The sequence below is a fragment of the Muntiacus reevesi genome, chromosome 7, assembly GCF_963930625.1.
Source record: "Muntiacus reevesi chromosome 7, mMunRee1.1, whole genome shotgun sequence".
In the NCBI taxonomy this organism is placed as follows: Eukaryota; Metazoa; Chordata; class Mammalia; order Artiodactyla; family Cervidae; genus Muntiacus; species Muntiacus reevesi.
The window spans coordinates 44376621-44493496 of record NC_089255.1 but is presented as its reverse complement, the minus strand read 5'-3'; the positions used below and the strand labels follow the sequence as shown (position 1 = coordinate 44493496).

Here is a 116876-nt window from a genome sequence, read left to right as displayed (position 1 = left end):
TTTGCGTCCTGGCGACCAACAGTAACGGCTTCCATGGTCCCAGCCAACTGACCAACTTTTTTGTGCATGGCTCCTATGACTTATTCACCCGTAACTGTGAGGGTAAGGGCCCACAGTATTTACAACAAGTGCCTGTCTATGTCTGCCCAGTGGGGGGAAGGGATCGGAACCAAATTGAAAAATGTGGGGGAGTTGACTTTTTTTATTGCGCCGCTTGGGGATGTGAAACCTCGGAAACGGTCCCTTGGCCCATCAATCCTGGCAATGACCTCATTTAGATAAAATTACCCCAGAATACCCCAAAATGCAGATCTCGGGGAATATCGGCTAAACCTGGACAATGTTTTCCATTATAGATTAAGTTCACAGATAAAGGGAAAAAGTTTACCAGGTGGGATGTAGGCCGAGCCTGGGGCCTAGGTCTTTATAAGACTGGGTTTGACAATGGAGTCCGATTTGAACTTAAATTAAAGACGGGACCACTCTACTTGACCCCCAAGGTAGCTTTGGGACCAAACCAGGTGATAGCCCCAAAACCTTCCTCCCAGGTGGTAACCCCAAAACCTCCCTCCCAGAACCAAGGTCGGGATACTGGGCCTACTCCACACACTCCTCCCATAGCCGACATGTCTCCACCTACAGAGCCCCTTATAATGGTAGATTTAATACTGTCCACCTAATGTTAATCAGATCTCAATATTCGACTGTCTCCACAGATGATATAGTTGACTCTGTAGAAGACCCATGATTGGGCCTTCCATAGAAACTAGAAGAGGGGGAAATGTGAAACCCAAATGACTCCATTTTAGGATAGCAGCGCCATTTTGAGTAAAACCCCCTCCCGAGGAGAGAAAATGATATTTAAAGAGAAAGAAACTCAATGAGTCAGTCAGGGGAGGACAGGAAAGCCCCTCCCCCCTTACTCTAACCCACCAGTCAGTAGCTAACACGACACCCTTAGTTGAAGAATTAACCAATCCCCTTAAGCTTCCCTTCCCGCTTCCCCTGCTATACAGTATAAAAATGATTTGCCTGTTTCACGGGGGACTCCTTTGCCATTGTGTGAAGAGAGTCCCTGCTCGAGCTTGTAATAAAGTTCCTCACTGCTTTTGCATCGACCCGCGGCTCCTGTGTTGTTTGGTGGGATTCTGTGATCCGGGTAAAACACCAGATGTTCAAGCTGGTTTTAGAAAAGGCAGAGGAACCAGTGATCAAATTGCCAACATCTGCTGGATCATTGAAAAAGCAAGAGAGTTTCAGAAATACATCTATTTCTGCTTTAATGACTATGCCAAAGCCTTTGTGTGGATCACAATAAACTGTGGAAAATTCTGAAGGAGATGGAAATACCAGACTACCTGACCTGTCCCTTGAGAAACCTGTATGGTTGTCAGGAAGCAACAGTTAGAATTGGACATGGAACATGTTCCAACATGTTCCAACAACATGATTCCAAATAGGAAAAGGAGTACGTAAAGGCTCTATGTTGTCACCCTGCTTTTTTAAGTTATATGCAGAGTACATCATGAAAAATGCTGGGCTGGAGGAAGCACAAGCTGGAATCAAGATTGCTGGGAGAAATATCAATAACCTCAGATGTGCAGGTGACACCACCCTTATGGCAGAAAGTGAAGAAGAACTAAAGAGCCTCTTGATGAAAGTGAAACAGGAGAGTAGAAAAACTCGGCTTAAAGCTCAACATTCAGAAAACTAAGATCATGGCATCTGGTCCCATCACGTCATGGCAAATAGATGGGGAAACAATGGAAACAGTGGCTGACTCTATTTTTCTGGGCTCCAAAATCCCTGCAGATGGTGACTGCAGCCATGAAATTAAAAGACACTTACTCCTTGGAAGGAAAGTTATGACCAACCTAGACAACGTATTAAAAAGCAGAGACATTACCTTGTGCACCAAGGTCCATCTAGTCAAGGCTATGGTTTTTCCAGTGGTCATGTATGGATGTGAGAGTTGAACTATAAAGACAGCTGAGTGCCGAATAATTGATGCTTTTGAACTGTGGTGTTGGAGAAGACTCTTGAGTCTCTTGGACTGCAAGGAGATCCAACAGATTAGTCCTGGGTGTTCATTGGAAGGACTGATGTTGAACTTGAAACTCCAATACTTTGGCTACCTGATGCAAAGAGCTGACTCATTTGCAAAGACCCTCATGCTGGGAAGGTTTGAGGGCAGGAGGAGAAGGGGACGACAGAGGATGAGATGGTTGGATGGCATCACCAACTCAATGGAAGGGGTTTGGGTAGACTCCGGCAGTTGGTGATGGATAGGGAGGCCTGGTGTGCTGCAGTTCATGGGGTCGCAAAGAGTTGGACACGACTGAGCGACTGAACTGAAGTGGACATTAGTTATTGGACTGAATTAATCTTCTTGATGTAGTTGGGCAATTCCTACCATGCAAGTCTTGCTGGAGATAGCCAGACTCCTCATACAAGTCATATGCTCCATTCTCTCACCTCCCTGGCAGCCAGGGCTTAGACATGGGACTTGGGACCACTAGAGACCCCATCTCGTACACTGTAGTTGGAGTGAGTCACACAAAATAGCACAGATAAAAAAGACCACATTCTGACAGTCGCAGAGAGTTACAGCTAACTTTGAAGTGCAGCAGGGCAGCAGGATGGGGGTGCCTGCAGCAGAGACTCACTTCTGGCTGTATCATCAGTGGTTTCCTTGTCAGGCAGTTCCTTAGGGGGACGATCTTGTCTTTGGTTCTGGTTGACCAACCTCCATACCTACCTAGCTAGGACAAGGTCAGACACTAGACAAGACAGTTGGCATCACTCACTGCCTGCAAGGGAGAGGGATCAAAGGCAGGAGTCAATAGTACGAACTCTAGGAGGACAGACAGTGGCTGATCCATCTCTGAATCCTTAGCATTTAGGACAGTGCCTGAAACTTAAAAAGTGCTCACTAAATATCTGTGGATGAGAGCACCCCTGAGTAAGCGCATGAATTGGTGAGAGCATACACTAGGGACCTCTGATTTCAATCAACCCCAGCCACCTGAAACTGACAATGAGAGTTTCATGTACCAGGGTCTCATTAGAAGAAGACAGAAAGAGCCCTACTCTGGAAGCCCTAGATAAGGCTTCCTGGGGTTCCCAGAGCATCAAGTACTTGGTCAGTACTTGGGTATCAACATGTATTTGACTCTGGTCCGTGAGCCCCAGAGCCCACTCAGAAGCTTGTCAGTTCTTTCAGAAGCTGACAGCTGGTCAAGAAGCATGTTTGTGTGCACATGTATGCAAGCGGTGGCAGAATATGGGACAGGGTATACACTAGGTACTATTAGCTCTTGCCTTGGATCCCAGAATACCATGAAACTGGAAACTTAGCATTGGTCCTAAGGACCTTTCCTGGTGGATTTGTAATTTATTTATTTATTTGACCATACCCTGAGGCATGTGGGAGCTAGTTCCCTGACCAGGAACTGAACTTGCACCCCTTGCAGTGGAAGTGCAGAGTCTTAATCACTGGACCAACAGGGAAGTCTCTGATTTTGTAATTTAGAAACAAGTGATTACATAGTGACTAAAAATCAGCAATATTACTAATATTTATGTATGCTGGGTGACAGATTTTTAAAGATCTGGAAGAAAGAGAGGAGCCAGTGAGAACTTTCACAGCAAAAGATCAAGAATCGACAGTGAAATTTCCACAAATCTGGTGCACTGATGCCACAATGTCAGTGGTTTCTCTGGCAGCAGCAACTTTTAATCATCTCAACATCGCGGGGATAAAGCTCTGCTGTGACCATCCCACAGTGCAGAGCCTCAGCAGAAGCCAAGATTGTTTCAACAAGATTTCTGTAAAGGATGTTGTGTCAGAACTGGTTTTATTTTTGTCCCCCACCCCCATTAATCCTTTGACGTCTCCCCTGAAGGCTCAGTGGTAAAGATTCTGCCCACTGATGCAGGAGACAAGGCTTCAGTCCCTGGGTTGGGAAGATCTTCTGGAGGAGGAAGTGGTAACCCACTCCAGTATGCTTGCCTGGAAAATCCCATGGACAGAGGAGCCTGGTGAGCTACAGTCCACGGGGTTGCAAAAGAGTTCGACACAACTTGGAGACTAAACAACAACAATCCATTGAAACTGTTGAGAAGGCCTGATCTTTCTCTGCCCATGGTGAAGACTGGGACAGACATATGACTTCTGTCTGAGTATGTCATCCTATCACTTTTAACCATGCAATCTCATGGCACTAAAGTATCTAGTCACATCTAAGAGTCAAAACTACAAACTTGGGACTTCCCTGGTGGTCCATGGGTTAAGACTTTGTCTTCCAATACATGGAGAAAGCAATGGCAACCCACTCCAGTACTCTTGCCTGGAAAATCCCATGGACGGAGGAGCCTGGTAGGCTGCAGTCCATGGGGTCGCACAGAGTCAGACACGACTGAAGCAACTTAACAGCAGCAGTAGCAGCAGCTTCCAATACAGGGGGTGCAGGTTCGATCACTGGTCAGCGAGCTAAGGTCCCACATGCTTTGTAACCGAAAAGCCAAAAGATAACACAGAAGCAATACTGCAACAAATTCAATAAAGACTTTAAACATGTCTACATTAAAAAAAAAAAAAAGTCTTAAAAAACAAAAACCAAATAATGTTATTTAAGAAAAAAATGGCATCAGCTCTTTGCTAACTTGAGCTTGCTTCAGGCTTGAAACCTCGAGCAGTTCTGGCCCTCTTCCCGTTTGTTTCTTATTTATAAATGTATCCAGAATTCTTCTTGAAGGAAAGCAGGTCCCAGGCCTGGTCTTAAGGACTCTTTTTAGTTCTTTTTTTTTGAAATAAATTTTTAAAATATTAATTGATTCATTCATTCATTTATGGCTGTACTGGGTCTTTATTGCTGCACATGGGCTTTCTCTAGTGGCCTCGAGCAGGGGCTACTCTTCATTGCAGTGTGCAGGCTTCTCATTGCCCTGCCTTCTCCTGTTATGGAGCACTAGCTCTAAGAGTGTGGGCTTCAGTAGTTGCAGAACACTGGCTTAGTTGGTCCATGGCATGTGGAATCTTCCCAGACCAGGGATCGAACCTGTGTCCCTGTGTTGGCAGAGGAATTCTTAACCACGAGACCACCAGGGAAGCCTTAGCTCTCCTATCTCTGATTCTACATAACAATCAGAAAATAAAGGTATGGAAGTATCTTTGAGTGTTTACACTGAAATTTACAATTAAATAAAAACATTCTAATGTGTGTACAAGAATCATCTGTTTTATTTATTTTACAGTGTACTGGTTTAAATTGAATACACTTGGGCACAGTAAATATTTTGACATGAAAAGCATCAGAACGGGCATCAGAAAAATTGCAACTCATCTTACACACAGTAACTAGAAAATATTTTTGTCTGATTATTTAAGGATTACAAATCCTGAGAATGTTAGACATTGAACAAACTAGGTACTACCTTATAATTAAATCTTGCTTGGAAATCATCATTTAAAAAAATGCTCTGAGGTACAAATCACCTATGTATTAAACATGAATTTTTTACATTTTACAAAGACTTTAAACAAATATATCAAATGATTATACTTCAGTGGCTCTAAAACAGCTATCAGTCAGGTTCCAGGACACACTGTTCCACGATTTCCCGTAAGCTGGGATTCTCCATGGCAGCCGCCACTCGCTCCTTGTCATTTATCTGCTTGTTGACTACAAAACACACACACACAAGTTAGCATAACTCTGTCAATATACAGCAACAGATACTATTTTTATTAGTTTGTTAAAATGGAATTCAACTCCTTGAAAACTTAATGCAGATATTGGCTAAATATTTGTAAGTTTTGAAAGGAAGACTTAAAGAGAAAAAAAATTTCCTGTAATTTCAGTTTTGCTTTTCCTGAATTCCATCTCTGCTGTTTTTAAGTGGTTGCCACCTTGTTTCTCTCTGTAGGCCAGAGAGTCTTTATATTAAAAAGCTTCTCAAAAAAAAAAGGGGGGGGGGGGTTCTTTACTCCCAGTTTAATACATTAACCCAGGAAGACTCCATGCTTGCACTGCAGGGGGCGCTGTAGTTCGACCCCTGGTCGGGGAACTAAGATCCCACATGCCACAGAATATGGCCAAAAAAAAAAAAAAAAAAATTCAATATAATACATTAATCCAAACTCACAAAGACAACCCCTACCCCAAGATTCCCTAACGCTTTATTCTCTGGACCTTTGATTTCAGCTTCAAACATACAGCTCTCTCCCCTGCCACCAAAGAAAAGAGGCAAAGCTCTCCTCAGAGTCTGTATGTCAAGGTTGCCAGAGCTGCACATTCTTTTTTTTCAATTATTTTTATTAGTTGGAGGCTCATTACTTCGCAACATTGCAGTGGGTTTTGTCATACATTGACATGAATCAGCCATGGAGTTACACGTATTCCCCATCCCGATCCCCCCTCCCACCTCCCCTCCCACCCGATTCCCCTGGGTCCTCCCAGTGCACCTGGCCCAAGCACCTGTCTCATGCATCCCACCTGGACCGGTGATCTGTTTCACCATAGATAATATACATGCTGTTCTCTCGAAACATTCCACCCTCGCCTTCTCCCACAGAGTCCGAAAGTCTGTTCTGTACATCTGTGTCTCTTTTTCTGTTTTGCATATAGGGTTATCATTACCATCTTTCTAAATTCCATATATATGTGTTAGGATGCTCTAATGATCTTTATCTTTCAGGCTTACTTCACTCTGTATAATGGGCTCCAGTTTCATACATCTCATTAGAACTGATTCAAATGAATTCTTTTTAACAGCTGAGTAATATTCCATGGTGTATATGTACCACAGCTTCCTTATCCATTCGTCTGCTGATGGGCATCTAGGTTGCTTCCATGTCCTGGCAATTATAAACAGTGCTGCGATGAACATTGGGGTGCACATGTCTCTTTCAGATCTGGTTTCCTCAGTGTGTATGCCCAAGAGTGGTATTGCTGGGTCATGTGGCAGTTCTATTTCCACTTTTTTAAGAAATCTCCACACTGTTTTCCATAGCGGCTGTACTAGTTTGCATTCCCACCAACAGTGTAAGAGGGTTCCCTTTTCTCCACACCCTCTCCAGCGAGCTGCACATTCTTTACAGATGTGTGGCCCCTGGACTAAACCAGTCAATATCCACAGGGCTTAATTCTAGTCCACCCAGCATTCCACTGAAAAAATTAATTTCTTCTCAAGGAAAAGCTAGTAGCTGATTTTGTACTCTTGCATATGACCCAGTAGATGCTTGGCTGGTGGAAGAACCTAATATCCAAGATAAAGTACTATATAAAGCTGTTTTCTAATAATGGTTCAAAATTTACTTACTATCTTCCTCTGTTGAGTGGGTTCCTTCAGAAATGTAGATTTTCAACTAGGAAAAAAATACATTGAAAGCAAAACATTTAGATAAGTGAGGTGGAATATACAATGAACTCCAGAGCCTAGAGATGAAAGTCCAGTCCTGTTTCCAACATCAAAGACTTGGGACACATCTTCACACTCTTTGCTAAAATGATGGCTTAAGTTACAAGGATTTTTTCTTTTTTTTTTTTTTTGGTCACATGAGGAAAGTCTACAGGGGGTATTCTCATTATTTTTTTATAAACACATACCTAGAATTTTACGCAGATGAGATCTCATACATGTTTTGCTCCAAAATCTCTCCCCTGTACTCTGCCTTTTCCTCCCAAATCATTATCTAAACTTACTCCCTGCCCCACCCCAAAAGAAAGTCACTTTAATCTAGTGTACTTTCTTCCATATTTTTCTCTATACCCATGAAATTTTTCACAACACACATACCCACCAAGGCTGGAAATTTATTTTTATTGCATATTTCATAAAAATGGGTTCACGATATACAGTTTTCAGTATCATCATTTTCTCATTTACTATTATCTTGATAAATTTATTTTCAAGTACACCACTGGTTAAGCTATCCCTCTGGGTCCCGCTGCACTCACTTGCTCAAATGAGCTAACCTACAAGAACCAGAGTTTTTGAGACAAACCCACAAAATTATTGCAAATATTGTGGTAACTAAATCATGCTATATGATAAAGATTTGTCTACTCTTCAGAGAACACTGGAGCACCTGATCTAATTCTCATATCCTTATTCACTACTGAGACAAATGTTTTTCATGATGGGGAAAAATCACAACCTATTATGGCTAAAGAGACCTTAGAGACCATCTTGATCAGTTTTCTTTAAAATCAAAACACCATATAAGTCCTGTCAATGTCATTAACAGTAAGTCTTATTGTGAACAACAAAGGAGGTGATATAAAATCAATCTATATTCATTTGTTGGTGCTGCTGTTTAGTCAGTAAGTTATATTTGACTTTTACGACGTCATAGACTGTAGAGTCATAGCCCACCAGGCCCCTCTGTCCAAGGGACTTCCCAGGCAAGAACGCTGGAGTGGGTTGCCATTTCCTTCTCCAGGAGTTCTTCCTGACCCAAGGATCAAACCCACATCTCCTGCATTGGCAGGCGGATTCTTTACCACTAAGCTACCTGGGAGACCCCATATACTCATTTACTTTGGTAATTTAGGGAAATTTGTGAAATGCCAGGCTGGATGAAGCACAAGCCGGAATCAAGATTACTGGGAGAAATATCAATAACCTCAGATAAGCAGATGACACCAGCCTAATGGCAGAAAGTGAAGAGGAACTAAAGAGTCTCTTGATGAAGGTGAAACAGGAGAGCAAAACCCTGCCTTAAAATTCAACATTCAAAAAACTAAGATCATGGCATCCAGTCCCATCACTCCATGGCACACTGCAGATGAGACCACAGATAGCCCCTCCCCACCAGGCTCCAGTGCGCCCCAGGCCCGAGTCTGTCTTCATCCGGCATTCAAGGCCCTCCCACCTCTGGCCTGCATACACTGTGCTACATCCTGGCTGATTATCATCACCCTTACCCCAACCTGCAATTCACTCTGCAAGAATGCCTTTCTGACAAGCTTCTTCCCCTCTGCTCATCACCTAGCTCCAACACTTCCCTGCTGGAACCTCTCTTGTGACGACCCCCACCCTCCCACCCCCATCAACATACAGAGCTAGTTGTTGTAGACCCAACAACTAGACCCAAGGGCCTGCATGGTATGTGGACATGCCTCTGGCAGAGAACCAACTGCACTACAATTGCCTCTTATATTTCCCCTCCCCAGTATCCGTGGCCCCACAGGGAGGATGGGGGCTTCGTCTCTCTCTTCCATTGCTCTACCCAAGAGGGGCTGCCATGTAGTAGGTGCTCAGGAATGGCTGATGGGATGCAGGTTTGAATGAACCAATGCAGTCACATGCACGTCTCTTGCACAACCTGTTTTTAGGGAATCAACATAGATAGAGACTTAGAAACTGGCTTTGAATGCCAGTTTTGCCATTTACCAGCAGTCTAACACTGGGCAAGTTACTGAAGCTCTATCAGCCTCAGACTTCTCACTTGTGAATCAGAAATAACCAAAAACCTACCTCAAGAGGGTTACTAACAGGATCAAATAAGACACATGAAGTGGCCTGTTGCTGTTGCTGTTCAGTCACTAAGTCGTGTCTGACTCTTTGTGACCCCACAGACTGCGGCACACCAGGCTTCCCTGTCTTTCACTATCTCCTGGAGTTTGCTCTCTCATGTCCTTTGAGTTGGTGATGCCATCCAAACATCTCATCCTCTGTGGCCCGCTTCTCCTCTTGCCCCCAGCTTTTCCCAGCATCAGGGTCTTTTCCAAAGTCAGCTCTTCGCATCAGGTGGTCAAAGAATTGGAGCTCAGCTGCATCATTTGTCCTTCCAGTGAACATTCAGGGTTGATTTCCTTTAGGATTGACTGGCTTGATCTCCTTGCTGTACAAAGGACTCTCAAGAGTCTTCTCCAGCACCACAGTTTGAAAGCATCAATTCTTCAGTCCTCAGCCTTATTTATGGTCCAACTCTCACATCTGTACATGACTATTGGAAAAACCATAATTTTGACTATACAGAGCTTTGTCAGCAAAGTGATGTCTCTGCTTTTCAATATGCTGTCTAGGTTTGTCATAGCTTTTCTTCCAAGGTGCAAGTGTCTTAATTTCATGGCTGCAGTCATCATCCGCAGTGACTTTGGAGCCCAAGAAAATGAAATCTGTCACTGTTTCCACTTTTTCTCCATCTATTTGCCATGAAGTGATGGGACCAGATGCCATGATCTTAGTTTTTTGAATGTTGAGTTTTCAGCCAGCTTTTTCACTCTCCTCTTTCACCTTCATCAAGAGGCTCTTTCGTTTCTCTTCACTTTCTGCCATTAGGGTGGTATCATCTGCATATCTGAGGTTATTGATATTTCTCCCAGCAATCTTGATTCTGGCTTGTGCTTCATCCAACCTAGTATTTCACATGATGTACTCTGCATATAAGTTAAATAAGCAGGGTGACAATATAGAGCCTTGATGTACTCCTTTCCCAATTTGGAACCAGTCCTTGGTTCCATGTCTGGTTCTAACTATTGCTTCTTGTCCTGAATACAGGTTTCTCGGGAGGCAGATAAGGTGGTCTGGCATTTCCTTCTCTTTAAGAATTTTCCACAGTTTTTTGTGATCCACACAAAGGCTTTAGCATAGTCAATGAAGCACAAGTAGATGTTTTTAGGAATTCCTTTGCTTTTTCAATGATCCAGTGGGTGTTGGCAACTTGACCTCTGGTTCTTTGGTCTGTGCTACACGACAACTAGCATTTGCCATGAGTTCTTCCCACACATCACCTTATTAGATCCTCAAGGCCACCCAGCTGTGAATGCCCAGTGCCTCCATCTAGCCAGGGAAGAATCTGGGTCTCAATTCAGACATTCTGAGCCCCAAGCTGTGCTTTGGGGGCCCCATCTGAGCTAGTTACCCACTGGAATCTACTGGAGACTGTGTTAAAAAAGACCAAACCAATTAAATCAACTCACTGGGAGTGAGGCTCCAGAATTGCTTTTCTAAAGCAAGTTCTGCAAGGAAGTCAAAATCAGGATGCTCAGTGTTTGGGGAACCAACATTAGAGAAGGCCTCTCTTAGACAGAATTGGGTTTGAACTCCACTTCTGCCCCAGGCTAGCTGTGTGACCTTGGCGGTTGAGTCACCACTTGGCCCCTCATCCACAAAACAGAAATATTAACATGCTACTGGGTTCTCAGGAGGCCCTAAGAGCCCTTGAGGAACCTCCCCTTTCTATACAATGGCCAGGACCATGGAACCTTTCTCATAGGGTCTGTCTTGTGGATTAAAGGAGTAGATAAACACAAGCAGAGCACTCAGAGATGAGCCTGCATGTTTACTACAGCCCTTAATAAATGGTGGCTGCACCATTACTGTTACACCACTGCCGTTACCACAACAATCAGCCTGCATATAGCACTGTCCTGTTTACAAAATGCTTTCACCTCCAGGGTCTCAGAGAGCTTAAGGTAGGCTAGAGCTGGTGCCTACTGGCTCATGAGAGACTGCTGCTAAATTTGCAGGAATTTTGTGAGCCAGGTGTTAAACTGAGCCACGTAAGAATATTGTTTTAATATTAAAAATTAAATTATGGAAATATATTTAATTAAATTATATTTAAAACACGTAAAACTTATTGCTTCTAATTACTACTACATTTTATTATCTTTTATGTTCTTGAAGTTATTTAATGCCTTTTCTCTCTGATTAGAGATCATGGTATGTTACTACATCATGGTAGGTTACTGCACCCCTCTTCCCAGTTCTAGTCAGTGTCAGCAATATTGGTACCTTGAAATTGACCACAGCAGGTATATTTACACCACAGAAACTGGCAGACAATACAAATCAGGACTTGAATTCTTGATTCTAGACTTAGGAAGTGCTAAAGATCACTTAATAACAGATTAAACTTATGTGTGCTGTGTCTCTAGCTATTATTTTGTGCTAGCAGAGAAAACTGAGGAAATATTTTTTAATATTCAGAAATTATTATCCAATTCAGCAAAGAAGCCACTCACATCACTGAAGTTGTGAAGTTCCAATGCACAAGCAGGATTCATTGCTTCACTTTCACTTTACTTATTAACATAAACAAAAATACCAACCAACAATCCTGTTGGAAACGACACTCATCTGTCTGCTGCATCCATAGGTTGGCTACAGATACAACTAACTAAGTGTTCTATGAGAATCAATTTATTTTGTGAAGTTAACAAAATAAAATGTTATATATTTTATACTTGTAAATTATATTATAAACCTTTATATCAGTAGAATTTATAGTAATCTAGTGTGTGTCTACATATATTTGTTTACTGGAGTCCAGCTATTACCAGAAAACCACTGCACAGAATCTGAATAGACTAAATTACTGTTTTACTAATTCCTAAATTTTACTAATTCCTAAACTACTAAATTCCTCACCAGTTTCCCAGGTGAGGAAACCGAGGATCAGAGAAGTTAAGTAACTGCTTCAAGGCCACACAACTACCAAGTGCTGCTGCTAGGTTTTCACTGAGGGATTTTAGTGCCAAGATACCTGCTGTCTGCACCACCGTTCACCACTTCCAGAATCAGATTCTTTCACTCCTAGTGAGATCAGCTCAGAGGGAGGGCTGATGGTGGAGATGGGAATGGAACCTAAAAGGTACTATTTGAACACATGATACTTCAGTGGAGATCAGGCCTGGGCAGGGACCCAGAGAGGAGGGCGATGGGGACCCGGCAGCAGCAGGGGTCTCTGAGCACCTAACAGTGATGACAAAAGTAACAAGGACCAAAGAGGAGGAGGGCACTGCATTTTTCTCTTAGTGTCCTCATCTCTAAAACAGGGATCATGGTATTTACTCCAAGTCAGACCAACTTCACACCCAGTGTCCTGCCCGCCCTGGGAATCTGCCCAGCCTACTGGCTGGAACACACCACCTTATTCATTCCCCTCTTGGGTTTCTCTATGCCCACCTCCTTTGATGAATCCCTTTGGAGGAAAGAGAGGAATAGGGAGAAACATGGCCTCATAGGGAGGCTAGTTAAAATTCACAGCCATCACTTGTAATGAGTGTTGGAGTTTGCAGGACCCTTTCAGAAATACTGACTTCTCCCTGGCCCCTCACTCCTCTCCCAGGTGAGGAAGTGAGGGGCAATATTATCTCCACTTTCAAGGCCAGGAAAGGTCAGCCCATGACCTGCCCAATATCCCCTAGCAGCGCTGAGACTCAAATGCAGGCTCTACCCACAATCCGCTTCTCTTTCTGCTTCCCATGTGGCCTCTTGCTGTATCTTATAGGAAGCAGTTGGCTGGTTTAATGCTCCCCATTTACCACCAAATTTCAACTCTTTCAATAATGGCTCTCCATAGTTAATTTTTTGCCACATTTGGTTTCCTTCCTCAATCATTTCGGAGCTCAGTGTCCTCACTTCACTTCTCAGATCACTCGAGGGTGGCCTCATAGTAGTTGATGAAGCAGCCAACATGCATTACTAAAGGTCCAGGCTCCCAGGCTGATACCTGGGGCTTCATGAGAGGAAGAGCTCATGGGGGCACATGCTGAGGCTGGGGCACAAACCACGCTTTGGGTATGAGGACCAGGAAACAAGGTCCATCCTTGGAACACACCCAATGGTTAAGGAAATCAGGGGAGACTTACATAGAAGTCTCAATAGCAAAATAAATCATTACAGAGCAAACGTGTGCTGCTTGAGTTGAATATAGAGTGAAAAAAGCAGGAGGGAAGATTGTAAAGGTTGTACAGTTCTCACGCACATACACACACACACTGTTCATAAAAAGCTGGAGAAGATACACCAAAAAGTTAATAGTGATTATTTTGGAGTAGGGAGTCTGTAGGCAACTTCTTTGTATGTTTCTGTATTTTCTATGACTTATTACTTTTTATAAGAGCATAAACAACCATCAATTTCATTTAAAAGATGCTTACAGAAGAACTTTGGTTCACCTCTTTCCCACATTCTTATCATTACTTCCAACTGGCTCACTCTCTCCTATTTATTCTCTCTCCTCTGCCAGGAGAATTTGCTTTTTAAATCAGAAATAGAATAATGTTTCTCTACCAATTAAAGGTCTTCCACAAATTACTGTTAATTTTTTTAAGTGTGATAATGGCATTATGGGTTGGTAAGAGACTGAATTTAATCTTGAGAGATGCTTATTGAAGTATTTAGAGTAAAGGGTCAATATAGCTAGAATTTTCTTTCAAATTATACCATAATTCTTTAAATTACATATATTTTACTATTTATTCTTAAATGTTTATTAAAGATACTTTAGACACACGTATATGTATATATAAAGCTTTTGCTCTGTGCTTAGTCTTTCAGTCGTGTCTGACTCTTTCTGACCCCATGGACTGTAGCTGCCAGGCTCCTCTGTCCATGGGGATTCTCCAGGCAAGAGTACTGGAGTGGGTTGCCATTTCCTTCTCCAGGGGATCTTCCCAACCCAGGGATCAAACCTGGGTCTCCCACATTGCAGGTGGATTCTTTACCCACTGAGCCACCAGGAAAGCCCAATGATGCTTTTATATAAATACAAATATAAAAATATATTTTTCTGTTTTAAAGAAAGAGGTAAAGCAAATGTGGCCAAATGTTGAATAGAGGAGGAAGACATAATGGTGCCCGTTGTATTCTTAGTTTCTTCAAATGCTTTGAAATGTTTTCATAATAATAATAAAAAAAATTGACAGGAAAGTCTTCCACGGCTGTGACTGCCTATACCAACTTCTTGGTCTGCCCTAAACCTTTTCAATCTCACCCTAACCTATCTTGACAGTCAAAACCGTCAAGTCTTGGACTTCCCTGGTGGTCCAGTGGTTGAGCATCTGCCTGCCAATGAGGGGGACACAGATTCGATTCCTGGTCTGGCAAGACCCCACAAGCCGCAGAGTAACTATGCACCACAACTAATGAGCCCACAAGTTGCGACTACTGAAGTTCACGTGCGAAGAGCCTGTGCTCCACCACGAGAGAAGCCACTGCAATGAGAAGCAGCTCATGCACCACAACTAGAGAGTAGACCCTGCTCGCTGCAGCTAGAGAAAGCCCATGCATAGCAACAAAGACCCAGCACAGTCAAAAATAAATAAATACAACAAATCGTTTAAAAAACTGCCAAGTCTCACCTCTGTTTTATGCTCCAAGGTTTTAGTATGGATATCATCTTACTCTTACAAGATCTACTTTCAAATGCATGCACATTTTATAGCAATTAATAGAGCACAGATTGATTTTTTAAGTATATGAGGAATAATCTATTAGAAAGAAAAAACAATGTAAACAGAAGAAAACTTAACTGTGCAAAGGACAAACTTATGGCACAGCATAGACCTTTGGATTAACTACATGTAAAAGGCATGACGCAGGCAAGTACAAAATTTGCCCTGCTAAAATCTAGTGAAACAAAAGCTGGTGACACTCAGCTTTGTTAGTGTCTCCTCACTGACTAAGTTCAAGTACTGTGTGTTAAAAACTCAGTCATGTCCCCGACTCTGCGACCCCATAGACTGTAGACCACCATGCTCTTCTGTCCATGGAATCCTCCAGGCAAGAATACTGGAGTGGGTTGCCATTCTCTTCTCCAGAAGTTCAAGTACTAGCCCTGTCATTTAATACCTGTGTGGTCTTGGACAAGTAATTTAACCTCTTTTAATCTCAAGTGCTTTATGTATAAAAAGTAAAAACACCTTTTACCTCAGTGGGTAGCCATGAGAATCAAATGAGAGGAGAGATGTGTAAGCATGCTGTACTCTAGAAAGTATCATGTACATTTAAAGCATTATTAGTGGAAATTCCCAAGTGGTCCAGTGGTTAGGACTTGCCGCTTTCACTATAGGGGCCCAGGTTCAATCTCTGGTCAGGGAACTAAGATCCCACAAGCCATACAACATGGCCAAAATCAATAAATAAAAATAAAAGCACATTGGTGAAATTCTAATAAATAAGCTCTATTAAGCTAGTACCACTAGCTTCCCAGGTGGCACTAGTGGTAAAGAACCCTCCTGCCAATGTAGGAGACTTAAGAGACATGGGTTCGGTCTCTGAGTTGGGAGGAGCCCCTGGAGAAGGAAATAGCACCCACTCCAGTATTCTTGCTGGAGAATCCCAAGGACAGAGGAGCCTGGTGGGCTATAGTCCATAGGGTTGCAAAGAGTCGACGTGACCAAAGTAACTTCGCACGCACACACGCATAGTATCATTCTTATGAAAGCTTGATGAACAGAACCAACGCATCATGAACATAAAGACAGCTCAAAAGATGATCAGGGCATAGATTTAGATTGTTGGAGTATGTTGCTCAGGAATTCACTCCTCCTAACACTGTTTATGTAAATCAAAAAGTCCCTTCACAGCTCTGGGTTCCTGGTTCATATACAATTTCATTCAGTTCTCATGGTGTGTTCTCATTGCCTAAAATACACATCAGATCTGAGAACCACCATTCATTTCTGAATTCTGAGGTTGGCTATGGGGAAGAATAGGGGAGACACACCCATACTCAGAGAGGAAACTCCCAAATCCAAAATATACAGAAAACCACACAGAAACACCCTCTGCAAGGCCTTTATTGGTATGGGGTCACATACCAAGGTGAGGTTCCTGGGTGGGGTTGAGCCACATTTTCTGGTATTCATCCTCCAGATGGTACCTTGGGTGCTACCCAGGATGAGGGCAGTCAGCCCAGCGTCACATCCAGGGCAACATCATCCACCTGCACCCCTCTACTACTCAGGCCAGCAGGCCTGTCCACGGTGGGTTTATAACACACATCAAGGTGGTGTTCATTCTGCGTAGGCAGAGAGCTTACCCATTGGAAGTGAGTGTCTCTTGGTGAGAATTGTGGTTAGCTTTTATTCCAGATGGCCTCGCCACCAGTCTCACTGCGGCCATCTACCCGTAGAGGGTGGGTTCTTGTAAGGCAGATGCCATATCATATTGATGTTTGTCACCCTGCCCTTAATGAATAATACAAACAGTCCCTCAATAAATGTCATGTCATGGAATTGAAAACTGCCCACAACCTCTTCTGCCTTTTCCAGGTGCTATCCACGTGTGCATCTGTCTTGTTAAAGCATTCATTCCTTCATTCACTCATTCATCCAACACTGAGTAACTCATGTGTCAGGCACTGCACTAGAGACAAGAGCAGAAAGTCATGCACAGGAATAAATGCTCCCAGTGGAAGTCTGTACAAGGGGAAACAGAAGCAAGGAAGCAGGCTAGCTCTTCGTTACGCTCTGGGAGATGGCAAAGCATGGGAAAGGCTTCGCAGAGGAAACGGCATTACTGTTGGACCTGGAGGATGAGCAGGAAGCCCGAGGGCAGAGAAAAGGAAGACTAGTAGCTTCCTGGATGTGCACAGCATGAACAGAGCAGGGGAGGGGAACAGAGCATGAACAGAGCAGAGGAGCCAGACAAGAAACCCCCACCAGCAACCCCACCTAACAATCACACTCAGCTCTCTACTGGGCAACTGTGAACTGCACTAGCAGGCTTTGTCAGGGAGGGGAGGGGAGACAGAGCATTTATCTGTCATCTTGGTGCCTGGGGCTCGTGTTCTGGAGTGGGGAGGGGGGATGAGGCCAGAACCGGGGCTCGGGCAGTACAAGACAGGCCTGAATGCCTTGCTAAGGATAGGTTCATTTGTCCTATGGGTGACAAGGATGCATCACAGATTTCCAGGCAATAACATGCCATGATCGGTTTTCACCAAGACTGTTTACTGTACATCAATCTTTCCATTTATCTGCTCTCTGCCACAAGGCTGGGAGTATATCATAAGCAAGAATAGAGTCTCACCATCCCTGGCACTAGCACAATGGCTGACATGGGAGGAGAGGTCATTCCTGTTCCAAAGGCCAGCCAGAGAGCTGACCCTCGCCCATCACCTGTTCCTTCCAGCTGGAAGGTGAGCGTGGAGAACAGCTCATGAGCAGGGGTGTGGAGATAACATGGTGACTGAATTCATGGGGTGGCCAAGATAGCCTGATTCACTTGGCAAGAAGTAACAGAATACAAGAGGAGGGGAAGGCCAAGAACCCTCATGGAGAAGGAAAATCAGCAAGAGAAATGTGTTCATATAAAATGAATCGTATATGGTGAGAAACAACATGGAATCAGGAAGTCCCCTCTAAGCCACCAGCTGGAACTCCTACACGAGCCCCCCTAGTGGCAGGAAGTTCCAGCCAAGGGGAACTCACATTCTCGCTCCGGGTAGTCTAGTCAATCATGAGGTAATCCCACTGAGTTCCAGCTACTCATCACTTCTGAGGCTACCCAGCTGGGCCTGGGCCAAGGGACCCATGGGAGGGGAGTCAGAAGGCTCAGAGTCCACACAATGCTAAGGATAGGAGGCAGGGTGGGGGTTACCAGCATCTTCACCCTACACGCATCCAGGAGAAACCCAGACTGTCTCCAGGTGGTGGAAAATGTCCAGATTGAGCCCAGGAGCCAGACAAGAATCCCCCACCAGCAACCCCACCTAACAACCACGCTCAGCTCTCTGCTGGGCAACTTTGAACTGCACTAGCAGGCTTTGTCGAAGAAGGCAATGGCACCCCACTCCAGTACTCTTGCCTGGAAAATCCCATGGACGGAGAAGCCTGGTAGGCTGCAGTCCATGGGGTCGCACAGAGTCGGACATGACTGAAGAGACTTAGCAGCAGCAGCAGCAGCAGCAGCAGGCTTTGTTTTCCTACTCTAGCAGGGCCCAAAACAAGAGCTGTGTTTTCTTTTCCTCTGTTATGGGAAGGGAAATAACAATACCAGCTACTATTACAGAGCATCTATCTAGTATCCAGCACTTAATCCTGCTTCTGTCTCATTTCTACAACTCTGACGGCTAAGCATTATCATTTGTGTTAAAGGACCCCATCTGGACCTCCTGGAGCCAGAAAAGACACAGAATATAAATCAACTATCCACAGCATTACCAGGAAGAAGTCACAGGTGAATCCAGGTAGCCCATTTCCTGCTTGGTGTATTATCATCCTGAGGTCCAAAGGCCAGCCCAGGCCACACACTCCTTGATGACCCTGATTTGTACTCTGTGACACCCGAGCGAGACTCTGCAAGATAGCTTCTGTTGGAGGAATTCAAGATACTGCGACAATTAGACTAAGGAGGGGAGGCTCACAGCAGGACACCCCACAGGGCAGAGTAAGAACTGGGCTGGAATCCATGGGTGGGATGTGAGCCCATACCCTGGTGCAGCCAGTGAGACCCTAGGCACGCCAAACCCTCTCTGGGCCGGACCCCAAGCCAGTGCTTGGGCGTTTTCCTGGACTCGGCCTTCCCCCTCATCTCCCACATCTAACTAGGTACCTAATCAATCTTCAGAGCAACCGTAAAAGATCTTGAATCCATCCCTCCTCAAATTAATTTGGCACTTGCCACATCTCACCCAGATTACTGTCCCCATTCAATCTGTGCTCCCATTCAGAGGGATCTTTCTGAAATACCCATCTGCTCTCTTCACCTCCCTGCTCACCTGGTCCTGTATCTCTAAGAGTAAAGTTCAAATTCCTCGGCTTAGTTCCCATACCCTGACTCTGCCTCCTGCTCTCCTCCAGGTTCTCCATTCAGCACATTCAACCTTTGCTTGAACTACGCTGAATGCTATTTCAGGACTATGTATCTGCTGACCTCTCTTCCTTAGAAGGCCCTTCCCCTCTGATGATGCCTGATAATCCTTCAAAATTCAACTCAAATACCACCTCTTCCAAGAAGTCCTCTTAGACACCAGAGTCTGACTTAGATGCTTTCTTATTTAGATGCCCAGTTCCCATGTACTTCCCTCTACAACAGCACTTAAGAGTTATTGATCTCTCTTTTCTGATTCCTGCACAAGTTCCTGGAAAAGAGGAACTAAGCTCAGAGAAGTCCTGAGTTGCTTTTGTACCTGTAGCAACACCCAGGCACTCAGCACAATGGTTGAGACACGACAGGAATTTCTGCATAGCAAAATGAGTGGGTCTCCTCCCACTAAGTGGGTCCCCCTGATCACAGGTTGGAGGATCTTTATGCTTCACCTGTCTGTAAAGGCTCAACAGTCTATGAACCTGAGCTCAGCTACTATGGTAACCAATTCTTTGACTCTGACCGCACTCTTGCTTTGTGAAGTTCTATGTGGTCACCATGGAATTACTCAACCCTGAACGCCAGTGACCACAAATGATCAGTGGCCCCTGGAAGCAATTTCATGGCTACAGGAAGGGGTGGGGTGGGGGAATGCAGCCAGTGGTCACTGGGCTCTATGATTTCCAACCTCTGGTCAAGGGATGCTGGTCGCTGTGCTGGGTCCAGAGCGCCAGGCAACCTCAGCAGTACTCATCTGAAGGCATCTAGCTCTGCTGGCTTGGGAATGAGCTCTTGGTTACTGAAAAGTTCAGTCTTATGAAATGGGTTTTGTTTCACATTTCCTGTCCTTGGCTCACTTATTTAAAAATTACACCCCAAGTGTCCCCTGAAAGACATAAGGTATCTGTAGTCTGATTCAGAAGCTTCTTGCCATCAGCCCCTACATGAATGAGACCTGATCTGTGGAGTGAAACTCAGGACAGGGACACTCCTGGGCCATCATTTCTTTTCCAGGAGCTCAGAGTCTTCAACTGTAAGATGAGGGAGGAAGGTCAAGTGAGTGCTGACCCCTCCTGGCAATGACATTTGCAGAGACTGGGTCCATTCTTCCTGAACTGACTCTTTTCCCTTCCCCCCGTCACTGACCTTGAGATCAAAGTGAGCGATTTTCTTGGCATGAAGGTAGTTCACCCCTTCCAGGATCTGCTTAATGAAGCTGGTGGCCTCCTCCTCACTCAGGGATTCCTTCTGGGCCAGGAAGTCGAAGAGCTCTCCTCCGGACACTCTGCAAGACACCGGTAGGGAGGGCCCAGCCCCAGTCAGTCCCATGTGCCAGAAGCCCAAGCCCCTGCCCCCGCCCCAGCCCCCAGGCACTCTGCAGGGCAGAACCCCCTCACCCACCTCTCGGGCTCAGTCCAGCCAGCACAGAGACTGACTTTGCTACTATTTCTATTTGCTGTGTTCCCTTTGGATCACAAGAGGTGGAACCCTCAGGTGACAGCAAAAGGGGCTCTGCTAACACTCGAGGCTCAGTCCCTGGTTACCCTGAGTGCTCTCCCGCCATGTGACTGAGGTGACCGAGGACAGAAACAAGTGCTATGTGGGATAACAAAGAGGAACATATGCTGGGCCAGAAAATGAAGACTTAGTTTCCAGTCCAGCCCTGCTCCTGGCTTTGGACAACTCCCTGACCCACCTACTCTAGGCAGGCCTCAGTTTCCTCACCTGCAAAATGGACAGACTGACCATGATTGTTCACAAAGCCCCTTTCTGTGACTTTATAGAAGGCATGACCTCTTCAAAGGCATATCCCTACCTTAACCATTGAGATCTATCCTTTATATTCATCTTTCAAAACTCTAAAATACTGCTTTGGTCCTCACACTCCACTTTCCAGTATGTTATGGTTGATGTGGCAGGAAGAGAGACCAACAGAGCAAAAAGAACCTCCCTTGTAAAGACTAGTTTACAGTTTTACCTGAATTTGGGATTTAGGGTTGCCAGACAAAATGGGAGGTTTTTATTTGCTCAATCTGGCAGTCCTACTGGGCATGTTTGGCCTTTGACACATGCTGAAGTATCTAGCCGGCACATCTCAGGAACTGGGACATAGTCAATGCTCACCCAAGGAAAAGATCTCAGGAAGGGATCAGGGCCAGGGGATCCAGGAACTCAGGATCACCTGGAAAACTTGTTGAACATGCACATTTTCAGGTCCTACCACAGACCCTACCAAATTAGATTCTCCAGCAGCAAGGCCTCAGAACCTGTGTTTTTGTAACAGTAGCAACATAATAATGGTAATTGATAGTCATTGAATACTTGGAGCATTATATATACTTTTTGCACATTATCTCATTTAATCATCACAACACCCTATGAGCTAAAGGATTATTATTTTGTTATCTCACAGTTGAAGAGACAGGCTCAGAGAGGTTAAGTTACTTGTCCAAGGTCAAACAGTCAGTAAGTGGTAGAATCAAGATTCAAACCCAAGCAGAATGACTCTCAACCACTAAACCTTAAGAGACCTCAGATGATCTTTTAATGGCTTCTGTCCATTTGGGGAATCATTCATGCCCTGTCACCTAGTCCATCCTAATTAAAGAGCCTCAAAATCTTTTTTCCTTTCTTTAAAAATATCCATACATGGATCCACTCATCAATCTTAGCATCATGAGAAACAGAACAACTGGACATGCCATGATACAATAGGGAATACACAGCAACACCTACAAAGTAATACAACTTGAAAAACTGAAACTAAAACTTAGCTTAAGCATCTTGTTATAAAATCACTGCTGTTGAGAAAAGGAAAACTCAAAGTCACCCCAAGCCCTGGGCTGTCCCCTGACATCCCCATCCAGCTATGTGAGTGCCCTCTCACCCTGGGCTGCCAGCGTCTGGCTGGTTCTCTCCCCGGCTGCATTACCTTTTGCTCTCACAGCACTGTGTGCAAGAAAGACATTCAAGGGAAGGTGGACGAATAAAAGAACAAAGGAAAGAAGACATTTAAAACAGCAACACAGCAAGACGTCACTGGCAGTCCAGTGGTTAAGACTCTGTGTTGCCAAAGCAGGGGCATGGGTTCCATTCCCACAAGCTTCAAGGTGTGGCCAAAAAATAAAATAAAATAAAACTTAAAAGAAAACACTAACATGGCACAGAATATTCTATATCATAGAGAAGTGAAACCTTGGCATTTGCAAGAGACCTGTTGGAGTCCTTTGCAAATTTTCCAATCCACAGTGTCCCTTGGGAACACACAGGACCCAGCCCAACCTTTGTTCTCATACTTGCAGCCTTGCTGGGTCGTGGGAGGCTGTGACTTCGGGCATATACTGCCCTTCCTACCTTGAACAGAATGCTGCATAAAGATATGATAATGGAGATGTGTCCTGTCACCCAAAGTTACTGATGTAAGGCCCTGGCTGGGTGAGGACTTGGGGTTGGGGGCCAGTAATCAGCTACTCTACCTGAAAGTGTGATCCGGGCAAGAGACCCGGACAGACATGGTCTCCTTTGGAAGAAGAGAGGAACAGCTATGGTGGCCCTGAGAATTGCCCCTAGAGACTTGGAAAGTGGGAGGCTGATGAGCCTGCTGGGGTGATGGTCCCAGCCCTGACACCCAGGCTGGGAACACTTGCATCAATTCTCAGGCATGTCTTCTCAAGGGTATCAAGAAGCCTGGGTTTTGTTTCAACCCAACTGCTACCCTCACAATGTAGTTTCTCCACAGAGTTTCTCAGCTCCAAGGCCTCTGCCCTGGAGTCACCCCCCTCCACTCAAGCCTCTCTCCTCTCACATCCCTAAACAATTTAACTTAGGAAAAGAAAAACCTAACAGCCTGGCCTCTGCTCTGCTCCCAGTCCCCAGGACTCAATGCACCCACTGAGGTATCACTTTCCACCAGCCTGGAGTCAAGTGGGCCCCAGAGGGGTCAGGAGCGTGGGATGGGAGGGCTGCCCAAACCTTCCAGAGCAGACCTACATTTTTCAAAGCCAGCTCCACATGTGACATGAGTTAATTTCTTAAGAGTTTGAAAATATTCTTTACACCCTACAGAAGTCAACTTATATGCTGTACTGTGCTAAGTCACTCAGTTGTGTCCAACTCTTTGTGACCCCATGGACTGTAGCCCGCTAGGCTCCTCTGTCCATGGGATTCTCCAGCCAAGAATACTGAAGTGGGTTGCCATGCCCTCCTTCAGGGGAAGCTAATTTATACGGATAGCTAAATCCTTCCCACCCCTGCTTTCATCAGTCCTATGAGAAATGGCTGCAGCACCGGTCATCATGGATGGGGTAATAACAGCTGAAGGGGACTTAAATCAGGGCTGGGATGCCCTCTGAGCACTGGCCATTTCAGCAGGAAGCAGGAGGAAGCCCTGCACCAGACAACAATGCTGAGAGGTAACTCCATCCACAAAATCTGCAAGCATCAACAGATGGGCTCTGACACCTGTGTTTAAGTATCAGGCAAACCCATGAACCTAGTAGGGCACAGTGAGGACCAGAAGGCTGAAGGCTCCTGAGCAGCTCAACAGTGGTCACCAAGGTCACACACACAAGCACACGGAAAGGCACTTCCCTGGTGGTCCAGTGTTAAAGAATCCGCCTTGCAATGCAGGGGACACAGGTTCGATCCCTGGTCAGGGAACTAAGATTCCACATGTGGTAGAGCAACTAAAGCCTGTGAGCCACATCCAGAGAGTCCATGCAACGCAGTGAGAGATCCCGTGTGCCACAATGAAGATCCCAAGTGCCGCAACAAAGACCTGATGCAGCCAAATAAATAATTAAATATATTTTTAAAGTCCATGAAAAGCCCTTCTCTCCTGGAAGGTCCTCCTCTCAGACCCTGCTCACACAAGGCTGAGACACTGTCTTAGCAATCCCTAGCACCACAGATTGGCACCCTGAGACAGTGAGACAGCTTGAGAGTTAAGGAGGAAACTATGAACAGACAGAACTTCACAAACAGAGCAGCTCAAGCAGACCACAGGAGTACTAGTATGACAAGGGATGTTATAGGCGGTGATGGCTCACAAGAAGACGGCATGTGATTGCTTGCTAACCATGGTTGGAGAAATGACCATGACCTGCTTGGAGAAACAGCGACAACTCAAGAACATCCTAGATCCCAACTCCTAGGGTTCTACAGATAGTAACAGACAACTTCCCCAGCAATGACAGAAATGCCAATTAAAATGACCAAAACAAAAAACACTCCCCAAACATCATTGTAACTATAAAGGACTTGGGGATTCCCTAGCTGTCCAGTGGTTAGGACGCCACACTTCCACCACAGGGGGCATGGGTTGGATCCCTGGTCTGGGAACCAAGATGCAATATGAAGTACAGCATGGCTCCTTCACCCCAAAAACTATATATACACACAATATATATATATATATACAAAACAAATATATATATATATATATATTCAATATACATAGAGAGAAAGACAATAAATACCAAATCCTGCTTTAAAACAAATGCCCCAGGGTTGGCAAGGCTGCCACAAGATGGGATATTCCCAAGTTGCAGGTCATACTGGTTAACCAAGACTGTCCTTGGTGAGGACACCAAGAGCCTAAAAATGTCAGCTTGCTCACTCCATTCCTGAGAATTTATCTAAAGAAAATTAATTCAGAAGAAAATGGGAAAATATGGAAGAAAGTTGCTTTATGGCAATAAAATCTATAATGGTTAGAAACTGAAAAATCAAATGTCCCACAACAAGGAGCTATATGTATATAATTCAATGAAACATGATATAATCAGTGAAAAGGAAAAAAGCTTTTCATGACATTACGTGAACTTAGTGAGGGAGGGGGAGTAGAGCAGGAAACTGTACAAGGACAAAGATTGCACACAAATAGATAGACTGAGAGGAACCTCAGGGAAACCTAAATGGCTGTGTTTGGGTGGTTGGCTTCTGAATATAATTTCTTTTTTAGTTGCTATAAGGTTTATGGGCAATAGACTTAAAGAAATGGCCTGGCTTTCCCAGCAAAGGTGGGCTTGTCACTCTCTGCTGGGAACCAGCATGCCATCTGCTGACCCTTAGCCTCGGGACACGTCACACCTCGGGCCATCCACAGCGCTGGCTGCACCTGTAGAAACCCCCCAGGCTTGTCTGAGCCAGGCAGGTGTGTATAACTGAAGGAGGAAACAGGCAGAGCTGGACTCCATCTTAGGCCAGGCTGCGGACATTAGGCTACACACATGGTCACTCTCCCAGTGGACTCTGAACTTTGTGCCCGGTGTCTATAGAAGTGGCATACCAATGGGGAACCAGATCCCTGGATAAAAGAGCCTCAGGACTTGGACTTGGACTCTCCGTTACCTAAAAGAATATGCTAATTATCTCTGTAACAAAACAAAGTCGTAAATTCCATTATGTTTATCCGGATATGACCACAGTCCTCTTGATAAATGTCCACTGTTTATCTAGTCTTGTGACACATGAATCATGGGTTAACTTTGATTGTATCTCTCTTTTAACTTGTCAAGATTAGTTTCAAGGAAGTTGGGGAGGTAGGTTTGAGCAAGTACACTTAGGGTATATAAAGTTTCACAAAAACTGGTTGGGGTCCTTGACTAAGAGGAGACTCTGCCTTGGGCCTGCCGGTGTAATAAACTGCACTCCACTATCTGCACTGTCCTTCTGAGTGAGTTTGTTTCCCGGAACATGTGCCTACAACACAATGACTAGTCCAACTGGCTGAGAGGCCCCTGGGAGAAACATGGAGGACTTTGGAAGTTAGAGGAGGGCAAAACATGGGTGATTCTATGCACTGGAATGTTGAGTTGGATAATTGAAGAATCCAAAGCAAGAGTATGCAAATGCCCATCTGCTACATAAATCTATAGCCTGGCAACACCAGAGTATGTTCTCAAATTAGAATGGTCTCCAAAGTCAGGTGGCCCACCCAACCTGCAGGCGGGTTAAGGATGGCTGCCAGCTTTACAGATGAGAGCTGAAGCTCAGAGGGGTGAGGTGACTTGCCCCAGGTCACAAAGTCAGGGGCTGCTGAGACAAATGCCACTACTCCTCTGCTCACTGGCAGATGCCTCATGCCTATGAGGCTCAGAACACTCCCAACACGGGGTCTTGCTGCTTGACTGGACACAGCCATCGCCACTTGTGCCACAGTCCAGCTCAAACTCTATGGTCCACCAGAGCCCCACATCCCCAGTCCATGGAATTGTCTCCAGGAGGGACATCAGGTGCCCAACCAAACCCTGGAGTCTTGGTATATCACCCATACAAATTCTTCCAGACTTGGAATGAAGGTTTCCCCAGCAGGCCCAGCCCAAGGCCATCCCACCTCACACACACAAGCAGTGTGGCCCCAGCCCTGGTGCCGCTACTTCCTGGCTGTAGGATCTAATAAGTGACCTGGACTTCAGTGTTCTTGTCTGTAACATGGAGATAATAAGAGTCTCCGTGTGATAGGATTGTTATGAGGATTAAATGAGATAAGAGACATTCTCGGCAAAGTGAATACAAAGTCCTCTCCGGGTTAGTAGAACATTTCCCTCAACACAGCTTCTTTGAAAATTGAACAAGATAACTAGCACAAAGGACCTCGGCTTACAGCAGAGCTCTCTAAATAATTGTTACTACAATAACCAGTATTCTTGCCTGGAGAATCCCATGGATAGAGGAGCCTGGCGGGCTACAGTTCATGGGGTTGCAGAGTCTGACACAACTGAGCGACTAAGCACGCATGCACAGTCATAACAAAGGCATCAGACACAGTACAAAGGCCCGGGGGTTTTCCGGGAAAGGGCTGGGGAAGGGCTTCACAGAGCTGGGAGGGTGCTTGTTCTTCTCTTCTCTGGAAAACAGACTCTCTTTAATGGTCCTCCTGCTCCCCCCGTCCACCGTCTAACGTGCTCACCAGCCAGGAAAGGACCCCAGCGCTGGCCACTTCTTCCCTCTGATCCCCAGGGCCCAATGAAAGCCAGACCTAGACCCTGGCCCTCAGTCTCTGCTGCCTGGGTTCCGGAGGAGGAGCGGGTAACTGAGGGTAACCGTCTCCTACTGACTTCATCTCCTCCGGGTCGAGCGTCTGGCCGGCTGGTTGCTGCTCCCTCTGGGGCCTGTGGCTGGAGGCCCCCTCCCCACGCCTGCTGCCCGCAGGGTCCCAGGCTCCCACTCACAGCTCGAGGATGAGCACCACGTCGGTGCGGTTCTCGAAGACGTCGTGCAGCGTGATGACGTTGGGGTGCAGCAGCTGCCGCAGGATGCTCACCTCCCGCTGGATCTCCTCCCGGCACACGCCCCGCCGGCTGGCCCGGCTCTGCCGCTTCTTGATGAACTTGGCCGCGTACTCCAGCCCCGTGCTCTTCTCCCGGCACTTCTTCACCATGGCGAACTGGCCGCTGCGGGGACACAGACACACACAATGAGGACGTCATTGCAGTCCTGGGAGAAGTGACCTGGCCTCCACCCCCGGCCACAGCAACTCCTTCTTCCAGGGCAGAACAAGTCACGTCATCAGCCAGGATCCCCACCTGGCCATCATCCAGAGACGGAGACAGAGCAAGTTCTGGGCTCCCCTTCTGTTCCTATGAATCCTTTACCTTGTACTACGAAGGAATGGCAGTGTTGTCATTCCCAGTGTACAGATGGGGAACACTGAGGCCCTGAAAAGCTACTGGTTTGGTCCAGATGACACAGCTTCAGCTAGAACCTCTGTCTTGTATTCACCAGATGAAACCACAAGGTCCAGAGGTTTATACTACTTAATGGAAAGATTTGAAAGGAAAAGCAGGACTTCCCTGGTGGTCCAGTGGTTAAGACTCTGAACTTCCACTACAGGGGGTATAGATTTGATCCCTGGTCAAGGAACTAAGATCCTACAAGCCGCAAGGTAGGGAATGAATGAATGAATGAATAGTAAAAATGTTCAGCACGGTCAAATTACTAACAATCATCTGTTTGGGCCTCCCTTATCTGGAAGCAAGGACAAACTCATCTATTTAGAATTGTAAGGAGACAAACCACCTCTCTAGTCTCATGTTTTCACCTTGGTTTCCAACCCTTCCCAACAAATCAAACTTCAACTACCTGACACAAGCCAGGCAGTGCTTGGACAATAAGAAGACAGAGCAAATACCAGGCTAAAGCACTTAAAGACAAGGCCAGAGGCTATGCCAGCGGGGCTGGGGGGATCCCGGTGGAAGTGGGGATGGGGTGGAGGCAGCCTAACATTGTTAGTAACCTCGGTGGGTGTTTCTCATGATTAGAAGACAGATAGTCCATGGAATTTTCCAGGCCAGAATACTGGAATGGGTAGCCATTCTCTTCTCCAGGGGATCTTACCAACCCAGGGATCAAATCCAGATTTCCTGCATTGCAGGCGGATTCTTTACCAACTGAGCCACCAGGCATGCCCAAGAATACTGGAGTGGGTAGCCTATCCCTTCTCCAGTGGATCTTTGCAACCCAGGAATCAAACCAGGGTCTCCTGCATTGCAGGCGGATTCTTTACCAGCTGAATTACCAGGGGAGCCCAGATAGCACCAGAGAATTGTAAAATATTAGGAAACTGAGGCACAGGAGACATCAAGTGACTCACCCAAGGTCATCACAGAGTTAATGGCAAAGCCAGGCCAAAGAACTGAGGATCCTGCCCCCTGTTCACAAACTGCTAAGACAGTTGAAGGAGTCAAGACTATGTTTAGTGCCCTTCAGGGCTGAGCCTGAATCCTTCACTCCAGGGACCTAGACAGCATCCATGAAATGGTACAAACTTGGAAAACTCAGCAGTGGCCACAGGACTGGAGAAAGTCAGTTTTCATTCTGATCTCAAAGAAAGGAAATGCCAAAGAATGTTCAAATTACCATACAATTGTGCTCATTTCACATGCTAGCAAGGTAATGCTCAAAATGCTTCAAGCTAGGCTTTAGCAGTACATGAACCAAGAACTTCCAGATGTACAAGCTGGATTTTGAAAAGGCAGAGGAACCAGAGATTAAATTGTCAATATCCACTGGATCATAAAAAACCGAGAGAATTCCAGAAAAACATCTACTTCTGCTTCATTGACTACACCTAAGCCTTTGACTATGTGGATCACAACAAACTGGAAAATTCTTAAAGAGATGGGAATACTAGACCACCTTACCTGCCTCCTGAGACACCTGTATGCAGAAACCTGCCAAAGTGGCAGGTAGCCCCAGGCCAGCCTCCCTGAGTGCTCTAGAGGCAGCCCCCTACACACACACACACACAGAGGGAAGGGCAGTGGCCTTCACCATCACTGGGGGTGATATTAAGGCAATAACTGGGGGCCACTCTCAGTCTTTGGCCACCCTCCTGGGGATCCTCCCACTCCCCTTCCACCAGTGTCCCAGGTTTTCCTGACACCCACAATACCTACTGCTTGAGACAAAAACCATAACCACCACTTTGGATGTACTCTCTTAGGGGCGCTGGGGTAAAAGTTACATGCAAAGAAGTGCTCTGCATACAGTAAGTCCCTAATAAGAACGAGTTCCATTTCAAAAGTGTGTTCGTAAACCCATTTTGTCTGTAAGTCCAACAAAGGTAGCCTAGGTATCTGACTAACACAGTCAGCTATATAGTACTGTACTGTAATAGGTTTATAATACCCTTCACACAAATAATACATAAAAAACATAACAAATAAAGAAAACATTTTTAGTCTTACAGTATAGTACCTAGAAAAGTACAGCAGTGCAGTACAACAGCTGGTATGCAGGGGCTGGCATCGAGGGAACAAGCAAGAAGAGTTCCTGACTGGAGGAGAGAGAGGAGGTGGGAGATGGTGGAGCTGAAGGATCCTCAGCAATAGGAGATGGAGGGCAAACTGCAGTTTCACTCACACCTGACACTGATGGACGCACGTTTGCATCTTTGAAAGTTTGCAACCTGAAGGTTCGTATGTAGGGGACTTACTGTGTTTGCCTCAGCCTCAGAAACTAGTAGCACATCTGAATCACTCCATTACTAGAATAATCCTCAGTGAGACAGCCTTCAAAATAAACCCAAGTGATCAAAAAAACAGACCCTCAAGTAGAGCAAGTGAGGAATAAGAGATGCCAACACTTAAAGAGCATTCTGTGCCAACCATCGTAGAGATGTCACCACACACCTGTTCACACATCCCTCCATCCCCCATCCCCCTTTACCCAGGGCTACCTGAGCATGTACTCTGTGCCAGGCTCTGCCTGCACAGCAAGGGGCAGGGACCAAAGATTCAGACATCAGGTGTAGATGGAACTCTGGGGAGGGAGAGGGTCCCGGTGGCTGGGCTGAGAAGGCTTCGCGGAGTCATGTATATATCACACTGTCTGCTAACTCTAAAATTTCAGCTATTTATGCCTCTTATACCGATTCTGGACCCTCTACACACGAGGGCCTGATGCAGGTGGGGTGAAATCAGGCCTCCCAAAGTCAGAGGGAACACGTGCAGCAAGATCTCTGGTCCCTGAGAGCAACTCTGGGCCTTGGGACATCAGGCCTCTTAGCGAGTGCCAGCAAACACTGAACAAACCCTCCAGTCCCAGGCAGCTGTGCGTCTTCAAGTCAGGACGGCCACGCTCCTCTCCTCCCTGACACCTCAAGGAGTCTGGCATCAGCAGCCCTGAGGGATGGGAAAGCCAAAGTGTAAGGACTTTAAACTATTTGTTTAAGCTTATGGAGCACAGAGGTGGAGGCAGAGGATTTTTATAAAGCAGAGCTAAATATTTCAGATCACCTTGACAAAAAAGTTTTCCCTTCTCCTTAGGGGGAAACGGAGGCATTTTTCTGTATCACATGCCTGAAAAATTCCTCTAACTCTCAAAAAGCAAATGAGTGTTTGCTCTTGAGTGTTCTCTTTGTGAGAGCAGCTGAGGCAACGAGAGGTGACTGGGGGTCATGCCTAACATGAGCAGGCGGCCTCCTCCCGCCAAAAGGAGGTATTTTGAGAGCAGATGACTAACATAGAGCCAAATACCAGCCAATGCCACTCATCTTGCCTCTCTTTGCGAGACAAGGGTCCTCTACTCAGCCTGCCCTGGGGAGCCTCAAAGGGAGCCACGGCCACTCGGTGGTCTCCTCTCTCCTCGGGAAGGTGCTGGAACGTGTGGAGTATGTGCTACACGAGGCCAGCCCTGGACAGGAGGAGCAGGCTTCCAGGTCAGGCAGGCCTGGTCTCAGGAGACATACACTGTCACCTGGGGCCGGTGGCCACCTTCTCTGTGCATCAGTTTCCTCATCTGTAAAATGGGAACTGTGATTCTCTGCCAAGGAACTGTGAGGACTGGAAATATGTCACATCAGGGGGAACTTCCCTGACGGTCCAGTGGCTTAGACTCCACGCTCCCAATGCAGGAGGATCAGGTTCGATCCTTGGTCAGGGAACTAGAATCCACAGGCCACAACTAAATGATCCCACATGCTGCCACTAAGACCTAGCACAGCCAAGTAAATAAATAAATATTTTTTTTTAATTTAAAAAAAGAAAAATATGTCACGTTGGCCTGCAGGCAAATCTAATAAATGGTGACTAGTATTACTGCTACTAGTTTGTTGCTCATGTGAAGGCAGAAGTAAGTCGCTGATTTACATGGACTTCAATGTGTGGCCAGGGCATCAGTGCAATTTTAACACATGTCCCCACCCCACCCTACTCTCTGATGATCCCAGTGCACAGTCAATTTGGGGTTTATCTTCATTTTAAACAATTCACCAACTCTATTCATCCTTAGAGCAGTGGTTCTCAACCCTGGTGGCACACAGCCGGTCCACCTCACAGGGAAGATCATGAGATAACTCCCCAGAAAGGACTAAACCATCGAACTAGTAGAAAGGCAGGAGGCAGGGGTGGGTGGAACACTGTGCTTGAGGCTGACTTGCAAAAGTCACGTAGGACGGTTTCGTGAAGGACAGTAAATCCACAAGACATAGAAACTAGTTTCCCTGCTCCTGCCAGCAGTTCTCCTGCAATTATATCAGGAACATGCTCCTCGTCTCAGACAGAGGACCCAGTTCCTCACTTATTCAGTGTCCCTGGAGGACAAATGAGGCTGTGTGAAGATTAGTATCACAGACAGGACTTGGCAGGGCCTGGGGAGGGTGGGGGGCACCCCATTAGGGTCTCCTGTTGTCTGTCCAGGAATCAGATGATGAGGAGTAAACCTAGAACTGCTACTCAAAACTCAAAAATGGTTTGGGACTTTCCTGGTGGTGCAATGGTTAAGAATCTGCCTTCCAGGGGCTTCGCTGGTGGCTCAGTGTAAAGAATCCACCTGCCAATGCAGGAGACACGGGTTTGATCCCTGATCCAGGAAGATCCTACATGCCGCAGAGCAGCTAAGCCTGTGAGCCACAATTATTGAGCCTATGCGCTAGAGCTCAAAAACTGCAACCACTGAGCTCCTGTACTGCAACTACTGAAGCCTGTTCGCCCAAGAGCCAGTGCTCCCCAACAAAAGAAGCCACCACAACAAGAAGCCTGTACATTACAACTAGAGAGTAGCCCACACAGCAACAAACACCCAGAACAGCCAAAAATAAATATAAACAAATAAATTATTTTTCAAAAAACTGAGGGACGTAGGTCTGATCCCTGGTTGGGGAACTAAGATCCCACATGCCATGGGGCAGCTAAGCCTGTGCCAGAACTAGAGAAGCCCATGCACCTCGAGAAAGACTCAGTAGAGCCAAAATAAAATAAATAAAAAATATTTTTCAAAACCAGCTCCTAAGTTTCAGGGAAGAGGCTGGCTCAACTGCTCCTAAATTCTTTACCGCCCAAAAGTAATCTGGGTGTGAGCCAAATCTCACACCTGGGATAGATTTTGTATAGCAATGTGGACATCACAACATTTACATCCAGCTTTTCTCTCTTCATGCTAATTTCACTTTTATCCTCTCTTAAATGTTTGCTAACATCATTCTGAGCTCCATTTTACAGATCAGAAAACAGAGGCTTAGGAAGGTTAAGTAACTTGCAAGTTGGACCAGGTAGCAGATCCTGATAGAGGGACTAGGACATAAAGTCATGTCAACCAACTCCAGCTTCAGTGAGACTATCCAGGTAACTAGCCAGCAGTGATGCACCAAGCAGAAAGGAAGGGTCCCACCCCAGAAGAGAGGAGAATTTTATCATTGATATTACTAACAATTGCCAATGCATGGTGATAATAAACAGTAGACTGATTTGGGGAGACTTCCTGGGCGGTCCAGTGGTTAAGAATCTGCCTTGCAATGAAGGGGACTTAGGTTTGATCCTTGCTCAGGGAATTAAGATCTCACATGCCATTGAGCTCTAGTGGAGCCCCATGGAGCCCTCTTGAGAACCTATGTGCTGCAATGAAAGATCCCGCATGACTCAACAAAGACACCATATACCTCAACTAAGACTCAATACAGTCAAGTAAATAAACAGATTTTTTTTTAAAAAAAAGTAGACTGGGGACTTCCCTGGTGGTTCAGTGGTTCAGAATCCACCTGCCAATGCAGGGGACACCAGTTTGATCCCTGGTCCAGGAAGATCCCACATGCCACAGAGCAACTAAGCCCTTGCATTACATGAGCTGTAACTACTGAAGCCCGACTCTAGAGCCATGCTGTGCAGGAAGAGAAGCCACTGAAGTAAGAAGCCCATTCACCACAGCCAGAGAGTAGCCCTTGCTTGCCACAACTAAATAAAGCCCTCGTGCAGCAATGAAGCCAAAAGTTAATCAATTACTTTTGAAAAGAAAATCATTTTTTTTTAAAGTAGAATAAGTTTTATTCAATTTTTATCATTGGTTATGAATTCTCAAAAGACCATGCACCTCTCATGGCCAGAATTGAGACAGACCACTCCCACTATCAAAAATAAATCAATTACTTTTGAAAAGAAAATCATTTAAAAAAAAGTAGAATAAGTTTTATTCAATTTTTATCATTGGTTTTGAATTCTCAAAAGACAATGCACCTCTCAGAGCCAGAATTAAGACAGATCACTCCCACGGTCCACCCACTCCCACAAGGTTGGCTATGGCCAACTAGACTTGTTCTTACAACTCCCCAGAGATGACTGCCAAAGGCATTTTTAAGGTTAATTGATAGAGTGGGTCTAACTCACTTTCTCTCTCAGAGAGTCCAAAATGTCCACGAATCTAATAACTCGCCCCAAAGTCCCCAGTTGATCAAGGTGGAGATGAGGCAGAGCTGCACAGAATAGAGACCAGGGAGAGATGTCATGGGTGGTGAGAGGCATCAAGTGGGAAGTGCTCCAGGTCAGAGGGTTGTGGGGCCCAGGTTCCTCCTCCTGCTTCCCCCCAAGCAATCACTGCAGTTCCTCTTCCCACACTGGAGAACAATGAGCCACATCTACTTTGGAATTACCCTGCAGGTGTGTAGTACCACAGGGCAGGACAGTGCTTAGAAGTTTCCAGTCAAGGCCACCCAGGTGCAGCCCGGGAAGAGGGGGAATGGAATCTTCAGCCAGCGTGTGTCAAAGGTGTGAGCAGGAGGAGCTCAAATCTACAGTCCACGGGAACCAGATTGACCCAATCCCATAGGACCCACCCCCTGATCCCAGGGTAAGAGCCTGTCTGGGGATGGTGTCACCAGCCCCCTCCCCACTCCTCTGCCTGGCCAAACTTGACTGACCTGGCCTCTTACCCTGCCCCCCCACACACTATACACACACAGACACACACACACACACACACACACACACACACACCACACACAAACACATCATCCTTTCAACACATCCGTCTCCACTCAGCCACGCCCATGAACAAAGATATTCCTCCCATAACCTTGGCAAAAAGTCTGTTTCTGCTCTCCTAGACTTAACTCCAGGATTTACAGTCAGTAGACCGAGGTTCTATTTCTAGCTCTATTACTTTTAGTAAATCATGTGACTCTGACCCTCAGTTTCCTTGTGTGTAACACGACATAAGAATATTCCAATCTCACCTTTCATCTGCTGTCTCTGCTCAGGCTGCAGTGTCCCTACCAAGCCCTGATCATGTGCATGGGGGCCAGCTGTGGATTCTGGGGCAGATGTAGCCCCAGGATGGGGTCCTTGGCCTTCCTGAAGAGAGGAATCTAGCAGCAGGTGGACAGTCTGTGATTGGAGTTATCCGATGCCTTGACCTGAGTGAGAAACCTTCCCCCACTGGGATCATGGAGGTCTGACAGCCCTCTGTGACACCAAGATAAGTAATAGTTGAAATAAATATTATCAAATGCAAAGTGAGCTTTTGCATTATGATTTTGGATTATACACAATTTTTAATTGAGAAAACAGAACTCCAGAGGAGTGAATTCTGCAGGCCCCAAAGAGATATGAAAAGGTGGCTTGGTGCCTAGGAATTCACAGAAAGGAAAACAATCTGGATCCCACTGAGGCTATTACATTTAGTCATCATTGTCCCCTTAGGCTTCTCTTGGCTGTGACAGCTTCTTTGACTTTCCTTGTTTTTGATGCCTTCAAATTTTGAGTAAGGCATTTTGTAGGAAGTTTCTCAGTTTGATTGAGTTTCCTCATAATTAGGATTTGGGGATCTTAAAATCTTAAGGGATTTTGAAAGGAAGACCACAATTCTCATGTGGTCAAAGGACAATTCTCATGTCATATTAAGATACACACTATCAATATAACTTATTACTGTTGATGTTAACCTTGATCACCTGGCTGAGGTCTTATTTGCAGGTTTTCTCCACTGTAAAGTTATCCCTGCTCTCTGACACTCTATTCTTTGGAATGAAGTCACTGTGTGCTGCCCACACTTAAGAAGAGGGAGTTGTAGTATTCTTTCTTTTATAATATACATACACACATATATGTATATATTATTGAACTATAGTTGCTTGACAATGTTGCATTAGTTTTTGCTATACAGCAGAGTGAATCAGTTATATACATGCCTGTATCCACTAATTTTGAATCTGCCTGCAATGCAGGAGACCTGGGTTTGATTCCTGAGTCAGGAAGATCCCCTAAAGAAGGAAATGGCAACCAACTCCAGTATTCTTGCCTGGAGAATCCCATGGACAGAGGAGCCAGGAAGGCTACAGTCATGGGGTCACAAGAGTCAGACATGACTTAGAGACCAAACCATCACCACTCTTTTTAAGATTCTTTTCCCATTTAGGTCATTGCAGACCGCTGAGTAGAGTTCCCTGTGCTATATACAGTGGGTGCTTGTTGGTTGTCTATTTTATATACAGTAGTGTGGAGTTGTGGTATTTTTAAGGGTGAAAGATTTACATCAGTTAATTGAAATTCTACAGCAAGAAGTTAGTCTCCTCTCTCATTTAGCAAATTTATATTTATACACCCCCCAAAAGAATATCCCAATCTCACCATGTTATAATGAGAAAGAAATGAGACAAATATGTGAAAGCCCTAAGGAAACTCTCTCTCTCTGTGAATGTGAATTATTCCTTCCATCTGGTGGATTGACACATCTGGATCATGGTCTCCATTTTCCAGTCCCAGCCTTGAGCCTGATTTAGCACCCGTGAACCCCATCCTCAGATCCCAGCTTAATAAGATAGTGTGGGGGAAAACTGGGGCAGCTGAAACGCAGGATCCCTGGGTGGTGCCAGGATCCAGGAAGGCAGAAAACACTTCAGGATATAGTCATCTGAGGTCAGGGTAAACAAGGGATCAGATATTCAGGAAGCCAAAAAAAAAAAAGGTGAAGAAATATAAGGTTGCCAGAAGAGGGAACACATGGCAAGTCAAGATTCCAGGCCAAAGAGATGAGAAGAAGGAGCAAAAGTTTACCAAAAGCCAGGGGGGCAGCATGTCAGGAACTAGGTGTGCAAGCAAGGAGCGAGAGACCCGTGGGATCAGCAGCCCAGCCACGTGGCACATGGAGCTGCAGCAGACAGAAACAGCAGCACAAGACCTGCAAACACAAGAGTGCCCAGAACTGCTGAAACGGCCTTTGCTCCCAGCATGTGAGCCAAACCACTGTCTGTGAGCCCATTTCCCTTCCCTGACCATGTTGCCCATAACTTTCTAGTCTCATGATGATGGTTTTAAAATTTATTTGAGGTGTGGAACCCTCTCTCCAACAAATTGTGCAAAAAGCTCACTATGTAAAACATATAAAAATCAGGGCTTCTTTTTGGGGAGAGATGCTGAGAGATGGACCATAAAGAAGGCTGAGCATCGAAGAACTGATGCCTTTGAATTGTGGTGGAGAAGACTCTTGAGAGTCCCTTGGACTGCAAGAAGATCAAACCAGTCAATCCTAAAGGAAATCAATTCTGAATATTCTTTGGGAGGACTGATGCTAAAGCTGAAGCTCCAATACTTTGGCTACCTAATGCAAAGAACCGACTCACTCGAAAAGGCCGTTATGCTGGGAAAGATTGAAGGCCAAAGGAGAAGAGGGTGGCAGAGGATGAGATGGTTAGATAGCATCACCGACTCTATACACATGAATCTGAACAAACTCTGGGAGACAGTGAAGGACAGGAAAGCCTAGAGTGCTGCAGTGCAAGAGGTTGCAAAGAGACACACCTTAGAGACTAAACAACAACTCACAGGCTGCCTGCTCAGAGTCCAACCACATGATGCCCAAAGGGGCTTTCTGGAACCTCAAGGGTTCCAGGGAATATGATTTGAGAAGTCTACTCAATAGCATGGAAGCATGCTCTTTGATGACCCCAAAGCAATTCCAAACTATAAGGAAAAAGTGAGGGGAAAAAAGGAGAAATAGAAAACACTAAAGAGATAATTCTCAAAATTATTATGTATTCTTTTAAGGATTACTCTGGGGCTTTTCTATGGTCCAGTGGTTAGAACCCCAAGCTCCCAATGCAGGGGACCCAGGTTTGATCCCTGGTCAGGGAATTAGAGCCCACATGCTGCAACTAAGAGTTCACTAAAGATACTGCATGCCACAACTAGGACCTGGTGCAGCCAAAATAAGCACATAAATAAATATTTAAAAAAAAAAAAAAAAAAGAAGTTACTCTGACCAAACCAAACTCAGGATCAACAATAAGGAACACACTTTGGATTAAGTATCAGGAACCAAAAGTTTCCAGGGAGCCAAACCCTGACCTACAAATGGCCCCTATCCATCAAGTCACAGGTGTCTGCCTGTGCTGGCCAGTGGCAGCTGCCTGCACAGCTTAGCTCATTCAGCTCCCTGTCCCTCAGACTAACTTCCTTCCTCTGGCTCTTTATTTGGGGGCTGGGGGGCACACAGAAAAAATTCCTAAAGCACAAAAAGGAAGGAATTGTTGAGCAGAGCCAAGTCAGGCTGAGCTATGACTGCATTTTGGAATCTATTTTTAAGTCTAAGCACGTTTTAATGCTGTGTCAAATGAACAGGAGCCCACAGTCCCAAGGCCTGAAATTAATTAAGCTTAGTTTAACTTGGACTTGGCTTTTTGGAGGACTTTGGCTTTTTTTTTTTTCCACTGAAAATATAGCTCAGTGTCCTCTGGTATTTCCCTTAGTCTGGAGTCTATATTCTAGAGACAGACATGACATAGGCTACTACGGCTTGAAGTGTTAGCCATAGAGGGTACCACCCATCACCCATCATCCACCCACCTGCCTGTCTAGTCACCTAACTACCCATCCATCCATCTACCTAACTGTCCATTCACCAATCCATCTATTTACTAATTTACTCCTCCATCCCTCATGTATGGATCAGTGTCCCAAATGCTACAGACCAGATATACCCGCACAACTTGAAGGACTCATAGTCAACTGGAGAGATCAGACAAATGCTCATGGAAAAAGAAATATGGCATGGATGTCTAGAAATAGCTGCCACAGGGTCAAGGGCATGGGCAATAGTAAGTCCCACAGCAGTTCAGCAGAGGGAGGAAGTACTGGCCAAGGGGAGTGAGGGGAAGTCTTAAGGAGCAGGTGGGATGTGAACCAGGTTGACAGCAGATGATCAGGCCACTCAAGATGGCTCTTCTCTTGCTCCCCGTACATCCCCTGCTCCCAGTCCCTGCCTCACCTACACCCGACTCTCCTGACTGAATTTCTGTCTTACTCTTAGAGCCTAATCAGTGAATGCCTACATAGTTGCCCCTAGTCTTAGCTTGTGATTGTTCTAATCTTTAAATCAGAACATCTCCACCATGAGAGCTGATGAAAGGAAGAGTGAGGGGCATGCGCCACTGCTGGTTTCCCTGGTAACTGATGAGCCAAACTGACATCAATTCCCTCTATAACTGGTAACCCTCCAGCTCCCACCAGGAGTGAAGACCGCTGCCCTGTCCTGCCCGCTATCTGTTGTACATGTGGAGATGTTACTCCAGGACCTCGTTTCAGCCATGTAAGACCCATGCCACCCCATCCATTAAGCCACGGATGTCTCTGTTGCTGACTCCAGGCTCTTTCTTTGGTCTTGAAGCTGGGCAAGTACAGGGCTTGCAGGCCTATAAGGTGCAGCCCAACAGGCAGAGAAAGCTGAATTCAGACAGGCAAAAAGGAATCAGCTGGCCACAGCTGGAGTGAAACACAAATGCTTTATTCTGGGAATGCCCTGAGTCAACACGTTACTTCTTCACTTCCTCCCCGTCAAGTGGCCACTTTATCGAGGAAGTCCATCAGGAAGCTGAGCTTGCCCTTTCCTCTCCTCTTTGTGGGGGTGGTGGAAAAGGACAAGTGGCCAGCAGTGAACAACACGTTCACCTGGGTAGGGTTCCCCTCTCACCACCCAAGTTCCTGACAATCGGATGTACCTTTGATTACTGAAAAGAACTTCAGCAGGACAGGTCAGCTCACTTGATCCCAGAAACACCAGCCAGTTGGCCTTCACAGCCTGAGCAAGGCCCAGGAGGCTGGACCATAAGGGATGTGATCTTTAGCATGAGCTCATGCTGCAGAGCAAGAAAGGGACTAAAACAGGAAGACGGAAAGATCCAGGCAGGTCGAGGTTCTGTTATTACCATGTAGGGACAGGGTCGTCCCTCATATCTTCTATAATGGCTCTCTCCCAACTTGCCAGACACCTCTAGTGCCAAGAGTTCTGTTCACAGCCCCTCTGCTGTGAACCCTGCACATCCCCATGGTCCACATCCCCCGGGGATCCTGCAGCTACTGAAGCCATGTGTCTTAGAGCCTGTGTTCCAAAACAAGAGAAGCTACTGCAACTAGAAAGTAGACCCTGCTCGCTGCAGCTAGAGAAAGCCCACATGCAGCAATGAAGAGCCTGTGCATCGCAACAAAGGCCCAGCACAGTCTAACCTTTTTTTTGTTGTTGTTTGTTTTTTTTTTTAAAAGAACAGATCTGCAACACTGGGAGATAGATGAGGTCGACGGGATCGGGCCCTGGGTTCACTGCAATCACGTGCGGCAAGCCACCCCAGAAGAACAGGAAAAGATGCAAGCAGAATGAGAGACAAGACCTCACCCATCAAATCCTTTGAAACTGAAACTCGTACGACAGGAGGCCTCTTAACTCTCCTGCTAATTACAGTTTTCATCGGCCCAGGAGCAACCAGCCACAACCCCCATCAGCCAGCTAACCTGACTTGGGTGATCTACAATCCTGAGACTGGACAAGTGCTTAATTCGAGCTCCAACATGGCCCCCAAAGGGACATGGTGGCCAGTACTGACCTTTGATTTGTGCGTGCTGGCGGCTGACAGTAATGGGTTTGGTCCCCACCAACTGACCAAGTTCTTTGCCCAAGGCTCTTTCGGTCTATTCACCCGTAACTGTGAGTGAAAAGGCCCACAGTACTACGAACAGGTGCCTGTCTATGTCTGCCCCGGGGGGAAGAAGGGATCGGAACCAAATTGAAAAGTGTGGGGGAGTTGACTCTTTTTATTGCGCCGCTTGGGGTTACAAAACCACGGGAACAGTCCATTTCGCACCTCCAAGAATCCTTGAGCTCCTTGGCTGAAGTAGTGTTACAGAATAGAAGAGGTTTAGATTTGTTGTTTCTGCAACAAGGAAGATTATGTACAGCACTGGGAGAAAAATGCTGTTTCTATATCAACCATTCAGGGGTGGTACAAAAATCTCTCCAGAAAGTAAGAGAGGGACTAGCCCAGCGGAAGAGAGAACGAAAAGTCCAACAAGGCTGGTTTAAATCTTGGTTTCAGTGCTCCCCTTGGTTGACCACTTTGATTTTCACCCTCCTGGGTCCACTCACAATATTAATATTGTTACTGACCTTTGGTCCATACATTTTAAACCGTCTGGTCTCATTTATTAGGGAGCGCCTAAATACCATCCAAATTATGGTATTGAGACAACAATATCAGTCAATTTCACAGGGTGAAGAGAAAGATTTCTCTACAAAAGTATAAAGACAGGGGGGAAATGTGAGGCTGTCACGGCTAACGCCATGGCAGGCAGCCTAGATTAGGAGTAGGCCTGGTTTCCCGGGGTAACGTAATTATCAGGCTACCTGGAGCCAGCCAATCAACATATGCCTAGCCAGAAGAAAGGGAACCTATCAGGGGAAAGCTGAAAGCCCCACATAAGGCCAACAAAAATTACTTTGCAACTGTGTAACCAATCTGCTTACGCCAACTACCCACTGTGTAACCAATCTGATTGCGCCAACTACCCACTGCTTGTTTTGACCTAATAAATACCCGAGAGAACTGGGGTTCGGGGCCTTTCGTCCTCACACACCTGGTGAGGGCGGGAGGCCCTGGCTTGAGTCAGTAATAAATTCCCCTATTGCGAGTTAAAAAAAAAAGAACAGATCTCAGGCACTCAGTAAGATGCCCCAGTACCAGCTTCATATCCAGCAAAATGCTGAATATATCACATGGCAGAGATACTTTCATGACAAATGACCAAGGCATTCACCTTAATCAGCAACCAGCCCATTGGAGCCTGGAGTAAGAACTATCCTACTCATCTGATGGGGTCTGCTGAACACTGAGCATGAAGTAGGTATTCTGCCTACTTGCAGAAAAGAAGACCTAAACTGAGGCAACAGGCAGTGAGTGAAGGACTTGTCACTCACAGCCAGCCTTCTGTGCAGACAGAGCACCTCACCAGCAGACTCACTAGGAAAAGAACACATTCTTGATAGTTGTTTATTACAAAAGGAGCATGCTCATTATTTTTAAAAAGCACAAAGAGGAAGCTTCCTGAGATAACCATTGTTATCATTTTGGTGTCTACTCTCTTAGATTTTTTTCAGCACATACTATAGTCTTTTTTGTTTGTTCATTTTTTTAATGGGACTGAGATGATGCCGTCTCTACTATTTTGGAAACGGCTTTTTAAAATTTTTCTGCTTAACAATAGATCATGAATATTACTCACATTACTGAAAATTGTTTCACCCCTGATTTTAAATAATATGCCACCTTACAAATAAATCATAACTTTTAAAGCAAATTCTTAATTTTGGATATTTGTAGTATCCTTTTCTTGGCACACCACATGGCATGTGGGATCTTAGTTCCCTAATCAGGGAGAGAACCCATGCCCCCTGCATTGGAAGGCCACTTCCAATGTCTTAACCACTGGACCACCAGGGAAGTCCCTGGACATTTATGTTACTTCTAATTTTTATTATAATTAAGACTGTTATAGATACTACTATATATAAATCTTTGTGTACATCCCTGATTGTCTTTTCTGAAGGTAAGCTCCAGGTAGAACCCCTGGTCAAAAGTTATTTACATTTTTAAGGTTTATGATACTTGACAAATTATCTCCCAGGAAGATTGTCTCAATTATACTCCTAACAGTCCTAAATAACCCCTTGGACTTGTTCACTGTGTTTTTCAGCTTTACCATTTTCCTATTTGAAGGATGATATCTGATTATCTTAACTTGAATTAAATTTATTATTAACTTGTTGTTGATTACTAGTAAGAATGAACATCTTTTTCCTGTACTTGTTGGTAATCTGAACTGCATTATACATGCCTCCTTGCTTATTTTTCCACTGGGGTGTTCGCCTTTTTCTTTTTGTTTATAAAAGCTCTTTACATATTTGTGACCTGAACCCTTTGTCGTGTATGTTGCAAACATCTGCCCTGATTGTATTGTCCAAAAGGAACTTTAGGCCTTTTGTAGCATCAGACACTGTTAACCAGTTTTTTCCTTACGTCTCCTCTGGCTGTTGCTAAGCCGTGACTTAAGGGTACACTAAAGGGGAGTGCCCTGTGCCCCTTCGGTCACACAGGCATTCAATTCAGGCAATACCTTCAAACTCACCACAGAGGCAATCCCTCATCCCCCACACATGGCCCTTTACTCAGAGTCACCCCACTCTTGCTCCTGGTGATGACCCTTCTACTGGCTGATTTCAGGAAAGGACAGCATCAGAATGTGAGCAGGTTCTGTTACAGAGTGGGCCTGGTATCCCCAGAATAGACTGCAGCTCCCGGGGTGACCAGCACAACAAACCCCGTAACGGGATGCAAAGCATCTCCCCTGCCCCCCAATTATCCATTATGTTGTTTAGTGTCCCTTGGAACAGGATGCAGCAGGCAGTGGCTTTCTTTCAGAAATTAGTACCATGAACATGTCTGTCTACCCTGAAAAACCTATAGCCTTCCTCATTTCAGATAATGAAAATGACATAATCTATCTTATTTCCCTTTTGTTGCCTTGCTGGTCAGTGATAATGGTCAATGATAATGACCCAGATCTTGGGTGTGTTTCCTTCCTCTTTCCTTTGCACCAGTGGTTCTCACACTTGAGGATGGAACAGAATCAGGGAGAGCTTGGTAGAAATGAGATATCCAAGCTTTGCCACAGAATTGATAAATCATAATCTTCTGGAGGTCGTGTGTCTTTTGATCTCCACCTTTATTTTCAAATTCTGTGTGCCTCGTGCTGTAGGTTGCCTCAAGTTCTTACCATACATGGGCAGGAGGAACTAATTATAAGTGGTCCTGTGTTGCCATCACTGTGGCATGGAGAAAGACAGGGAGCTGTCGAGCACTCCTGCAGAAGCAGAACTTGCCTACTTCACAGTTGGCTAAAGGGGGCCCCAGACTGTTAAAAGGGCTTGTCCAAGGCAGGACTACCCAGACAGCCATTTACACAGTCCATCCCAATGGCCAATTTGATCAACTTCAGAGCAGAAGGCATTTCCTATAGGAAGAAAATGATGCCAACTCCCATGCCCTTTGGGCCCCATGCTCACAGGGGGCTTATTTCCTCATCCCTGCCCTCAAATGGATTTGACTTGAGATCTACATCATAACTCAGTTGGTAAAGAATCTGCCTGCAATTCAGGAAACCCCAGTTCGATTCTTGGGTCGGGAAGATCCGCTGGAGAAGGGATAGGCTACCCACTCCAGTATTCTTGGGCTTCCCTTGTGGCCCAACTGGTAAAGAATCTGCCTGAAATGCAGGAGACCTGGGTTCGATCCTTGAGTTGTGAAGATCCCCTGGAGAAGGGAAAGGCTACCCACTCCAGTATTCTGGCCTGGAGAATTCCATGGACTGTATAGTCCATGGGGTCACAAAGAGTTGGACATGACAGCGACTTTCAGTTCACTCATTATCCTCCCTATGCCCACAACCCTGGAGAGTGGGACCAGGTAGAGAGAACAGGTCCAAGTCCTCTTAGAAGCAGATTTCTGTCCAAACTCTCCTCCACCCAGGCCCGTCTTCCCTGCAGAAGCTCAAGCCTCTGTTGGGCAAGCGGCTCCAAGTCACAGCTTAGGCCACCCTCCTCCGATCATTGTCATCACCAACCCCAGTTAGCAGCTACCAGGTGCCCTGGAGGCTGCCAATCCTTCCCAGTTCCTCTAAGTCATTACAGGATTTCGCACCTAATTTCAAGCATAAGTGTCAAGACGTCATCAGGAAGGTATGTGTCACCTCCAACATGATCTGTTTTTCTACCCAAACTGCAACCTAGAACAGATCCAGGCATCTAACCTGGCCGCTTCCCTCTAGAAGCCCACCAGTCAGGCCTGCCTCACCAGCTGCTGCAGGGAATCCTTGTCATTGTCCACGCTGGAGGGCTCTGAAAGCTAGGGGGCTCAGATCTGGGAAGGACGCCAGGATAATACTAAGCCAGCTCTGTTTCTAGCAGGCTCTGGAAACTTGGGAGAGTTTCTTAGCTTTTCTGTGCCTCTGCTCCCACATCAGCGCGCCGGGATGACAACCACCTCAGAGGCTGTGATGCAGATTAAATGCACTGCTACCTGCAAATGCCCAGAACAGTATCTGGCACATGGTCAACACTGACAAAAATGAGTTTAGTTTTAGCTCGCCAGGCTTCAGTTTCCTCACCTGTCAAATGAAAATAATACACTCACTTGCAGGATGGTTGAGAAATTTTAATTAGAGAAATCTGAAAACAGCATAAACCTGGCATATCCTTGGTGCTTGGTAAACAGTTTCTGAAAGGTAAAGGAGGAATAAATCAGACAATAGGCATCAAGGTTCAGAGCAGATGTTTTCACCCTGGCTGCAGGCTGCCCCTTCCTGCTCCACGGTATCCCAGAAATCACCTCCTTGCTCAGACACACAGACCATAGAGCATCCAGGGTTCCCACATGGGGTCTGGACTAGTGAGACAGGCACATTCCTCTTTAATCTTGAGAGCGGGCAGGTCCCAGCGCCCCCTTAGGGCAGAGTGTCTCAACACAGCATGCCCCAGGACAGCCAGGAGATGGACGGTGTCCCTCAGCCCTCCTGCCAGCCCGCTGTTCACTCTAGGACAGACATGCTTCAGAGTCTCCTGCTAGAGGCTGGGTCTGGATGATGAGGCTCATGTACGCACAGAGAAGGGTCTCCACATAGGCAGAGCTCTTTGCCTAGGTCCCTAGGTCTCCTCTAGGTGGGTCCACCCCCAGAATGGATCCAGGGAAAGCGCCAGGAAGCCCAGCCGGGAGCAGCTGAGGTTGCCCTGACCATAACAACAGGTGTCTCTGTGTGCACGACTCATCGGACATCACGGATGTCCATCACTTACTGCGCTGGGTTATTCTGTCTACCCCCTTGAATTCCCACCACCCCACACTTGCCCCCAGGGTTGAAAATGCCTGAAACACAGGGATGGTTCTGTCTTGCTCACTGCTGTGCTTTTGGCATCTAGAAGTGCTCAGTAAGTATGAGCTGACTACTGGAGTCTTGCGTGCAGGCACTGGGAACACAGAGATGAACGAGATGCAGTTCCTCATTCATGTAAGAACCAGCAACTATTTGCAGAAGGTACTCCCCCGCAAACCTTTTTCTAAACTAAACATTCGGTGTGTCTTCTCTCTCAGACTCTTTAAAGGCACAGCTGTCCTGTGGAACTTCTCTTTACCCCCAGGAAACCCAAGCTCTCAAACAGTACACAGTAAGCACTTTTGTTGTTGTTCGGTTGCTAAGTTGTATCTGATTCTTTGCTAACTCATGGACTGCTTGCAGCAAACCAGGCTTCCCTGTCCTTCACCATCTCCCGGAGTTTGCTCACACTCATGTCCATTGAGTCAGTGATGGCATCCAACCATCGTAGCCTCTGTCGTTCCCTTCTTCTCCTGCCCTCAATCTTTCCCAACATCAGCGACTTTTCAGATGAATCAGTTCTTCGCATCAGGTGGCCAAAGTGTTGGTGCTTCAGCTTCAGCATCAGTCCTTCCAATGAATAGTCAGGGTTGATTTCCTTTGGGATTGACTGGGTTGATCTCCTTGCAGTCCAAGGGATTCTCAAGAGTCTTCTCCAACACCACAGGTCAAAAGCATCAATACTTTGGCACTCACCCTTCTTTATGATCCAACTCTCACATCCGTACACACACTAAATTCAGCTCAGGAGCGCTGCCCATCCACTCTGCTGGAAACCTGCCCAATCACTCTTTGTTCTATAAGAACTCTCCCCATGGATCCCTGAGGTAAGTAAAGCACAGAGGAATTTCGTCAAAATTTCCCTTCCTCTCCAGCCCATAAATCATCTGCCAGGCTGGGGCTGGGGGTCAAGTCAACCCACAGGCTGGGTGTCAGACCCAGGCCTTTCCAGGGCACAGCAGGGTCTGGGAGGAACAGTCCTGCCCCCACAGCTGCCAACACCTGTTACTCACAGAATCTCACGGTCAAACAGGGAAGAGGAAGGACACTTCTCACAGCTGAGGAAATACTCAGAGCTTGCCCAGCATCACAGAGAAGCTTACAGCATAGCAGCCAGAGACCCCAGGTCTCCCAACACCTATTCTGTCTTCCTACTTGGCAAGGAGTTCCAAACTTTTTCTAGTAGCAAAGCTCGTTTTCCTCTCAGTATTCATTGTTAAAAATCTGAATCAAAGGACTACACACGAACATGGATAAATAGATGAAATTGCAAAGAAAGCCCTAGAGTGGAATCCGTAGCCCCCTGCCCCATTTCAGCTCTGCTTACCTGAGGCAATCGCTTATAAGCCTTCTCAGATTTAAGTTCACTTTTTTTCAAATAAATTTCACACAGAAGTTTAAAATACAAGACAGATCAAAGGGGAGCAGCACAAAGCACTTCTTGGTCACTACACACACACACACACACACACACACATGCATGACAGCCCCTAAGAATGCACCACAGGACTCAGTGTGAAAGTTATACCCCTACAGCAAACTTCCCTTTATATCACAGCCTCCTGCTTTTCCTGGTGGCCTGCGGGGAGGAAGAGAAAGCTTTCCTCCTGAACAAACACACCTGTACCAACTATACCTAGATTTTGTCCTCATACTTAAGACTCCTGAGGTATCACCATCTATAGGAAAAGAGACCTCTACAAGGCCTCAGGTCTCCCTAGGGCTTTGGCTCTGTCGACCTGCAGTGGGAGAAGTGGGGAGAAATCCATGTGTATCATAGCTCATCAAAACTCAAGTAATTCACAGTTAGATGGGTTAACAGTCATGTATGCCTTAATACAGGTGTTTCCCAAGTGTCTCAGTGGTAAAGAATCTGTCTGCAATGTAGAAGACACAGGTTCGATCCCTGGGCTGGGAAGATCCCCTGCAGAAGGAAATGGCAATCCACTTCAGTATTCTTGCCTGGAGAATCCCATGGACAGAGGATCATGGTAGGCTACAGTCCATGGGGTCACAAAGAGTGGGACACAGCTGAGAGACTTCACTTTCACTTTCATTACAGAGGAAGAGCCAAGCTCAGGGTCCTGGGAGAAAGGGGCACATATGGCCTCCAACGTGCCACTGAGGATTCACAACTGGTGGAAATGTTGCGGCTCAATATGGATTAACCGCAGTGTATAGAAAAAAGGGCAATCTGATATTTTAAATGTTTAATAACAGAGTTCATCAGAAATTTGTTTTTGATTGGGGCCTTCTTGTTGGGAACATGAATCAGATTGATCTCCCCTAAAAATGAACAATATCCTGTATTCAGGCTTTAACCAAATATGTTTTTGAAGATTAACAGGTCTTTAAAGGCCTTAAAGTTCTCTGGTTTATCATTGTGTCTTCCAGAGCCTCTACCACAGTGATTTGTACATAATAGTTAACAAACATTTTTGAATGGATGATCAACTAGCAGATTTAGCAGAACACAGCCATGAAATTAAAAGATGCTTACTCCTTGGAGGAAAAGCTATGACCAACCTAGACAGCAGATTAAAAAGCAGAGACATTACTTTGCCAACAAAGGTCCATCTAGTTAAGGCTATGGTTTTTCCATTAGTCATGTATGGATGTAAGAGGTGGACTATAAAGAAAACTGAGAACCAAAGAATTGATGCTTTTGAACTGCGGTATTGGAGAAGACTCTTGAGAGTCCTTGCAGACTCTTGGACTGCAAGGAGATCCAACCAGTCCATCCTAAAGGAAATCAGTCCTGAATATTCACTGGAAGGACTGATGTTGAAACTGAAACTCCAATACTTTGGCCACCTGATGTGAAGAACTGACTCATTTGAAAAGACCTGATGCTGGGAAAGATTGAAGGCTGGAGGAGAAGGGGAAGACAGAGGATGAGATGGTTGGATGGCATCACCAACTCAATAGACATGAGTTCAAGTAAACTCCAGGAGTTGGTGATGGACAGGGAGGCCTGGTGTGCTGCAGTCCATGGTGTGACAAAGAATCGGACATGACTGAGAAACTGAACTGAACTGAACTGATCTTCTCTCTCATTGGACAGGCCTGGAAACTGAACTGTGGGTGTGAGAAACTGGGATCCTACATCTAAATACAAACTAGACTCCTGATGTCATCTTGTTTTCTTTTAATCTTCCAATTGAAAAGGTCACGCAGGGACTTTCCTGGTGTTCTAGTGGTTAAGAATTCACCTGCCAATGCGGGGGACACAGGTTCAATCCCTGGTCTGGGAAGTAAGATCCCACATGCTGTGGGGCAGCTAAGCCTGTACACTGCAACTACTGAAGCCCGGGTTCCCTAGAGACCCTGTGCCACAACTAGAGACGCCGCCATAATGAGAAGCCTGCACCCCGCAACTAGAGACTGGCTCTGGCTGCCATCAGCAGAGAGAGTGAGCATGCAGCAACAAAGAGCCTGTGCAGCCAAAAATAAGATAAATTTTAAAAATATATATTAAAAGGAAAAGTCACAAACACACAAATGCCATTTAACAAAGGACTGCTGCTGCTAGGTCACTTCAGTCGTGTCCGACTCTGTGCCACCCCATGGACTGTAGCCTACCAGGCTACCCCGTCCCTGGAATTCTCTAGGCAAGAACACTGGAGTGGGTTGCCATTTCCTTCTCCAATGCATGAAAGTGAAAAGTGAAAGTGAAGTCACTCAGTCATGTCTGACTCTTAGCGACCCCATGGACTGCAGCCCACCAGGCTCCTCCGTCCATGGGATTCTCCAGGCAAGAGTACTGGAGTGGGTTGCCATTGCCTTCTCCGTAGTTAACCAAAGTTTCACAGAGTGAGACCACAGTGTGACTGACTGTCTCGTACAGTTTGCAGTCTGGTCCAGAAGGCAATTCTCAGGAAGGAGTTTCAGAGCTCTTTCCAGACTTGACAAGATCCTTAGAAGATTCTCTGGTTTGTTTAAAAACAACAACAACCAATCACTCCTTATTTTGTAGTCATATCCAGGTCTACTTAGAAAAACTTTTCACTATATTTTGATTGAAGTATAGTTAATTTACAATGTTGTACTGGTTTCAAATGTACAGCAAAATGAGTCATATATAAATGTTCTTTTCGAGATTCTTTTCCATTATAGGTTATAAGATGCTGAGTATACTTCCCTGTGCTATACAGTATGTCCTTGATGGCTATCTATTTTATATGTAGCAGTGTGTGTATTTTAACGCTAAACTCCTAGTTTATCCCTCCCCCTATTTTGGCAACCATCAATTTGTTTTCTAAGGCTGTGAGTCTGTTTCTGTCCTGTAAACAAATTCAGTTGTATTCATTTTTTAAGTTTCCACATATGAGCAATATATGATATTTGTCTTTCTCTGACTTACTGCAGATAATCTCTAGGTCCATCCATATTGCTGCAAATGGCATGTTTTTTATGTTTATATATATATATATATATATAAATATCTCACATCTTATTTATCCCTACATCCGGCAGTGGACAGTTAGGCTGCTGCCACATCTTGGCTATTGAAAATAATGCTGCTGTGAACACTGAGGTGCGTGTATCTTTTGAAATCAGAGTTCTCTTTGGATATATGCCCAAGAGTGCGATTGCAGGATAATACAGCAATTCTATTTTTAGCTTTTTAAGGCTTTTCACTATTTTCAAAAATAATGATGGATCTCTATATTCTCTCTATATTTTAGGCACAATTCTAAAATGTATTTAACATGCTTAGTACTCTTACCAACCCTATAAGGAAGGCACCATACTGCCTCCTGTTTACAGATGAGGCTACTGGAGCACAGAGAGGAGAAGCAATTTTCAGTCACACAGCCAGAAAGGGGCAAAGTCAGAATTGGAACCCAAAGGGACTGGCTCCAGAGCCTTACTCTGAATGCTGACCAACTCGTCAAGAGTGGAGGGAAACTGGTGGAAAACTGAATCCGGGGCCTGGAGACAAATGAAGAGATAGAAAGTCAGAATCTCGTTCACTTACAAAGTCAAGTAGGGTCGAGTTTGACCCATCCTCAAACATCACCAGAGTCTGCTGGGAACTTGGCCACGACAGGGAAATCAAGCTGGGTTTCTACTTACTATTTGTTCCATCCAGAGACAGGTCATCAGCCGACCCCGTCGTGCTCCTTTCTACCTCAGTCACAGGTGCTGTACTGCGCTTAGTCAGTCACTCGTGTCCGACTCCATGCGACCCCACGGACTGTAGCCCGCCAGGCTCCTCTGTCCATGGGGATTCTCCAGGCCAGAATACTGGAATGGGTTGCCATGCCCTCCTCCAGGGGATCTTCCCACCCAGGGATCAAACACAGGTCTCCCACATTGCAGGGGAATTCTTTACAGTCTGAGCCACCAGGGAAGCCCAAGAATCCTGGAGTGGGCAGCCCATCTCTTCTCCAGGGGATCTTCCTGACCTAGGACAGTCACAGGTGATCGTAGACCTTTAAGATAAGCCTGCACACCCAGAGGCCCTATCCTGGACCCCTGGAGTCACTCATCTACTGCAGGGATGTGTGATCCCAGAAGTCAGATGACCCAGGATCAGAACCAGCTCCCTCAAATCAGCTATCATGCTTGGCTAAGTCACAAGCTCTCCCAGACTCAGCTTCCTCTTCTGTTAAATGAGGGTAATCCATGCCAATGTGAGGCCCAAAGGTGATGATGAAAGTGAATACACACTGTAAAGTGCAAAAAGTCACACAAACACAAGCACTGTGCATGAGATGCGCTCCATCAATCTCATAGACACACTGTAGACAGCTATCTGGTTAGTGCTGAGGGGGCCTGCGCCCCCCCCACATCATATTTCTGAGGTGTCATTCAGAGAATAATCAGTTAATAACACTAGCAGCAGAGGGAGGTTGTGTGCGTGTGTGAGTGTGAGAGTGTGTGTATGTGTGTATTGCTGCGGGTGGGGAGGTGGTGGGGCAGGGTTATGACCAAGGCCTTTACCAACTCACCAAAGCAGGACTTAGTAGGCATGGGACCTAGGCTTGGAGTCGGAGGAGGGCTGGGTGGGTGCAGTGAAGTGAAGCGGGGAGGAACTCGTCTCAGGAGAAAGGCTGCCAGATTTGGGGGCAGAAGGTAGAGACAAATCCTGCTGGCTCTCCTCTCTGCTTCCTCCAGGTCACACATCCAGATTCTGTCCCTCTTCAGTGACTGAGTGAGTTAAAACTTAGAAGAGCATCACCTCCAAAAGGTGTGAAATGAAAGAATTCGTGGAAAGGTTTAGTAATAGTGCAGCATCCCAGGCAAGGCCATTGCCCCAGCAGAGACCTAGCCACACTTCAGAGACTGCAAAAGAAGGTCCTTCTGGGGCAGCCAACGCTTCCAGCAGGATCCCTCTGCTTCCTTACTGATCCCCGGTGGAGTTCAACAACGTGGGTTTAGCCTGTTGAGTGATCAAGAACAAATCAGCCATTTTCTCTAGGCCTTAGTTCCTCTATTTTAAATGAGATGACTGAGATCCATAGTCTTCAAACTTCTTAACTAGGAAAACCCAACGTGAAACAGAGATGAAAACAGAAGCACTAGGGGTGGGGGAGCCACAGGCTCAACTTCTCTCCTGCCTTTCCCAGTGGTGGCTCTGGGGAACCTGGGTTCTCAGGGATACAGCTTGAAAATCACTGGACCAGATACAGTCCATGTTCCCTTCATTTATCTAGGCCATGGGACTACATGATTCATGCTGGTTAAGAATGTCAGGGTGAAGAAAAGAATGTCAGGGTTACAATGTTCACTGCAGTACTATTTATAATAGCCAAGGCATGGAAATAACCTAAATGTCCATCAACAGATGAATGAATAAAAGAGATGAGGTACATATACACAATGGAATATTAGCCATAAAATATAAAATAATCCATTTGCAGCAACATGGATGAACCTAGAAATTACCATGCTAAGTGAAGTCAGACAAAGACAAATATCAAATGATACTAATTATATATGGAATCCCAAAAAATGGTATGAATGAACTTATATACAAAACAGAAACAGACTCACAGACTTGGAAAACAAACTTTTTTTTGTGATATAAACTTGGAAAACAAACTTCCCCCTTTGTAATAACCAAAGGGGGAAGGTAGGGGAGGGATAAATTAGGAAGTCAAGATTAACAGATACACAGTAGTATATATAAAAGAGGTAATCAGCGAGTACCTTTGTATAGCACAGGGACCTCTACTTAATACTCTGTAATAACCTATGGGGGAAAGAATATGAAAAAGAGTAGATACATATATATGTATAACTGAACCACTTTGCTATACACCTGAAACTAACACACCATTATAAATCAATTATACTTCAATATAAAATAAAAACTTTTTTAAAAAAGGATGCCAAGGTAAGGTGAGAACCAAGTCAGAAGATTTTTAGAGCCAAGTCAGGTGTTAGGCTAAACTGGCCGAGTTTGGAGCTGGGATATTCACAAAGTTGAACAGACACAGCTTGTGGTACCCATGCTGGATTCATCCCTTGGGTGAGTGGGTTTGCTACTGTGTCTTAGTTCTTTCACCTTTAGAATGAAGTTATCCAATCTGTCTTGCAGAAGAGCCCCAAATAATGTATGTGGCTATTTTCCCTCCAAGTAGGGGAGCTTAGTTCCCCTTACCTTGAGTACGAGCTGGACTTAACGACTCACCTCTACTATGGAAAGGGAAAAACAGTAATTTTCCAGTGGAGAAACCAGGCTGATACCAGGTTCACCAAATGGTCAAGATTAACATTACCAGTGAAGGGACTTCCCTGGGAGTCCTGTGGTTAAGAATTCATCTTGCAGTAGAAGGGATGTGGTTCCTGGTCAAGGAACTAAGATCCCACATATTACGGCAACTAAGCGGGCAACTAAGCCTGCATGCTACAACTAGAGCCCGTGCACCACAGTGAAAGATCCCATATGAAGCAACAAAGACCTTGTGCACAGCAACTAAGATCCGATACAGCCAAATAAATAAATTAAAAAAAAATTTTTTTAATCACCAGTGAAAGTCACATGGATATCAGGTATCCCTTAACCATCAGGTGATGAGAGACACTTCACTTGTGGTATTCTTCTCCCCAAACCATTACCTCCTGAGAAAAACACCAGAGAAATGCACCCAAAATAGGGAGCATTCTGCAAATATCTGATCAGTACTCCTCCAACTCATGAAAAACAAAGAAACACTGAGAAACAGTCACAGACCAGAGGAAACGAAGGAGACATAACAACTAAATGCAATGTGGTGTCCTAGGTGGGACCCTGGAATGGAAGAAAGGACATTACTGGAAAAATGGGTGAAGTCCATGTAAAGTTGGGAGCTCAGCTAATAGTAATGTACTAATGTTGGATTGAAGGCAGAAGAAGGGAACGACAAATGATGAGATGGTTGGATGGCATTACCGACTCAACAGACATGAGTTAGAGCAAGCGCCAAGAGTTGGTGATGGACAGGGAAGCCGGGCATACTGCAATCCATGGGGTCGCAAATAGTCGACCGTGACTGAGCGACTGAACTGAACTGAATGTTGGCTTGTTGGTTTTGAAAAATGTGTTGTGGATATGTAAGATGTTGTTAATACTGGGGGAAATTGGGTGAGGGGTATACAGAAACTCTCTGTATGATCTCTGCAACTTTTCTGTAAATCTAAAAAATTCCACAATAATAGTATCTACTTTACAGAGCTGTGTTTGGATTAAATGCTTTATTACAAAGGACTCAGAACAGCATCCAATGCTCAGCAGATTCTCTGCAGATATTAATTATCATTGCTTTATGCCAACCCAGAAAATAGTTTTATTCTGTCTTGTGTTTCATTGGCCTGGAGTTCATCTGGTTTACAAATATTTCAATAGTGCCTAGGACATGGAGACTCACAGACACACAGTAAGTCAACTTGGGGTCAAGCAGTCCCATAAAAATTTTTGTCAAATCTCGTTAGATGTTTTTTAAACTTTAACAATTATTGATGCATAGCCATCTCATTTCATCTACACTTCTACTAAGTGACCCCCTCCAGTGGGTATTTCTGAAGCAGATCCAAGATACCATAGTATTTCATCTATAAATATTTCAGTATGTATGTCTAAAAGATAAGCACTCTTTTTAAACAACTATAACCATAGTACTTATTATGCTTTAAAAAATAATTCTTTAATATCATTACTATCTAGTTGGTGCCAATATTTCTCCTATTGTGTCATAAAACTTGTTTATAGTTTGTTTCACCAAATCAAAATCCATACAAGGTCCATACATTGTAATTGATTGAAAATGTTCCTTATGCTCAGACGCTCAGTCATGTCTGACTCTTTTTGACCTCATGGACTGTAGGCCACCAGCTCCTCTGTCCATGGAATTTTCCAGGCAAGAATACTGGAGTGGGTCGCCATTTCCTCCTCCAGGGGATCTTCCCAACCCAGGGATCAAGCCCACATCTCTTACATCTCCTGCATTGCAGGCGGATTCTTTGCCACTAGTGCCGCCTGGGAAGGTCAAAAATATTCCTTAAAAGATTAAAACTTCTTTTAATCTATAGGTTCCTGCCTGCCCCACTTCTCTTTCTCACAATCCATTTGTTGACTATACTAGAGATATTTTGACTTAGAGCTTTCCATAGTCTGGGGTTTGTTGATTACATCCTCATGGTGTTGTTTAGCATGCTCTGTTGTCCCCTATGCATGCATGCTAAGTCACTTCAGTCATGCCCGACTCTATGCGACCCCATGGACAGCAGCCCACCTGGCTCCTCTGTCCACAGGATTCTCCAGGCAAGAATACTGGAGTGGGTTGCCAATTCCTTGTCCCCTATATATCCTGTAAATCTGTAGTTGGATGGAGATGCTAAATCAGATTCAAGTTTGAGTTTCTGGCAAAACTCCCCAGGTGATAGTGTGTGCTTCCATCCGGAGGTTGGAAGCACATAATATGGCTCTCTGGCTGCCTCTCTCTCAGTGATATTAACAGCTTCTGATGATCAATGCCTAGATTCATTAATTCAATAGGGGGTTCTTTTCTTTTTTAAAATCATCATCATCAAACATGACCTGCCTCATGCTGATACCTTTGCGTGGATGGGACAGCTTTGTTTAGACAAAGACAGTATTGAGGATTTTGATCTCCTCAGCAAGAAACAAACTTTGCAAGCTGTTTTTGCCACATATGCATGCCACACCTGCCAGGCCTCACTAGAATCTGCTGGCTGGTTTGGCAATGGACTTTCTCACAGGCCTGGGACACACACATACACACACAGACACATGCACTGAGCACATGCATAAGCGCCTCCTGAGTCAGCCAGAGATACGACCCAAGGATCCCATGACTCTGGGACTTGCACCCTCCCTCCCAGCAGACACACATTTCTGGCTTTAGGGCCCAAATTAGTGACGGCTCTCTTTCTTTCCTCATTTGAAACATTAAGTCGGTCTCCTCCCAAAGCTCCTTTTAGATGAGCTCTTCAAAACACTCTTACCTAATCCTCCAGTACTTACATAAGTAAGGAAGGTGACTAGCAAAGTCCCGCCCCCAGGCCAGAAAACTAAGCCCAAAGCAGTTGCTCAGCTGGTCTATCTGCTGTCCTGCTCTGACCAAAAGCCAGCACTTAAGATTAGTGCAAATGAAAAAGCCGGCTGAAAACTCAGCATTCAAAAATCTAAGATCATAGAATCCAGTTCTATCATTTCATAGCAAATAGTTGGGGGAAAAGTGGAAACAGTGACAGATTTTATTTTCTTGGGCCCCAAAATCACTGTGGATGGTGACTGCAGCCTTGAAATAAAGACACTTGCTCTTTGGAAGGAAAGCTATGACAAACCTAGACAGCATATTAAGAAGCAGAGACATCACTTTGTTGACAAAGGTCCATAGAGTCAAAGCGATAGCTGTTCCAGTAGTCATGTATGGATGTGAGAGTTGGACCATAAAGAAGGCTGAGCACCAAAGAAATGATGCTTTCAAATTATGGTGCTGGAGAAGAGTCTTGAGAGTCCCTTGGACAGCAAGGAGATCCAACCAGTCAACCGTAAAGGAAATCAACCCTGAATAGTCACTGGAAGGACTGATGATGAAACTGAAGCTCCAGTACGTCAGCAACCTGATGCGAAGAGCTGACTCACTGGAAAAGATCCTAATGTTAGGAAACATTGAGGGCAAGAGGAGAAGGGGACAACAGAGGAGGAAATGGTTGGATGGCATCACCCACTCAATGGACATGAGTTTGAGCAAACTCTGGGAGACAGTGAAGAACAGTGAAGCCTGGCATACCACAGTCCATGGGATCACAAAGAGTCAGACATGACTTAGTGATTGAATAATAACAACAAGGGTGAAAGCTTTTGCCTTTAATGGGACAAGCACATCTTCTGAGTAGGTCCAATACCTACCCCTGAGGGAACTTCCTACCTGTGGTGCTACAGAAGCCAGGAGGCTATCAGTAAGGCAGGTATCCAGGCAGCTCATGGAAAATCATCCCGCCTAGCAGCAATAGTGAACATTTTGTTCTACACTCAGGCTCTATGTGTGAGGCCATGTGTTTTGATCAGGGAGTTAGTAAATACAGTCACCACAGATATTGGAAACAAAAAAGAAACATAATCTTCCCTTGCCTTAAATCCCAGCTGCTGGTCCAGGAATACCATGTGTAGGTCAGGAAAGATGCACAGGTGCTGGAGAAGATGGATAAAGGGAAGCCTGGAACAACCCAGAAGGTGGGAACAACCTTCCAAAATGGGAACGGGCTTAGACAAGAGTCTCTCATGCTCGAAGCCAATAGAAAACACTAGGAGACAGATGGCCAAGGTGGGGGCAGGAAGAGAAAAAAAAAAAAGAAACTATCTTGCCCACAAAAGAGGGAAGTGAAGCACTGGATACAGGAGTAGAACCAGAACCATCCCACGTAAGCCTCAGTCATGCAGACAGGACCAGCCTGCCCAGCATCTCTCTGCTCGTGCCATCTCCTGGCACCCCCTCATGCCCATGACAGCTTCAGGATCAGCCCACACTTAGTGGTCCCTGCCCACCACACTTGACCCCAGCTTCCCTGGGCCAGCCCTGACCCCTCTGCTGCCATAGAGGGGCCGCCACCGAATCTGACATATGCAGCTTTTGCCAATTTACCCCAAACAGGCCAGAGTCAGAGAATCGGCCCTTGCCATCAGGGGCCACAGCCCTCCAGGCTGACTGGTCAGGTGGCAGAAAGACACCAGAACATTCTCTCCTCCTGTTATATCGTGGTCTATATAATATCTGTCAGTCCTTGCCACCATCATTCCCCACTCCCCCAACACCTAAAGATGTGCAGTCCCAGCAGCTATATCAAGACCCTCCACAGAAGCCGCGACCCACCCCCTTCAAAGCAGGACAGAGCCCAGCAAGGAAAGCTGTTGGAGATCTCCCAGTACACAACAAAATTCTGCAGAACTCATGGGACGGTGGAAGTAAAGGGAACGTATCACCATCACCCTCCCTACTCAGACAGGGAAAGCAGGGGCCAGCAAAGGGAATGGCCCACACTGAGGCCTCTGCCCTGCGCAGTAACAGAGCCAGGGCCAGACAAGACTCCTGACAGGCAGCCCCTGTTCCCACCCCACTCCACCCTGCCTCATGTTTCAGACGGCTCAGCCTTGGCGCCTACATGGCAGCTGGGAGAGGAGAAAGCCAAGTCCAGATTACATCCATCTCACAGGGAGCCAAGAAGGAAGTGGAGACTGCTCTTCCCTCCCACCCACAGGCTACCTGTGGGTAGCCCCACTCCAGGAAGCCACTGAACATGCAGGCAAGCTTGAACCTCACTCAGAAGAACCTCTGTCAGCTACAGGGAAGGAGGCAAGCTTCGAGTCAGTGGCAGGCCATCCTCACTTCACCATGCTTGTCAGCATACAACCCTCTCATATAGCCCCCCAAATGATGGAAGGTATAAGATCCCCTCAGCCTATAATCTGGCCCCTGCAGTTTCCAGGCCCCCTAAAATCTTGCCTCCACTCTCCTATCATGGCAACCAGTAACCTGCTCACACCTGCCCAAAATGTCCACCTCCTCCTAGCTCCAGTCAGACTTTCCATCCTTGAAGGGTCCTTCCTCCAGGAAGCCTTCTCTGCCTTCTGAAGGGGTTGCCTCCTCTGACCTCCCAGCCCTGAAGAAACCTCTAGGAAAGACGGCAAAGGTACCTTCCTGGAGGGTGTTGCTCACTTGGCCCGGAATTCCTCATAACTCATGGGGACAGCTCTCCAATGGTTGTCCCAGTAGTTACCTAATATCTACAGTTTGCTGCTATGATGAAGAAGGTACCAATGTTTTGGCACATCAACAGTTTGCAGCATGCAACAGTATTTGATAGATGCCAATTAACACTGCATGCTGAGGCTGAAGCTCCAATACTTTGGCCATCTGAAACAAAGAGCTGACTCATTGGAAAAGATGCTGATGCTGGGAAAGATGGAAGGCAGGAGAAGAAAGGGACGACAGAGGATGAGATGGTTGGATGGTATAACCACCTCAATGAACATGAGTTTGAGCCAACTCTGGGAGAAGCTGAAGGACAGGGAAGCCTGGCATGCTACAGTCCACAAGGTAGCAGAGTTGGACACGACTTAGTGACTGAACAACAAAAAGCTGGCACTGCATATCAAGAACCATACAACCTAAATATCCATCAACAGATGCATGAATAAACAAAAGGTCCTATATCCATACAATGGAATATCATTTGGCAACTCAAAGGAATGAAGTGTTGATACATGTTACAACGTGGAGCCTTGAAAACATGCTAAGTGAAAGAAGCCAGCCATTCCTGCATTGGCAGGCAGCTTCTTTACCACTGAGCCACCAGGGAAACCTAGACACACACACACACACACAGACACACATGTGCATGTAAGCATATTGTTCGGAGAAGGCACTGGCAACCCACTCCAGTTCTCTTGCCTGGAAAATTCCATGGACGGAGGAGCCTGGTAGGCTGCAGTCCAAGGGGTCGCTAAGAGTCGGACACGATTGAGCGGCTTCACTTATTCTTTTCCCTTTCATGAACTGGAGGAGGAAATGGCAACCCACTCCAGTGTTCTTACCTGGGGAATCCCAGGGATGGGGGAGCCTGGTGGGCTGCCATCTATGGGGTCACACAGAGTCGGACAAGACTGAAGCGACTTAGCAGCAGCAGTAGCAGCATGCATATTGTTGATGTTGTTGAGTCATTAAGTCGTGTCCAACTCTTTATGACTCCATGAACTGCAGTACGCCAGGCTTCTCTGTCCATCACCATCTCCCTAAGTTTCCTCAAACTCATGTCCACTGAGCCAGTGATGCCATCCAACTATCTCATCCTCTGTTGCCCCCTTCTCCTCTTGCACTCAATTTTTCCCATCATCAGGGTCTTTTCAATGAGTTTATATGTATATATATATATAAATTCAAATATATATATATAAACTCATATATATATATAAACTTGTTCCTTACAATGTCAGAGTTCTAAGGTAAATTGGTAAATTCAGTTTTCTTCCTTTCTCTTTGCTCTTCTTCCATTGGTTATACTTCTGCTGCAGTTCTTATCACATAGTATTTTATTGCTGCTTTTGGATAACTATCTTCCTCATATAACTAAGAGACCCTCAAATAGTTTCAAATAGGAACTATTTCATTATGTCTATATGATGCCTGAACCAGTGAAAAGAACATATAAAATACATACTTAGTAAGAGTTTGTTGGTGTACTGAAATAAAAGATGCACTAACAAAGAAAAGAAAAAAAAAAGCCAGTCATAAAACAGCACGTATTGCACAATTCCATTTACAAAAAATGACCAGAATAGGCAAATACATAGAGCAAAATCTGTAGATTAGTGGTTGCCTAGGGTTGGGAGGGATTGGGGAAAATGGGGAATGACTATTAATTTGTTAATGGGCATGAAGTTTCTTTTTGAGGGTAATGAAATGTTCTTAAATTGATGGTGGTGATGATGCACAATTCTGGGAATATAGTAAAAGCCACTGAATTGTACACTATAAATGAGTGAATTGCGTGTTCACTTTGGCAGCACATATACTAAATAAGTGAATTGTACGGTCTACGAATTCTCTCTATATAAAGAGAGATAAAAAGAGAACCATAAAATACACGCTTCTACTGGGTGATATCAGCTGTGCCTGAAAGCGCAGGTCCTTCATGAAAGGTCCTTTATTGGCCCTGGGTCATATCTCAACACCCTGCATGATCAGTATTATCACAGACCAGAAAGTTGAGGCTCAGATAGCTAAAGCCACAGAGCTAATGAGACACAGATCTGGAATTTTAAATCAGATTATCTGAACCCGAGTGCACGGTTCTTTGGGAATGTAGCCAGTGGAGAGACCTCAAAAGAAACAGTACAGCTCCTTAGACAAGGAAAATCTGGGAACAAACTAAAAATCTTCCACAAAGGATTTGGGTGGTAATTAGCTGTTCCGGAGGCAATGGAAGATGACATAAACATCAAGATGATAAATAGGAGCATCAGGTGGGACATGTTTATAAAATAATGTTACAGGAACATGCACAGATGGTATGAACAGTTTGATAACTATTCTCCTTTTATTTAAACATACTTGTGTGGCCAAAAAGTAGTAGAGAATACAGATGCAAAAATGTGCTCGGATGATGAATAGTTAAGTGAATATTTCCTTTTCAAAACTTCCTGTGTTGATTCAACAGTAGAAAAGCAGGAGAGAGAAAATAAATACTCACATGGATACCCTCAACCAGTAGAGCAGAACACCGTGTGAAACAAAGTTCATATGATATGGCAAGACAAAGAAAATTTAAACATAAAAAATTTTCTCTGCCCTTTTGTCCCCTCTCCCCCTCTACTGCTCATTGTGAATCCACATTATACATCACCAAACCTCCCTCACAGGCAGAAATATCTGCTCAACCATGACAAGCAACATTCTCCCAGCAACAACTCCTTAAAAGATAACATTCCTTCTTGATCTTAGAAGGGGCCACAATGACACATAGATCTGGATTGTCAACTGTCAATAATATGTCACTTAATGTAATGCCCTCTGTTTCACAAAATTTACATAACTGTGTTTTGATTCCTCATAGGCAGAAGAGTTCTTGGAGTTTTCTGGAGTGTTCTTCCTAGATTATAACCCACAATTTGACGCGAATAAACTTTTCCTTTTCTTTCTTAGATAGACTGTAAGCTTTCATCAATAACTGTGATTATCCAACCAGGAGTGAACTCAGAGAGGGGTCAGCAGTTCCCATGACACATACACTGGGCTACAGGATCAACAGGAACTTAACAGTCAATGCGGAAGAAAGGGCAGGAACCTTTTCTCAGTCTGCAAATGTGAGACTTCCTCTCTGTCAAAGCACAGGCAAGTCAGCCAGAAATTATTTAGTCACTACTGGTCCTTCTTTTGAAATGTTCTTTGTGTCCTGGTCACAAGGCCCTCCTCTGTTCCAATCTCTGGTGCACCCCTCTGTTCTAAGACATTCAGCGAGTCTTATCGAAATTCTCTCTTTGTATATTTCTCTTCCTCCCTAGACCATGAGATCCTCCAATAGAGCCCACAATCACACATCTTTGCCTCCCCAGGCACATGATGGACGCACAGCAGAGTTGCAGTGTATGTGTTCTGAATGAAACGGGCTAGACTCCTCAGGCCCACCACCCTGCAGAGCTAGACTTTTACAGATGAATACCCTTAGCACCCTTGGTGTAAGAGCTAGACCTTTACAGATGAATACACCTTACCCTTGGGCTTTCCTGGTGGCTCAGCAGCAAAGAATCTGCCTGCAATGCAGGACAGCTGGGTTTGATCCCTGGGTTGGGAAGATACCCCAGAGGAGGCATGGCAACCCACTGTAGTCCTCTTGCCTAAAGAATCCCGTGGACAGAGGAGCCTGGTAGGCTGCAGTGCATAGGGTCACACAGAGTCAGACGTCACTGAAGTGACATAAGCAGTGGCCGCAACTTTTAGCACAACCTCCTGCTCAGCATTCGTGCTCACAGTCCTCTATCTACAATCCCAGTCCACCCCACACATTCCCCTCTTCCTGAAACACTTAAGTCATCACATTCTCTTCTGCTCAAGACCTGTTTTCCCTTCCCATCGAGCCTGAGCACCTTGGCCAGGTCCCAAAGCCCTTGTATGGATACTCTGGCTTCCCAGCAGGATCAGCCCAACACACTCATTCCAACCTCAGGGCTTCTCCTGTTTGCCTATTCAGAGATACATTCTGCCTACTCAAATCCTATCTCTGGTTAAGGTCAAGTTCTAACTCCTCCCAGAAGCCTTCCCTGACCATGCCAACCCTCAGGGATCTGAATGTGTCAGCTTCCAAAGTTGAGTACACAAGGGGATAATTATCTCTCTGCACCCTTTTCTTTTCTGTGTTTGTTTTCCCCACCATCAAACTAGATTAATCTTCTTAGGGCAGGGCAATGCCTTACACTTCATCAGGTGACCCACCACTCCCATGGTGAGACAGACACATCTCTGAAGCTCAACACGTACTGGTGCTTAGGTCTGAAAATCTGAAATACAGCATGGTTAGTGATGACGATGTGTTTTCCGAGTGGTATAGAGGCTGGTTCTAAGCATGACACAGTGAGGTGTGTGGATTTCCCAGGTGGCTCAGTGGTAAAGAATCGCCTGCCAATTTGGGAGACACAGAAGATGCCTATTCGATCCCTGGGTTGGGAAGATCCCTTGGAGAAGGAAATGGCAAACCAATGCAGTATTCTTGCCTGGAATATTCCATGGACAGAGCAGCCTGGCAGGCTTCAATCCATGGAGTCACAACGAGTCAGACACTATTGATGATACACACAGCATAAACACACAAGAGAATTATCTTGTTATACCAGAAAGTTCCTTCACTCTTTAAGGAATGCCTATGGGCATAATTTTTAACTCAAGACTCTTGAAAGTCCCTTGGACAGCAGTGAGATCAAACCAGTCAATCCTAAGGAAATCAACCCTGAATATTCATTGGAAGGACTGATGCTGAAGCTGAAGCTCCAATGTTTTGGTCACCTGACGCGAAGAACCAACTAACTGGAAAAGACCCTGATGCTGGGAAAGATTGAAGGCAGGAGGAGAAGGCGTTGGCATAGCACGAGACGGTTGGATGGCACCAACGACTCAATGGACATGAGTTTGAGCAAGTTCCGGGAGATGGTGAAGGACAAGGAAGCCTGGCGTGCTGCAGTCCATGGGGCCGCAAAAGGTCAGAAATGACTGAGTGACTGAACAACAATAACCTGTCTGTGCATCAGGTCCTTCCATAAAGTACAAAACAGCCACTCTGACTTTCTTACACAATTGGGAGGACACATGGCAAAAACTGTCCCACAAGGAACTTGAAGGTGTCAGCCTTTCTCACAGCAAGGAAACCAGCAACAAAATGAAAAAGACAACCTAGGGAATGGGAGAAAATACTCGCAAACGATGACTGATAAGGAGTTAATATCCAAAATACATAAACAGCTCATATAACTCAATATAAAAAAAACCCTATTAAAAATGGGCAAAAGACCTGAATAAACATTTTTCAAAAAAAGTTATACAGATGCCAACAGGCACATGAAAAAATGCTCAACATTGCTAACCATCAGAGAAATGCAAATCAAAGCGAGAGTGAGTTATCATCTCACACCTGTCAGAATGGCTAGCATCAAAAAGTCTATAAATAACAAACGTTGATGAGGATGTGGAGAAAACATAATGCTCATATACTGGTGATGGGAACATAACCTGGTGCAGCCACTGGAGGGTCCTCAGAAAACTAAAAGCAGAGGTACCAATCCAGCAATTCTACTCCCAGGTATATATACAATGAAAACAAAAACACTAATTCAAAAAGATGCATGCATCCCAAAGTTCATAGCAACACTATTTGTAAGAGCCCGTTTGTGGAAGCAACCTATATGTCTGTGGACAGACGAATAGAAAAAAAGATATATATATGTATACATATACACACACACACACACAATGGAATATTACTCAGGTATGAAAAAAGAATGAAATAATGCCATTTGCAGCAACACTGGTGGACCTAGAGGTTATTTTAATTAAATTATAATTTATTAAATTAATTATATCACATAATTTATATTAATTGTATTATATTAACTATATTCATTGAAGTAAGTCAGATAGAGAAATATGAGTATCATATGATATCACTTATATATGAAATTTTTAAAAATGATACAAAAGAACCTATTAACAAAACAGGAACAGACTTATAGACATAGAAAACAAATTATGGTTACCAGAGGGGAAGAAAGAAGGGATAAATTAAGAGTTCTGGATTAACAAATTACTATATATAAAATAGATGAACAAGAAGAGCCTAAAAAAAAAGAAGACCCTTATAGCACAGGGAAATATATTCAACATCCTGTAACAAACTATAATGGGAAAAAAATTGAAAAAAAATTATATACTCATATATATATATAACTGAATCATTTTGCTATACACCAGAAACTAACATAACCTTGTAAATCAACCATACCTCAATAATACAGAAAAAAAAAAAAAAAAAGGAATTTTGCCATTTGCAAAAACATGGATGAACTTGGAGGGTATTATGCTTAGTGAAATAAGTCAGACAGAGAAAGACAAATATTTATGTTATCACTTGCATGTGGAATCTAAAAAATAAAACAAATGGGTGAATATAACAAAACAGGAGGAGACTCACAGACATAGAGAAGAGAACCAACTAGTGATTTCCACTGAGGAGAGGGGAGGATGGAGAAATAAAATAGGAAAAGGGGATTAAGAGGTACAAATTACTATGTATAAAAAATAAGCTACAAGAATATATTGTACAGTACAGGGAATATAGTCAATATTTCATAGTAACTTTAAATTGAGTATAATCTAAAAAACACTGAATCACTACATGATAAACCTAAGATTAATATAATACTGTAAATTGACTATACCTCAGTTAAAAAAAACAAGAAAGAAAAGTGCCAGCAACGCATGTTACTGTCACCACCCAGCACTGCTGTAGTGACCTTCCTGAAGTCTCAGTAAATGGCCCTTTAACCCCTGGAAGGCCAGGGAGAGGGTTCTGATAATGTGGCCAGGTGCCACAGGAGAGGGAAGGAAGTTTCAGGCAGCCACTGCCTTAACAAACATTCAACAAAATATTTCACACGGTTTACATGCATTCAGTATATGTGAGAAATCAATCTGCCAACAATTCCACTTTCTAGAATTTACCTAACGATCATACTGGTATGAGTGTGGCACTAGAGTTTTTCTTTTTTTACTACAAAATCCTCTGTCTAGAATCATACTTGGCAGATAGAAGGTGAGTAAATGAGGTATGAAGACATATATATATAAGGATGAGCATGGAAGTTACAACCTCGATGGTGGTGGTGGTTTAGTCACTAAGTCCTGTTCTACACTTGAGATCCCATAGACTGGAGCCCCCATGGGACTTCCTAGGCAAGAACGCTGGAGTGGGCTGCCATTTCCTTCTCTAGGGGATCTTTCTGACCCAGGGTTCAAACACGCACGTCCTGCATTGCACGTGGATTCTTTACCACTGAGCCACCAGGGAAGCCCCAACAACCTCACAGCTGTGTGGTGTACTGTGGTCAGTCACTTCAGTCGTCTCCAACTCTTTGCAACCCATGAACCGCAGCCCGCCAGGCTCCTCTGTCCATGCAATTTTCCTGGCAAAAATAACTGGAGTGGATTGCCATGCCCTCCTCCCGGGGATCTTCCTGACCCAGAGATCGAACCTGCATCTCTTGTATTGCAGGCAGGTTCTTTACCTGTTAAACCATCAGGGAAAACACACAATCTTAATGTCACTGGTTAAAGTCATTATGGTCCATCCGTAATAGATGGTCTATGCAACTGTTAAATAGAACATCACACACACATACACACACACAAAGATCTGTGAAAATGCACAAGACTAAAAACAAATTGCAAAACAGCATTCTGATCACATCTACATGTACAGTCTGAGACAATCTACATTAAAAAAAACCCCACCAGAATGTGCATATGTGGTTGTATATGCATAGACAATGTCCAGAAGGATACATGGAAACTTAACAATGGTCCTTTCTGAGGACTGGAGCTAGAGATTCAGAAGGATGAGGGAGGAACGTTTCAGTGCACTATTTGATTTTTTTTTTAATCGACTAATTTGCTTTTGCAACTATAAAAGTTAACCTGATCATGGTTAGAAATTCTATCTGTAATGTCACACGGCCAACAAATACACCCCCCGAGGAAAGGACAGAGAGCAATGCTTACAGTGTAACGTAATTGGTGAAAACAGGGTATAAACTATATCTCCAGTGTCATCCTAATGACATACATAAAGAAAGCATGGAAGCAAAACCATTTTTAGATCCCATCAGCCCTGAGGCCCCTGCCACCCCCACCGCCAGACGATCCACAAGGTGGCAATCAAGTCCTTGAGCACGGATTTGGTTCCACAGCCCGAGAGCAGGAAGCAGTCACAGTGACACTGCAAACGTCTTGAGGAGTGAGACATGTCCTTCCCTTCATTCCGAGGGAAAACGAAGTGGGATGAGTCTGCCTTCACTCTGCTTCAGGGCTGAGACCTTGTAGACTTTAGACATCAAGTGAATCTGTGTGGGGTTCTTTTTTTATTATTATTGTTATTCTTTATTGAACTTGTTACAATATTGCTTTTGTTTAGGCTTTTTTGGCCTAGAGGCATGTGGGACCTTATCTCCCCAAGCAGGGATGGAACCCGCAGCTCTTGCACTGGAAGGCAAAGTCTTAACCACTGGACCGCCGGGGAATTCCCTGAATCTAGTGTGATCTTGAAAGGCAGAAACTGGCAGCCTAAAGGGCCCTAGGTGCCTTTAAGACTTAGTAAACAGGCAGAAAGGTGAAACCAGGCAAAACTCTTCCCAGCAGCTAAGATGTCTCTGATTTCCTCACAGCAGCTCTACAGAAGCAAATCCCTTAAGAAAAATAGAAGGGTTTGCTGGGTAAGGGGTGAGGTTTTAAAAGTAAAGAACCTAAGGGCTGGAAGGTCTTAAGGTAGCAGCTAGCCCAGCACCTGCACTGCCAGGAAAGGAACTGAGGCCCAGAAAAGAATGTCTTCCTGGGACGTTCCTGGCGGCTCAGTGGTTAAGACTCCACGCTTCTACTGCAGGGGGGCACGGGTTTGAACCCTGGTAGAGGAATTAATTAATGGGATTCCCTGGTGGCTCAGACGGTAAAGCATCTGCCGGCAATGCAGGAGACCCGGGTTCGATCCCCGGGTCGGGAAGATCCCCTGGAGAAGGAAATGGCAACCCACTCCAGTACTCTTGCCTAGAAAATTCCATGGATGGAGGAGCCTGGTGGGCGACAGTCCATGGTGTTGTAAAGAGTAGGACATGACTGAGCGACTTTTCAAAAAGGAATTAAGATCCCACCTGCCTCCCAGTGAGGTCAGAAACCAAGTGTTCCTTCCAAAACACTGCAGACCCAGGAAGGAGGGGGCTCTTAAGTGACCAGAGTTATAAGCTTCCGGCACTGACTGGGAAAACAAGCTAGAGTTGAGAAATGATCCATTCTGGAAAAATACAGTTGGCTGCATGTGACAGGGAAGCCACAGGAAACAAAGGCCCAGTCCCTGTAGGTCTTCTAGCCTCACATGAATAAATCATGATGCCATAGTGAATGGATGGGATCTCCTGCCTCAGGACGAATTAGTCATCGCATTTAGCAAATCCCAACCTTCTCTGGGTGTGGCTGGCAGTTCAGCCAGAAAGAAGAAACACCTTCCAGTCAAGATTCTGAACCAGAGGCTTGGCGGCCTGCATCCTCCCCAGGGCTGCAGTGACTCGGGTTAAGTGTCCATTGACTCTATTTTCCTCTAACCAAGGGCTCCCAGATGGCCTTCTCCCAGCCCAGAGCATCCAACCACCAGAGTGACTGTCCCAACAGCCCAAAGGTCTCTGAAAGGTCCTGTCTGGTAATGGCAGGAAGCTCCTGGGGGTAGAGGGGAGGCGTGGGTTTCTCCAACCCTCCCTCAAGCACAGGGAGAACCTTCCTGCAATCACCCAACGTTCAGCCTGAAAGGGAGCTCTGAGAGTATCTAACAGCCCAACACCCTGTTTTCCAGAAGAAGAGATGAGAACCCAGGAAGTGACTGATTTATCCAAAGCCACCTAGGAATTTAGGAACGAATCAACCGGGACTTCCCTGGTGGTCCAGTGGTTAAGATTCCCCTTTCCAATGCAGGGGATGCAGGTTCAATCCCTGGTCGGGGAACTAAGATTCCCATAAGCTGAGGGGCAACTAAGCCTGCACACCACAACTAGGAGCTGGGGACTTGGGGACCTCAACAAGGGAGAGGCCCATCCACCATGAAGATCCTGTTGCAGGTAAGACTCAACACAGTAAAAAATAGTATTTTTTTTTTTTTAAATAAAAGGAACATATCACCCATTCCTGGGTTTTCATTTGTTCTTCTGGAAAACCCATGTTGGATTACTAGATATTCTCGAAGGTCCCTTTCAGGTTCCACATTGTATGACCATCCCAACAGCCCTGGGATCTCTGAAGGAGACTCAGGTTCTGGCCAAGTCCAGGAGCCCCAAACACTCTCCTATGCCAGATGAGCAGCCAATGGTGTCTACCAAAGACTACGGGCGAGGTACCACTGGGGAGCTGACATCTAACTGAAAACACAGATATGATCCCTCAGAAAAGTCAATATCATTAAATAGAAACAAGATGTGCCACCTTTGAGAGAGGACAGATAAGTCAGCAGACAAGAAAAAGGGCATGGAGAAAGGAGGCATCCTCAGGGAAGGATGGGGGCGATGTGGGCAGAAGAGCAGAGCAGGTCTCTGCAGAGCGGTGAGGGGGCAGGAGAGGGCACTGTGTGGTCAGGGACCCGTGCCAGCTGCAGTCTGGCCAGAGACAGACAGCCTGGCTGACCCGTGGGCCCTGCCTGGCCAAGGGCACCCTCTCTCCTGCCTATGCCAGGCAGGACAAGCACAGCATGTTCCAGGTGGGAATTACTGCTCTGAAGTTCAAAGTAGCCAACCCCAGGGCTCTGGGAGCTCCTTCTACGAGGCCATCCCACTGCTGGTCTCTGGGGGGCCAAGACCCACTTGACCATAGGCTCAGGGGGCTCCTTGAGGAGGGGAGGTGGCCGCATTGGCACAGGGCCCAGCCTGCAGTGAGCGCACTGACTTCAGAGGTCTCAGGCAGCTCCAGGAGGTGCAAGGGGTGGCAGATGTGGTAGGTAAAATAGTGGCCCCTCAAAAAAAGATATGCCTGTGTCTTATCCCCAGAACCTGTGAATGTAACCTACGTGGAAAAGGGATATCTGGGTATGTCACGGACTTAAGGATCTTGAGATGAGATCACCCTGGATTACCTGTTAGGGCCCTAAATCCAGCCACAGTTGTCCTTATAAGAATAAAACAGGACTTCCCTGGTGGTCCGATGGTTAAGAATCCACCATCTAATGCAGGGGACACAGGTATGATCCCTGCTCGGAGACCTAAGATCCCACATGCTCTGGGCAGCTGAGCGCGAGTGCCACAACTAAAGAAGCCTGTGTGCCCCAACAAAAGAGCCCACATGGTGAAACAAAGACCTCCCACGTGCTCCAACTAAGACCCAAGGCAGCCAAACAAATACAAAATAGCACAGGTAAAACGCCTGGTCTATGATGTGCTACACAACAGGAGCACGATAAACGGGAGCAATTATCATCATTCTTTAGACGAATAACAAAGTTTCTCTGGAACACTGGCCTGAGCCTACCCTGTCCTTACTGCTGAGGTAGGACACAAAGAGATCCACAGCCGGGGGGCTGTCTTCCAGGGCCCTCACTCAGCAGAGAGTGGCTGAGTACCTGCTGTGGTCCCTCTTCTTACTCACCTTACTCACTTACTCACCTCCATCACTTACCTCACCTCCATATTCCTCGCTCGCCAGTCACTAGCCATGATCTCAGCCCTCTATGTGCCTCCCATAGGCATGCAATTCATGCTTGTTTTGTATATAAGGAATAAATGGTATTGAGTGAGTCACCCAACCCTACAAAACCCCGAACTACACCTCAAAGGCTGTCCCATCTTCTTCGAGGTGGGCTCTGCTGGGCCCAGGACAGTCTTGGGATACTCACATCTCCCTGTGCCCAGAAAGCCTGCATTCCAGCAGCATGGCAGGTCCGCATCATAAACTGGGTGCAAACCTCCCTGCCTTTCCTGCTCTGGAGTCAGAAAACCTGGGCTCAACTTCTAACGCTGCCTCTTCCTACATGTGTGACCAGGTCACTGAACCTCTCTGAGCCTCTTTTTTCTCTTCTGTAAAATAGGGTTAATTGCTCCTGCCTATCTAGAAATGTAGCGACAAGAAGAGAATGAGATAATGTATGTGAATGTGCTTCATAAACTGTAAAGTACTATACAGATGAAGGTGATTATTACGATTATCACTTAATGTCAAAAAACAGACACTGGACTTCCCAGGTGTTCCAGTAGTTAAGAATCCTCCTGCCAATGCAGACACAGGTTTGAACCCTAATTCAGGCAGATTCACATGCCACAAGGCGGTGAAGCCTGTTAGCCTAACTACTGAGCCAGCGCTCCAGAGCCCACGGGCCACGACTATTGAAGACCCTGTGCCTAGAGAGCCCATGCTCTGCAACAAGAGAAACCACAATGAGAAGCCTGTGCACCGCAGCTAGAGAGTAGCCCCCAGCCACCATAACTAGAGAAAGCCCACGTGCAGAAACAAAGACCCAGCATGCCCCCGCAAAACAAAACAAAAAACAGACACATTGGTGTGAGCCTCCGAGGAAACCAGACTCTTGAGCCAGGAGAATACAGATGCCTCTGCTCCTTTCAATTTTGGTAACTCTGAAGCCTTCTCCATCAAATTAAAAAATCCTATATGGCTTTGCCAGGAAACCAAATATATTCTAGCCACAACTCTGGAGAACCACAAAATAAGCCATTCTATTACGGGTGCTGCTAGGCTTCAATCAACTCAGCTGCTTGGGCCGAAAACCCAGTTTTTTAAAAACACCGCATACCACCACAATTCAGCCCTTCCCCCAAAAAACACATAGCCTTTCTCCTAAGAAAATAAAATAAGTGGTGTGAGTGCGTGTGTACTCAGTAACTCAGTCGCGCCCGAATCTGCAACTCCATGAACTGTAGCCCACCAGTCTCCTCTCTCCATGGGATTTTCCAGACAGGAATACTGGAGTGGGTTGCCATTTCCTCCTCCAGGAGATCTCCACCAGGGATCGAACTCATGGCTCCTGTGGCTCCCGTGTGGCAGGAGGATTCTTTACCACTGAGCCACCTGAGGAGCCCAAAATAAGTGGAAACCAATTTTAACCAATGAACTCCAACTCTGAGAGATTCACTGTTAGAAAGCAGGCCTTCCTGGGGAAAGGCGGTGGAGAAAACATTGTCAAGTTAGTTTGAAGGTAGAGAGATTACCAGGGGAGGTGGGTGAGGAAGTGAGGCTTCTGGCCAATCCCAAGGACTCTGTGGACCTCTCTGGGTCAAAAGATCGATTGCTCAGACTAAGAAATTAGCTCTACCAAGCCAAGTACAAAGTCAAACCCCCATGATACTCTTCTACTGGTTGTTTTAATTAATCAGGGACAAACGAGGCCTACAGACCAGTTTCTCCTCCCCCAGAGGTTCTGATACTGCAGACCCCCAACTCTAACTGCCCCCCCTAACAAATGACCTCTGCCATCACACAAGCAATGAGGAGGATGAAGGGACCATTGGACTGGTCAGAAGGACCCTCAAAGAAGGCTCAACTGTCCCATGGGTCCTGTGGTCCCAGTGCCCCCACTGGGTCGCCCCAGGGCGAGGAGGGCAGGTGCACCCACACCTGGGGACAGGACTCACATCAGGATCCTACATGTAGTTATTAGGTAGGTTAGTCACTCAGTCTTGCTCAGGCTTATCCGACTCTTGCAGCCCCATGAACTGCAGCCCACCAGGCTTCTCTGACCATGGGATTTCCCAGGCAAGAATACTGGAGTGGCTTGCCATTTCCTTCTCCAGGGGATCTTCTCAACCCAGGGGTCGAACCCGGGTCTCCTGCATTGCAGGCAGACTCTTTACTGACTGAGCCACCAGGGAAACTCCATATAGTTACTGGCCAATCCTCTCCACTTGGAGTTGCCTCCTCCTCCAAAGACCCTCAGTCCTGAATGGAGACTGCATGCACCTTGCTGTTAGCTCAGGCTCTCTTTGCAGGGGTCTGTTCTCCAGTGTAAAACCCTAAACTGCTTGAGAGGCAGCCTGGCAGGGTGGGAAGAGCACATGCTTCGCAGCCGGGCAGATGTGGGTGTGAAAACAATCTGCTGGGCTCTGAAGTTTTGTTTGTTTGTTTGTTTTTTAATAATTTTATTTATTTATTTATTTTTGGCTGCATTGGGTCTTTGTTGCTGCACGGGGACCTTCTCCAGTTGCAACAAGTGGAGGGAGGCTACTCTCTAGCCGTGGTGTGTGGGCTTCTCACTGCAGTGTCTTCTCTTATTGCAGAGCACGGGTTCTCGGGCGCACAGGCTTCAGTAGTTGCAGCATATGGCCTCAGTAGTTGTGGCTCACAGGCTCTAGAGCACAGACTCAGTAGTTGTGGCTCGTGGACTTAGTTCCCTCATAGCATGTAGAATCTTCCCAGGCCAGAGATCAAACCTATGTTCCCTGCATTGGCAGGCAGGTTCTTAACCACTGGACCACTAGGGAAGTCTGCTCTGAAGTTGTGGGTGTCTCCTCTCACCTCCCTGCTTTCCTCATCCCTAAAAGGTAGCTAATGCCAGCACACAAAGTTTTGTAAGGATTAGTAATAACATGTGGACGGTTCCTGGGGTAGAGTTGGTGCTTAATCAGTGATAATTATTATCATAATGGCACTCCCACCTGTGCCCTCCAAATTCTAAGGCCTGGGCCCTCCTCCATACCCGGCTCCTGTGACCTTATAAGAACCACTGGAACCACTTACCAGACTGCCCTATTCTCAGACCTGCCCAGATCTGGGCCAAGGCAGGCCTGGTCACTGCAGAGTATAGGACTGGCAAACAGAAAGCGCTCAGAGCAGTAAGTGTTTGTTGACACAGAAAAAAAAAAAAAAAAAAAAAATCCTGCTCTCTCAAGTGATTGGAATTTTTTCCCACCACATTCCACTTTCATGGGTACAATCAATAAGTAAACACACTTAGATCAGGGTTTATTCTGAAGATAAACTTCTCTCATATGGACTTCTCTTGTTTTTTGACAGCTACGTTACCATACAACACACAGCAGGCAAAACACAAAGATTTGAGGTACTTAGATGATTCTGAAAGTGACTTCTGACTCTTCAAAGAAGGCTGTCTTTTTCTGATTATGAAAGCAATGTGATCATCTGGACAGTGTGAAAAACAGGAAGAAAAAAAACACATACCAAAAAAAATCCAATTATTGGCAATTTCACCATCTCTAGAGAACGTTACAGTGCATGTTTCAATGTATTTCCTTCCAGTCTTTTTTCTGTATGCTTCAAGAATGTATGTATCCATTCATTTAAAAATGAACCATGAATTGGAAGAATCAATATTGTCAAAATGGCTATACTACCCAAAGCAATCTATAGATTCAATGCAATCCCTATCAAGCTACCAATGGTATTTTTCACAGAACTAGAACAAATAATTTCACAATTTGTATGGAAATACAAAAAACCTCGAATAGCCAAAGTAATCTTGAGAAAGAAGAATGGAACTGGAGGAATCAACCTGCCTGACTTTGGCCTCTACTACAAAGCCACAGTCATCAAGACAGTATGGTACTGGCACAAAGACACAAATACAGATCAATGGAACAGAATAGAAAGCCCAGAGATGAATCCACGAACCTATGGACACCTTATCTTCAACAAAGGAGGCAAGGATATACAATGGAAGAAAGACAACCTCTTTAACAAGTGGTGCTGGGAAAACTGGTCAACCACTTGTAAAAGAATGAAACTAGAACACTTTCTAACACCATACACAAAAATAAACTCAAAATGGATTAAAGATCTAAATGTAAGAGCAGAAACTATAAAACTCCTAGAGGAGAACATAGGCAAAACCTTCTCCAACATAAATCACAGCTGGATCCCCTACGACCCACATCCCAGAATATTAGAAACAAAAGCAAAAATAAACAATTGGGACCTAATGAAACTTAAAAGCTTTTGCACAACAAAGGAAACTATAAGCAAGGTGAAAAGACAGCTGTTAGATTGGGAGAAAATAATAGCAAACTAAGCAAGAGACAAAGGATTAATCTCAAAAATATACAAGCAACTCCTGCAGCTCAACTCCAGAAAAATAAATGACCCAATCAAAAAATGCGCCAAAGAAATAAACAGACATTTCTCCAAAGAAGACATACAGATGGCTAACAAACACATGAAAAGATGCTCAACATCACTCATTATCAGAGAAATGCAAATCAAAACCACAATGAGGTACCATTACACGCCAGTCAGGATGGCTGCTATCCAAAAGTCTACAAGCAATAAATGCTGGAGAGGGTGTGGAGAAAAGGGAACCCTCTTACACTGTTGGTGGGAATGCAAACTAGCACAGCCACTATGGATAACAGTGTGGAGATTTCTTAAAAAACTGGAAATAGAACTGCCATATGACCCAGCAATCCCACTTCTGGGCATACACACCGAGGAAACCAGATCTGAAAGAGACACATGCACCCCAATGTTCATTGCAGCACTGTTTATAATAGCCAGGACATGGAAGCAACCTATATGCCCATCAGCAGACGAATGGATAAGGAAGCTGTGGTACATATACACCATGGAATATTACTCAGTCATTAAAAAAATTCATTTGAATCAGTTCTAATGAGATGGATGAAACTGGAGCCCATTATACAGAGTGAAATAAGCCAGAAAGATAAAGACCATTACAGTATACTAACACATATATATGGAATTTATAAAGATGGTAACGATAACCCTATACGCAAAACAGAAAAAGAGACACAAATGTACAGAACAGACTTTTGGACTCTGTGGGAGAAGGCGAGGGTGGGATGTTTCAAGAGAACAGCATCGAAACATGTATATTATCTAGGGTGAAAGATATCCAGCCCAGGTTGGATGCATGAGACAAGTGCTCGGGCCTGGTGCACTGGGAAGACCCAGAGGGAGCAGGTAGAGGGGGAGGAGGGAGGGGGGATTGGGATGGGGAATACATGTAAATCCATGGGTAATTCAAGTCAATGTATGACAAAAACCACTACAATATTGTAAAGTAATTAGCCTCCAACTAATAAAAATAAATGAAACATAAAAAAATAATCAAAAAAATAAATAAATAAATAAATAAAAATGAACCATGAGTAAGCAGGGACAGCAGCTGTGAATCAGCCGAGAAACCTCCCTCCTCCTGTTGTCGGCTCTCCCCACGCCCAAACAACTTATTTGTCAGTGATACACCCACACACTGTGTAAATGCATCTTGTCTTATCAGTGCTTGTTGAACTTCTGCCCTTGGAGTGAGTTAACATTGTCATCTCTGCTTTCCATTTTTGTGCCACACAGTCAATATTTACTAGCTGTGTTGCTAAAACAGGCCCTGGGTATGGCCTCAATGCCAAGCGTCCCTGTCTAATCTCTGCAGCAGCAGCCTCAGTGGCACCACAGGCTTTACTGTGTCCAGGGCCATGGCACTTGGTGAGTGACTCCTTCCCTGTTGAGCAGGTGGCCTCTGACCCAGCAAGGATGCTTCACTTAATCATAAAGTCACAGGAGGCTAGTGCTGGAAGGCTAAACGTTAGAGATGGGGAAACTGAGATGCCCTGGGGAGGGAAAGGATTTGCCTAATCACTTACAGCTTTAGAACCAAACCCAGGATGCCTTCACTCCTATACCAGCTCTCTTTGCACGGTCTCATCGAATGCATCAACATGGAGAAAGAGCTGCAGTGACAGTGGGGGACAGAACCCATTTCATAAGGACCAGAAATTGGGCCAGTGCTCTAAGATGGTCTGTTTCACAGAGGAGTCTTCCCAGGACTGACCTGGTCTCTTACAAAGATGATTCAGGTGATCCTATGGCATCATCAATTCAGCCATTTGCTGGAATTCATTCATTCATTCACCTATTCATATGACAACATTTTACGGTGCCCAGTCTTGTGAAGGTATTGCTTGTTTCACCAGAGCAGTTTCATTGACCCTCATTTTCTGGAAGGACCTCTTAGCAGTTATCAAGAGACATACTAAACAACAAGGTCAGGTCCTACTGTATAGCACAGGGAACTATGTTCAATACCTTGCCTTGTGATAAATCACGAAGATGTCCAACAGAATGGAATTCTCCAGGCAAGAATACTGGAGTGGATAGCCATCCTTCCTCCAGGGGATCTTTCCGACCCAGAGATAAAGCCCGGGTCTCCTGCATTGCAGGCAGATTCTTTACTGTCTGAACTACCATGGATTCCATGGACAGAGGAGCCTGGCGGGCTAGAGTCCATGGCACTGCAAAGGGTCAGACACAGTTGAGCAACGTTCACTTTCAATAAACCATAATGGAAAAAATACATATATATCTATATATATATGGGGGGTGGGGGCGGGCTTCCCTGGTGGCTCATTTGGTAAAGAACCCGCCTGCAATGCAGGGGACTGCCTACAATACTGGAGATTCAGGTTCGATCCCTGGGTTGGGAACACACAGAAGGAAACGGCAACCCAGTCCAGTATTCTTGCCTAGAAAATCCCATGCATAGAGGAGCCTGGCAGGGGTTGCAAAGAGTTGGACACAACTAAATATCTAAACCACTACCACATGTGTGTTTGTATAACTGAATCACTTTGCTGTACAGAAAAGCTAACACAATATTATAAATCAATTATACTTTAAAAATAGAGACTTGTCAGGTAGCCTCAAAGAAGTCTGAGGCTTAAAAGAAATTAACTATAGGAAGGAAATGTAGGAGAATTATGGTTTGGGGGTAGATTGCTGACAGCAGGCCTCTGAAGGAAGTCCCTGTTCTTAAGAGCACCTCAGACACTAGCAGGAAGAAGTCAAAAGCAAAAGTGTGATATCAAATGCCTGGAGTGTTTTTGTGGAGTAACAGAAAGAGGAAGTACTGGGAGCAAGGAGATCTGTATTCACATTCCACTTGCACCATCAAAATGCTGCATGGCCCAGAGAGGGTAAGTAGCTCATCCAAAGTCAAACAGCAAAGTGGTGGCTAAAGTGGGGCTTGAATCCAGTGCTTTGCTCTAAGTCCATGGCTGATGGCTCAGATGTCACAGATGGATCTTTGCATTTCTCTCATCCTCTGTCCTGAGAAAGAAACAACCACAACTTGGAACCTCCACAGCAGCTCCTCAGCTGAGATCGGTTGCTGCTCCCAAGGGGAAATGCTGGCATCTGCTCTCTCTGGGCCTAGATACCCTGCTGGGGTTCGCAGGACCAGGCTCAGACACTTCCCGGAGAGGCAGGAGCAGGACAGAAGCCACAGGCTAACACCAGTGCAGGAGGAAGCTGTAATGTGCAGCGACTCTAGCACACGAGAGGGGAGAACAAATGCGCTTTCTGTACAGCTGCTGGGATGTCAACCAGCTCTGCACACTTGCCCTATTCCCCTCCCCCGCCCCCTCCAAGCAAGAAAACAAAGAAGGTCGTATGAACAGGGCTGTGATGAAAATAATGCTGCTGCATTTCTACCTTCTTCTGGGCTTGGAAACACAAACTCAAGCCCTCGAGGGCTCAGTGCTGGCTGAGTACAGTCTATGGTTACACCAGCCCCTGTGTTTGTTGAGTGTCTGCTATGGATCCAGCTCTAGGCTAGAAGTGGTGTGAACAGTAAGAAGGATAAACCTTGCCCTCTGTCTAAAGGCGGCTCTCAGCCTGGCTCAGAATACAGAATGAACCTCCAGAAAACTTTCTACTTCAGAACAATTATGTACGGGGCAGTAATGGACTAAGTCAGCCACACCCTTCAGTTTCATCTTTCAGCCACTTATCCCTGACTCTGTATCAGACAACTACAGGAAAGATGTGGCTTAGACACTGGCCTCGAAGCTCTTACCTTGCAAGGAGGAAACTAAGGTGGCGACAAAAATGGAAACTAAACACATTAGAGACAAACACCATCTCCCCGGACTGTGACCAATACCAATGACTAGTAAAACTTAAATGGTCAGCTTAGACTTTTGTCCATCCCCTGCTTGTTACCCTGGGCTTGCCCACTGCTTCCCTATCAGAACCTGTCATCCAGTTTCTGGGGGACCCACCTCCACAAACACAACTTTCATTTTCCTGTCTATTCTGGGTGGCTCAAGTCCACACTCACTGCTCAGCCTATTCAAATCCCACCTATTCTTCACTAAGCTCCCACCTCCCGAAATCTTTCCTGGTTGTTCTAGCCCACAGAGGCAGCCACGTTCCAAATCAGTATCATGTGGATAGTCTGCAAGTTCTTTCCACTGCACTGTGTTCTGACAGCTCTTGAATTCCTGCCAAGGAAGATATTCTCATGGGCTGTTTTGTTTGTTTGTGTGCCTCCACAACCTCTCTATAAGTTCCTAGAAAGTATAAACTATATCTTTGCACTCACTCCCCCTCCAACCTTCCCTATGCCCATCAAAGCACCTTCTACCCAATAGAAACATGGCATTTTCTAGTTGAGGAGGGGTGGAAATGGGACTAGGGGGCTAGAGAAGAAGAGAAATTTGATTAATGTCACAGTGCGAAACCAGAATAGAGACCCTGGGAGCCAGGTGAAACTAGAACTCATTCAAACATTTACTGGGCACATACTATATGCCTATCACTGAGTAAGACACTACGAGATGAAACAGAATGACCTCCAGAGCCTATGATCAGAAAGCTCACTGGACTGCAAGTGGCCTTAGGGTAGCTTTTGGTTAAGGGTTGGGGCCAAAGAGGATGGAAGCACACTCACAGGCAAATAATGGCAACTAGAGAATCCATAACATACTGTAGGAATGTAGAACAAGCGCACCCAACCTTGCCTGCTGTCCACATGCCTGAAGCAGTCAGGACAGGTTTCTGGAAGGAAGCAGAACTTGGGCATGGGTAGAAGTGGAGCAGGGCTCCATATACGGGTGAGATACAGATGACACAGGGAAGGCATGCCAAAAGGTGGTCACTGCAACAGAAAGTGAACCTAGAAGCCAGAAGGGAATTCGCTTGTGGAACCACTGCATCTTCCATTCCCTCCACAACCTATATCAAGCCTCAGACAGGAGGCTTTCAGCTGATATATCACTGGTCCAGGCAGACAGAGCTTTTTACCCAGTCACCTCCATAGCTTACTATGTTTCTCAAGTGCCATTCTGAAAGAAATGATCTTTTATTTTCTTCAAACTTTAAACTTTTAATTTTGTATTGGGAAAAAGCCAATTAATGGGCTTCCCTGGTGGTTTAGCTGATAAAAAATCTGCCTGTAATGCAGGAGACCTGGGTTTGATCCCTGGGTTGGGAAGATCCCCTGGAGAAGGAAATGACTACCCACTCCAGTATTCTGGCCTGGAAAATTCCATGGAGTGTATAGTCCATGGGGTCGCAAAGAGTTGGACACGACTGAGCAACTTTCACTTTCACTTTTCACATAGCCAATTAACAATACTGTGATAGTTTCAGGTGAATAGTAAAGCGACTCAGTCATCTATATAGACGAATCCATTCTTCCCCAAACCCCTCTTTCATCCAGGCTGCCACATAACAATGAGCAGAGTTCCCTGTTGTATACAGTAGGTCCTTGTTTGTTATCCTTTTTGGGTTGGCAGCATGCACATGACCTTCCCAAACTCCCTAACTATCCCTTCCCCTCCAGACACCATAAGTTCGTTTCCTAGTCTGTGAGTCTTTTTCTGTTTTGTAAGTAAGTTGAAAGAAGTGATCTTGGATCCAGGTGTACGGTCTACACAAATTGGGACACTTCAAGAAATATGGATTGACAGAGCCCCACCCCAGACCTTCTAGATCCGAATCCCTGGCATGTACACATGTGTGCTTGTTTTAAACCTCCTCTGTGATTCAGATGTAGTGCCCAAGATGACAATGATGGTGCTACATACTTCAGTCATAATCTCATTCAATCCTCTAGAGTCAGGAGAGATTGAAGTTCAAATTCTGGGCTGATAAGGCAGGTGGTATGTTCTCTACTTGAGAGATGAGAGAACCAAGGCTCAGAGAGGTAACGCCACTTGCCCAAGGTCACACAGGCAGTGAATAGTAAAACTGGTACTTGTACCCAGGTTTAACTTCTGAGTCAGAGAGACAATTTTATTTTATTTTTTAATTATCTTTGGGGGTTGGGGGTGGTGGAGGGGGCATGCTACTGCATGGCATGTGGGATCATAGTTCCTCAACCAGGGATCAAATCCACACCCCCTGCATTGGAAGACAGAGTCTTAATCACTGACTTCCAAGGAAGTCCCCCAAGAAACAAATTTTTGACTGTGCATTGGAGGGGGTGGTTCACCTGCCCTGGAGATGGTCCAACCACAGGCCCTCCTGGAAGGTAACAGCACAGACAACCAGGGGCATTGGGGTTGGAGGGGAGGGTGGAGCCAAACCGGCTTGGCCAGGGCCTCAGCATGCTTCCTGACCAGCAGGGAGCTGAAATCTCAGAGACATGTGTGGACCCCAGGAAGGCTCTTACGTTAGGGCTCAGCTGAGATATCAGAAAGAATTTCATAATCGCAAACTCTGGAAACACTGCTGACTTAGCTGAGTCCAAAGGTGTGTTCTACAATCTCTTTACAAAATCTTTTCAAGATTGCTACCTAGACCTGTGTTTACAAGGCCCTGTGCACACACAGCCTTACCTCCACTCCAACTGGCCTCCCTGCTCTCAAGAGGAGGGGCTGGGTCTTTGTGCCTCTGTTTCCTTTTCTGTAAAATGGGGACAGTGACCTGCCCACCTGACCACCTACCCCAACGTGGAGGCTCATGATCAAATGATGTAACAGAGAAGCTGCCTGACCCAGCTCCTCCCTATGAGCTCCTCAAAACAAGACCACTGGGCTTCTAGCATCATCCTGCCCATATCTACAACCATTTGCTGCATACTTCCCGTGTGTCAGGATATGCCCCTTATATCTGTGCCAGGGAACAGGAAAAGTGTCATTTCGAAAGCTGCTCAGAACTGTTATCCATAATAAGGAAGACAAAAGACTCCATCATGGGGAGGGGTTTGGTCAGAGATGGCTTTTTGTATGGGAAGAACTTTAAAGGGTCTTTGATTCTAGGAAAGTGATGCCCAAGGCCCTTTCAGGAAGAGGCTGTAACAAGAATCTAAACTTCCTACATCTGAAAGAATAGGGGGTCTCTTTTAAGGGGTAAGTATAAAGGACAGTAGCAGATGTGGGGTTGAGGTCCTGAAAGACCCCAGCACCGTGGCAGAGGTCAGGAGTCAGAGGAGCAGAGGTGACTGTTACCCCTCCTTTAAGGTGTTTCCTTCTCTGTGCAGAAATGCCTCTCACTACCCCCACACCTTCCATGAAACTCTGTTTACCTGGCAAAAAGCCTCAGGGACAAGGCAGGCCCTTGGAAACAGACCTGAGTCCATGCCTGAGAGGGTCACAGAGAAAGTGCTGGTTTGTCTTGAAGGAGGAAGGGGGTCTGTGAGTCCAAGGTCCTGAGGCATCAAGGAGGGTGTGAGCACTCCCTGGAGAGACCCAGAAATGCAGGGTCAGGAACAGGATTTCCTGTTGCCCTGGAATGGAATGCTCATTATTCTTATTTGGACAGTAAAAGAGAGGATCCCAGGAGGCTGGAAAACAGCCCCGTGAAACAGGGACCATCTCAGGACAAAGAACGGAGCCCAGCAGAGTGAAGCTGCCCGAGGTCCAGCGGACCACAGCAGCAGAGCCAGGCTCACACCTGGGCCCGGGGGCTAGGGCTCGTCAGCCTCCGGCTCCAAGCCGGAGTTTTCAGAACAAAACCCAGAGAGCCGTGGAGAATCCCAAGTGGGTTTCAGAAAAGAACCAACGGGTCAGATCTCAGGCCAGAGCCTGGGGAGGGCTTTAGGAGCAAAGCAACACATAAAACAAGAGTCATTTAGATTGGCCATAACTGTCAGTCGGGTTATACTGAAAACATGGAACTCAACAATTCTAGTCCCTTCTGCTGCAAGTCTTTATTTCCAGAGAGAAGATTACTTGCAGAGGTGCCCAGAACAATGACTCACCCTCTGGATCGTTTGTAAAGATTTCCACAAGCCCTGTGACAAGCCTGTGACCTATAAGATCTACCGATCAGTACAACTCTCACAGCCACTTACCTCCCCAGCTCCTCCCCGATGTCATAAAAGTCCTCCACCTTCTGCTGCTTGAACGTCTCCATGTTTGGTCTCTTCATCGAGGCCTGGAGCGTACAGCCCTGAAACAGGAGAAATCCGGAGGTTAGGACAGATGTGTCCATTGGGACCAGTCTGACTCTAGGCCCCAATGTAAATGGATAAAAATCAAAGGGTAACTCACAGCCCTCATCCCCCAAAAACAGGCTTGATCGAGCCTTTCCTCAGGACCTGTGATCAGTGATGTACGATTCTCACTTGATTTATATTAATTCAAGTTTGTTAAGGAGACAGATCTGCTCTGAACATGTTTGAGAGAAAACAGAGCCATGGGCAAACTGGGCAATTTGTTCTGAAGAAATTCAGGTCTACTAAGAAAAGAGGCATCTGTGATGCAGGGAAAAAAGAGCCCAGTTTTGAGTCGGAATAAGTGAAACTTCCTGAAAGAGGAAAACAAATGTTCTTACCAAAAAAAAAAAAGGGTAAATGTGCGCGAGGTGACAAACTTGTTAATTATCTAGACGAGGGGAATACTTTCACTATATATAAGTGTATCAGATCACCATGATGTACATTTTAAATATCTTAGAATGTGAAATGTCAATTATAATTCCATAAAGCTAAAAAAAAAATTTAAAAAAAGTTTCAGGTTCAAGTCCCACTTTTGCCTAAGTCATTTAACCTGCACAGTCTTAACTTCCTCATCTGTAAAAGGGGTTAATACTGTAAAAACCACTGCAAATCAGGATATTATTTTGTAAACTACAAATTGCAGTAGAAAGGTAAGGGATTATCATGACCTCAACTCCCTCAGGGGCTGTGCCACCCAATTTCAAGTCTGAACTGATTTGCACTTCATTCATCGCCCTAAGGGAAAGATTGGGGAGGAGGTGTGACAAATAACAATAGGCACCAGGAGTCAGAAACCTGAGGATCTAGCTGCAATTCTGCCCACAACTAGCTCTGTGACTTCATCTCCTGTCAGCGGGAGGCCTGTTTCCTTGTCTGTAGTGCGGCGCTAACTCGGCCTGTCCAGTGAACCTTAGTGAGAACCTCAGGACAACGCTGAGCCACGCAGGGCATCACCACTCCACAGAAGAGGCCATCTGCATCCTCCCCTGGGATCCTCCTGCCCCAGGGAGCCCCCTAGTCCTGGGACAGCCACGTGCCACGCTGGATAGCACCCTAAGGGCAGGGCCCAGGATACAGCAAGCACAACATAAAGATAAAACCAGCTACCCATGAATACATATATACAATGGAATATTACTCAGCCATAAGAAGAAATGGAACTGGGTCATTTTTAGAGATGTAGATGGACACAGAGACCATCATACAGAGTGAAGGAAGTCAGAAAAACACATTTTGTCTATTAACACATATATGTGGAATCTGAAAAAAAAATGGTAGACTATCTTATTTACAAAGCAGAAACAGAGGCAGAGAAGTAGACAACAAATACATGGTTACCAAGGTGGAAGGGGGGGATGGGATTAATTGGGAGATTGGGATTGACATATATACATTATTGATAGTATATATAAAATAAATAATTAATGAAAACCGACTGTATAGCACAGGGAACTCCACTCAATGCTCTGTGGTGATCTAAATGAGAAGGAAATCCAAAAAAGAGGAGGTTTATGTATACATATAGTTGATTCACTTTGCTGTACAATAGAAACTACCACAACATTGTAAAGCAATTATACTCCAATAAAAATAAGAATAAATTTTAAAAACAGCTACCTGTGGAGTCATTAGCAAGAGTCATTAGCAAAGGGTTCTCAGAGTTCATTTTGTCTGGCACTGGCAGCTTTTCTTCTGCCAACCAGATACCAACCACGCCCAGTCCCTGTGAGCCCCAAAATACTGTTTTCACCACACTGGGTGGAGGCACCATTACATAAAGGCACATCTCATCAGTGCCAAGTGGCTGGAGTTGTCCTAACTCTCAGGTGATATCTATATTTCAGCCTCTTTCCTCTGTCCCCTACAAACCAGAGTTCTGGTACCAAGATGCCACCTGCCTCTCTCCCTTCCACCGAGGGACACATATCCCTGAAGACCTCCAGGTGGAACTGGCCTGGCTCCCACGTCTTACTCTCAGGGTCACCTGCCAATCTCCTCCTGCCTGTCCATCACAGAGCCTCCTACTGACTTGGTCTTCACTCTGCTCAGCCAGGGCCTGCCAAGTACAGAATCCTGAAAGGAGCAGGATCCCCAGTCCTAGGCTAGTCTGAGTATGTATCAGACACAAGACCCATAGCAGTCTGGCTCCCTGTCTGGGACTCAGTCTCCCTTCTCTGTAACCTGGGGTGAAAGCATCTATATCACCTACTTCACACATGCAGGTGAGGATCCACTGTGATAAAGACATAAACTGCTGAGCAAATAAGAAGGATGACTATTGCTATTGTTGCTTGACTCATCCCCAGGTCATTGTGTTTCTGCTTCCCACAGCCACTGAGACCAATTCTGTTCCCTTCTGAGGAAAAGGAACTGGGATTCTGGCAAGTGTGGCTTGACCAGATCAGAAGCTCGGTTCCCCTCACCCCCACCCCCGTCCTGGCAACGTTCCTAAGACTAGGCAGAGGGTGGCAGGACTGCTATCTATCAGCTTCTTTTTGCTGCAAAAATACTTCCAAACAAACCATTTGAGCCGGATCAAATGGGGGTGGAGGTAGGAGTAGCTACAATTTCCCACAGCTAGATGAAAGCAGAAAACTTCAAAAAAATTCTTTTGGAAGATACCCTGAGAGTGGTCCCAAGAACAGCTAAGATCCTCCTTGGCTAGAGACCAGCTGCATTTGCTATCAGGAGCTGAGCTGGATTTGAAACTGTCCCGCCTCCTCAGCTCCACCAGGAGCCCCTGCCCTGTGCTCACATCCTGGGTGACTCGAAGCTGGGGGCCTTGGGAGCCAACTAAGCTCAAACTAGCCCCACCAGTTTGGCCCCAACTCACCATTTTGGCATAGCCCCCTCCCCCATAAATCCTCTACTATAGCCCCAAGTAGACTTTTCCTAGTCCTCCAAAACTTTCACCCCTGCTACACCCCAGCTCAAGTTGGGCCCTTTTCATAGCAGAAGGGATGGATGGGGGGAGGGCACCTGGAGAGACCTCCAAGTAAAACTCTTCCCTTCCTGCAAAGCCAGGCTCAAATGTTACCACCTCTATGAGCCTCCATGACTCTTTTCCTTACAAAACAGGATGAAAAATTCTTCTCTTTAAATTCTCACAGAGGCCTCTTTACAAATGTTTAGGCTTAGAGTTTACCATGGTCTGGTTCATATCATAATCTATGTCAATGTGTAACCCAGAGGAAGAAAGCAGACTGCACAGGCATACAGGCCTGGGTTTGAATCCCAGCTCTGCCACCTACTAGCACACACAGCACGGTACAACTTTTCTGAGCTTCAAATTACTTACATAGAAAATGAGTCCAGGGACTTCCCTGGCGGTCCGGTGGCTAAGACTCTACACTCCCAATGCTGGGAGCCTGGGTTCCATCCCTAATCAGGGAACTAGATCCCACATGCTGCAACTAAGAGTCTGCATGCCAGAACTAAAGATCTTGAGTGCCACAACTAAGACCCGACACAGCCAAATATTTAAAAAAAAAAAAAAGAAAGAGAATGAGTCCAGACAATGCCTAGTGTTAGGGAATATTTGGAGAACTCTCAAACACTGCTTAGGAGAGTATTCACTAGGACAACTACTTTGGAAAACTCTTGGGCAGTATCTATGGACATACTTAAGAGAAATGCATGTAGATGGTTTCCAAAATGGTCCACATTAGAACGTTCACAGCAGCTCTATTAGTAATATCTAAAAATTGCAAACAACCCAAATAGCTATCAAGTGAAGAATGGATAGAGTTATAGCCATACAATGAAATTATTATATAACAATAAGAATAAACAAACTACTGTTGCCTGCAACAATATGGATGAAACTCACAGACATAGTGTTGAATGAAAGAAAACAGACACAAGAGATCACAGACTGTGTGATTCTCTTTTAAGTAAAACAAAACCATGGTGCTAGAAGTTAGAATAGTGGTCACGCCTGGGTCAGATATTGTGCCTGGAAGGGGACACAAGGGGTTTTTTGAGTGCTGCCAATGCTGTTTCTTGATGTATATATGTACTCTTATTTTGTGTGCAAGAAAAATTTTAAATAATTAAAAGTGAGTCTAATATCTGCTTTATGGGACAAATGAGATAACATATGTAAAGTGCTTTTATTTTTTTATTTTTCATTTATTTTTATTAGTTGGAGGCTAGTTACTTTACAATATTGTAGTGGTTTTTGTCATACATTGACATGAATCAGCCATGGATTTACAAGAATTCCCCATCCCGATCCCCCCTCCCTAAAGTGCTTTTAATAGTCCCTGGATGGTTCCAACAAATATGAATTCCTTCCCTCCTGCCTGTTGGAGCTTCATGAGGGCAAGAGTTGTGACATTCTCACCTCTACCCCCTTGTGGGAGCTGGTACACAGCAGGTACTCCAAAATGTTTGATTTAAATGCAGTGTCCCAGCTGTCCTTCTCAAGACTGCTGCTCAGAAAGCTCATCAGGTAAAAACAGCTATTAACTTAAAGCCCCTTCCTACCGTTGCTTCCCAAGATGAATGTGCATATTACCAGTTTAGAGACATGAAACTAAAGGAGAGACATTTTCAGGTGGAATTAGTCACCACCTAGGACCCAGAAGCACAGGGACCTTTCTGGCCCGCAAAAGATGAAACCACACAGCACAGGGCACGGATACACCATTTGGCTAGAAGCCCAGGCCACTGGTTCCAGGCATTCCACAAGCAAGGCCCATCTTAACGTCTGCATTCTCCTTAGTGGAATCTTCAGAGTTCACATTCCTGCCCCCAGCACTAATACTAGGCAACATTTCTGAAAGTTAAGACAGACTTCTTCAATTCAGTTCAGTTCAGTCACTCAGTCGTGTCCGACTCTTTGCGACCCCATGGACTGCAGCATGCCAGGCTTCCCTGTCCATCACCAACGCCTGGAGTTTACCCAAACTCATCTCCATTGAGTCAGTGATGCCATCCAGCTGTCTCATTCTCTCATCCCCTTCTCCTCCCGCCTTCAATCTTTCCCAGCATCAGGGTCTTTTCCAATGAGTCAGCTCTTCACATCAGGTGGCCAAAGTATTGGAGTTTCCGCTTCAACATCAGCCCTTCCAATGAAAACTCAGAACTGACCTCCTTTAGGATGGACTGGTTGGATCTCCTTGCAGTCCAAGGGACTCTCAAGAGTCTTCTCCAACACTATAGTTCAAAAACATCTATTCTTTGGTGCTCAGCTTTCTTTATAGTCCAACTCTCACATCCATACATGACCACTGGAAAAACCATAGCCTTCACTAGACGGACCTTTGTTGACAAAGTAATGTCTCTGCTTTCTAATATGCTGTGTAGGTTGGTCATAGATTTTCTTCCAAAGAGCAAGCGTCTTTTAATTTCATGGTTGCAGTCACTATCTGCTGTGATTTTGGAGCCCCAGAAATAAAGTCTGCCACTGTTTCCACTGTTTCCCCATCCATTTGCCATCAAGTGATGGGACCGGATGCCACGATCTTAGTTTTCTGTATGCTGAGCTTTAAGCCAACTTTTTCACTCTCCTCTTTCACTTTCATCAAGAGGCTCTTTAGTTCTTCTTTGTTTCTGCCATAAGGGTGGTGTCATCTGCATATCACAGACTTTCTAGAACCTCACAAAAAGGGACCTCGAGGAACCTCGAGGACTTTTAGTCTCCACTCAGGAGCCACTTGCATGAGGAAGGAAACTTAGAGAAGTTCCACTTTATCTACACTATACTTGAGGGTTCTCTGTAAGAATTCAGGGGTGGGAGGAGTTTGAAGCCCACTGCTGTCTAGTCAAACCCACTTGATTTGCAAGAAGAGGAAACTGAGGTCCAGACAGGAGAAAGGACTTGCTAAAAGTCACACAGCCCACGCCAGCTGCTCTTCCCCTGGCTTTTGTCAACAGCACCTCAACCCTCCAACAGTGGCTCCAGGGTTGGGAGGCCAGTGGCCTCCTGAGGAACAACCTAGGAGAGGGCCTCCAAGGCTGAAGGATTATCTCAGAAGGAAATTTCAACCTTACTAAGCTTACTTACAACCTTCCCCCTCCCTCAGGGGACCCAGCCCACCCTGCTGAGCTCTCAGAGATCCTCACCCAGCGCGAGTAAAATGGGACCACGGTTGTCCCCTTACACCCCCTCCCATGAAGAATCATCACAATCAGGCTCTGAGGAAGCTGTCAACAGAGGGGAGGGGCGTCCGACATCACAGCGCACCTCCGCACATTGGAGGCTGTGACACACCCCAATCTCTGATGAGGAAGCTTGGACTCAGACAAGTTCAGCCGCCTGCCTAAGTGGACATGAGAAGACTATCTTCCTGGTGAAGGTCCAGCTCTGCTGGGCAGCCTGCTGGCTCATTCCCACATCTAACAACTGGGGAGCCCTCAGGGAGGGTATCGGGGTCAGTTCAGGTCTCCATCCTGCCAGGGGGAAACTTGTCCCCCACCCACCCACATCCACACACTCCTGCGCACACTTGAGATCCCCTTGGACTGCAAGGAGATCCAACCAGTCCATCCTAAAGGAGATCAGTCCTGAGTGTTCAGTGGAAGGACTGATGTTGAAGCTGAAACTCCAATACTTTGGCCACCTGATGTGAAGAGCTGACTCATTGGAAAAGACCCTGATGCTGGGAAAGATTGAAGGTAGGAGGAGAAGGAGACGAGAGAGGATGAGATGGTTGGATGGCATCACTGACTCGATGGACATCAGCTTGAGCAAGCTTCGGGAGTTGGTGATGGACAGGGAAGCCTGGCGTGCTGCAGTCCATGGGGTCGCAAAGAGTCAGACATGACTTAGAGACTGAACTGAACTGAACAGGGAGTGGGTCAGGGTCAGTTCAGGTCTCCTTCCTACCAGTGGAAAACTTGTCCCACACCCACTCACATCCACACACCCCTGTGCCCCTGCTCAAGCCTCTCTCAAGGCTGCTGAATGGAACCACTTCAGAAGCTAAAAACACATCTCAGGAGATGGGTGGTTTGGGGAAGAACAGGACTCCGGAAGCAATAGTGAAGAGGCCAACATGCCAGCATCCCTCTGTCTCCAGGACTCTCCCAAGGAATGCCATATACAAAGCAGTTGAGAAACACAATGTCAGAAAACACAGCAGCAACCTCCAGCTGCCCCCCACCCAGGGGCCACCCCCACTGGATTCTCAAAACAAGGGCATGTGCTCTCTTCACCTGTCCTTAGGACCTTCTCACCTGCCAGTGAGGCAGCAGTTAGGCATCCTCTCTTCCAGCGCGCCCTCCTAACCTACCACCACCTGGATGGCCTCCTGCTCACCCCTCTGGGCTACCTCTCCTCTCCAAAGTGAGAAGACTAACCTCCACCTTGCAGAGTTACAGTGAGGATCAGCCTGATCCACACATGCCATGAGCCATCCACAATGCCTAGGCCCAGAGTCAGGTCAACTGCTGACAATACGCTGGGGTCAAAACCCCAACCTGCTGCAGACCTACTGGCTGGCCCCCTGCCCACCCTAACCATGCCCCATCCCAGGCTCCAGACGTCGGGGACGACAGCTTCCTTCTGCCACTGAGAAAGCTGACTGGATACGGATGGAGCAGCCTCCTCGCATCAGCTGCTCGCACAAAGAGAAGGAGGTAAGTGAAGTGTAGGATGCTGAGAAGCCCAGATCCCCTCTCCTCGCGGAAATCTGGGGTGCTCTCCCCCGTCAAGGAGTCCTAACATGATGGAAGTCTCTCTCCCATCTCCCCGCCTAGGCGCCCGGTCTGTCCGCTTTCCCACCCGATCTTTCTGGGCAAAAGGCCAGACTTCAGAGGCGGCCTTAGGAGTCCAGCAGCCAGGTCCTGGAGGTCGAGGACCGGCCAGAGCGCCCAAGGCCAAGGCTGGCCATACCCGCGGCGGGAGGCGGGGGCGGGGGGGCGGCGACAGGGAGTAGGCGGCTAACGCCCCGGAGCAATTTGCCCCCTCCAGCCCAGCCCCGGACCGAGCACCCCATCCCGCCCGTCGAGCCCGCAGACGGGCGCTACTCACGGCGGGAGGCTGCGCGGCGGCGGGCGTGGGAGCGCGGTGGGCACCGGGAGCCCGGCGGGGCGCGCTGCTCTCGGATCTGCTCCGCTCCCTGCGCGCCCGGCCGCAGAGCCACCGAGAAGGCGGAGCGGCGGGCCCCGTCCCAGGCGCCGGCTGGAGGCGCGCCCGGAGCCCCGAGACCCGGCTCTGAGCCCCCCCTGCCGGGAGTCCCCTCGGGGCACCCTGGGGTGAGGGCTGCAAGCCTCCCGGCCAGGTCGGATCGAGCACCTCCAAAAGCCTAGGTTCCCGGAGAAGGGGCGAGAGCCAGCCGCATGACCTGGCGTTTTCATGGACTCCTCCGCTTACATGCTTTGTGGCTTTGAACAAGTCAGCTAACCTAACCTGGAAATTGGTGTACATGAGCTGATACAGTCGATATAGCCTGGCGAGATCACTCAGAAAGCGGTATTTCCTTGTCCTCCGCTTCCACGCACGCACCGTGAGAGAAGTCCCACCAGGCAGCAGACCTCTTCCTTCCTCCCAGCCAGAGCGGAAACCTTACCATCCACGGTTCACAGTGGGCTGGGGGCCGTGATGGGGGTGGGGGGGACACGTCCCTCCTCACCTCCCTGTCCGCTCACCCCCACCCCCACTTGGAAGCGGCCTGGCCTCAGTGCCCGCAGCCCTGCCTGGCACGTTGGTGAGTGAAGCCCCGCATCACCCTCCTGCCTTCCCGAGTGAAAGACCGGGGAGTGAGTGGAGTGTTCCTCTCTTCCTCCTGCCCAAAATCCCGGGAGGAAAAAGGAATGAGAATGGAAGGGGTGGTGGAAGGAAATGGAAACGGAATGTAAATCAAGTTCAGTGGTCTTATTTCAAGACAAGAGGCTGTTTAAAGAAATGAAGGCCCCTTCCCAGAACCTCCCTCCCAGGCCATCCAGGCAGCTCCTCAGGATAGTCCCAGAGGATAGAGTTACAGATTCAGTCTTTTATTTGGTTCAAAGCCTTGGTCATGGCACTTGAACTTATTCTTTTTTTTTTTTTTATTAATGTGTAGTTTTTTTTCTTTTTCTTTTTTCTTTATTTTATTTATTTATTTATTTGGCCATGCAGGTTCACCCAGCAGGGATGGGTGGGTTCACATGCAGTGGAAGTGGGAAGTCTTAACCACTGGACTGCCGGGGAAGTCCCTGACCTTGTTCTTCATCAGCAAAGCAGGAAAACACCCCTTCTTACAGCATCTAACAGAACTACTGTGGGGCTGAAATGAGACAGAGTGTATAAGATGCCCCTAGAGGATCTCTCTGGGGCTTCCCTGGTGGCTCAGCAGTAAAGAACCTGCCTGCCAATGCGGGAGATTTAGGAGCCTCAGGTTGGATCCCTGGGTTGGGAAGATCCCCTGGAGGAGGAAATGGCAACCCACACCAGTATTCTTGCTGGGAAATCCCATGGACAGTGGAGCCTGGCAAGCTACAGTCCATGGGGTTGAAAAGACACTATTTAATGACTGAACACACACACACACACACACACACACACACACACACACACACAAACACACAGGATCTCTACTCACATGAGCCACTCCCTGTCTCCAGTTAGCCTTACACACAAACACACACACACAAACACACACACACACACACACACACAAACAGGATCTCTACTCACATGAGCAACTCCCTGTCTCCAGTTAGCCTTACACAAACACACACACACACACACACGATCTCTACTCACATGAGCAACTCCCTGTCTCCAGTTTAGCCCTCCTAGATACTGGGGTGCTGAGATGTACAGATGAACCAACCCTCCCCCACCCCCCAACTGACTGGTACCTCCGCATTTGTGACGGCCTCTAGAAAGATGCCTGGGTTTCCCTGTCCATAAACTTGACAACCTTCCAGGACAGCACAGGCTTTGAGCCACCTCTCCCAAGAGCACCAGGCTACCTTGAGTTGAGTAATATCCAAGACCAGAGGTGGCTCTCCAAGTCAATGGGCTCAGGAAGATACCCACTAGTAAAGTTTCTCCAGCATAAGGTGAAACCTTCATCCTCAGACCACCCTTCAAACACCTCCTCCCCCGTTTCCTGTTATCTATGCTGTGTAACAAACCACCCCAGCCTTGTGGCATGAAGCAGTTTTGTTCAACTCATGTTTTGAGGGTTAGAAGCACTGACAATGCACAGTATATATGGCTTATCTCTGCTCTTGGATGTCTGGTACTTCAACCAAGGAGACTTGAGTGGGTGGGAGTGACTTGAATGGCTGGGGGCTGGAATCATCTGGAAGGGTCTTCATTCACATGGCCAGACCCTGCACTACGATGAATGCAAGGCTGGGCTCAGCTGTGTTGCCCAAGCACCTACATGTCACCTTGCCATCCCTTCCCCCTCCGAGTTCATGCTTAATATCTCTTTGGCAGCAGCAATGTCCTTGTCCAAGGCAAAGTGAACATTCTTGGATTGACACACAGCAGTCAAAAAGTGCTCGTCAAAAGCGAGTCAAAAAATGCTGCAGCGCCAAGGGTCACTATCAGTCATTCCATCCAGCCTGGTCTTTTTTCAGATGAGGAAACTGAGGCTCAGAGAAGAGAGGTGACTTGCCCAAGGTCACACAGCTGGTAAGAGACAGAGCTAGAATTAGAGCCAGGCCCCCTCCTGATTCTGTTTGGTGCTCTTTCTTCTGTACCTGCCAGACGCATTGCCTAGAGAGGTACCATCTGGAAATGCATTGTGTGCTTTGGGCGGAGTGACTTCATCAGATGCTGAGGGCAGCGACTGAACACTGAACATGGGACCAAGGCAACAGTGGCAGGCAAGGGGAGACCCTGAGGGTGGCGGCAGCAAGGATACCTACTCCAGGATGAAGTCAAGAGGAGGTCCAGGTATTAACAGCTGAGAATTATGCACTCAGCCTCAGTTCCTGCATGGATCCAGATGCCTCCCCTGGCATTTAAGGCTCTGACCTGCATGTTCTCAGTGCGTACACACATCCTCTTCCCTCTTGTGTGTGCACGTCTGCTCTCTTGCCAGCTTGGCTTATTGGCTGTTCCTGCCTCCATGTTTTTGTTTAAGGCTTTCCATCATCACTGCTTCATTCCATCCTACAAAATCCTGTCCATTCTTCAAGGGCCCTCTCAGGTATCATATCTTTCATGGAAACTTCCCTGATCTCACCTCTAGATGACTCCTCCCGTGAACCCTACCACTCTTGGTTTCTACCCAATTGACATTCCCTTTCCTCTATTTTAGTTGTAATGAGTGTGCACTTCTCTTCTCCTCAAGGGCAAGGACAACGCCTTGTTCATCTTTGTACCCACACCCTTCCTGATATCCCCAACCCAGCAAAGTCTGTTAAACTGAATTACTAGAATGTGAATGCCACAAGGTAAGGGACCATAACTGTCTTGTTTCCTACTGTCTCCCAAGGGTACCCAAGTGGCTAGCACTTACTCTCAGACAGAGAGATGTACAATTAATGTGAATAACTGGCACATTACATTAAAGGAGTTCTCAGCCCTGAGTGCACATCAGAATCACCGAGGAGAGTCCTAAAATCCTAACACTCAGGCTGCACCCCACACCAATTACAGCAGAACCTTGGGAGTGGGATCTGGGCTTCAGCAGGGTTAAAACTCCCCAGGTGGTTCCAGTGTCCAGGCTGAGCATGACTTTGTTCATGTCCCAGAGACCCAGGGAAAAGAAAGCACCCTCCATCAGCCCACCAAACCACAGCCACACCTGAGCACTTGTGTTGTGCAAAACCCTCCACGGGCCTGTGAGACCGGTGAGTCCTGGGAGCCTGAAGCTTCCACAGGGTGAGAAGACAAGCCCACAGGACAGATGTAATCATGGGGGGTGGTAAAGGGCAACAAAAGTAGTGATACCCTAAAGGACCTAAAACACACGTTGGTGCCTGGAACGTTTGCAGAGGGGCAAATTCCCAGGTGGCTCGGTGGTAAAGAATCTGCCTGCCAGTGCAGGAGATGCAAGAGACACAGGTTTGACCCCTGGGTTGGGAAGATTGGCAGACTAGAGTCCCTGGGGTCACAAAAGAATTGGACTCAACTCAGTAACTAACCAACAACAAGTTTATGGAGCCTAGCAACCTGCTGATGAGGAGGCACGACCAGGATTTAGATGCTGCATGTGTGGGCTGGGGTAGCCAGCACTGGGGTTGGCATAGAAGATGTGGTGTGAGGGCTAAATGCAGGGACCCCATTGCCAGATGCCTACTGTGGATCCCAACACGCAACCTACTGTGTGGTCCTGGACAATCTTCGTCTGATTTTTTTGGCCATGTCACGTGGCATGCACAATCTTAGTCCCCCAACCAGGGATGGAACCCATGGCCTCTGCAGCGGAAGCACAGAATTGTAACCACTGGATGGCCAGGAAAACCCCCCAGGCAACCTCCTCAATCTCTCTGTGCCTCATTATCCCCATGCATTGTTGTGACCATCCCATTAGTTGTGGGTTATCTGTGCACTTAGATCAGTGTCTGGCGCTTAAGTGCTCAGTGAGTATTACTATATTTTAGTGTCCCTTAAATATCTGGTGTGAGCCCCGCTAGAGAAGGAGGCGGATCTTACTCATCTTTACAGCCCACCCACTCCCAGCCTGACTCTAAGCAAGTGTCCAGTGAAGACTGGACTGCAGGCATGCAGTGGGTCCAGAGCTGACTGCTTTCTTCTGCTCTCACGGCAGCTCAGGAGAGGGCACAGGGGGTTCCTCCCCAGCTGGCTTGCCCCCTGGATAGACGGCAGGCAGGTAGCCTCCTCCTCTCAAAGGTGGCCCCGTGGCCTGGTTCCTCAGCCCTGCCCGCCCTGCCCGCCCTGCCCTGCGCCCTGCGCCCTCTGCTCTCCCACGCCCAGCCCGGCAGGGTCAGGGGATGGGGCAGGCTTGGCTGCCCTGCGCGGGAGGCCCACTGGCTTCTGCAGACAGAGGTGGCTGCTTTGACCTCTAGGCTGGCTGGACTTAGCAAGGCCTTGACCTCATCAGTGGGACAGAGCAGGGCAGGGGAGGAGAGAGAGAACAGGGCTGGGGCATCAGACACTTTGCCATTCTCTGGAAGCCTGGAGGACACGGATTCCCCAGGCACATGCGCACACCCATTCACTCTGCACACATTCAAGGGCACCCCCTGGGGCCAGGTGCTGGTAGAGGAGGGAGAGGTTTAATGCCCCGTCAAGTGTCAAGTCAACTCCAGCAGGCATTCTGAGGGGCCTGAGGATAGGAGGGGCTTGATTCAAACTTGAAAGAAGAGGACCAGGAGAGTAGGAGGTAGGTGAGGGAAGGACAGCAGGTTAGCTGGGAGTAGCTGTGTGTATCAAGGGCTGGGGGCGTGAGACCACCTGCCATGTCCCGCCTCGACTCCCTCCTGAGCCAGCACAGGCGTCACACTGTGGAATCAGGATCGAGGCACATGCTATCTCCTTCTGTTTAGGCAAGAGGTTGGTGACATGGGCATTGGGTGCTTGGCCAGGGATCCCAGACTATGCCCACCTTTAGGGCTTTGAATTCCATCATCTTCTCTGGGCTCAGGAATTAGACAGGTCTAATTATATTTCTATTCAGCCACTTTCTGGGCAGGTCACTTCCCCTTTCTGAGCCTCAGCTGCCTCATCTGTAAAATGGGAATAATTAAACCTTTCTCCCCAGACCAGACAAAATATTTGAGAAAGCACAAATGTCCATTTCCCTCCCCAAACAGCTGGTTACTAGGACTTCCCTGGTGGTCCAGTGGTTAAGCCTCCACACTTCTGCTGCAGGGGTGTGGGTTGGATCCCTGGTCAGGGAATTGAGAACTAAGATCCCGAATGCCGTGCAGTATAGCCAAAAAGAAAGAAAAAAAAAAAACAAGAAAACCAGATGGTTCCCTCTTTTAAGTTAGTCTGTCATTTGTGCCCTATCTCTCCAGCCATATTGTTCCTGCCACAGTCTCTGAATTACTTTTTTCCTTTCCCCTTCATTTATCCAAGGCTCAGTTCAATTCCAGCCACATTCATTTTATTATTATTTTTTTCACATTCACTTTAAAAGCATTTTCTGGGGACTTCCCTGGTGGGTCAGTGGCTAAGACTCTGTACTCTCAATACAGGGAACCCATGTTTGATCCCTAATCAGGGAACTAGATCCTACATGCCACAACTACAACCCGGTGCAGTTAAACAAGTAAATATGTTTTAAAATTTCCTGGAATTCCCTGGTGATGTAGTGGTTAGCACTCCATGCTTCCACTGCAGGGGACAAGGGTTTGATCCCTGGTCAGAGAACTAGTGAACAAGGGTTTGATCCCTGATCAGGGCTTCCCTCATATCTCAGTTGGTAAAGAATCTGCCTGCAATGCAGGAGACCCCGGTTTGAATCCTGGGTCGGGAAGATCCACTGGAGAAGGGATAGGCTACCCACTCCAGTATCCTTGGGCTTTGCTTATGGCTCAGCTGGTAAAGAATCCACGTGCTTTGTGGGAGACCTGGGTTCAATCCCTGTGTTGGGAAGATCACCTGGAGAAGGGAAAGGCTACCCACTCCAGGATTCTGGCCTGGAGAATTCCATGGACTGTATAGTCCACAGGGTCGCAGAGTCGGACACGACTGAGCGACTTTCACTTTCACAGGAACTATGGTCCAGTGGTTAAGTCTGTGTGCTTCCACTGCAGGGGGCACAGGTTCGATCCTTCATGCTGCGTGGCCAAAAAATAGAAAAAAATATTAATGAATAAATTACAAAATGATTACTAATCCTAGAAAGAACCAGAAGGGTGTATAAGTAAAGAAATGTTCATCCCAAGACACTAGAGCTCAACTTCAAGCTATGGAATAAAATTTACATGTAATAATAATGGGAATAAAATGTATCTTATCTCAGTGGAGAATGGAATGAAGTGTAGGGAAAAGAAGTATGAGCACTAACCCCTGTTTCACAGTAGGAAGTCAATAGATAAGTAAAACTGAATAATAGTGAAAGGCATTATAATAATGTTTCTTGGAAACTTGGTGGTGAACAATGAAAAAACTTTCAAGGGTTGCACCTGGTGGCTTCTAGGGAATGATGCTTGAGAGAGGGGCAGGAAGGAGCAAGGGGTGCTGATTTCCAGTTATAAGACTTACAAAGTGTTTGTTCTTTAAAATAATGTACATTTGCTACTTTGGTAAAAAAATCTAAAAAGAAAATAGGTGGGATCAGATTGACAGGAAAAAAGCAGATAAAATTACCGTTCAGCATATCAGAGTTCATAGTTTTCTTGGGCACTAAGAATAACTGAGCACTTACTGCATGGATGCCTGCATATATTATAATCCCCATTTTACAGATCAGACAGTGAGATTCACATGGTTGACTTGCAACAGAGAAGGGATGTGAATTCAGGTCGTCTGACTCCAGAACCCCAAGTATGCCATACCCTAAAACTCCAAGCTCTGCATTAACTTTAGGAAGAGCAAAAGTGGTAGAGGTGGGGGCAGGAGTGACCAGGATAAATCAAGCAGTATCCCATCAGACACAGCAAGACTCTTGGTTCCTCTCCCTATTGCTCCGCCTAGCACTTGCTGGAGGATACAGCTTTGGATTTGGGATAATGAGTGAGAATGTCTCTGTGAGGAACAACCCGCCTAGGGAGACATCCTAGTGAGGGCAGTGGGGCCCTCATGAGAAGCAGAGCAGAGGCAACTCTGGCCCTCTCTGAGGGACAGAGGTCAGGAAAGGAAAGACAACGTCTTCTAGAGGTAAAATACACAATCACACATTATGCTTGGAGCAAAGCTCTATTTTTGGTAGTGTGTCCCCAACCTGCATGCCTCATACCCAGTCCCCAACAGGAAAGCTAGACCAACAACACACACAACCCACTTACACAGTTTATAAACTGGAAAATAAAAAAGTCTCCCAAAACAGAACAAAAAGACAAAAAGATGGGAAATATGGAGAAATATTCAGAAACAGACCTAAGAAGTCAATATTGGTCTAAAATTAGTATTAGAAGAGAAGAGACAAAATTAAAGGGAGAAATCATTTTAAAAGAGAAGAATAAGAAAATTATCTTTGGCTAAAGAAATAAATGGACTTTCCTCGGGGCTCAGTGATAGAAGAATCCACCTGCTAGTGTAGGAGATGCAAATTCAATCCCTGGGGTCAAGAAGATCCACGGAAGAAGGAAATGGCAACCCAATCCAGTATTCTTGCCTGGAAATCCCATGGACAGAGGAGCCTCGTGGACTACAGTCCATGGGGTGGCAAAAGAGTCCGACACGACTGAGTGCCTAAACAACAACAAAACCCAGGCTTAGGGAGAAGGCAGTCTGTTTGATCTAGAAGGAATCTGCTGTAGCTTTACAATCTCGCTATCTTTGTTCAATCTGTCGAAAGGTTTCTTAGTTCGTTAACCAGTGTACTGTATGAACCATGGGGCAAATTATCTCCTAATTTAAGATTTTATTGCTCAGAATATTGCATAATCACACATTCAACAAGCATTTATTGACCATTGTGATGTGTGCCAGGCACTGTGCTAGAGATTAAGAATCCAGAGTTTTAAAAAAATATTCCATCTTCTCTTATTGATCTTCAAAGTCTTCTGGAAGAGACGGTGACAAGAAAACCCAACCGTGATAATTATCATATTACCGAAGGAATACATAAAGGAAATCTAACTCCTAACGCCTAGCATCAGACTTGGCTTAGGGACTGAACAACAAAAAATAAAAATCTTCAGGCTAAAAGAATATCTATACCAAGGCACATCAAAATGAAATTTCAAAACCCTAATAATAAAGAAAAAAATCCCAAAAGAATCCAGAGGATGAAAAACACCTTGTCTCAAGAAGAACATCAATCCGAACAACAGCAAACTTCCCACTTATGAAACCAAACTGTCCACTAAGTATGAGAGTAAAATGAAGCTATTCTTGCAAAATGGCTTAGAAATTTTACTACATGTACCCAATGTGAAAAAATTGCTCTAGAACGTGTAGAAATGTTTAAAGTATCCAAAAACAGCATGATATGGGATCCAGGCTATAGCCTGGGCTGTGTATGATCCGGAAAAATAGAATACAGCTGGAAAGAAAATAATTCCTAATTCTTTGGGGGCTGACGAAGACTTATCAATCAAGTAGCCAAATTTCAGTGATATAGGATTATATCTCCTTCTTTAGGCACCCAATCCTGTTTCTTCAGAATGTCTTAGATTCACCAGACCCCTTAACTGTATTGATTCAGAACTCCGGGGATGGGGCTGAGGAATGGGAATCTTTAACAAGCCCCTCTAAAAGACTCAAATCTACACAAAAATGTGAGATCGAATGCATAATTGTTTCCAATAGGAATTACACATGTTATTGGTTTTACATATTATTTCAATATTACTGGTTTTAAATAATTACCTATTATTGGTTTTAAATTTTCAGAAGTAACCTATAAGCAAAGAAGGAAATAGTTTATTACTTACAAAACAGAAAGAGACTCACAGACTTGGAGAACGAATTTATGGTTGCCGGGGAAGAGAGATGGGGGGAAAGGATACTTGGGGAGTCTGGGATGGACATGGACACATTGCTATGTTTAAAATGGATAGCCGAGAAGGACCTACCATGGAGCATGAGGAAATCTGCTCAATGTTATGTAGCAGGCTAGATGGGAGAAGAGTTTGGGGGAGAATGGATACATGTATACGTCTGGCTGAGTCCCTTCGCTGTTCACCTAAAACTGTGACAACACTGTTAATCTACTATCCCCCAATAGAAAATAAAAAATTTAAGAAAATTAATGCTTAAAAATAATGAATTAGTTTAACTATACGTACAGATCAAAATGTAATGGTATATATCTTGACAACACAAAAAGTAAATACCTATGAAATTTGGGAAGTGGCAAGGGGAGTTAAGGTAGAAGGAAGGGAATTTGCTGTAGTTTATACGATGTTGATAGTGGAAAACTCCTAAGGGAAATGACTGATACTGGGGTCAGGGCAGGGAGAAGACAAGATGAACCTAGAACATCTTGTGCTGGAAAGTAAGAAAGTGCTCCAAAATGGATGGGAATTACTGTATTGAGAAAAAGGGAACCAGATGGAAGAGTCTCTTACTGGCCAGATTTGGAATAATTTGGGTGTTGAAATAAATAATGATGGGAATAGATGATAGCATACTGAATATCATAGCATGAATATGCTATGCATGGGTTCTAATCTGATAACTTTTTAAAAAGCAACTTTATTGATGTGTAATTTTACATTCCATAAACCTATTTTTTTTTAAATTTTATTTATGTATTTGGCTGTGCCAGGTCTTAGTTGTGGTCTGTGGAATCTTTAGTTGCAGCATACATGATCTACTTCCCTACCAGGGATTGAACCTGTGTCCCTATATTTGGAGCATGGAGTCTTAGCCACTGTACCAACAAGTGAAAGTGAAAGTCGCCCATTCTTGTCCAACTCTTTGCAACCTCACGGACTACACAGTCCATGGAATTATCTGGGCCAGAATACTGGAGTGGGTAACCTTTCCCTTCTCCAGGGGGTCTTTCCAACCCAGGAATCGAACCGGGGTCTCCTGCACTGCAGGCTGATTCTTTACCAACTGAGCTACCAGGGAAGTCCACTGGACCAACAGGGAAGTCCCTAATCTGATATTTAAAAATAAAAATTAAAGCAAGGCGAAGGAAAGAAAGGAAAGGTATTTCTCATAGGAAAATGCCAACTCATAAGTGTAGAAGAAATAATGGAATTAGAAAAGCCAGTGCTTTACCACCACATGTAATGAGTGATTAAGGCAGGATTCATCACTGGATATTACAACCATTGAGTGAAAGACTGTTAGAAAACAGGATGCTTACAGGGTTTCTAAGTATCACCCCACAGATTACTCCTCATTAATGACAGAGGGGAAAAGGTACTTTGACAATGCAGGAATCTGGCAGATAGCATCTTAATAAAATGTCCACATTTAGCATCAATAATAACAGCACTAGGAGTTCCCTGGTGCTCCAGTGGATAAGGCTCTTTGCCTCCAACTCAGGGGTCATGGGTTCAACCCCTGGTCAAGGGATTAGGATTCCACATGCCACACAGCTAATAATAATAATAATAATAGGACAAACTGACCTCATGTGCCCACTGATATGTGGCACTGAGAAAGATCTATGTAGCATCTATATAGTACTATGTAGCATCTATGCCGTACTCCTTCCAAAAATATAGAAGCTGAAACTAATCATGAGAAAAGTATCAGACAAATCCAGATGGAGAAACATTCTGCAAAACAGCACACTTCTTTGTTTTTCTTTGTTTGTTTGGTTTTTTAAAAAATGGGCAAAGGTTTTATTTTATTTTATTTTTTAATTCCTTTTTTTTTCTCATTTATTTTTATTAGTTGGAGGCTAATTACTTTACAGTGTTGTAGTGGTTTTTGCCATACATTGACATGAATCAGCCATGGATGTACATGTGTTCCCCATCGCAATCCCCTCTCCCGCCTCCCTCCCCATCCTATCCCTCTGGGTCTTCCCAGTGCACCAGCCCTGAGCATTTGTCTCATGCATCCAACCTGGGCTGGCGATCTGTTTCACACTTGATAGTATACTAGTTTCAATGCTATTCTGTCAGAACATCCCACCCTCACCTTCTCCCACAGAGTCCAAAAGTCTGTTCTATATATCTGTGTCTCTTTTTCTGTTTTGCACATAGGGTTATCATTAGCATCTTTTAAAATTCCATATATATGCGTTAGTATACTGTATTGGTGTTTATCTTTCTGGCTTACCTCACTCTGTATAATGGGCTCCAGTTTCATCCATCTCATTAGAACTGATTCAAATGTATTCTTTTTAATGGCTGAGTAATATTCCATTGTGTATATGTACCATTGCTTCCTGATCCATTCGTCTGCTGATGGGCATCTAGGTTGCTTCCATGTCCTGGCTATTATAAACAGCAGCACACCTCTTTGAAAAAGCAGCGTCATGAAAGAAAACCCAGACTATTCTACATTACATAAGCTGAATACACAGCAACTCAGATCAATATGTGATGAGTGATTGGATCCTGGACTTTTAAAAAGTTAGAGGGACATTATTGGACAATTGCAGAAATTTGAATATGGACATTTTATTACATAGTCACCTCCTCCTGGAAAGACTGAAGGCAGGAAGAGCAGGGGGGAAGAGAGGATGAGATGGTTGGATGGTATCACCAATTGAATGGACATGAATCTGAGCAAGTTCTGGAAGATAGTGAAGGACAGGGAAGCCTGGCATGCTGTAGTCCATGGAGTCGCAAAGAATCGGACATGAATGAGTGACTGAACAACAACAAATCAATTCTGTGTTTTCTGAGTGAGAGGACTGTATTGTGGTTATGGAGGAGAATGTCCTTCCTCTTCAGTCCTGCATGTTGTAGGATTTTGGGGAGAAATGGCATCATGCCTATAACTGTTCCTCAAATGGTTCAGCAAAAAGAGTATGTATATATGTAGAGTGAGAAAAAGCTATTAACAATTGAAAAATCTGGGTGAATTCTTGCAACTTCTCTGTAAGTCTGAAATTTTTCCAAATTTAAAGCTGGAGAAAGGACTTCCTTGGTGGTCCAGTGGATAAAAATCCACCTGTCAAGCAGGGGACACAGGTTCTATGCCTGGTCCAGGAAGATCCATATGCCCCGGAGCAACTCAGCCCTGTGAACCACAACTACTGAGCCGGTGCTCCAGAGCCGGTGCTCCACAACAAGGGGAGCACCGCAGTGAGAAGCCCCTGCACCACCACAGCAGCGACGACCCACCACAACCAAAAATAAATACATTCTAAAAAAAGTAATACATAATATTTATTATGATAATTAGCAGAAAAACTAAAACTAAAAATTGTTCAAAGTGGTTTTCATTGAGGAATAACACTGGAGTGGGTGGAAAAGGAGACCTCTAGTTTCCATTTTGCATGTTATATTTTTTTTAAATTTCTTTTTGGTTTTGCTATGTTTCTACATTGCTTCTATGATCAAAGAAATGATCATAGGAAATGCCAAAGACTGAGGCCTTTGGTAAAGCTAAATCTTTTCATTATGACCAAGGTGAGCCTGAAATAACAAGAAAACATTGTCCCCTGAGCTGAGGGAGAGAAAGGAAACATCTAAGAAGAAAGGAAATAGAAAACACATTCTTGACATCTAAGAAAGTGAACAGGGTGCCACAGTACAAGTCTTAGGAGTTTGAATAGAATCAAAGGACATTTTCCCAAGGGGAAAAATACACTTTATTTATCTCCCACCTTTAAATATATGTATTTTTAAAATGGTGTTAGGGACCTCCCTGGCGGTCCAGTAGCTAAATCTCTGTGTTCCTAATGTAGGTGGCCTGGGTTCTATCCCTGGTCAGGGAACCAGATTCCACATGATGTAACTAAAACCTCGCATGCTGCAACTAAGACTCGGTGCAGCCAAAGAAATAAAATAAAAATAAGTATTTTTAAAATAAGTAAATAAAATGATTTTACAAAGGACACGTATGCTGTAAGGTTTTTTTTGCATGTATATGTTTTCAGTAGCACTTGTCAGGGGTTGTCATATTATTCAAAAGAAACGTCTTCATTCCAAATAAACTTTTTTGGAAGGCAGAGATAACTACTCTTAAATTTTAATGTATTTCCTTCCATCTGTTTTTATAAGACAGATACTCTTTTGTACCTGTTGGCCAAGACAGTACTCTTGCTTTTAACTGGGATCACTTGGCATTTATTGTTTTGATTTTGCTTTTCTTAATTTATCTTGAGAATTCGAACATGTAATTGAAGAGCCTTGAAAACACTGAGATTCCATTAAATGAATGTAATATAAATTATTTTATACTTTACATATTGTTAAACATTAAGTTGTACTTTGTCATTACAAAAAATAACCCTGTAATCATTCATAAATAAGATTTGAAAATAATGGTCATGGATAAGATTCAACAACTAATATTAAAACAATAATAAGCCATCTGGATAAAAACTGAGTTGACAAAAAAAACCTGAGCTGGCTTTATTCCTGATTATAAACCAGCATATATTCCAAATGGCTCAAAGATTGAAATGTTAAAATGTTAAAGAGAACCATAGGAAAAATGTTTTATAGCCTTGGAGAGAAGACCTTCCTAATTATGACAAAAAAATTCAGGATACAAAAAATTAACGGTTGATAAATGCAAGTATGCAAAAATATGAAAAACTCTTCATGGCACTAAAAAGAGAGAAAAGTAAAAAATAAGTGGCAAACTAAAACAAAAAAGCTTGTAACACATCACAAACGGTTACTTTCTCTCTCATATGTAGAGACTTCCTACAAGTCATTAAGGAAAAGACTAATCAGCAAAATGGACAAATGATATGAACAAAAATAGTTCACAGAAAAGGAAACACAAATGTCTGTCTCTACTCATATAAAAAAGATGCTCAAACTCACTCATAATGAGAGAAATACTCACTAAAACTTCACTGAGGTAAAAGTGTTCACATATTAGTTTAACAAAAATCTAAAAGTTTGATGATGCCGTAGGCACATTAATACATTGGTGGTAGGAATGTAAATCAGCACAATATCTATTGAGGGCAATTGGTCAGTATCCATTTAATTATAAACACTTGGATCCTTTAGCCAGCAAACTTATTTTCAGAGATTTATCCCAGAGATCCACTTGTACATGTGTAATAAAAGGTATGTATAAGGTTGTTCATTGTAGCAGTGTTTGTAAGAGCAAAATAGTGGAAAAACCTAAATGTCCATCAATAGGAGGCTTGTTAAAGAAAATATGATATATACAGAGAACACTATAACTGTAAAAAACAAGAGGAAGCTCTTTGTAGATTGCTATGGGAATACATCAAAATACATTAAGTAAGAAAAGCAATCCCTCTTAATCCTTGCAACAGTCCTGTGAAATAGGTACTTTTATCATCCTCATTTCATAGATGAGGTAACTAAAGGCCAAGGACACCCAGTGGCTAAGTTCAAGATTAGACCATCTTGTTGATAGCAGGGTTTCTGCCCTGATCCACCTCCATTGTGAGGATCAAAGGTCTGGGGGATGCTAATAACCCTCAGAGAGAACATCACAGAACACACTGTAGCTGCTACCTTCCCCCTTCCCCTAGCTCATCTCTCCCAAACAAGTTCACGCAAGGGCTGAGTTCACCTCTATAGGCCGCCCAACCTGAATCGAAGACAACCACTGGCCCAGGCGAGATCCAGTGGGTTTTTAAAATATTTTATTGACAAAATATTCCATATATTTAGATGTAAAAAATAAAATAACAGGGCTTCCCTAGTGGCTCAGCAGTGAAGAATCTGCCTGCCAACCCAGGAGACACCAGTTTGATCCCTGATCCAGGAAGATTCCACATGCCTCGGAGCAAGTAAGCCCGCTGCACCATACTATTAAGCCTGTGCCCTAGAGCACATTCTCGAGGAGAAGAGAAACCAGTGCAATGAGAAGCCCACTTACGACAACTAGAGAGTAACCTCTGCTCTCTGCAACTAGAGGAAAGCCCTCACAGCAACGAAGACCCAGCAGAGCCAAAATAAACAAATAAAAATTTAAGAAAAAACAGTAACATAACACACTCAGCACCCACCTGCAACTTAAAATATAGTGTTTCTAGCAGTTCTGCGTCAGTGATGAGCTTCACTCTTTATAGTTCACTGGCTTGTTTTCTGTGGTTGTATTTAACACAGGAGGGTCACCAACTGGGCCATGAATGTAAGGCCACTGTTACAGCAATCCTTCCCCTTCCTAACAGACAGTCCCCCCCACCCCCCAATTACTGCTAATTGTATCCTGTTGGAGACATCTGCAGTTTGGGTCACATAGCAGTCACTTCAGGTGGAGCTGAGAAAGCTTGGTTGTTATAGTCTAGGTAGATAGTTACTCCCAGTCATGACTGGCTGTGGCTCTGAGGTCTTAAAGGAATGGGAAGCCCAAGGGCTCAGCAAGCATGAATTAGAGACCAGGGTTATTGACTACTTAGCAAATTCTTGAAAGCTCTGGAGCCATTTACAGAGTTTTCAGGGTGTGCCTTTTCCCTCTAGGGAAAGGGTCTATTCCATATGTTTTATAAGACTTTTAAAAACGTCTGAGCCCTTCCAAAAAGATTGAGTCATCCTTATAGATCAAGGGTTGCCAAATGGCCCACAGGCCAAGTCCAGTTCAATGCTTGCTTTTGCGAAACACACAAGCTAGGGATTTTTTATTTTTAGGGTTTATTTTTGTAGATCTTTTCTTTTTCTTGTGTTTCCTGCCTAAAGAAAAGTTCCTTTAGCATTTGTTGTAAAACTGGCTTAGTGGTGCTGAATTCTCTTAACTTTTGCTTGTCTGGAATGCTTTTGATTTCTCCATCAAATCTGAACGAGAGTCTTGCTGGGTAGAGTATTCTTGGTTGTAGGTTCTTCCCTTTCATCACCTGGAATATATCGTGCCATTCTTTTCTGGCTTGTAGACTTTCTGTTGAGAAATCAGCTGATTTTTAAAAAATATTTTTAAATGGTTAAAAAAAATCAAAAGAATATTTCATGACATGAAAATTAAAAGAACTTCAAATGTGTCTACAGATAAAATTTATTGGAACACAGCTACATTCATTCATTTACATAGTCCTGGCTGCTTTTGTGCTAGAAGAGCAGAGTTGAATACCTGCAACAGAGAGGCAACACCTAAAAATGTACTATCTGGCCCTTTTTTGAAAAAATTTGCTGACTTTGCCAGAGATGGGACTGGATAACTCATCTTGTGAATTTAGGGACCTCTATCTTTCACTTGAATGTAGATTCTGTTATGGTGGATAAAGCACAAATTCACTTAGATATAATATTAATGTAGTGGACAAGCCATGCTTCAGCAATACGTGAACCGTGAACTTCCAGTGTGAAATGTGAAACCCAAACGACTCCATTTTAGGATAGCACCGCCATTTTGAGTAAAACCCCCTCCCGAGGAGAGAAAACGAAATTTAAAGAGAAAGAAACTCAAGGAGCCAATCAGGGGAGGACAGGAAAGTCCCTCCCCCCTTACTCTAACCCACCAATCAGGAGCTAAAAAGACACCCTTAGGTGAAGAATTAACCAATCCCCTTAAGCTTCCCTTCCCGCTTCCTCTGCTATTCAGTATAAAAATGATTCGCCTGTTTCACAGGGGACTCCTTCGCCATTGTGTGAAGAGAGTCCCTGCTCGAGCTTGTAATAAAGTTCCTCACTGCTTTTGCATCGACCCGCGGCTCCTGTGGTGTTTGGTGGGATTCCTCGATCCGGGTACAACATTTTGGGGGCTCGTCCGGGATCCCCCAGACTCTCCAGGACCCGCGCTTCGGAGGACAAACGGCCGGTAAGCAGTAGCAGCAGCTGCATCTGTGTCTGTAAGGGGGCCCCGCTCTGTAGCTGGACTTAAACCTAGGCGGACGCGCCGATACGGTGTCCAGCAGGGAGCAGGAAGAGACGTCTTCCAGCTCCCACTCAGTAGTCCTATATATATATATACATATATATATATATCTGATATACATCTGATATACTCTGTACCTTTTGTTCTCTGAATTGCGCGCTCTGTTATTTGTCTGGTGTGTCGTCTTGTTTCTTCATTGTGTGACTGACCGACGATGGGACAGACCCAATCTAGATGCTCTCCGCTTACCTTAATGACTGACCATTTCAAGGAAGTTAGAGCTCGAGCTCGTAATCTGGGTGTAGAAATTAAAAAATCTCAGATGGTTTTCTTATGCAGGACTGAATGGCCCAGCTTTAACGTAGGCTGGCCTCCTGAAGGGACTTTCAACTTAAGGATTGTCCGGAGAGTCCGAGAAATCATCACCAGACCTCGAAGCATACATCCCGACCAGGTCCCATATCTCCTGGCTTGGGAAGATCTAATAGTCAGCCCAACCCCTTGGATGCAACCCTTTTTACCTCCACCGGCAGAAATACTCAAGGATATCCTAGAGGTTGAAGAAACGGAAGAGCCTCCGGCTGCCCCCTCTACCCCTGTTTTGCAGGAAGATTAGACTCTTCTTGATCTCCTTCTCACACCTCCACCATATTCTCTCCCCCCTCCTAGTCAGCCCGAACCCCCACTTCCCCAACCTCCTCCAGAAGCGGCTGGGGGAGGACCTGCAATGACCTCCCGAAATCGTAGGGCCGCCTCCCCCAGGTGGCCTGCCGACTCTACTTCAGCAGCTATTCTTCCTCTCAGGGCTCTGGGCCCCCCTGATGCTTATGGAGATCAGCCCCTTCAATATTGACCCTTTTCTACTAGTGATTTATACAATTGGAGGACCCAGAATGCCCCATTTTCAGAGAGACCTAAAGAGCTTATTAATTTGTTAGAAACTGTTCTGTTTACTCATCAACCTATGTGGGACGATTGTCAGCAGCTACTCCAGATATTATTCACCACAGAAGAAAGAGAAAGGATCCAGCTAGAGGCTTGGAAACTGGTGCCAGGAGATAATGGGCAACCCACGGCTAACCCTGCGACGATTGACTCCTCCTTCCCTTTATCTAGGCCACAGTGGGACTATAACACGGCGGAAGGTAAGGAGCGGCTCCGGGTCTACCGCCAGGCTCTGTTGGGGGGTCTCAAAGCGGCCGCTCGCAGGCCCACTAATTTGGCTAAGGTAGGTAATGTACAGCAAGGGAGAGAAGAGAGTCCTGCGGCGTTCCTGGAGAGACTGATGGACGCATTCCGTCAGTACACTCCCATGGACCCTGAGGCGGAGGATACTAGGTCAGCCTTAATGATGCATTTTATTAATCAGTCAGCCCCAGATATAAGGAAGAAGTTACAGAAGATAGATAGATTAGGTGAAAAATCTATTCAAGATCTGATGGCAGTAGCAAAGAAAGTTTATAATGACCGAGAGACACCTGAAGAGAAGCAGACTAGAGCCGCCGACCGGCAGACCCGAAATATGGCTCGCATTTTCCTGGCCGCCACCAGCGCCCAGCCAAATGAACGAGAGAAGAGATTGAGACAACTGGCAGAAGGTAAGCCGAAACCTAACCCCCAGGGAAAACCAAAGTTAGGACGGAACCAGTGTGCATATTGTAAAAAAGAAGGACATTGGGTTAAGGATTGCCCTAAAAAGTTCAAACAAGGAACCAACGTTTTGGCTCTGGGGGACCTGAGCGACAAGGGGAGACGGGGCCCGGAACCCCTCCCCGAGCCCAGGGTAACCTTAAAAGTGGAGGGGACCCCAATTGAGTTTTTAGTGGACACTGGGGCCGAACATTCTGTCCTGCTTGACCCACGGGGAAAACTCTCTTCAAAGACTTCATGGGTGCAGGGGGCCACTGGTATGAAAAAATATTCATGGACTACCCGAAGAAACCTAGATCTGAGCACGGGCTGGGTATCCCACTCTTTCATGGTCATACCAGACTGCCCCTACCCACAAGGATTCAAGAACTCGCCCACGATCTTCGACGAAGCATTACATGAGGACCTGGGTGACTACCGTATCCAACACCCACGGGTTACCTTGCTACAGTATGTAGACGACATTTTGTTGGCCACAGAATCCCAACAAACCTGTCTGGAGGCAACCAGAGACTTGCTGTATACTTTAGGTGAGCTGGGATATCGGGCCTCCACAAAGAAAGCACAAACTGGCAGACAAGAGGTTCATTACCTGGGATACATATTAAAGAAGGACAGCGGTGGCTGTCCAAAGCTAGAAAAGAGACTGTGTTAAAGATCCCTAAGCCCCAGAGTCAACGCGGAATTAGAGAATTTCTGGGGTCCGCTGGATTCTGTAGATTATGGGTCCCAGGTTTTGCTGAAATGGCAAAACCACTATACCAGGCAACAAAAGAGACTATACCATTTGCCTGGACAGAGGAAATGGATAAAGCCTTCCAGGACATTAAGGCAGCCCTCTTGTCAGCCCCTGCCCTAGGTCTACCTGACGTCACTAAGCCCTTCCTTCTCTATGTAGATGAGAACAGAGGGGTAGCCAAAGGCGTGTTACTCCAGAAACTGGAGTTTGGAAAAGACCAGTGGCATATCTCTCAAAAAAACTGGACCCAGTGGCTAGTGGATGGCCCCCCTGCTTGCGTATGGTGGCTGCTGTGGCCTTGTTAGTAAAAGATGCTGGCAAATTAACCCTGGGACAACAACTGCAAATAACAACCCCACATGCCATTGAGGGTATATTGAGACAACCTCCAGATCGATGGATCAGTAACGCTAGACTGACCCATTACCAGGGACTACTACTAAACCCTACCAAGATCATTTTTCAGCCGCCAACTACTTTGAACCCAGCCTCACTCCTGCCGGATCCAGACCTGGACACTCCACTACATGACTGTGCTGACATCCTGGCTCAGGTATGTGGGATCCGAGCTGATCTGAAAGACGTCACCGTTCCGGATGCTGAACTGACTTGGTACACGGATGGGAGCAGTTTCGTACAAAATGGACAAGGTATGCGGTTTCGGCTGTGACCAACGCGAAAAAAAATGCAGGATCTCATAACAACTGCAAAGATTGTCGTCAAAGACTACCGGGCGAAAATAGAAAAAATTGACTCAGACTGTAAGGCTTGCCTGCTAACAAAGCCAACCAAGACTTCAGGAGCAACTAGAGGAGCCAGAGAAAGGGGAACACGCCCTGGAACCTACTGGGAAGGAGACTTTACTGAGGTAAAACCGGGACAATACGGATATAGATACCTGCTAGTCTTCATAGATACTTTTTCTGGATGGGTAGAGGCCTACCCAACAAAAAAGGAGACAGCCCAGGTTGTAACAAAAAAACTCTTAGAGATCCTGCCGCAGTTCGGATTCCCTGCACAGGTAGGTTCCGATAACGGTCCCGCCTTTGTCTCCAAGGTAAGTCAGGGACTGGCGGCGGTTCTGGGGACAAATTGGAAATTACATTGTGCCTATCGACCCCAGAGTTCAGGGCAAGTAGAAAGAATGAACAGAACTTTAAAAGAGACCTTGACCAAATTAACCCTAGAGACTGGCGGGGACTGGGTGGCGCTCCTCCCCTTTGCCTTGTTCGGGTGGGGAACTCACCTTACATGTTGGGGATAACCCCCTTTGAAATTATGTTCGGGAGACCTCCCCCTATTGTACCTAGTTTAAAGACTGACTTAATAGCTGACTTGCCTGTTGATGCTCTGTTCTCCTCTCTCCGGCTCCTCCAACGGGTGCACAAGGACATTTGGAAACGGCTGGAAGCCCTATACCTCACCAAGCCACCGCCTGAACCGCATCGTTTTCAGCCAGGAGATTGGGTCTATGTGCGGAGACACGACTCAGGCACCCTCGAACCACGCTGGAAAGGACCCTACTCTGTCATCCTAGTCACACCAACAGCCCTCAAGGTAGATGGTATTTCAACATGGGTCCACTTCTCACATGTGAGGCCTGCTGATCCTTTCACTGACCTCCACGAGGTTCTGCCACAATGGAGAGTCTCCAAACATCCGGACAATCCATTCAAGCTAGAACTCTGGAAACGCCCCAAAGAAGCATCTCCCTCTTAAGGTACTTTGTACTCTGGGCAGCCATCCAGAGGATTGCCTCAGCCAATCCTCATCATCCGGTTAACATGACCTGGACAGTCTACAACCCTGAGACTGGAGAAATACTTAATTTGAGTTCCAACGTAGCCCACAAAGGGACATGATGACCCGTATTGAGCTTTGAATTTTGCGTCCTGGCGACCAACAGTAACGGCTTCCATGGTCCCAGCCAACTGACCAACTTTTTTGTGCATGGCTCCTATGACTTATTCACCCGTAACTGTGAGGGTAAGGGCCCACAGTATTTACAACAAGTGCCTGTCTATGTCTGCCCAGTGGGGGGAAGGGATCGGAACCAAATTGAAAAATGTGGGGGAGTTGACTTTTTTTATTGCGCCGCTTGGGGATGTGAAACCTCGGAAACGGTCCCTTGGCCCATCAATCCTGGCAATGACCTCATTTAGATAAAATTACCCCAGAATACCCCAAAATGCAGATCTCGGGGAATATCGTCTAAACCTGGACAATGTTTTCCATTATAGATTAAGTTCACAGATAAAGGGAAAAAGTTTACCAGGTGGGATGTAGGCCGAGCCTGGGGCCTAGGTCTTTATAAGACTGGGTTTGACAATGGAGTCCGATTTGAACTTAAATTAAAGACGGGACCACTCTACTTGACCCCCAAGGTAGCTTTGGGACCAAACCAGGTGATAGCCCCAAAACCTTCCTCCCAGGTGGTAACCCCAAAACCTCCCTCCCAGAACCAAGGTCGGGATACTGGGCCTACTCCACACACTCCTCCCATAGCCGACATGTCTCCACCTACAGAGCCCCTTATAATGGTAGATTTAATACTGTCCACCTAATGTTAATCAGATCTCAATATTCGACTGTCTCCACAGATGATATAGTTGACTCTGTAGAAGACCCATGATTGGGCCTTCCATAGAAACTAGAAGAGGGGGAAATGTGAAACCCAAATGACTCCATTTTAGGATAGCAGCGCCATTTTGAGTAAAACCCCCTCCCGAGGAGAGAAAATGATATTTAAAGAGAAAGAAACTCAATGAGTCAGTCAGGGGAGGACAGGAAAGCCCCTCCCCCCTTACTCTAACCCACCAGTCAGTAGCTAACACGACACCCTTAGTTGAAGAATTAACCAATCCCCTTAAGCTTCCCTTCCCGCTTCCCCTGCTATACAGTATAAAAATGATTTGCCTGTTTCACGGGGGACTCCTTTGCCATTGTGTGAAGAGAGTCCCTGCTCGAGCTTGTAATAAAGTTCCTCACTGCTTTTGCCTCGACCCACGGCTCCTGTGGTGTTTGGTGGGATTCCGGGATCCGGGTACAACACCAGATGTTCAAGCTGGTTTTAGAAAAGGCAGAGGAACCAGTGATCAAATTGCCAACATCTGCTGGATCATTGAAAAAGCAAGAGAGTTTCAGAAATACATCTATTTCTGCTTTAATGACTATGCCAAAGCCTTTGTGTGGATCACAATAAACTGTGGAAAATTCGGAAGGAGATGGAAATACCAGACTACCTGACCTGTCCCTTGAGAAACCTGTATGGTTGTCAGGAAGCAACAGTTAGAATTGGACATGGAACATGTTCCAACATGTTCCAACAACATGATTCCAAATAGGAAAAGGAGTACGTAAAGGCTCTATGTTGTCACCCTGCTTTTTTAAGTTATATGCAGAGTACATCATGAAAAATGCTGGGCTGGAGGAAGCACAAGCTGGAATCAAGATTGCTGGGAGAAATATCAATAACCTCAGATGTGCAGGTGACACCACCCTTATGGCAGAAAGTGAAGAAGAACTAAAGAGCCTCTTGATGAAAGTGAAACAGGAGAGTAGAAAAACTCGGCTTAAAGCTCAACATTCAGAAAACTAAGATCATGGCATCTGGTCCCATCACGTCATGGCAAATAGATGGGGAAACAATGGAAACAGTGGCTGACTCTATTTTTCTGGGCTCCAAAATCCCTGCAGATGGTGACTGCAGCCATGAAATTAAAAGACACTTACTCCTTGGAAGGAAAGTTATGACCAACCTAGACAACGTATTAAAAAGCAGAGACATTACCTTGTGCACCAAGGTCCATCTAGTCAAGGCTATGGTTTTTCCAGTGGTCATGTATGGATGTGAGAGTTGAACTATAAAGACAGCTGAGTGCCGAATAATTGATGCTTTTGAACTGTGGTGTTGGAGAAGACTCTTGAGTCTCTTGGACTGCAAGGAGATCCAACAGATTAGTCCTGGGTGTTCATTGGAAGGACTGATGTTGAACTTGAAACTCCAATACTTTGGCTACCTGATGCAAAGAGCTGACTCATTTGCAAAGACCCTCATGCTGGGAAGGTTTGAGGGCAGGAGGAGAAGGGGACGACAGAGGATGAGATGGTTGGATGGCATCACCAACTCAATGGAAGGGGTTTGGGTAGACTCCGGCAGTTGGTGATGGATAGGGAGGCCTGGTGTGCTGCAGTTCATGGGGTCGCAAAGAGTTGGACACGACTGAGCGACTGAACTGAAGTGGACATTAGTTATTGGACTGAATTAATCTTCTTGATGTAGTTGGGCAATTCCTACCATGCAAGTCTTGCTGGAGATAGCCAGACTCCTCATACAAGTCATATGCTCCATTCTCTCACCTCCCTGGCAGCCAGGGCTTAGACATGGGACTTGGGACCACTAGAGACCCCATCTCGTACACTGTAGTTGGAGTGAGTCACACAAAATAGCACAGATAAAAAAGACCACATTCTGACAGTCGCAGAGAGTTACAGCTAACTTTGAAGTGCAGCAGGGCAGCAGGATGGGGGTGCCTGCAGCAGAGACTCACTTCTGGCTGTATCATCAGTGGTTTCCTTGTCAGGCAGTTCCTTAGGGGGACGATCTTGTCTTTGGTTCTGGTTGACCAACCTCCATACCTACCTAGCTAGGACAAGGTCAGACACTAGACAAGACAGTTGGCATCACTCACTGCCTGCAAGGGAGAGGGATCAAAGGCAGGAGTCAATAGTACGAACTCTAGGAGGACAGACAGTGGCTGATCCATCTCTGAATCCTTAGCATTTAGGACAGTGCCTGAAACTTAAAAAGTGCTCACTAAATATCTGTGGATGAGAGCACCCCTGAGTAAGCGCATGAATTGGTGAGAGCATACACTAGGGACCTCTGATTTCAATCAACCCCAGCCACCTGAAACTGACAATGAGAGTTTCATGTACCAGGGTCTCATTAGAAGAAGACAGAAAGAGCCCTACTCTGGAAGCCCTAGATAAGGCTTCCTGGGGTTCCCAGAGCATCAAGTACTTGGTCAGTACTTGGGTATCAACATGTATTTGACTCTGGTCCGTGAGCCCCAGAGCCCACTCAGAAGCTTGTCAGTTTTTTCAGAAGCTGACAGCTGGTCAAGAAGCATGTTTGTGTGCACATGTATGCAAGCGGTGGCAGAATATGGGACAGGGTATACACTAG

The 116876-nt window shown here is 45.7% G+C and overlaps 1 protein-coding gene across 1 annotated transcript; it reads right to left on the bottom strand.

Annotated features, from left to right (window-relative positions):
* Window positions 1–5218: 5218 nt before the first annotated feature.
* Window positions 5219–92322, bottom strand: LOC136172620 (death-associated protein kinase 2-like). Its single transcript, XM_065942030.1, has 7 exons — window positions 92300–92322; window positions 91927–92200; window positions 83802–83899; window positions 27729–27950; window positions 20701–20839; window positions 7324–7369; window positions 5219–5684 (listed from the first exon to the last, which is right to left on the bottom strand). Exons 1-7 carry the CDS (start codon window positions 92320–92322, stop codon window positions 5587–5589), a joined length of 900 nt encoding a protein of 299 aa, XP_065798102.1. The 3' UTR covers window positions 5219–5586.
* Between the last annotated feature and the right edge of the window lie 24554 nt (window positions 92323–116876).

Coding starts and splice junctions, on each gene's coding strand:
- LOC136172620 (XM_065942030.1), bottom strand. CDS start 92,322: ATGTACACCAATTTCCAGGTTAG. Junction 20,840..27,728: donor GTGGTGCTCATCCTCGAGCT/GTGAGTGGGAGC, acceptor GGTGTCTTGCAG/AGTGTCCGGAGGAGAGCTCT. Junction 7,370..20,700: donor TCGCTCACTTTGATCTCAAG/GTCAGTGACGGG, acceptor TTTTTTTCCTAG/TTGAAAATCTACATTTCTGA.